Below are 140,676 nucleotides of genomic sequence, written 5' to 3'. Positions count from 1 at the left end.
TGCCAAACAAAAAACATTTATTTTCAAAGTTTAACAAACAATAGAGCTCTATGCACAAGGACTACTTTTAACAATTTCTACTTTTTTTAATTTTTACAAAAACAAATTTAATGTAAGAACTGTGCAGATGGAAACTTTGGTAACGGAATTACTGTAAAATCTCCCTCAGGTTTTTATGTGACCACGTTTTCCAAAACGGTTAAATATACGCTCAGAATTAAAGATACACTATGCAGAACACCGTTTCCTGGTTGCAAAAATTTGAATAGTTCTCCTAATTTCAGGTTGTGACAAAACAAGCAAGTATAGTGTAGAGAATCATTGTGCCATCTAAATCACTGTGAAATACTATATTTTCCATAACAGAAATTTTCATCTGTTTCAAGCTGGTGTACAAACCCAAAAGTAAAACGCACAAGTAGAAGCATAGAAATAGCTCTCATAGAACAAATATACCGCTTCTTAGACTTGCTTTCAATGTGAATGGCCGATCTATAACTCTATGTGAATTTGGTTGGGTCGCCCAAAAAGTTACATATTGCAGCAATAAGATTCAAAGATGTCTGCAGAAAGAATGGGGTGTCACCTATGGCATGTTGAGTTTAACAAAAATCTCTTTTGGATATTGAACTACAGTAAGTGAAGTGGAATTACAGTAACGGAAATACATCATGGGTCCCTGATCTATACTACACAGAAATGAGTAATTATGGATATGAATATCATTGTCTTCATGTTTTACAAGTTTGGGCATCGCAGCACAGATGAGTGTAGTTCTGTACAGCGCAGTAGAATACAGTATAGTTCAGTACAGGACAATATACTGTACTAAACACTTCTTTTATTTATTGTCCTCTACTATATTGTACTGTAGTATTGTATTGGACTGTACTATACTATGCTCTACTCACTGTGCTGTACTGTACTCAGTACCAGAGGTTGGAACCAAAATTATTTTACAATCGTATTGTTTTCATTCCGTTCCACTGTTCCGACCAGCAAAATAAAGTTCTGAACCGGTTCGAACCCAAAAAAAGTAACGGTTTATATGGTGCCGTTCTGTTTCTTTTTAAACTTCTGAAATCAGTGCGGATAGAGCAGCTTGTGGTGGAGCGGGCAAAATATTTACAGGAGGACAGGGACAGGAGGCCAGGAGGACAGGAGGCAGGAGGACAGGAGGACAGGAGGACAGGAGGACAGGAGGCTTGGCTTGAAGCGCTGGGAATCTTATGACATGCATTACCTGAATTAGGCCCACAGAATTATACCTATGGAGGAGCGGCTTCTATAAAGGAACTTTGAATGTCTTTGAACGTCATAGTTGACTTAACGTTGGACCTGCTAGCTAGCTAACATGTTTGTGTGTGCAGAGCAGCACCGGAATTCAAATGAAAACACATCATCCTCCCAAGTGGTGCAGTGGACTAGCTGTACCACTAGAGATTCTGGGTTCAAGTCCAGGCTCTGTCGCAGCCGGCCGTGCCCGGGAGGCCCATGGGGCAGCGCACAATTGGTCCAGCGTTAGAGAGTGTTTGGCCGGCAGGGATGTCCTTGTCTCATCGTGCACTAGCGACTCCTGTGGCGGGCCGGGCGCAGTGCATGCTTGTTATTTCCACACTTTACCACATTTGTTTTCTTTGTATGCCTCTATTTTGTGAAAGTCACTTTTTCTTTCCAAGTACCATATACTGTATATTAAATGGATTCAATGTCAGTTCCTTTCGCCACAAGGGGCATTGTGCCGATTTCTAGAGTGCTTTTGTTATCCGCACTGCCTCAGGCAAGATTTGCGGCAAAAAAGTACATTTGCACATCTTTGTCTCCAGTGCTGCCTCACAGGCACTATTCATGGCAAAAAAAAGCACAAGTGCTCACCAGAAGCTCTTGCTAGGAAATGAGCAGTTCTCAGCTGTTCGCAGTCTCTTACTGACGGTAAGAACAGGCTATTGCCATATTTATTTTTAGTTACATCACTCAGTTATTACATTTCAATTACATTTAACATACCAAATACCATTATTTGAGTTAAGGTAAAGTAAAAATACAAACCGCACTGTGCATCAATACCTGTATATAGTAAAATACAGTTTACTGCCCAGCCCTACAAGGATGTGCCCTAACAGTGTGACTGGTGTGAGTATTTAAATGTGTGTATGATCTAACACCTATTCTCTCTCTCTCATTTATATATATATAGGTGCCCTGACGGTAGGCCTGGTGCGGCAGTGCCAGACCATCCACGGTCGGGACCGCACCTGTATCCCCCCGCGGCTTCCCCCCGAGTGGGTCACCACGCTCTTCTTCATCATCCTGGGTATCATCTCCCTCACGGTGACCTGTGGCCTGCTGGTGGCATCCCACTGGCGCCGCGAGGCCACCAAATATGCCCGCTGGATTGCCTTCACCGGGAGTAAGTGACCGAAACGACCCTACCTTAATGACGGTCGAGTGTACATTGACCAATCAAAGCCAAGCTCAACCAACTGTGTCTCTTCTCTTTACTGATAGACGTTACTCAGAGACATACTACACTTGACCACTAAATAAAAAAATGCACCCTCTCTATCACCCTGTTAAGTAGCTTGACCAAACAAGCTGTAGGCCTAAGGTACAGAGGTCTCTCTCTCACTCCTCTCTTACTCCTCCCTCCAATCTCGCTCCCATCTTTCAGGTCATAATTTCCTTGGAATAACACTCCCCTCAACACCAGTGCATCCGTCTATGAGCAGATATACCCTCCTACACAGAGGAGGGGTAGGGGTAGAGAGAGAGAGTAAGTTGAGGGAGAGAAGTGGAAAGGGGAGGCGAGGGAGAGGGGGGCTGTGAAAATATTGGTTTAGCTTTGCATTCAGTGGTGAAGCTGATTTCAGGTAAACCAATGGAACCAATGTGTGTGATGTTTGCGTCTTTTGTGTGGGCGGTGTGTGTGTGTGTGTGTGCGTACTTGTATGCTGTATGTGTATGCTGTATGTGTCTTCTCTATCCTCCATGCCTCCAGATCATCCCTTCCCTGCAGCTCTTCGACTGAGAAGTGCATTCTATGGTACCTGTGTGGGCGTCATAGAGTACCACTCAATCGCTTCTTTTTGTCTTTCAACACTCATCCCCCTCTTTTTAGACAGGAATTCAGAGGAGACACTTCTTAACTCAATACCAACCCAACATTCAGCAGCCCTGCTGAGCTGGGCTGTTTCGTAAGGCTGTGTAGGTGTTCATATTCTGATTGGTTGTTTAGCAAAAAGAAGAGACGCCCCCCCTCTCTCACTCACTCACACACGTAGAGAGTTTTACTAGCACACAGACACATTTGATTGAATTGGTGCATCACAGTCATTATATGTTAGTCGTATTTAGAGAACAAGAAGGATTATATTTCTATGGTGTATTTACCTAAGAATCACCCAATAATCCATTTCCCTCCAGCCCGTCTAAAAAGATGCGTTGTCAATGTGTTCATTGCAAATCTGTGTCACGTGCTAAATGTGATTTTATTGAGTAATTTTTTGACAATCACACATCGCTCTGAGCCAAGTGATGAGGTTGCCCTGGCAACAGGGAGGATATAGTCACAATCATCCAGGGTTCCGTTGGCTGTATCAGGTTCTCAGTGATAATCTCTCTTTCTCTTTCTCTCCCTCTTGTGCTTTCACATTCTATCGCTTTCTCTCCACTCTCTCACTGCAGTGAAGACTACCATTGATGGCTCTTTCAGACAAAGAGATGCATTTTAACGGAACAGGGAAAGGGGAAACCTAGTGAATGCATTCAACCGAAATGTGTCTTCCGTATTTAATCCAACCCCTCTGAATCAGAGAGGTGAGGGGGCCTGCCTTAATCGACGTCCATGTCATCGGCACCCGGGGAACAGGTGGTGTTGCGGGGGTTAACTGCCTCGCTCAAGGGCAGAACGGCAGATTTTTCCACCTTGCCGGCTCGAGGATTCGAACCATCAACCTTTCGGTTACTGTCCCAACGCTCTTAACCGCTAGGCTCCCTGCCGCCCGAAAGAAAGAGATTGAGAGAGAAGGAACAGGAGAATGTTTGTAGGTAGGGGGTAGAGATTGAGAGAGAAGGAACAGGAGAATGTTTGTAGGTAGGGGGTAGAGATTGAGATGCGTGAAGAGGAGACTACAGAATGACACTGAGCTACGCTGGACCAGGAAGAGGGAGAGAGGGAGATGAAGAGAAAATGAGAGTGGGATTGAGAGACTGGAGAGGTAGAAAAGCATCACTTGTAACCTGAGAGCCAGCTATGGGAGAAGGAAAGGGTGGAGGAGGAGAGAGGGGCTCTAAAGGGGGTAGAAAGTAAGAGGGCCTTGAGTATTTCCCTGACAGTGCTGAGCACTGCACCTCACAGGGTTGCTGCTGCTGCTGCTGTGTAATGGGCAGGCTGGGCTTTCTCCTTTCAGGAAAGAGGGAGAGGGGAGGGAGAGGTAGAGTGAGGAGAAGTGGTAGACTAAAAGGGGATTAAAAGAGAGGGAGATATTGAGTATGTGAGAGAGTTGGGGGCTGGGAGTTGGGATAAGGGGCATCTGTGATTGGTGCTCTGTTACAGAATGAAAGGTGCAGGGAGAGGGGGGTAGCTAATAGGGGGCTAACAGGTGATGATTGCTGGCTGGGGAAAGGAAGCTACCAGTAGGCGTAGCTGGCCCAGGGCCACTGCCACCTGAAAGGACCCTTTTGTACAGCCAGCACAGGCCTCCTTCTGTCCCCTGTACACTACAGTCTGTACACTAGGCCCTAGCCAGACCTCCTTCTGTCCCCTGTGCACTACAGTCTGTACACTAGGCCCTAGCCAGGCCTCCTTCTGTCCCCTGTACACTACAGTCTGTACACTAGGCCCTAGCCAGGCCTCCTTCTGTCCCCTGTACACTACAGTCTTTACACTAGGCCCTAGCCAGGCCCCCTTCTGTCCCCTGTACACCACAGTCTTTACACTAGGCCCTAGCCAGGCCCCCTTCTGTCCCCTGTACACTACAGTCTTTACACTAGGCCCTAGCCAGGCCCCCTTCTGTCCCCTGTACACTACAGTCTTTACACTAGGCCCTAGCCAGGCCCCCTTCTGTCCCCTGTACACTACAGTCTTTACACTAGGCCCTAGCCAGGCCCCCTTCTGTCCCCTGTACACTACAGTCTTTACACTAGGCCCTAGCCAGGCCCCCTTCTGTCCCCTGTACACTACACTCTTAACACTAGGCCCTAGCCAGACACTACTATGTCCTCGCAAACCCCACTGTCTGACTTCGCTGTACACTACACCCCAGGTACAGTGAGGTACAGTATTCTGACAGACTAAGGATCAGTAACATATCAGCTAAGGTAGTTTGAAAAACACTGAGGTTCTGGCTTGCGGTGGGTAAACACATGGCCGCAGCAAGTGAGGACAGACGTAAATATTAGCCGTGTCTGCCCAGTCCGGGGGGGTTAGCCAGACAACACTCTCCTCGCTAGCTGGCAGCACAGACAGGGCACATTCAGCCAGCCAGCCAGCCTGCCTGCTAGTGTAGAGAGAGCCATAGAGAGCCAGCTGCACCATCTGAGCCATTTTAGCTAGGCTAAATCAGTCCCTTTCTGAGGGGGAAAATAGCCTGTGTGGGTTTGGGCTGGAGGACATGATGTGTAGCTGTAGTGTTGTGGAAGCATATGAGGAGTTATTGCCCCAGGCCTCTTTTGATTTCCATCTACGTGCGTTTGGAAAATCAGCCCTATGATTGAAGCTTTAGTTAGTGCACTCAGTGTGAATGGAAGACAGTTTCATTTGTAAGCCTTTGATTGTGTGTTTGGCAAAGCAACATGATTTGATTTAGTCCGTTTCCAGTTCGTCTGTTCAGTGGTAATTCACAGGAATCAGAGAATTATCTTGTTTGACTTTCGATTGACAGTTGCACTTATAGACAAGACCCAGCTAATGCTTCCCTACTCGTTCTCCTTTGGTTATTTGACATAAAGGGCCTTCAGAAAGTATTCACACGCTTTGACATTTCACCGATTTTGTTGTATTACTGCCTGACTTTAAAATGGATTAAATGGAGATTTTTCCCCCACTGACATTAGAGTGTTTTGGTAGATCGTCCTGGGAACTAACATTTGGTATCTGGGGAGGCTGCAATATCTTCAAATAAATATTCTGAAAGCCCCAAAATAAAACCAAACATGAGGAGTTTCTTGATGCTAATTAACAATGACTTTTTAATGAACTGGTCCTACCAAGAGGCTAATCACTTGGATTAAGACCGATAACTACCCTAATGATTTTACTCCTGACCTTGTCCCTGTGCCCAGTCACTGCTTACACATACACACTGAACACACACACCGTATTGTGCCCCATCAGGACTGGTGTGTCACTCCACTTTGTGGGGTGCCAGAGCAGTGACTTATTACACTGTTATATCACTTCTCTCAGCAGGAAGTCTAACACACTAATTGGTGTCTTGAAATGGACGCCAAGTGCTTGTCTCTTCAGAAATATATATTTATGGCCTCCCGAGTGGCGCAGCGGTCTAATGCACTGCATCGCAGTGTTTTGCGGTGTCACTACAGCCTTTGGTTCGATTCCCAGGCTGTGTCACAACCGGCTGTGACCGGGTGTCCCATAGGGACACCAATTGGCCCAGCATTGTCCGGGTTTGGGGAGGGTTTGGCCAGGGGGGCTTTACTTGGCTCTAGCGACTTCTTGTGGCGGCCTGGGCGCCTGCAGGCTGACTTCGTCAGTCAAACGGTGTTTCCTCCAAAACATTGGTGCGGCACATTGGTTAAGCGAGCAGGTGTTAAGGAGCGCAGTTTGGCGGGTCATGTTTAGAAGGACGGGTGACTCTCCCGAGCCCGTTGGGGAGTTGCAGCGATGAGACAAGATCGTAATCACGAAATTGGGGAGAAAAAGGTGGCAAAGGTTTGGACACACCTACTCATTCAAGAATTTTTCAGAATTTTTACTATTTTCTACATTATAGAATAATAGAGAAGACATCAAAACTATGAAATAACGCATATGGAATCATGTAGTAACCTAAAAAGTGTTAAACAAATTTAAATATATATTTTTTTAGATTCTTCAAAGTAGCCACCCTTTGCCTTGATGACAGCCTTGCACAATCTTGGCATTCTCTCAACCAGCTTCATGAAGTAGTCACCTGGAATGCATTTCAATTAACAGGTGTGCCTTGTAAAAAGTTGACTTGTGGAATTTCTTTCTTTCTTAATGCGTTTGAGCCAATCCATTGTGTTGTGACAAGGTAGGCATGGTACACAGAGAGCCCTATTTGTTAAAAGACCAAGTCCATATTATGGCAAGAACAGCTCAAATAACCAAAGAGAAACATGAAGGTCAGTCAATCCGGGAAATTTAAAGAACTTTGAAAGTTTCTTCAAGTGCAGTCGCAAAAATCCATCAAGCACTATGATGAAACTGATGAGGACGGCCACAGGAAAGGAGTTACCTCTGTTGCAGAGGATACATTCGTTAGATTTAACTGCACCTCAGATTGCAGCCCAAATAAATGCTTCACAGAGTTCAAGTAACAGACACATCTCAACATCCATGTTCAGAGGAGACTGGGTGAATCAGGTCTTCATGGTCGGATTGCTGTAAAGAAACCACTACTAAAGGACACCAATAAGAAGAAGAAACTTTCTTGGGCCAAGAAACACGAGTAATGGACATTAGACCGGTGGAAATCTGTCCTTTTGGTCTGATGAGTTCACATTTGAGATTTTTGGTTCCAATCGCTGTGTCTTTGTGTGGCTCCCACCATGAAGCATGGAGGAGGTGTGATGGTGTGGGGGTGCTTTGCTGGTGACACTGTCAGTGATTTATTTATAATTCGAGATACACTTAAGCAGCATGGCTACCACAGCATTCTACAACGATATGCCATCCCATCTGGTTTGCGCTTAGTGGGACTATCATTTGTTTTTAACAGTACAATGATCCAACACACCTCCAGGGTGTGTAAGGGCTATTTGACCAAGAAGGAAAGTGATGGAGTGCTGCATCAGAAGACCTGGCCTCCACAATCACCCGACCTCAACCCAATTGAGATTGTTCGGGATGAGTTTGACCGCAAAGTGAAGGAAAAGCAGCCAACATATGTGGGAACTCCTTCAAGACTGTTGGAAAAGCATTCCAGGTGAAGCTGGTTGAGAGAATGCAAAAAGTTGCAAAGCTGTCATCAAGGCAAAGGGTGGCAACTTCGAAGAATCTGAAATCTTTGTCACGGATCCCCCCGGTACTGCTGCTCATTCCGTGCACCAGTTCCGGAAGTCTATGTCACTGTCCTCTAGGCGTCACTAAACTGTCTCATTATGGACACCTGGTTCCCATTCCCCCTGATTAGTAATTGTATATGTGTGCCCTCTGTTCACCATTGTCTTGGTCGGTTACTGTTCCCATGTCCGTCGGTCTTGTGAGTACCTGTGCTTTGTTGTTTCGACTTTCGTGCTGCGTGTATTGTGCACTTGTTATTACGGGTCTCGTCCTGTGTATTTATTAGAGGTTTAACCTTACTCTTTTGTTTGGGTTACATCCCTGTGTTTTTGTATACGTGTTTTGATTTGGGCTTCTTCCCCGTGCCTTTTCATGGCATTGTATTTTGGGGTGGAGTATTAAAACCACCTATTACGTATTCCTGCGCCTGTCTCCAATCATTTATACAACGTGGCAATCTTAAATATTTTTATTTCATTAACACTTTTTGGTTACTACATGATTCCATATGTGTTATTTCACAGATTTGATGTCTTCACTATTATTCTACAATGTAGAAAATAGTTTTTAAAAAACAAGAAAAACCCTTGAATGAGTAGGTGTCCAAACTTTTGACTGGTACTGTATATATTTATTTATTTTACTTGTTTTTTATTTTAATCTAATGATATTTGTTGCTTTTTTCGACACAGAGTAGAATGCCTGGGGAACATGTCTGCAGTCTCTCTCCTATAGCTCCTGGTATGTCTCAAACGGCCCCGTCATGATGTGACAGCGTTTGTGATGGGGTGGCCCTTCTATTGCTGCTGATAGATAGGGAGAGAACAAGGATACTCTACCATAGAGGAGAGCAAAAGTTATTTCACTGCAGAACACCGTATGTCCACTGAATTAGCGTTAGCCTAAGTGATTAAGTTACAGTATATCGAATTAGCTTTAAGTACATTTAAAGAGTATGTGTAAATCCTTGGCTTTGCCGTTTCAGATTAGTAACACTGCTTCAGATGGACAGATTCACTCAAAGCCCACAGAATCTATGTTGTGCGTACATGTGTGGGTGTTCAGTTGGTGTTTGTGTCTCTTGATCTGGTCCTGAGTCCCTCTCTACCCGCTGCCCTGACTGTCTGAAGAGAGAGAGATGCTCCCTGGTCTCGGCTCCCTCTAGTTGAGTGGATTATAAAATTGCCTCAGTTTGTTACGCCAACTCACTTTTCTCTCTCCTACTCTCTCTCTTCTACTCTCTCTTCTACTCTCTCTCTCCTACTCTCTCTCTCACACACACACAGTCTTGTGTAACTAACCTTGTGGGGACACACAATTCAGTCCCATTCAAAGGCCTATTTTCCCTAACACTAATTCTAACCTTAACCCTAAACCCCCTAGAAATTAGAATTTTACCTTGTGGCGACTCTCCGCAGTTGTTCATTGTTTCTTGGGATGACTATTCTTGTGGGGACTTCTGGTCCCCAGTAGTATAGTTAAACACGTCCACACACACACACACACACACACACACACACACACACACACACACACACACACACACACACACACACACACACACACACACTTTCTCTCTCTCCTCTCTCCATTCCTCCCTCTCCATCCATTCCTCAATCTCTCTCTCCCTCTGATCATTGATCTGCTTGGAAGCCCACTGAAAGGCCCCATTATCCTATGCCGAAGAGCGTCCCGTCTGCCTGTTGTTTTTGGAGCTCTTGTAAAAGCCTGCATGGTCTGGTTGTGTGTTCGTGGCCTTGGTACATTCACGGTGGTGAGACTGGAGTGTGTCTCCTTCACAGCTAAGGTCTATTTATGTAAAAGGGTTGAGGCGTGATGGTGTCTGGGGCCTTGGACGAGTGTTTTGGTTCTGTAGTGTGTGTGACCTTGTGCGGTAGGTAGTATGTAGGCCTACTGAGGACGAGTGATGATTCAGTCATTAAATTCATCAATTAACAAATCAAGTCAATCTTTATTATACCAGAGGGAGATTTGGTTGACAAGTATCCAGTCCAGTTTCATCCTAATTGAAAGCGGAGCTGTCTCCAGTGTAGCAAACACCACAGGAAATAGTAAACAATTCCAACATTATCTCTCTCTCTCCCCCTCAGTGATCCTGTTCTGTATGGCGGCGCTCATCTTCCCCATCGGCTTCTACATCAACGAGGTGGGTGGCCAGCCATACAAGCTGCCCAACAACACAGTGGTGGGCTCCTCCTACGTCCTCTTTGTCCTCTCCATCTTCTTCACCATAGTGGGACTGCTGTTCGCAGGCAAGGTGTGCCTGCCCGGCTGACTGCGGCTACCACTCTGCCACCTGGACTTTAAGCTGTGGGGCCGAGGAAAAACATACAAAGGAGATCAATCAAATGGAGGAAAAGACAAATGGACGACTAAAAAGAAAAACCCTGGCCAGGAAGCAGGGATGGGATGTCTCTGACGGACGGTGTGACGATATGCAGCTGGGATGGTTAACGCGGAATAACAAACTAACTGAGATGAATAGACATGGATGAATATGGACGCTGTCGAACTGACTCAGGCTTTTTTTCCCTCTCTGCCTTTGCTTATTTAAAACATGTTATTTTTACATTGTTGTTGTTGCACTTTGGAGAGCGATGTGGGAGACACACATCCACTCCATGGGGGAGGGGGCGACCGCCGTCCTTTCCCCAAACCCCCTGCCGTTGCCACGGCGACAGTAACTATGACATCACACCTTTCGGAGGATCTCCACTTCACCCTTCCTGCCCAGCGAGAAAACAAACCGTTGTCATCTCAACTGTTCCTGTTGCTATTTTTGGCTTCTTACACTATTTCAGTTGTTTTAGTTTCTTCCATTTAGTGTTTTTTGGGGTTGTTGCTTTCTCCTCTCCCCCTTTTTCACTGAGGTGAAGTTTGGGCCAACGAACCTCTGGAGGAGCTGTAAAGGTATATTAAGAGGCTGCTGGTGGGGTCATTGTCTCTCTGCCTCCCCATGTGTGGTCTGGTACAAGAGTCACTTCAGCCATGGTTAGGCAGTAACTAGGGAGGGGGTTATTTGGAGTAGAGGGGGAAGGTTGGTTGAGATGACATTCTAGCTTGCTGGATATGAGCAAGTCCCCTTTGGAAGGGGGAGGGTGGACTGCTACATTGGCCTTTCCATCTTCACCCTAACCTTAACCCCAGCACCATGACCCATATAATCCATGGGATTTAGACAGGTGCGCTGTTCCAGAGAGGGGAGGGTAGGACCCCAGGCCCTGACCACCAAGGTTCCCTAATTAACCAGGCACCACACAGTAAGTCAAGCACCTACCAGCTGCTCTACAGGAAAGGAAAAAGGGAAGGAAGACTGAGAGCAGCTGGATTATTATGAAACATGGATGGGATCAGGCAGGAGGGATGTTTTGTTTTTGCTTTGTAAAATAGTAATAAAAGGCATCAGGGACTGCAGGTCAGGTCGTTGTGTGGGGCTGTGCCTCACTACTGTGCTGTGCCCGATGCCTGTGAAACACACACGCACACACACACACACACACACACACTAACAGATGCACAAAAGACTCGCACGCAAACACACACACGTGTTTCGGGCTCAATCTCCAAGTCATGGTGAAGTATTTGTTGTCCATTTCCATTCCTGCTCAGCTTTTCTTTATGTTGGTCTGTATAATATGGATAATGAAGAAGCCCTTTCTGGTTCCTACTTTGATTTGTTGTTGTGCCATGATCACAATTTCTGTTTTAGGAAGCACTGTGCATTCAAGGGTATAGCTAATAGCAGAAGAGGCACCACAAATGTATAAAAAAATAACTTCTTACCTCATATTTTTTTCTTATTCAAACTACTACTATTATGTTTTCCAAACCATGGCGATGAGTTCCCTAGAAATGGTATTGTCTTGATCAGGCGGCTAGGCATAAAGCTTGTGATCAACGCTAATTATTTATCTTTCACTGAATAAAAAGAGAAAAAAGACATCTGTGTTTGAGTCTGACACAATCACTCTACATACTGTATAATGTTTACTCTGTTTCAACATGTTAGTGTTCAGCTCCAGGCCTCGAGGGCCACCATGTCAGCTGGTTTATGTGTTGCCTGGTTTGTCATTTATCAACTAGTGTCTTTGACTGGTAAGGAGTAGCCAATCACACCGGTCTCTGATAAAAGGCAATGACAAAAACCAGGGCGATGTTCAGTAGGAGAAAACCTCCCTGTTTCAAATAATCCAGAGGACCTATTTATTATTGATTTATTTTACCACAAAAATCGTTTAATTTGTGTGGGGGGGGGGGGTTCAGTTATATATTTTTCAGTTTCTTCTGGAATAATCTGTAGAAGAATGTGCCGTCTCCAAATGGCCTTCCCATGTGAGCGGTTTAACACATTGCACTTTTGTCAACACAAACCTACGTAGAAGACAGAGGCAACTAAGGTGCATCTCAGTTGAAGGGCTATATGTTTTCAGTCAGCCTGCAAAGTGCTTATTGTTCATCTGGAAATGAGCACCAGTGAATTTAGTGAAGAACAAAACGTACAGTACCATCCCAACCCTGTGACTATTGATTCAAATTGTTTCTTTTTCAAGAATGTAACAGTGTTTGCCATATTCACCTTTGAATTGACTTCATCTCCAGTTAAGTTTTACACTCAAACCTTATGAGTGACTTTTCATTCGTGTTCATACTGCATTCATGTTTCTGTTAAATGTGGATTTTGTTCAGAAGTCTGTGTGCTCAGTGTCCAGCCAAGAATGGACAAAGATTTACATAATGCAACTGATTCAAATGTTCCTTCCATCATTTACAAACACTAATGATTTATAGTACAAAAAGGAATGATGTATCCACAGCAAAATGATCATCTGATTATATGGAGGTGCACATTAACTGTTTGGGTAAGTTATTAACGAGACACTAGTCACTAACATCATCTGATTATATGGAAGTGCACATTAACTGTTTGGGTAAGTTATTAACGAGACACTAGTCACTAACATCATCTGATTATATGGAGGTGCACATGAACTGTTTGGGTAAGTTATTAGCGAGACACTAGTCACTAACATCATCTGATTATATGGAGGTGCACATGAACTGTTTGGGTAAGTTATTAGCGAGACACTAGTCACTAACATCATCTGATTATATGGAAGTGCACATTAACTGTTTGGGTAAGTTATTAGCGAGGCACTAGTCACTAACATCATCTGACTGTATAGAATAAAAGGCACCAACTATGCAAATAAAGACATGAGCTCTACAGGTGTAAGAGTCAAGGCTCCTCTTCCATCTAATTACAGCATCTTGTCTGTCAACCATATTGAAACTAATCAATGCCTGTGATGTGATCCATACTATCAATTAATAAAATAAAGGGCCACATTTACCAATCACTTCCACCAGTCCAAAGTTTGCACCTGTTATGTTCTGAGAGAAAGAAATTAGTATTTTAAAATGAAGTTAAACCATGAAAGTGTCTTTAGTAACACCTGCTTCACTCCCCTTGGATAACAACAGATGGAGCAAACTTCACACCAGAGCAAAACATTTAGGTTGCATCCCAAGTGGCAACCTATTCCCTATCAAATGGCAACCTATTCCCTATCAAATGGCACCCTATTCCCTATCAAATGGCACCCTATTCCCTATCAAATGGCACCCTATTCCCTATCAAATGGCACCCTATTCCCTATCAAATGGCACCCTATTCCCTATCAAATGGCATCCTATCCCCTATCAAGTGGCAACCTATTCCCTATCAAATGGCACCTTCTTCCCTGATCTATTGGTATATAGTGAATAGCGTGCCATTTGGGCCATTTTATAATGAGGAATGTCCCAAATCTGGTTGTTTGGCTAAAGAGAGCTGGTTCTTGTTTGGGTATTAGGTGAAGTCTGCAATTTTGCCATTCAGATTAATTTACCAGCTAGATTGACCCCCTAGAGTCTATGTCCGTGCCCCTGTGGAAACGTAATTAGCATAATAAACAAATCCCCATCAAAATCTGTCTGTTTAAAATGGAGCATTTGCGGTGGAAGTTGGCCGAGCTACAGCAGTGTTTGTCAGACAATGACACATCCCGGTCTTCTCACGAAAATGTCTGTAGTGTCCAAACCGTTTGGCCTCCAAACTAACTACAAACCTTGTCCGAGAGAGATTTACTCGGTTATCAAAATGTCACGCCAGGGTAAGCCTACACGAAACCCAGCCCTTATTTTAAGTGTTTATAAAATCTCCTATGGGGAAAAATGAATGGTGGATAAACAATTACAACCATTTCCTTGTTTGACTGCTAGGTTTTATGGGTATTATGACTCATACTGTGGTGCTCTATATGAGCACTCTATGGAAAGATGAGACTCTCACGATGGTGTTCTCCGTTTTGTGTTCTCTACGATCCCCAAAATTGTCACGGGACTCCTCAGAAGTCATTACAGCCGATCTGCTAACTTCTGTCTGTAGCGTCCAAACAGTTTTGGCTACACACTAACATGACCCCTCTATGGAAAGGTGAGACTCTCACGAACACAGAAAGGTGAGAATCTCATAAACATGTCGGCTGATTTACTCTATGATCCTCACAAGACGCATCTGATGGGTAGCCCGGTACCAGGTAAAAGTTTAGTGCGCCCCAAAAAAGGTTAAATATGGGCTTAGACTCTTAAGGATTAAGTTCAGTCAACCAGAGACAGGAAGCTTTTCTTGGCCATGTGACCTGACCAGTAACAACTCTGGGTCTAGTCTACACTCTTAGCAAAAAGGGTTCTTTGTCTGTCAACATAAGATAACCCTTTTTTGGTTCCAGGTAGAATCTTTTTGGGTTCCATGTAGAACCCTCTGTGGAAAGGGTTCTACATGAAACCCAAAAGGGTTCTACCTGTAACATAATGGGTTCTACCTGGAACCAAAAATGGTTATTCAAAGGGTTCTTCTATGGGAACAGCCGAAGAACCCTTTTAGGTTCTAGATAGCACCTTTTTTTCTAAGAGTGTATAGCCTAGTATATAACTTAGGTTCAAATGTTTTCCAGGTGACATCACGTGATCCCCCAAAATTCCAGACCCTGATTCTGTTATGAAGTGTTCTGATATGGTTGCCTTCAGACTAGACCATGAATTTGTTGCAGAACTGCTTTACATGCATAGAGAACAGCAGCTACATCTCTTCCTCCTCAATGGTGACTCATCTACATACACTACGTGTCTAATCTGTTTATCTGCTCTGTCTGAGTACACACTCTTTCCACCCATTCTCTCACCATCTGAGGTTCTTCCCCTCTCTTTGTGTTCTACTCTGCTCTGTTAATACAATGTTGTTGTTTTTCTCAGTAGCTTGAGCTAAATGACAGCTGAAAGCCTTCACAGAGCCATAGTGTATATGTGTGCACATGCATGCATCTGCGCATGTGTGGGTACCTTATGTATGTCTATGTGTGGGTGTGTGTGTATGTTTGAGTGACAGGTTATGAGGTTTGAGGATGAGTCTCCCAGCCTAGAATTACATGGGCTTCCCTCAGGGCCCTGGCTGATGAGCCCTGGCTGATGAGCCCTGACAGATCTGAGAGCAGTGTGGGTGTGCTGGCTGGATTCAAACGGTCAGAGACTCTCTCTGGTCCCTCAGCTCGTCTGTGACTAACCAATCCATCCATTTGCCACCATAAAAATAGAATACCATTTTCTCTTCTAGGAATGATATTTCTATGTTTGCCACATTCTCGTGCTTGGAATGAGTCATTGGTAAAACAGTTTGAAGAGGAGATCTATAGTCACGCTGAAACCATTTTAACATAGTTTTATATGATTAAAACCCATGGGAGAAATGTATAGAGTGTTTGAGACCATACTCAAATGCAAATTAGTTATCAATTAAGAATATTTGTTTGTAGTTAACGTTAATTAAGATGAATCAGTTGCGAACTTGACTAAAAGCATCACGGTCGTGTGGTGATGAATTAAAACAAAGAGCTAATCTTAAATTGACCACTCAATCGCAATTAAGAGCTCAATTAATTAAGCTTCATTAATTGAGAGCTCAGAACGTAATCAAATTGAAACCCTGCAATCAGATTGGCCTGAAGCAACACATAATAATGATGGGTCCTTTTTCATATTGATGAATATAAAGCCTATTTTTCTCCACATAATGTTACATTTTAAGTAGGAGCACAACCTGTGATCATATTAGGATACCTAATCACCAAGAACATGTTTTGGATCTATTTTCAAAATCTGGCCATGACCCCACTCTCTGAGTGTCTCAGGGAGAGTGGTAGATACTAAATACACATTTCCATTTCACACATGCGTATAAATACACGCTTGTATTGGTGTGAAATAGGACAAATATAAGCACCCATCAAATTATCATTATAAATCTGTATAATTTATAGAGAGCTAAGACAACTGTGGAAGAATAGCTGACTTGATGAATGATGATTCATTCTACTGATGAAATGTTCATAGGGCCATATCAAGTACACAGTCCCTATATATTTTCTGTTGTCTTTACTTATACCAACACACACACACACACACACACACACACACACACACACACACACACACACACACACACACACACACACCCTATAGGCCTATATCAGTCAAAATGGTACATTGCTTTGATGATGGAAGCAACCTACATTTTGTCTGTATAGATTAGCAGACCACATTGAGGTTATCAAGGAGAGACTGTACAAACAACTGACTCCTCAATGGGAGTAAAATGAAGAGTCTTTAGCGATGAAGCACACTAAAGTCGATGTCGATTTTGAACATTATTTGGTATTTCTCTGCCGGAAATGCTGGGGGATTATTGTAATAATCACCAATGTATGTTTTTGTGGTGTATGTCTGGGAAATATCACAGGTTATAATTGTTCAAATATTTGGGGATTTTAACTTTTCAGAATGTGTTTTTATTTGTATTCTTCTGTTGATTTGGGGTTTATGAACAAGGAACCCCTTTTTATCACCTGTACTTATGTTATTGAGCAAATGTACCAAAATAAAATCCACTGCTTAAGGATTTCATGAACTGACTGTTTCAATTCCTGCATACTCTACATTTGTCTTCATAAAGGTAACATTTTTACATTATTCCTAACACATTTATAGCCTAATCACATCATTAATATGACATTATATATTTCGATAGAGTTTAATGAATGTAGGTACATTGATACATGCATAGACTGGCGGGTAGGAGCGTTGGGCCAGCAACCGAAAAGGTTGCTGGATCAAATCCCCGAGCTGACAAGGTAAAAATCTGTCATTCTGCCCCTGAGCAAGGCAGTTAACCCACTGTTCCCTGGGTGCCCGAAGATGTCGATTAAGGCAGCCCTCCGCACCTCTCTGATTCAGAGGGGTTGGGTTAAATGTGGAAGACATGTTTCAGTTGAACACATTCAGTTGTATAACTGCCTAGGTATTCCCTTTGTTTTCCCAATATCCTGTGGTCCTGTGTAGCTCAGTTGGTAGAGCATGGTGCTTGCAACACCAAGTGCTGTGGGTTTAATTCCTGCTGTGGCCTGCCATATGTAAAATGTATGTACGCATGACTAAGTTGCTTTGGATAAAAGTGTCTGCTAAATGGCATATATTAGTGACCTAAATGTTCGTTAATTGCTCCATACTACTCTTTAGGTGTTGTAGCCTAGACACTGACAGGTGCTGATGTCATCTCTGTAGATGTTATAGTCTACACACTGACAGGTGTTGATGTAATCTCTGTAGATGTTATAGCCTTGACACTGACAGGTGCTGATATAATCTCTGTAAATGTTATAGCCTCGACACTGACAGGTGTTGATATAATCTCTGTAGGTGTTGTAGTCTACACACTGACAGGTGTTGATATAATCTCTGTAGGTTTTGTAGTCTACACACTGACAGGTGTTGATATAATCTCTGTAGGTTTTGTAGTCTACACACTGACAGGTGTTGATATAATCTCTGTAGGTGTTATAGCCTTGACACTGACAGGTGCTGATATAATCTCTGTAGGTTTTGTAGTCTACACACTGACAGGTGTTGATATAATCTCTGTAGGTTTTGTAGTCTACACACTGACAGGTGCTGATATAATCTCTATAGGTTTTGTAGTCTACACACTGACAGGTGCTGATATAATCTCTGTAGGTTTTGTAGTCTACACACTGACAGGTGCTGATATAATCTCTGTAGGTTTTGTAGTCTACACACTGACAGGTGCTGATATAATCTCTGTAGGTTTTGTAGTCTACACACTGACAGGTGTTGATATAATCTCTGTAGGGGTTGTAGTCTACACACTGACAGGTGCTGATATAATCTCTGTAGGTGTTATAGTCTTGACACTGACAGGTGCTGATATAATCTCTGTAGATGTTATAGCCTAGACACTGACAGGTGTTGATATCATCTCTGTAGATGTTATAGCCTAGACACTGACAGGTGCTGATGTCATCTCTGTAGATGTTATAGCCTAGACACTGACAGGTGCTGATATAATCTCTGTAGGTTTTGTAGTCTACACACTGACAGGTGTTGATATAATCTCTGTAGATGTTATAGTCTACACACTGACAGGTGTTGATATAATCTCTGTAGGTGTTATAGCCTTGACACTGACAGGTGCTGATATAATCTCTGTAGGTTTTGTAGTCTACACACTGACAGGTGTTGATATAATCTCTGTAGGTGTTATAGCCTTGACACTGACAGGTGCTGATATAATCTCTGTAGGTTTTGTAGTCTACACACTGACAGGTGCTGATATAATCTCTGTAGGTGTTGTAGTCTACACACTGACAGGTGTTGATATAATCTCTGTAGGTTTTGTAGTCTACACACTGACAGGTGTTGATATAATCTCTGTAGGTTTTGTAGTCTACACACTGACAGGTGCTGATATAATCTCTGTAGGTTTTGTAGTCTACACACTGACAGGTGCTGATATAATCTCTGTAGGTTTTGTAGTCTACACACTGACAGGTGCTGATATAATCTCTGTAGGTTTTGTAGTCTACACACAGACAGGTGCTGATATAATCTCTGTAGGTTTTGTAGTCTACACACTGACAGGTGTTGATATAATCTCTGTAGGTGTTGTAGTCTACACACTGACAGGTGCTGATATAATCTCTGTAGGTGTTATAGCCTTGACACTGACAGGTGCTGATATAATCTCTGTAGATGTTATAGCCTAGACACTGACAGGTGTTGATATCATCTCTGTAGATGTTATAGCCTAGACACTGACAGGTGCTGATGTCATCTCTGTAGATGTTATAGCCTAGACACTGACAGGTGTTGATATCATCTCTGTAGATGTTATAGCCTAGACACTGACAGGTGCTGATGTCATCTCTGTAGATGTTATAGCCTAGACACTGACAGGTGTTGATATCATCTCTGTAGATGTTATAGCCTAGACACTGACAGGTGCTGATGTCATCTCTGTAGATGTTATAGCCTAGACACTGACAGGTGTTGATGTCATCTCTGTAGATGTTATAGCCTAGACACTGACAGGTGCTGATATCATCTCTGTAGATGTTATAGCCTAGACACTGACAGGTGCTGATGTATAGGGGCCTGGGTGGTAAGTGTAGGAACATAATCTCACAGAAATTATTATACGTATGGAAATTTAGATTTTCGAAGGATTTTCGAATAGTAGGCAACAATGTTTTTTCTTGCTAAATGCATGCTTTTTATGCATTATGGCTTTCACGTTTGTTGACTGTGATATATTACTGTGTCAGTGCTGCCAAGTGCACTTAGATGGAAACGTGGTGCCCATCTGCTCATTTGATGGCCTTCCAACTCGATTTAGTTCACCTGAGCAGATAATACCAGCTAGGCTGCAGCAGTCTCTCCTTCTCCAAGCAGCAGTGAGGAGAGAGGTCATTGTAGTGAATTTGGCAGGAAGCTGTAGCCTACACTCTAAAAATTAGGGGTTCAACAAGGGTTCTTCTAAGATCCTCAAAGTTCTTTGAAGAACCTTAGTGTTCATGGCACTGAAAATTGCCCCCAAAAGGTTATTCCTAAAACCCCATAGGGGTGGGGTTCATCGAGGAACCTCCTTAGTTGGTGGGGGTTCTTGCAGGAACCTAACTGCCCAACTGAAACATGATTTGTGTAACGGCAGATTTTCTCCTCTTCGTCTGAAGAGGAGTAAGGATCGGACCAAGATGCAGCGTGGTAAGTGTTCATGACGATTTTAATAAGAAAAGCACTGAACACTATGAAAAACAATAAACGAATACGTGAAATAACCAAATCGAAACAGTTCCGTGTGGCGACAAACACTCACACGGAAACAAACACCCACCAACCAACATTGAAACCCAGGCTACCTAAATATGGTTTTCAATCAGGGACAACGATAAACAGCTGCCTCTGATTGAGAACCATATCAGGCCAAACACAGAAATAGAATAAACATAGAAACATAAACATAGACTGCCCACCCCAACTCACGCCCTGACCATACTAAATAAAGACAAAACAAAGGAAATAAAGGTCAGAACGTGACAATTTGAATTTGAAAGGAGAGCAGGTGCAGGCACTTAACTATGAAATGTAAAGATCTCCTCAATTTAAGGTTGGTCCCTTATATGATCTAAATGGATATTGTTTTGTAATGACACCATCTCTCTTTTCATATTTGTGAAAATCTTTCTAAAACAGAAAATGGACACAATTCAATGGATATCAATCAACAAAAAGGCAAGAATTTGTAGGCTATAATATGTTGAAGGCTGGCTGTATTGGGTGCAGATGACTGAACTGCTCACTTTTGTGTCTGTAGGTATACAGACGAAGAGGCATACAAAGGTATGTCAATTGGTATGTTATGCAAATCACATGTCCTCATCTCTTACCTCTTCAATGAAAATCCAATAGGCCTCTACAATACGGACAAGGTATGTGTATGAAAACCATCATCAAAACAGTTGTTTAAATTCACATTTAACACAAAAACCAAGGTATGAATACTGTTGTGTGCATGTTTTGTTAAATATCTGTATAATTACTATTTTTGGATTCACAGACTTCACCCTCCCCACACCTCTGATGAATATAACAGAGAACCTGTTCGATTACCATGCACTGCAAAATCATTCTGCCTATGGATACAGAGAACATCAACACATTAACATCAACAGGCCAGAGGATAAACCCATTGGACTTGGGGCTCTGCTGGGAGTTTACCTCATATTGAGATTTCTTTATGCTGCTTTGCCACTAAAATCATAATAAACACAGACAACTAAAATATTATGTTGTTGTTATGCGTATTATTAATAATAAGAACCCTTTTAAAGACTTTACACTTTTAGTGGAAGCCAAACAGAATAGATCATGCCTGCCAAGAACAGCAACCTGGTCTCTGAGTCATTTGTATTATTCTGTATGTGGAGACACCCATTCTTTTTTATTTATTTTACCAGGCAAGTCAGTTAAGAATAAACTCTTATTTTCAATGGCCTGGGAACAGTGGGTTAACTGCCTGTTCAGGGGCAGAAAGATAGATTTGTACCTTATCAGCTCGGGGGTTTGAACTCGCAACCTTCCGGTTACTAGTCCAACGCTCTAACCACTAGGCTAACCTGCCACCCCGTATCTATGATATGTATGGTATGTATTAATTTGTGGGTGTCCATCACTCATTTCGTATGATATGTTATGAATTACAATTCGTATTATATGTTACAAATTTTCCAAAATGTACAATATGCTAAACGTGCTAAACGTATGATATGTTACAATTTCTAGCTAGGTGCTAACGTTAGCTAGCTGGCTAATGTTAGCTAGGGCTGGGGTTAGGGTGAAGTTTAGGAGTTAGGTTAAAGGGTTAATTAAGGTTAGGTTTAGCTAAAAAGGTTAAGGTTAGAGGAAGGGTTAGCTAACATGCTAAGTAGTTACAAAGAAGCAAAAAGTAGTAAGAAGTTGAAAAGTTGATAAATACCTAAAATGCTAAAGTTCTCCTGATGAGATTCGAACTTGGAATCTTTGGGTTGTTAGAGGTTCGAGTTATACACCCACCCTGACTAACCATCCTACTTTTGTTTTTGCCTTAAGTAACCATTTCTCTTATCAACACTACTAAACTTAACATATCATTCTAATGCTGGTGTCCCGGATTGATATTTACTATTTTACGTCTAGTCTATGAGACCAGGCTGAGAACAGTGTTATTAGGCCTGCCTAGGCCTACCCTACAGGTAAAATATTAACGTTTGTGATTCAGATGTTAAATCTATATAACATTTTCTTTTCAATACAGTTACAGGTATTTTATGTTCCATGCCTTTACCTGCCTCTACATCTTTATGCACTCTCTTTCAAAAATGCGCACTCACGCGCACAGATCGGAAATTGTCGGTCACCTTGGAGATGAGAAACATTGAAGAGGGTAGGTTACGACTGTCTCAGCCTCGACTTTCCACACGAAAACTCTCAGCGAAGCACCCTCAATATATCTGTACAACTTTATATACGATTTAAGAAGCTTTGAGACAAAACCGATGATTGCATAAACTGTCGCGAGGCACCTGTCGGACACATCCATGTTTTGCGTCTTCAGAATGTCTTGAGAAAGACGCTCTGATTGTCCACCGGTCGACCCTGCAAGCAAAGGTAGAACGCGCCGGTGAAATTGTATCAATTTACAAATGACAAGATTCTGAAACTCTGCTGCATCCTATCTAATTCAGCTATGATCTAATTTAATCGCATTTTCGCATTGTTTTCAAAAACTCTATAGTATTTTTCTTGAAATAAGGAGTAGTCTAAGAATATGATGCCTTAAACCAATGTGGTTAAAAAAGGGCCATCCTGGGAATATGATAATGATTTGCCTAGAAACCCGAAGTTGGGCATAAATGAGAATTTACACCAAAGTTTCCGCTCACATCTACAAGCCAGAATGTTTAATAACGTTACATTTTAACGTACAGTACTTTACCGGTTGTCTTTTGCAGTTGGTCGTTTTTGGCGGTAGGAATGTGAGACAATATACTCCCCAAAATACAGTGCACTCTGGAAGTATTCAGACCCCCTTAACTTTTTCCACATTTTGTTACTTTACAGCCTTATTCTAAAATGTATATTTTTTTCCCTTCATCAATCTACACACAATACCCAATAATGACAAATCAAAAACGATGTATTTTTGGCAAACTCCAAGCAGGCTGTTTACTGAGGAGCGGCTTCCATCGAGCCACTCTACCATAAACACCTGATTGGTGAAGTGCTGCAGAGATGGTTGTCCTTCTGGAAGGTTATCCCATCTCCACAGAGCAACTCTGGAGCTCTTTCAGAGTGACCATCAGGTCCTTGGTCACCTCCCTGACCAAGGCCCTTCTCTCCCGATTGCTCAGTTTGGCCAGGCAACCAGCTCTAGAAAGAGTGTTGGTGGTTCCAAACTTTTTTCCATTTAAGATTGATGAAGGCCACTGTGTTCTTGGGGACCTTCAATGTTGCAGAAATGTTTTGGTACTCTTCCCGGATCTGTGCCTCGACACAATCCTGTATCCGAGCTCTATGACAATTCCTTCGACCTCATGGCTTGGTTTTTGCTCTGTCATGCACTGTCAACTGTTTAATCAACTTCTTGATAGGCCACATCTGTCAGGTGGATGGATTATCTTGGCAAAGAAGAATTGCTCACTAACAGGGATGTAAACAAATTTATGCACAACATTTTAGAGAAATAAGCTTTTTGTGCATTTGGACTATTTCTGGGATCTTTTATTTCAGCTCATGAAACACGGGACCAATACTTTACATGTTGCGTTTATATTTTTGTTCAGTATACATACATTTTTCAAAGAGCTGCTAGTGCCTTGAGATTTCTATCACCCGAAGCATGCGCAGAACCATGTAAACACATCCACAAAGTACTGCTCAGGGATTAGTGCTTTATGATTAGTGTTATTTGAGGTCAGTTCTGTTTCGGTTCGATTACTAAAAAATAATCACTGTTTTGATTTCAGTTTAGATTATTTTTTTTTACGTTAAATGCATTTTGCATTATGTGGGTTGAATGCTGTAACAAAACAGAATAAAATAATTAATAAAAGTTCCATGATGGTAGTGACTGCCTTTTACTGCTTATTACTTATTAACCATCATTTATTCAACTTTAATAAAAGATTTCAGTTTTTGTGTATATTACATTTGTTTTACTTAATTACTTCAGTATTTCATTCCAAGTCATCATCATCTCTATAGAGCTGCTGCCTATGCTGTCTGGCAAAATCTCTATTTTAGTAGTTCTTCGATGTAAATAAGGCATTGTAGTTAATTACCACATTTTATGGGTTAAACTATTTGGAATATTGGCCTGTTGGAAACTACTACTACATCGCACAGTTCAGACTGGATTTGATTTATCTCTGGAAAAACTCACTGAGCTCACAGAAAAAAAGAACAAAATTGAATTCAAATAATTTATGTCGGTCAATTAGTTGTTTAAAAAATGTTTAATCGCTCAGCACTATTGGCAGGTATGCATTCGTCTAGTGCATGTATTTGTATGTTGTGCGCATGCTTCAGGTGATAGATATCTGAAGGCCCTACCCTCCCTCCCTTCTTATCCTCTCCTGGGAAGTCTGTGCACAGCAGAGGAGGCTGGTTGGGTGAGCTATAGGAGGATGGGCTCATTGTAATTACAGGAATGGAGTTAATGGAACAGTATCGAACACATGGAAACCGTATTTCTTCTTCCGGTCCATTTGTTCCATTCCAGTCATTACAATGAGCCCATCCTTTTATAGCTCCTCCCACCTCCTCTGGTGGACAGGTGTCTGACAGATGGCTGCATGGCTAAGATCCTTCATGAACAGAATCAATGGGTAATGATTACACTGAAGCCCCAGTCAGTCTGTGACAGTGCTGTGCTGCTGTTTTGTTATTCCCCGGTGGCCACAGAGCTCACAGGGTTACTGCCTCTGTCTGAACTGTGTCTCACTACAAACTCTTCTAACTACACTGTCTGTCATTAGATCAGAGGTGATGTCCAATTATCCATGTTAATAATCCACCGGCCTATGAGGATGTTGCACACTCCAAAGGTGTTGCAGCAGGTTGCACACTGTTACCAAGGGTTGCATGATGCACAATATTGCCATTCTGAATGAAGGTTGGAGATACAGTGTGTTTTATAGTGTGTTTTTATTGGGTGTTATAGTGTGTTTTTATTGGGTGTTCATTGGTGAACAGGTGTGATGGAAGCGGCCAGTACTTCCCTCAGAGATGACTGCCCTCCCTGGGAAGATGTGTCTCTGTCTGCCCCTCACAGAGACGATGGTCTACTGGTCACCCATGTCAACCAAACACAGGACTTACTGGTGAGCTGGTCAAGTTCTCTCTTGAAAAATACATTTTATCTCCATGAGACTAACCTGGATAAATAGTGTTTAGACTTCCCTTGAAAGCATTGAATTGAATTGATTTGTAGTTTGTTTGTGTCTAATCTATAATCATTCAGATGCTGAATCCACAATGTAATGGGGTAAATCTTGATTGTTTCTTTATAGTTCTTTCTCCATGTTATTACTGCCTGTGTCGTCGCTGTCTGTTTTTTAGTCCGTATTGCCCCTGTCTGTCTGTAATGCTGTCTGTGTTTAGTCCGTATTGCCCCTGTCTGTCTGTAATGCTGTCTGTGTTTTAGTCCTTATTGCCCCTGTCTGTCTGTAATGCTGTCTGTGTTTTAGTCCGTATTGCCCCTGTCTGTCTGTAATGCTGTCTGTGTTTTAGTCCGTATTGCCCCTGTCTGTCTGTAATGCTGTCTGTGTTTTAGTCCGTATTGCCCCTGTCTGTCTGTAATGCTGTCTGTGTTTTAGTCCGTATTGCCCCTGTCTGTCTGTAATGCTGTCTGTGTTTTAGTCCGTATTGCCCCTGTCTGTCTGTAATGCTGTCTGTGTTTTAGTCCGTATTGCCCCTGTCTGTCTGTAATGCTGTCTGTGTTTTAGTCCGTATTGCCCCTGTCTGTCTGTAATGCTGTCTGTGTTTTAGTCCGTATTGCCCCTGTCTGTCTGTAATGCTGTCTGTGCAATAGGCCTACCTTATGTCTTAGTCTGTATCCCTCTAAATGTTTCTATATACAGTATATAGTACTAAGGCTTACTTTATGTCTGTAGTACTGAGCCTCAAAGTATATCTGTACTCTACCTTACTTTCTGGGCTCCTATCTGTAGTTGTGAGCCTCAGAGTATATCTGTCCTCTACCTTACTGTCTGTGCTCCTCTCTGTAACTCAGAGGTCACAGGGTCAGGCTCCGGAGTGGAAGAGCTCCTCTGATTGGCTCCTTACCCACAGTCTCTACAGCTCCGGCCTCTCCCTATCAACACTCCTCTCACATGGGACCACCAAGATCAGGCAAGTGTGTGTGACAGGGGCCAGCTTTACATATCTGGGCCCATATTCACAAAGAGTATCAGAGTAGAACTGCTGATCTAGGATCAGTTTTGACTTAAATCATAATGAAAAAGAGCATGGACCTGATACTAGATCTTTTACACTGAGACGCTTTGTTAATACGTGCCCAGGTCCCTAGCACGCCTAGCTCGTTCCATGTTACAAATGCCCTATGCATCCAACTTATCCCATCTGGGCAGTTATTGCCTGAGCAAGGCTGCCTGAACGGCCACGTATGAACTATGACCTAATAGCAGTTGCCCTTGTCCCCTGCTCTGACCTCTCTGTGTTGGTGACAGTGCTGAGGAGGACGGAGGCCTCAGCAGACAGCTGGAGATCACTGCTGCAGCACTCATTCACTTTGAGTTCCAGCTGTACCAGTGAGTACTCCTCTCTTAACACACACACACATCCGTGCAAACTCACACACACACACACTGGCATGTGGTGCCACACACGCACAGGCACACATACACACACTGGCATGTGGTGCCACGCACACACACACACTGGCATGCACCCACGCGGACACACACAAAACAAGTGCTGTCACCCACACACACACAGCTGCAACCGTGACTGCCACTGTTTGTGATAATGAACTTGTTGTTTGGACTCTACAGGGCCATTGAGCTGTACCATGGCAGAATAAGATGGCTGAACCAAGGAAGTATGAAGGCATGGCATAGTAGATCTTCTTCTTCATCATCATCATATACACTATATAACTATTGCTATACAACCTAAAGTGTCCAGAGTGACAGTTTAACTGTGTCATTCCCCTGTGTGTGTGGCAGGTGTTTGGGCTGGTGAAGGGGTCCAGAGTAGGGGTCATAGTTGACACCTCAGATGTTAACTGCACCAAGGACAGACTGCCAGATCTACAGAGGAACCTCCTGGTAAGATAGATAGACATTTAAACCACTGGTTTCACCTCATCATTTACTGGTGAGATAGATATACATTTAGACCCCTGGTTTCGCCCAGCGATGTTTATAAACCCTGGATGACTGACAGGGACCGGTGTAATAAAGCTACCATGCAGCATCTTGGTACTCCTCCTCCCTTGAAAAAAAGATTTTGGAAGCTATAAAAATTTAATTATTCATGTCTAGATTAGTTTTTGACATGTTTATTCTATTACAGACACTTTGATGCATACTTTTAAATTATATAATGTGAGCTAAACATACAAAGGAACAATTATATTTAAAAAATGACCTTAAAGTATTTCTTTAGAGAATACTAATATTATTGTCCTCACTACAACTTAAACATTCTTAAATACATGTCATTTTGTCCTTGAAACATTTAATTGAAATACTGTAGAATTCCATTCATTCCTATGGAGGACTGCTCCTACAAAGTAGTGCTAAAATGGCCGACCAGTGGCTTCAAAGCCTCTCAATGGCCAATATATTGCATCAGCAATCCAGAGTTTGCATACATCATTGGTTTCACCTCATCATTTACTGGTAAGATAAATAGATATTTAAACCCCTGGTTTCACCTCTCATTTACTGGCGAGCTAGATAGACATTTAAACCTCTAGTTTCTTCTCATCATTTCCTTCATTTACAATGGGCTTTGTCTCTCAGCAAGCATTGAATGTGTGTGTGTTTATGTGTGTATGTTTGTGTGTGTGTCAGTCTCTGATAGAAGAGCAGCTCAGCTGTAAGCGTCAGCTGTACCTGACGTCCTGTGGTACTGAGACCAGCAGCCTTTGGGACGGCCCCAGAGACGTCGACACCTTCAGGTGAGAAGTCCTAAGAGAGGTCATCGAGGTCATAACATTGTGCTTTAAAGGTGTATCCCATAACCTTTTTGTCCCCTGTGGCCATCAGACTAAATGCTGAAATAATCCATGCTCAAACACACACATACACACATCATTTAGGCATAGCCGTGGGAAGTAGGGTGCTGAGGGTGCTGCAGAACCCCCTGCAAAATTGAAATATTTTTTGTTGTTGAAAAAATCTATATTATAAAAAATATAATTGAGAAAAATCAGAAAAGCACTGCCCTGGGCCTTTAATAGTCCTGTATTAGCAGACCGATATATCAGTCTGCAGCGTGGGCAAAACGTTTTTCCAGCCCCTCCCCCAAATGACTTCCCGTGGCTATGCATTTAGGTACCCTGTCAACCTGCCAAGTAGTTTTCTTTAACCAGAAAGGAAACTACAGATTGCACCTTTGACCCAGTTGTTCACCATTGAGAGGATATTATAACTGACATGTATCCCTCAAGTGTTTTGGTGGGATAAAATACTATTATTTTTCAGATGTTGCTATAGTATCCTTAAAAAGCTGCCCAGTCACTTTAGCTCAAGTTCCATGATGATACCAGAGGACTCTGGATGTTGATGTAACAGCATGGCGCTGGAGGGGAGAGGCCTGCTGGACTGTCTCACGGCCTTTGTGTGTGTGTCCCTGCAGTCTCACGGACCTAACCCAGCACAGCGCCCACTGTTTATTTCAGCTCGCTCCTGCGTTTATTTTCATTAGGGTATAATGTCTATTTTAATATGCTTCTTATGCCTCTTGTGTTATTTTATATGAGTCATTTGGGAATGCGTGTGTACATGCGAGAACAGTTTGTGCCTGTATTAGTAAAGGAAGACACACACACACACACACACACACACACACACACACACACACACACACACAGGGAAGAGTGAGGGACAGTGAGAGCTACTGTGCACTGTTCTGTGGTAACTGACTGGCTATATTCAACACCAATGCCAAAGAATACAAACAGAATGTGTTTTCATACTGAACATTTTAGTATCTATTAGTGTAAATAAATGTTAAGCGTTCCATCTTTTAATACCCTCATAGATCATCACTCATTCCTAACGGTTAAGTGTATCTGTGCTTAAAAAAAACAGTCCATTCCTACACTGGTTTGTGAAAACATAAACTGTGAATAGTTTGGGGGACGCCCATATTTTCAGGTAGAGTCATACACTAATGTTTCCTCGATGAAATAGCACAACATACAGTTAATCTAGTACTGTAGGAGGTAATATAGCTACAGTGTTGGGTTAGAATACAAATAGATCAAATACACACAAGTTCTGTGTGAAACGTCCGTACACACACTTAATGCTATTTTGTTTTTGTTGTTCTTATTGTTGTAAGTATATACAGTTGAAGTCGGAAGTTTACATACACCTTAGCAAAATACATTAAAATTCAGTTTTTCACAATTCCTGACATTTAGTCCTAGTAGAAATTCCCTGTCTTAGGTCAGTTAGGATCACCACTTTATATTAAGAATGTGAAATGTCAGAATAATAGTAGAGTGATTTATTTCAGCTTGTATTTCTTTCATCACATTCCCAGTGGGTCAGAAGTTTACATACACTCAATTAGTATTTGGTAGCATTGCCTTTAAATGGTTTAACTTGGGTCAAACGTTTCAGGTAGCCTTCCACAAGCTTCCCACAATAAGTTGGGTGAATTTTGGCCCATTCCTCTTGACAGAGCTGGTGTAACTGAGTCAGGTTGCAGGCCTCCTTGCTCGCAAAAGCTTTTTCAGTTCTGCCCACAAATGTTCTATAGGCTTGAGGTCAGGGCTTTGCGATGGCCACTTTAATACCTTGACTTTGTTGTCCTTAAGCCATTCAACTTTGGAAGTATGCTTGGGGTCATTGTCTGTTTGGAAGACCCATTTGTGACCAAGCTTTAACTTCCTGACTGATCTCTTGAGATGTTGCTTCAATATATCCACATAATTTTCTTTCCTCGTGATGCCATCCCTCCTGCAGCAAAGCACCCCCACAACATGATGCTGCCATCCCCGTGCTTCACGGTTGGGATGGTGTTCTTCAGCTTGCAAGCCTCCCCCTTTTTCCTCCAAACATAAAATGATGGTCATTATGGCCAAACAGTTCTATTTTTGTTTTATCAGACCAGAGGACATTTCTCCAAAAAGTACAATCTTTGTCCCCATGTGCAGTTGCAAACCATAATCTGGCTTTTTTTATGGTGGTTTTGGAGCAGTGGCTTCCTCCTTGCTGAGCGGCCTTTCAGGTTATGTCGATATAGGACTCGTTTTACTGTGGATATAGATACGTTTGTACCTGTTTCCTCCAGCAACTTCACAAGGTCCTTTGCTGTTGTTCTGGGACTGATTAGCACTTTTCGCACCAAAGTACGTTTATCTCTATGAGACAGAATGCGTCTCCTTCCTGAGCGGTATGACGGCTGCGTGGTCTCATGGTGTTTATACTTGCGTACTATTGTTTGGACAGATGAAAGTGGTACCTTCAGGCGTTTGGAAATTGCTCCCAAGGATGAACCAGACTTGTGGAGGTCTACAATTTTGTTTCAAAAGTTTTGGCTGATGTCTTGATTTTCCGATGATGTCAAGCAAAGAGGCAGTGAGTTTGAAGGTAGGCCTTGAAATACGTCCACAGGTACACCTCCAATTGACTCACAGGTACCCCTCCAATTGACTCACAGGTACACCTCCAATTGGCTCACAGGTACACCTCCAATTGACTCACAGGTACACCTTCAATTGACTTCGCCTATCAGAAGCTTCTAAAGCCATGAGATCATTTTCTGGAATTTTCCAAGCTGTTTAATGGCACAGTCAACTTAGTGTATGTAAACTTCTGACCCACTGGAATTGTGATACAGTAAATTATAAGTGAAATAATCTGTCTGTAAACAATTGTTGGAAAAATGACTTGTGTCATGCACAAAGTAGATGTCCTAACCGACTTGCCAATACTATAGTTTGTTAACAAGACATTTTTGGAGTGTTTGAAAAACAAGTTTTAATGACCCCAACCTAAGTGTATGTAAACTTCTGACTTCAAGTATATGTCTTTCCATCCTTTTATCCATTTATCAATATGTTTTAGATAGAGCCATACCATGTGTCTGCTCATGCATTTCAGTTTGTATTGACTGCTGTGTGGGTTTAATTGAACATGAACTTGAACTAGACCTAAACTGCTAGTTTCTGTAGGCTGACTCATTGTCAGTGGATCTGTTTAGGCTGCCTTCTACAGTAGACTGTGTCTCTGTGGCCTGTTCTCTCTCCAGACTGCAGGAGGCTTGTGGCTGGGTGGATGAGCTGGGAGCCAGGGGGGGATGTAACCTCCTCCAGGCCCTGAAGACAGGCCTTGGCCTGGGCTGCACTCAGCTTGACTCCCTGGTCATCGTCCTGGGCTCCAGGTGAATCAACTTCAACAGGACAGTGATGTAGTGGGACTGATGATGACACAGCAATAACTACATTGGGTTGTACACTATCTACACATTGAGTTGTATTATGTATTATGAATGGACTAATCAGAGAGCAGGGCTAGGATGACCAATCAGAGAGCAGGGTTATTGTTACACATAACAAGTAACAAGTCCCCTGTGTTTGATGATAGTACCTCCTCCTCTAACTTCTCTCCTTTCCTCTCTCTAGCCCTGACCAGACCGCAGATGCCCTCTTTGATTACGTAGGACAAAGCATTTTGGGAAGGACGTTGTTGATCCATGTGGTGTCCTACTGTAGCATTAGCCCTCTGACCATTGTGAGTCAAACTGCTGGACCTTCAGGTCACCAACAATCATGTGTTTTTATTAATAGTAATAGAGGGACAGATTTACTAAACTTTTTAACCTGTAAAAAGTTTGTTCAATGATTCACTGTGTCTCTGCCTCAAACAGGCAACTGTAAAGAGACTAGCTGAAGTTACACAGGGACGCCACCACATCTTCTCAGCTTCCCTGGTAATCTGTCTGTCCTGACTGTGCTATTTGGGTTTGTGTTTTAGCGTGTTCTGGTCAAAAAATAACTTTCCCTGCTGTTTGTGTGTGTGGTGTGTGTCTGTGTGTGTATCAGGGTGTAGTAGACAGCAGTACAGATTTGGAGCTGCTGTGGACAGAGATCAAGGCAGCCAGAGAGCTGCTGGGACACACTGAGGCCCTGCGTCAGGGACGGCTGGGGGACATGACTGTCACTGTGGTGGGACAGCAGGTGAATGGACTCTGTGTGTGTGTGTGTCAGTGCTGGTGTCTGTGTGTACAGCATTTTTCTTGAACATCTAACATAAACCTTTTAGTGAATCTTTCCTGTTACTGTACTCCCCCAGATTTCCACAGAGTTGGACAGCTTTTCACTCTCTCCTTCGCTCCCCAGACCACCCAATCACAATGTCCCCCTGAACATCAAGCCCCCAGGTGTCCCGCCCAGCTCCTCGGCTGATTGGCTGAGGAACCATGGACTGAAAGGTAAGTGCTCTAGGTAGAAGTTACACATAGGCACAGATCTAGAATCAGCTTACCCACTTTCATCCTAACCTTAACCATTAAAAAGGAACAATGCAAAACGGACCATAGATCCGTGTTAAAGTCAACTTCATCCTACTCTAACAGTAACTGTGGCAACCAAGTTGAGACAAAGCCCAAAGCCATTGGCCATGACAATAATAGATTCAGATTGAAACTGAATGATGCCTCTGTCCTAAACTTTGATGTTGGATGTATTATCTAATCCTCTCTCTGCCTGTAGCTAAGAGACTGGGGCTGTACCAGGTTCTGTCTCCCAATGCCTATTCTCTACTGGAGGGGTTTGTTCCTATCCTGAACAAGACTGTCAGCTCAACAGTCCATGAGGTACTACTGTCTGTCTCTTCTTTCTTATTTCTCCTTCTAGACTGTTTTCTTTTCTCCTTCTCTTGTAATGGCCCAACAGTCGATGGTTCATGAGGTATCACTGACTGCCTCTTTTTATCTTCTGCACACTCAGTGCTTTCTCTCATTTTCTTCTGGCTCTTCTTTTTGTGGCCAGGTCACAGTACAGGATGTACCACTCTGTCAATCCCTCTATCCCTTTCTTTCTTTCTCTTTCCTTCTCTCTCTTACCTCCCTGTCTTTTGATGTTCCAGTCAATCGTAATGTGGTCCTTGACCAAACCTCTTTAGGTGGTGCAAAGGGGTGGAACCCAATGCTTATTAGACTGGGCATAATGAACTTATATCAGTTAATCAATGCTACTAAACCAATTACTCTTCCTAGTTTAGTGATCTTTCATTCTGTCTGGGCAGGGGAGGACTTAGAGTAATTGCGTCGGTCACTCTTGGTTATTACTAAGCTTTGTATTTACGACCGTTCTGTCCTTTTTCCTTTCTTTTATCTCAAGTAGGAGGATGGGAGGTGGCTGATATGTCTTAGCCTGGTCAAACAGACTGATCACTACGCTCACGTTTCATTTCAAGTGAAACAGCATGTCAGATCAGACTGTTCCCACCAGGCTAGATATGTCTCTAGTCTCTTGTACCTTTCTAGCTGTGAAATAAAAAACCTTTGGTCACAAAAAATTAGGTTTATGAATGTTTTTGTCCTGGACTTCCTCCTTCCATGTTGGATCATACCCAGAAGGCCATGGTGCAGTTTGAGTGGCATGATGGAACGGTGAAGAACGTTCATGTGGACTTGCCCTTAATCTACCACTACCAGGTGGGTTCACCAGTCAGGATGTGATGTCAGAAGCACATGATGTCTGTCTTTTGATTTGATTATTAGTCTTAGTCTAAACCTTTCTTCTCTTCCTGACCAATAAAAACAGTTGTCTTCTTACTAGTCTAGGTGTGTTCATAGTGATGATTTTCTCTCACCTTTCGTCTGTATCTATCTCACCCATAACCCCTGTCCATCCTGTCTTTCTCTCTTCCATCCCTATCTCTCATCCCTCTCTTTGTCACCTACAGAAACAGCTGATGTCTGCAGTGGCTGTGTTGGAGAGGAGGGTGCAGTGGCTGAGCAGTGGGAGCAGGCAGATCTGGGGGACAGTGTGTGAACAGAGGTACTGTAGGACGCTGGGATTCTCTCCTCTCACACACAGCTATCAGTCTGCTATCACTCACAAAATAATGATGTTGTCACGTTCTGACCTTTATTTCCTTTGTTTTGTCATTATTTAGTATGGTCAGGGCGTGAGTTGGGGTGGGCAGTCTATGTTTGTTTTTCTATGATTTGGATATTTCTATGTTTCGGCCTAGTATGGTTCTCAATCAGAGGCAGGTGTCATTAGTTGTCTCTGATTGAGAATCATACTTAGGTAGCCTGGGTTTCACTGTGTGTTTGTGGGTGATTGTTCCTGTCTCTGTGTTTTGCACCAGATAGGGCTGTTTTGGGTTTTCACGTTTCTTGTTTTTGTAGTCAGTTGTTCATGTGTACATTTACGTATTAAAAGAACCATGGACACTTACCACGCTGCATATTGGTCCTGTGATCCTTTTCGCCTCTCCTCTTCGGAAGAAGAGGAGGAAATCCCTGACAGATGTCCATTATCTCTCTAGCCTGTGTCAGGGGCAGTTATTTTCTGTCACAGTATAGAGATGTAGGATCTTCATTTATTGCTGAGTATGTTCCTGTACAGCAGGAAAAGCAAACTTGTAGTGTATTTGAGGTTTAAAACTGATTCTAAAGTCCACTTTAAAATGACAGACTGGATTTGTATCAATCCCTAGACAGAATGTCAGTTAATTATAATCTACATAATAATTCACATTTCCTGTTGCTTCAAGATTATTTTCCTGCTGTAGCAAACTGGCTCAAATTAAGCAGTTTCAAAGGTCCACCAATATCTCTGTCTCTGTCTCTGTCTCTCTCTTTCTCTCTCTCTTCTCTCTTGTCTCTGTCTCTCTCTCTCTGTCTCTGTCTCTCAATTCAATTCAAAGGGCTTTATTGACATGGGAAATATGTTAACATTGCCAAAGCAAGTGAGGTAGATAATATACAAAACTCCAATAAACAATAAAAATAACAGTAAACATTCCACTCACAGAAGTTCCAAAAGAATAAGACATTACAAATGTCATATTACATATATATACAGTGTTGTAATGATATACAAATGGTTGAAGTATAAAAGGGAAAATAAATGAACATAAATATGGGTTGCATTTACAATGGCGTTCGTTCTTCACTGGTTGACCTTTTTTTGTGGAAACAGGTCACAAATATTGCTGCTGTGATGGCACACTGGTATTTCACCTAGTAGTTATGGGAGTTTATCAAAATCGGGTTTGTTTTAAAATTCTTTGTGGATCTGTGTAATCTGAGGGAAATATGTGTCTCTAATATGGTCATACATTGGGCAGGAGGTTCTCTCTCTCTCTCTGTGTGTCTCTCTCTCTGTCTCTCTGTAGGGTGGTGATTGTGGTAGACATGTCTATGATGATCTCTCTCTCTGTCTCTCTCTGCCTCTCTGTCTCTGTCTCTCTGTAGGGTGGTGATTGTGGTAGACATGTCTATGATGATCTCTCTCTCTGTCTCTCTCTGTCTTTCTGTCTCTGTCTCTCTGTAGGGTGGTGATTGTGGTAGACATGTCTATGATGATCTCTCTCTCTGTCTCTCTGTAGGGTGGTGATTGTGGTAGACATGTCTATGATGATCCCTGGCTTCTCTCTCCACATCCAGCACTCCCTCAGGGTGCTACTGGAGGAGCAGCTGGCCAACAAACACAGCTTCAACATCATCGCGTAGGTCACACACACACACACACACACACACACACACACACACACACACACACACACACACACACACACACACACACACACACACACACACACACACACACACACACACACACACCACAGGAGGTTGGTGCCACCTTAATTGGGTAGGACAGGTTTGTAGTAATGGCTGGAGCGGAATAAGTGGAATGGTATGAAATATGTCAAACACATGGTTTCCATGGTTTCCATGTGTTTATGCCATTCCATCTGCTCCGTTCCAGACATTATTATGAGCCATCCTACTCTCAGCAGCCTCCACTGACACACAAACACACACACACACACACACACAGACAGACGCATGCAGAAACACACACACATGTAGAATCACCAATTGATAGCACATTGAGCTCACATGAATCCAATCACAATGCTGCATGTTCTAATCTTTGATCAGACAACTCTTTGACATGACAAGCCTGTACACTCCAACACTCTCTCAACCTCCACTCCCCCAATCTCCACTTTATTCATGTGTGATTTGCTTACGTTCTGCATGAGAATAGATCTAATTGATTTGGTTGTCAAAGCCTCTCCGTGCATTAGCACGTCTACCTGCCTCGCAGTCTGTGACCTCACCTCACCACATCCGTATTGAACAGACATTTGCATGATGGGATGTTTAATAGAGTTAATAGAGTGGAATGACTCACTCTAATAAGAATCCAAATTATATCCCTCCTCATTCTCATCGAGATAGAAAAAGCCTGGGGTCTTAGGTAATTGTCGGAGTTCAATCTATTTATAATGCAGATTGGATGTGGTATTGAAATATAGAGTTGTTACTAGAATTGATGTGCATATACTGTATGTGGATGATGTTTCTGTAGTATGTGCAGTACATTGCAGAGTACATTGTTGCATGTTGTGATCCCTAATCTACTATCTCGTTGTTGTCCCTTCACTGTCAGTTGACAAGGTTACAATGGAGTTGTATGGTTGGTTGTTTGTGGCATCACCATCACCAGATTCACTTTTTATAGTCACGTGTACAAGTACAGTGAAATGCCTTTATTTCAAGCTCTTTTCCAACACCGCAGTAATCATTATCAGTAGTACTATCAAATAAAGTAGAACAAAAACACACAAGAAAATAGAAATAAGAAGAACGTGAATAAGTAAGTAAGCTGCAGTATATACAGTGTCAGTTTAGGGTCAGTTCCAATAACATATTTACAATGTGCAGGGATACTGGAGTGGTACAGGTAGATATGTAGGTAGATACGTATAGGGGTAAGGTGACGAGGCATCAGGATACATGATCAACAGAGTAGCAGCCTCGTATATCAGGATTGTATTTGAGTGTGTGTGTGGAGTCAGTATGAATGTGTGTGTGTTTGTGTGTGTGGAGTCAGTATGAATGTGTGTGTGTGGAGTCAGTATGAATGTGTGTGTGTGTGTGTAGAGTCAGTATGAATATGTGTGTGTGTAGAGTCAGTGTGTGTGTGTGTGTGTGTGTGTATGTGTGTGTGTGTGTGTGTGTGTGTGTGTGTGTGTGTGTGTGTGTGTGTGTGTGTGTGTAGAGTCAGTATAAATGTGTGTGTGTGTGTAAGGTCAGTATGAATGTGTTTGTGTGTGTGTGTGTGTAGAGTCAGTATGAGTGTGTGTGCGTAGAGTCAGTATTAGTGTGTGTGTGTGTGTGTGTAGAGTCAGTATGAATGTGTGTGTGTATGTGTGTGTAGAGTCAGTATCAATGTGTGTGTATAGAGTCAGTATGAATGTGTGTGTAGAGTAAGTATGATTGTGTGTGTGTATGCAACAGTATAAATTTAGAATGTCCTCTCGCCCATACCCGGGCGCGAACCAGGGACCCTCTGCACACATCAACAACAGTCACCCACGAAGCATCGTTACCCATCGCTCCACAAAAGCCACGGCCCTTGCAGGGCAAGGGGAACCACTACTTCAAGGTCTCAGAGGTCTGGTGCGCGCTATTTAGCCACCGCTAACTTTAGCCACCGCTAACTAGCTAGCTATTTCACATCCGTTACATGTAGAGTCAGTATGATTGTGTGTGTGTAGAGTCAGTATGAATGTGTGTGTGTCGAGTCAGTATGAATGTGTGTGTGTAGAGTCAGTATGAATGTGTGTGTGTAGAGTCAGTATGAATGTGTGTGTGAGTCCCTGTACTGTATATTTTCACTCTTTCTTTCCTTTCATACATTTGAGATGAATGTATAATATGTTAATATGCTTGTAGGTTGATATGTTTCCGGTCTTCACCCCTCTACTACGTGTTATAGTTTTTAATATCAGTCCTCCACATTGCTTTGATTCAAGTTGGCATGTGGCGCCCATATCTCTAGAACTTCTTCACCTTTAACATTCTTCATTCCTCGGTTTCAAGTTGTCATCACTCTCTCTCCTCTGTTTCTTCCCCACTATCAGTCTGAAGAAGACATATCCTGTCCTCTCTCAGATCAGTTGTACAAGTTTGACAGAGTTCCTTCTTCTACCATACAAGACGTTGTTTCAAGGTTGTCATTGTGTTCCTCTCTGTAGTACTATACAGTGTGTAGTATAATAACTCCACTGTGTTCTACTTGTCTTTCTGTCCTCTGTCAGGTTCGGCTCAGCTGTCAGAGCTTGGAGGGAGAGGTTGGCCCTCACCTCACCAGAGAACCTGCAGGAAGCCTGGCAGTAAGGTCCTCAAAGTGTGTGTGTGTGTGCATGTGTAAGCCTGGCAGTAAGGTCCTCAAAGTGTGTGTGTGTGTGTGCATGTGTAAGCCTGGCTGTGAGGCGGTCTGATGTTTCTGTATGGTGTCTCTGCTTTTGAGGGCTCTTTGCTGTTCTCTCTCTCTCTCTTTGCCTGGTCTCTCTCTCTCTCTTTGCCTGGTCTCTAGCTCTACTTCAGGAGAGAGGCAGTTCTCTGCCTGTATGGAGACCGGAGAGATTTCACATAGTGCTTTTGTCACATGCTATGCAGTGACGTCTTTCAAAAGTATTTCAAAGTGCGTGTGTGTGCGCACGTGTGCGTGCATGTATTTGTGCATCCGTATCAAATCAAATCAAACTGTATTTGTCACATGCGCCGAATACAACAAGTGTAGACTTTACCGGGAAATGTTTACTTACAAGCCCTTAACCAACAGTGCAGTTCAAGAAGAGTTAAGATTTACCAAGTCGACTAAAATAAAAGGTAACACAATAAGAATATAAATAACGAGGCTATATACAGGGAGCACCGGTACCGAGTCAGTGTACTGGGGTACAGGCTAGTTGAGGCAATCTGTACATGTAGGTGGGGGTGAAGTGACTATGCATAGACAATAAACAGCGAGTAGCAGCAGTGTACAAAAGGGGGGGGGGGCAATGTAAATTGTCCGGTGGCGATTTTATTAATTGTTTAGCAGTCTTATGGCTTGGGGGTAGAAGCTGTTGAGGAGCCTTTTTGTCCTAGACTTGGCACTCTGGTACTGCTTGCAGTGCGGTAGCAGAGTAAACAGTCTATAACTTGGGTGACTCAATTTTATGGGCTTTCCTCTGACACGCCTATTATATAGGTCCCGGATGGCAGGAAGCTTGGCCCCAGTGATGCCCCAGTTGCCATACCAGGCAGTGATGCAACCGGTCAGAATGCTCTCGATGATGCTGCTGTAGAACCTTTTGACGATCTGGGGACCAATGCCAAATCTTTTCAGTCTCCTGAGGGGGAATAGGTTTGGTTGTACCCTCGTCACGACTGTCTTGGTGTGTTTAGAACATGATAGTTTGTTGGTGATGTGGACATCAAGGAACTTGAAAGTCTCGACCCGCTCCACGACAGCCTCGTCTATGTTAATGGGGGCCTGTTCGGCCCGCCTTTTCCTGTAGTCCACGATCAGCTCCTTTGTCTTGCTCACATTGAGGGAGAGGTTGTTGTTGTCCTGGCACCACACTGCCAATTTGACCTCCTCCCTATAGGCTGTCTCATCGTTGTCGGTGATCAGTGTCCAGGAGGATGATGTTGATATGAGCCATGACCAGCCTTTCAAAGCACTTCATGGCTACCGATGTGAGTGCTACGGGGCCGTAATCATTTAGGCAGGTTGCCTTCCCTTCCTTGGGCACAGGGACTATGGTGGTCTGCTTGAAACATGTAGGTTTTACAGACTCTGTCAGGGAGAGGTTGAAAATGTCAGTAAAGACACTTGACAGTTGGTGCGTGCATGCTTTGAGTACACGTCCTGGTAATCAGTCTGGCCAGCGGCTTTGTGAATGTTGACATGTTTAAAGGTTTTGTTCACACCGGCTACTGAGAGCGTTATCACACAGTCATCCAGAACAGCTGGTGCTCTCATGCATGCTTCAGTGTTACTTGCCTCGAAGCGAGCATAAAAGGCATTTAGCTCGTCTGGTAGGCTCGTGTCACTGGGCAGCTCGCGTCTGGGTTTCCCTTTGTAGTCCGTAATAGTTTTCAAGCCCTGCCATGTCTGACGAGCGTCAGGGCCGGTGTAGTAGCATTCCATCTTAATCCTGTATTGACGCTTTGCTTGTTTGATGGTGTGTGTGTGCGTTTGCGTGTGCATATGCCTTTGTGCATCTGCGTGTATTTGTGAGTGTGCGTACAAGCATGCTTGCATGTGTGTTTGCGTGGCTGCACACGGATGTGTATAGCTCTGACCATGTGTCTCTTTCTCTCCTCCAGGTGGGTCCAGGGATTACAGTGTTCAGGGAGCAGGAACACCATGGGTGCTCTGAGGCTGTCTCTGGAGGGGGACCTCAATAGTGGGGCACCCTCCCTATCTCCCGCTCCTCTTCTCCCTCTGTCCCCACCTCTCACCCAGGGCCTCTACCTCTTCACCAGCGGATTGCCTGACCAGGAAATTGTATGACACTGTCCTGGCAACAGTTATATCAATTGGTGATGATGACTCATGATGGTGAACATTAGAACTGGTATAGGAAGAGCTGATCTGAAATCAGTTCTTTAGCCGCAGAGAGTAACCATACTGTTACACTGGTCGCACTTCATCCCAACAGGGCACTATAATAGAGACATGCTTCCCTCTATTGCCCTCTGCTGCTGGAAGCGAGTTAATGCACTAGCTAGGTGTCACTGATATAATGTGCCTACATATTCATATGCCCGTGCTTGTTGTCTGGCAGCTGTGCGTTTCGATGAACATGTGAATAAATGTTTTATTTAAAAAAAACTATTCTCTCGAAAAGTCAAATGAATGACAATCAATCCAGAACAAGTCTCTTGTTGCTCTGTTCCCAGGCAACGGTGTCTTCATATGTGTCAGAGTGTTGCAGTGGCCGGCCTCTACGTCTCCACATCTGTCTGTTGACTGGAGAGGAGACAGAGGGACAGACAGAGGCACAGACGGGGGGTTGCCCTCCACCTCGCCATGCCACCAGGGAGGAGACTGCGGGGGCACTGAGGGAACTGGCACAAGCTGGCAACGGACGCTTCCACTGGATCAGTGAGACAGGTACGCGAGAATTCACACACACAATCTTCATGAAGACTTCAAAAAGTGCCATGGAAAAATAGATTACTCCACTATCAAGTGGCACCTTGAAGAAATGAGCACCAGTGATGACAGTAGAAGTAGAAACACTTACCCACCACAGAGGTGATTACTTCCTGGAGGGGCTACCAGCCAGCTGTGTGAACCCACTTATCCCCCAGCTAATGGCCTATTCAACAGATACTTCTTCTATACAGTGTGTGTGTGTGTGTGTGTGTGTGTGTGTGTGTGTGTGTGTGTGTGTGTGTGTGTGTGTGTGTGTGTGTGTGTGTGTGTGTGTGTGTGTGTGCATGTTGCTTGTCTGTGTGTATGTATGCATGTTGCCTGTCTGTGTGTATGTATGCATGTTGTGTGTGTGTGTGTGTGTGTGTGTGTGTGTGTATGTGATGCTGGGTGGAAACCCTGAGCCCTGGTCTGTCCTGTCCTCTCACTGCAGGCATCCTGGAGAGCGATGACATAACTGCTCTGATTGGAGAGATGGAGAGGGCTGCTAATTATTGGCAGAAGGTGAGATTGGAACAGCATGGGGAAGGGAGAGTGCTAAACAGCAGCAACAACAACGGCTTACACACAGATCTGTCCTAAACTACTCAAAACATTTAGATTCAGATACTAGTCATATGTATTTACAACATACTGTAAGGTATTCTGTTTACATTATTTTAATGGGGAAAAAAAATATTCAACCACTTTAACATTGTAAGACTGTCATTGCAAATCTATCCATTGCTAGTTAAAGGATGACCTGTATTTCTGTGTGTGGCTCCAGAGCGCCATGCTGGTGGACTCCTTGACCCAGAAGTCTGACTGTAGGTGCCCAGGGGAGGATCTCTCTCCTGGGGACAAAGCTCCGGCCCAGTCCCCCCTGGCCTGGAGATGCAGAGACAGACCACTGCCCCCACCGCGACCCACAGCACTCACCCTCGCCAGGCTGGTTAGAGCACACACATATGCACGGATGTACGAACAAACACACACAATAATATTTTCTCTTCTTTGTCCTCTCTCATTTCAACATCAAACAGCTCTTTCAACATTTCTTTCTCCTCTCAACTAACAAACAGAATATCAGATGAAAGATTATTTTAGAAATGCCTCATCTTGGGCCGAGTAGGATGCTAATAAATATGGAGTGGATGTTATAATGTTTTGTGTCGATGCTACATAAGACCGCATGAAAGCATTTATGAAGATTATATAAACATATGTAGGGCATTATGATGATTATATAAACATATGTAGGGCATTATGACGCTTTATGTCATGCAAATCAAGGTTTTATGATGCTTTATACTGCATATCACCACTCGAAGTGAAGTTTTACATACGTTTTTATTTTCTGCTGACAGCAAATGAAGGAAGGCCGAACAAACGAGCATTCCTCCTCTCAGAAGGCTCTCGCATGGCGTCCCAGCAGTACCACATCTACTATCCCACCGGGTGAGTCAGCATTCTAGCCTGGTTAAACCAGACTGAATCAGTTTTAATGCCAGGCTGGAAGTTTACCAGCGGTATCTAGGTTAACTTCCCCCGTGGGTGACTGTCAGTTCAGTGGAGTGAAGGTTCTATCTCAGGTGAGTGTCAGGCAGGGGCTAGAGCAGGGCCCAGTTCATCAGGCACCAAACGGAAACAAACAGTCGAAAACATGGAATGCCAGACAGAGCAACTGTCACCTTTCTGTACCACAGCGAGTGCAGTAAGTACCAGTTCACTGCTGCTCCTGTCCCAACCCCAGTCAAAGTGAGTGCCAGACTAAAAATTAATAAACTATTAAAGAAATGGAGGATGGCTCCATTTCATCAAAGTCCTTTACATGAGGAATTAAATCCATGTTGGTTCGGTAAGGAGTAACCCGTATTTCCAACTGGTTTGTTGACCTTCACTTTATCTTTCTACAGATGCTTTGTATCTTCTAGATGCTTTTAAAGATGTGAAGAGTAGACTAGTGCATTTTCCCAAATGGCACCCCTTTCCCTACAGTACCAGTCAAAAGTTTGGACACACCTACTCATTCAAGGGTTTTTCTTTATTTTTTACTATTTTCTACATTGTAGAATAATAGTGAAGTCATCAAAACTATGAAATAACACATATGGAATCATGTAGTAACCAAAAAAGTGTTAATCAAATCAAAATATATTTTATATTTGAGATTCTTCAAAGTAGCCACCCTTTGCCTTGATGCCAGCTTTGCACACTCTTGGCATTCTCTCAACCAGCTTCATGAGGTAGTCACCTGGAATGTATTTAAATTAACAAGTGTGCTTTGTTAAAGTTAATTTGTGGAATTTCTTTCCTTCTTAATTCTTTGAGCCAATCAGTTGTGTTGTGACAAGGTATGGGTGGTATACAGAAGATCGCTCTATTTGATAAAAGACCAAGTCCATATTATGGTAAGAACAACTCAAATAAGCAAAGAGAAACAACAGTCCATCATCACTTTAAGACATGAAGGTCAGTCAATCCGGAAAACTTAAATAACTTTGAAAGTTTCTTCAAGTTCAGTCACAAAATCCATCAAGCACTATGATTAAACTGGCTCTCATGAGGACCGCCACAGGAAAGGAACACCCAAAGTTACCTCTGCTGCAGTAAGCTCATTAGAGTTAACTGCACCTCAGATTGCAGCCCAAATAAAAGTAACAGACACATCTCAAAATCAACTGTTCAGAGAAGACTGCATGAATCAGGCCTTCATGTTCGAATTGCTGCAAAGAAACCACTAGTAAAGGACACCAATAAGAAGAAGAGACTTGCTTGGGCCAAGAAACATGAGCAATGGACATTAGACCGGTGAAAATCTGTCCTTTGGTCTGTTGAGTCCAAATTTGTGATTTTTGGTTCCAACCTCTGTGTCTTTGTGAGAAGCGGAGTAGGTGAACGGATGTTCTCCGCGTGTGTGGTTCCCACCGTAAAGCATGGAGGAGGAGGTGTTATGGTGTGGAGATGCTTTGCTGGTCAAATCAAATCAAATTTATTTATATAGCCCTTCGTACATCAGCTGATATCTCAAAGTGCTGTACAGAAACCCAGCCTAAAACCCCAAACAGCAAGCAATGCAGGTGGAGAAGCACCAGATGGGATGGCGTATCGCTGCAGAATGTTGTGGTAGCCATGCTGGTTAAGTGTGCCTTGAATTCTAAATAGTGGTGACACTGTCAGTGATTTATTTAGAATTCAAGGCACACTTAACCAGCATGGCTACCACAACATTCTGCAGCGATACGCCATCCCATCTGGTTTGCACTTAGTGGGACTATCATTTGTTTTTCAACAGGACAATGACCTAACACACCTCCAGGCTGTGTAAGGGCTACTTGACCAAGAAGGAGAGGGATGGAGTGCTGCATCAGATGACCTGGCCTCCACAATCACCAGGCCTCAACCCAATTAAGATGGTTTGGGATGAGTTGGACCGCAAAGTTAAGGAAATGCAGCCAACAAGTGCTCAACATATGTGGGAACTCCTTCAAGACTGTTGGAAAATCATTCCTCATGAAGCTGGTTGAGAGAATGCCAAGAGTGTGCAAAGCTGTCATCAAGGCAAAGGGTGGCTACTTTGAAAAATCTAAAATGCATATATAAAACACTTTTTTGGTTACTACATGATTCCATATGTGTTATTTCAAGGCGTTGATGTCTTTACTACTTTTCTACAATGTAGAAAATAGTTTTAAAAATATTTTTTAAATGAATAGGGGTCCAAACATTTGACTGGTACTGTATACAGTGGTGTAAAGTACTTCAGTAAAAATACTTTAAAGTTCTACTTAAGTCGTTTTTTGGTATCTGTACTTTACTATTTATATTTTTTATATACTGACTGTATATTGTGCACTACTTTTGACCAGAGCCCTATGGGCTGTATATAGAAAATAGGGTGGCATTTGGGACAAGTCCCTTAGGTCTTGTTTTTCTCAGTAATGAGGTTTCTCCCCTGGTACATCACCACCCCGTCAGCCAGGGTTAGGGATTCTCACCTGATATATCACCACCCTGTCAGCCAGGGTTAGGGATTTCCACCTGATATATCACCACCCCATCAGTGAGGGTTAGGGATTCTCAACTGATATATCACCACCCCGTCAGCCAGGGTTAGGGATTCTCACCTGATACATTACCACCCCGTCAGCCAGGGTTAGGGATTCTCACCTGATATATCACCACCCCGTCAGCCAGGGTTAGGGTTTCTCCCCTCAGGTACATCATCACCCCATCAGCCAGGGTTAGGGTTTCTCCCCTCAGGTACATCATCACCCAGTCAGCCAGGGTTAGGGTTTCTCAGGTACATCATCACCCCATCAGCCAGGGTTAGGGTTTCTCCCCTCAGGTACATCATCACCCAGTCAGCCAGGGTTAGGGTTTCTCCCCTCAGGTACATCATCACCCAGTCAGCCAGGGTTAGGGTTTCTCAGGTACATCATCACCCCATCAGCCAGGGTTAGGGTTTCTCCCCTCAGGTACATCATCACCCAGTCAGCCAGGGTTAGAGTTTCTCCCCTCAGGTACATCATCACCCCATCAGCCAGGGTTAGGGTTTCTCCCCTCAGGTACATCATCACCCCATCAGCCAGGGTTAGGGTTTCTCAGGTACATCATCACCCCATCAGCCAGGGTTAGGGTTTCTCCCCTCAGGTACATCATCACCCAGTCAGCCAGGGTTAGGGTTTCTCCCCTCAGGTACATCATCACCCAGTCAGCCAGGGTTAGGGTTTCTCCCCTCAGGTACATCATCACCCGTTTACCTCAGACTAGATTTCTTGTTGTTATTGTTGTTGTTATTTTTAAAATGTTTGTTTTCCCAGGGATACACACATGAGATGAACTGTTGTGTTTTGATAATACAAAACTGCAGATGTTTTTATAGTTTGTATACAAAGGATGAGTGTTTTTTTCAAGTTTAAATGATTGTATGATGTAAAATTGATATAGCCTTTTATAAGTTAGCTTGTTTGTTTCTTGTGTCTCATTCAGTACAGCCCATGACTGGTTGGGGTCCAGTAGAGACTAAAGCCAGGCAGAGGAAGCCTTCTCAGGTCACCCAGTCTGTGTTCTACCTGGAAGATGGTAACTTGGGTAAGTGTGTGTGTGTGTGTGTGTGTGTGTGTGTGTGTGTGTGTGTGTGTGTGTGTGTGTGTGTGTGTGTGTGTGTGTGTGTGTGTGTGTGCGAGTGCGTGCGTGTGTGTGCGTGTTGACTTTTTGGGTTGTGATTGTATTTTCCCTCTTGTCTAGGTGTGGTGTTCAAGTCTTACCCCAAACCTAAAAGTGTCCGAAAGTCCATCCCCTTAGTGACTCTGCCAAAGCAGGAAGAGATCTGCTCGACCAAACGGGTGCAGTATCAGATATGCATGCCAATCATCAAGTCAACCAATCAGATTGATCTATTCATCTTGAAAATAAAGGAGAGCCGCACATAGTGTGCACATAGTGTGCACGGCCCTCCTTTATTTTCAAGTTTTCCACTTCGCTAGCCAGCACCTCGCCCTATTAGGTGTGCGTTTCTTTTTCTTCTAGATTGATCTATTCATCTAACATCAGCCGTCTTATTTAAATGCTCTAATTATAAGTCGCTCTGATAAGGCAATGTGCTAAAAATGTGTGTGGGGGGAGGGGCCAAGATTTTTTAAAATCTCATATGTCTCTTGGCCCTGGCCTGTAGTGGCTGAAGAGGTTCAGTATTAAGAGGCAGAAGCTTGACATCTATAAGCTGGTGTCTGGACCTGACTGTACTCATCATAAGAAGCTGGTCCCTTCGGTCCTCAAGAGAGTGTCTGCCAAATACTGCTCCATCTTCCCCAGTGTCCACATCAATGTGAGTCAGAGGAGAATGGCTTCAATAACATCTTTTGGCATGAATACAAATTAAAATGCTAGCAACTAAGTTCAAGTACGAGTACAAATGTCCAATGCAGCCAAATGGCGGAAAAATGATTCCATTTGATTCTAAATAATAATGATATCAGCTTATCCAAGCAGCTATCTATCCACTCCCATGCTGGTCTGAGCCTCATGTCTCTCTCTGTCTGTGGTTGTTGTTTCAGGGGATGGTGAAGCACCTGCAGCTGACTCCAGGAGAGTTAAAACAGTACCTTACACAGACTGAGAGACTCCTGCTGCGCTACATGCAGAGGCTGCAATGGCTGCTCTCCGGTATGCCTCTCTCTATGTCTCTGTCACTGTCTCTGTATCTTGTCTGTCTCTCTCTGTTCTAGTCATTCTAATTATATGGTACCAAAATACTGGAATATCTATGAATACCCGATTGAAGGTTGAAGAAACCCTAGTGTCTGGCTCCTTCCGCTCACTTCTTCCCCAGGTAGCAGGCGTGTGTTTGGGGCGGTACTGGAGAGGGAGGTGTGTGTGCTGCTGGATGTGTCCGGCTCCATGGCGCCCTGCCTGGGGGAGCTGAAGACCAAGCTGGCCTCTCTCATCTGGGAACAGCTGCATCACAACACAGTCAGGTAAACTAAACCTAAAAAGCTTTCCTTACCCCTGGATACTTCCACTGTTGACTCTCCCAGAAAAAGAATGAAAAAGGAACTCTGTGTTGGCCTAGACAAACAGGCTCACGTTTCTCTTTCTATCCACCTGTCTGTTTCATAGAGGACAATTACAGGCAATGGTGACAGTAGAAATATAAATACAATCTTATTCTAGTTCTGTGGTTGTTACTACTGTAGGTTCATTATGTTCATATAACCATCTCACCCCTGCTACACAGACACCCATTGGTTATTGTCATATCTAACCCCAGACACCCTCTCTGACGGTGTCCCAGGTTCTCTCTGCTGGCGTTCTCCGAGGGGGTGAAGGCGTGGCGTCCGGCACTGCAGGAGCCTACAGAGGAGGCATGCCGCGACGCGGTGCAGTGGGCATATCAGCTCAACACCCATGGGGGAACCAACACTCTGGAGGCCCTGCAGGTGACGGGTTTAAGTAGTAACTGGCTATGTCATGTTATAACCTCCGTATGTATGTTGCCCAGACTGGCTGAGGGTTAGAGGATAGTGTGGGCCTGTACCTGCTGTTCTTGGTACATGGCATATGTCATGTTAACCAATTATATTTATATATGTCATGTTATAACCTCTGTTTGTCTGCTCCTTGTCATGTTATAACCTCTGTATGTATGCTCCTCAGACTGGCTGTGGGTTTGGGGACAGTGTGGGCCTGTACCTGCTGAGTGATGGGAAGCCAGATTCCAGCTGCAGCCTTGTGCTGAAAGAGACTGAGAGGCTGACCACAGGGAACCACATTACTATCCACACTGTCTCATTCAACTGCACAGACAGGTCTGACTATATGATTGTACATTGATTGATTTGTACATTTAATCTATTACACGATGACGCTCACTACGACCCACTATTACACTTCTGACAGCTCAGCCAATGACTTTCTGAAGAAACTGGCTCACCAAACTGGGGGTCGGTACCACCGTTGTCATGACAATGTGGATGCGCTCAGTGGGCTGTTGGAATCGGGCCTTAGTGATGGAGATGTGAGCAGACACACACACGCACACAAACACACGTACGCATGTATACACACCTGAGCGGCATAGCCTCTGTGCTATTAGTCAAACACTGAACCAGCTTTCCCTGTCTCATACCAGTCAGGGGTATGGAGGACACAGTAGAGACAGATATTGAAGTTTGAGGGACCTATTGTGAACTGATTCCAACAGGAACCTACCCTGCCGGCCCTCGAGGGAGATGACTTGAGGAGACTGGCTCAGGAAATTGACAAACTGAGACATTTCCGGAAGCAGGCACAGGTCTTCAGGTTTGTCTTACAGTGAGCAAATGGGTTAGATGTGGTATAAAAACTGTTGTCCATGACTGACCTTGACCTGTTTTTGACAGGGAAATCCTTTTGGAAAAGAAGAATCCAGAGGAAACAACAAGAATCAACCAAACAGACTAGATTACTGTAAACCCAAGAATTTGACTTCAATGATTTTATATACACATTTGTAATTTAGATTTTCAATGACTCAATATATGAAGAAAGTGGTTGTAAAGAGATTAAAACTGGTGTGCATGAATTTTGTCAGATTAACCATATACTGTACACAGTTCTATTTGATCTAATTTGGGTGTGCAGTATGCTTTGTATGCTTAATTTAAAACTAGAATGCTTAGTTGCTACATCCATTTTTCACTTATAAATGATTTCTATATATATACCCATTGATTCTTGAAGAATATAATGTACTGTATAAATGCCTCATGAGCTTACTTCAACTGTCATACTCATCAGAAAGCTTGTTTTACTCCAATGTTTGTATAAAAAAAAAGTTAATGTGAACAGACACTGTACAGCCTAAAGAGGCAGGGCTGACTGCTTGGTATTGTTTCTCTAGTTTGAAATAAAAACAGCTAATAACCTTATTGTGTTATATTGTTTCTATGTACCAATCAACATATCGACATGAATAAAACAAATGATTCCATGATGTCTGTTATAAATAATATGAGCATGTCTAATATGAACATGTCTAGTATGAGCATGTCTAATATGAACATGTCTAGTATGAGCATGTCTAATATGAACATGTCTAATATGAACATGTCTAATATGAACATGTCTAATATGAACATGTCTAATATGACCATGTCTAATATGAACACGTCTAATATGAACATGTCTAATATGAACATGTCTAATATGAACATGTCTAATATGAACACGTCTAATATGAACATGTCTAATATGAACATGTCTAATATGACCATGTCTAATATGAACACGTCTAATATGAACATGTCTAATATGAACATGTCTAATATGACCATGTCTAGTATGACCATGTCTAGTATGAACATGTCTAATATGAACATGTCTAATATGAACATGTCTAATATGAACATGTCTAGTATGAACATGTCTAATATGAACATGTCTAGTATGAGCATGTCTAATATGAACATGTCTAATATGAACATGTCTAATATGAACACGTCTAATATGAACATGTCTAATATGACCATGTCTAATATGAACATGTCTAATATGAGCAGGTCTAATATGAGCAGGTCTAATATGAGCAGGTCTAATATGAACATGCCTAATATGAGCAGGTCTAATATGAACATGTCTAATATGAGCAGGTCTAATATGAGCAGGTCTAATATGAACATGCCTCATATGAACATGTCTAATATGAACATGTCTAATATGAACATGTCTAATATGAACACGTCTAATATGAACATGTCTAATATGACCATGTCTAATATGAACATGTCTAATATGAACAGGTCTAATATGAACAGGTCTAATATGAGCAGGTCTAATATGAGCAGGTCTAATATGAGCAGGTCTAATATGAACATGTCTAATATGAACATGCCTAATAAATATGAACATGCCTAATATGAACATGTCTAATATGAACATGCCTAATATGAACATGCCTAATAAATATGAACATGCCTAATATGAACATGTCTAATATGAACATGCCTCATATGAACATGCCTCATATGAACATGTCTAATATGAACATGCCTAATATAAACATGTCTAATATGAACATGCCTCATATGAACATGTCTAATATGAACATGCCTAATATGAACATGTCTAATATGAACATGCCTCATATGAACATGCCTCATGAACATGCCTCATATGAACATGTCTCATATGAACATGTCTAATATGAACATGTCTAATATGAACATGTCTAATATGAACATGCCTAATATGAACATGCCTAATATGAATATTTTATGGGCGGCCGGGTAGCCTAGTGGTTAGAGCTTTGGACTAGTAACTGGAAGGTTGCAAGTTCAAACCCCTGAGCGACAAATATGTCGTTCTGCCCTTGAACAGGCAGTTAACCTACTGTTCCTAGGCCGTCATTGAAAATAAGAATTTGTTCTTAACTGACTTGCCTAGTTAAATAAAGGTAAAAAAATATATAAATATAGATGTCTAATATGAACACGTCATACATCTTTATTAGGTGTAGTTAAGGTAATAAACACATAGAAGCACAAAAAGCTGCAATAATATCAGACACCTACTTACAGCACTGAAAACCCAATCATCCCATTCATCAGGATCTTTGTGTCAAAAGGACATTTTTGACAAGTCAACACGGCTTCATACTGTTCACTTCCCAAGCACTGGGTCGACACACATGACACATTACAATGAAAGAATGAGGGTTGGGAAAGCTTTCCCAGTAAATATGACATTTTAAGGGGTAATGTGCAGTTGCTACATCCATTTTGGACTTGTAAATTAACTATATGTACCCATTGATTCTTGAAGAATATAACTTAGAAATGTCCAATGTGCTCAGTTCAACTGTCATACCCCATCAGAACCCAAATTATAAGCTTATTTTACCCCAGTGTTTGTAAACAAAGTAAATGTAAACAAACACTTTACAGCCTCAAAACATAATCAAACTATAATGTTGATATCATGAATTGCCAGTCCTGAATTTGAGAGTGGTTATATTTCTCCAGTCCTGACCCTCAGCTTTTTACCAAAACATGAGTGGGGAAAGTATTTGTTATTGTTTCAACCGCTGATTGCCTGATTCCCACTTTAAGGTGTTACGGTTTCATCAAGAAGCAAGCAGCTGAGCCAGCACTTGCAGGAGGATGCCGGGGAGTTGGGTGGGCGTCAGAGGGGTTTGAGGAGAAGGGTTGACGCTTGAGAAGTGCAGGGTTGAGACAGGACTAGGAGAGGGACGAGGTTTGTGGAGGAGGAATGACAAATAGGTATTATGTACATTTGCTGATTTTGTACCTGTGAAACATGATCTTAGTCAGAGCGTGCGTGTTTCATCCAGACCCTACGGTAACGAGTCTCAGGTGAAGCCACAAGTGATTGTCAGGCAAAGGTTGTCAGAGTAGACTGCAGGGACCTGCGAGAGGGGTGTCAAAATATAAAAAGGGGGATCTTTTAATGATATGTATTCAATGGACATAAGCAGATACATGACAGTACGTTGAAAGGTACAGTGGGCCTATTTACCAAAGTCGTTTTAGTGACATCATTTACAATGGAAACTAATGTGGCAACCAGATCCGCACATCACTGGGTAGGCCTATATTTTGGTTTATTCAGAAGGTTGATGGGATATTGTATGTTTCTTTTAAGACTGTTGTAAAAATATGTAATATAATTGCACTAGAAAATAAAACATTTCGAATCTGCGTATTTTGGCTGTGTATCAATGTTTAAAACCCATACTTTCGACTCAACTTTGTCGTAGGAAATCACCAGTGTTGTATATAGAAGGAAATAGTATCACGGAACTAGTATTCTTATGCGACATTTGAGATAAAACAACTAGAGTTTGACATCCGAACAGACAATGGCACATGGTGTCTGTCTGTATCTGCAGCGCTCTCCGAGATGAGTCATTGTACAGACTGACTCACAGTCAAACTTGTTTTAGTCCTGTACTTTACTCTATTGATTACTCCGTCAAATGAATTAGTATTTCTTTGTTATTTTTTTTATAGTCTGGTCATGTAAATGAATTGGCAAAGAAAATGTTATTAGTTATATCCTATGAAGGTGGCTCCTGTGTATCTTATGGAGAATAGCTGTAATGATGAGGTAGCTACTATTTGAACCCCCTGTCACTTACAGGGTTCCGAATTCCATCTATCCCAAGAGGAGTCTGAATGGAGTTGTGTGGCGGTATGAAGGACAACGGAGGCTCTCTGTGCCAGGTAGAGCAGCTGCCCTACCCCTGTGTCCCCCTGCCTGACCCAGGAAGTGCTGGGTGCCGTATACAGGCTAATAGACACCTCCACAACCACCACCTCAACCATCAGCTCCAGTCCTGGGTGAGCCGACCAGCCCCAGACCTAACCTCAACCCCAACTCCAGCCTCCCGACACAGGGCCAATGGGGTGGTGGGTGCCTGGTGCAGCAGCCCAGAGTGTCCAGCCTCCCGCCTGGATGAAGTGACTGATCAGGCCTTGAGAGGGGCAGGGATGGGGACAGGCAGGGTGCTGGTGACCGGGGGAGCAGGGTATTTCGGGTTGAGGCTGGGGAGAGCTCTGGTCAGCCAGGGAGTGTCTGTGGTGCTGCTGGATCTTCACAAGCCACAGTGGGATACTCCAGACGGTACTGTCTTCCATCAGGTAGGTAGAGTAGACGCACTAGTCACTTCGGGGCAAATCCTAACTTTCAAATGTTTACTTAGTATCTCACTGTCATCAATGCTTGACAAAGTTAAAGTTAAGATTCATCCCCGGGGTATGTAACTCCAGTCCTGCATTTCCCAGGGTTTTGTTGCTTTCCTTTTGTTCAGTGGTGGAAAAAGTACTAATTTTTCATACTTGAGTAAAAGTAAAGATACCTTAATAGAAAATAGCTCAAGTAAAAGTGAAAGTCACTCAGTAAAATACTACTGAGTAAAAGTCTAAAAGTATTTGGTTTTAAATGTACTTAAGTATCAAAAGTAAATGGAACTGCTAAAATGTACTTAAGTCTCAAAAGTAAAAGTACAAACTATTTCAAATTCCGTATATTAAGCAAACCAGATGGCACAATTAAATATATATATATATATATATATATATATATATATATATATATTATTTTTTATTTTTTTGACCGATAGCCAGGGTCATACTCCTACACTCAGAAATAATTTTCAAATGAAGCATTTGTGTTTAGTTAGTCCGCCAGATCAGCGGCAGTAGGGATGACCAGGGATGTTCTCTTGATAAGTGTGTGAATTGGGACCATTTTTCTATCAAAATGTAATGAGTACTTTTGGGTGTCAGGGAAAAAGTATGGAGTAAAAAGTACATTATTTTCTTTAGGAACGTAGTGAAGTAAAAGTACAAATTTGCCAAAATATTAATAGTAAAGTACAGATCCCCAATAAACAACTGAAGTAGTACTTAAGTTATTTTACTTAAGAACTTTACACCACTGCTTTTGTTTTTGATCATTGTACCTAAATGATTACTAGTTTGAAATTCCCCCACTTGGTTTGTTAAGATTGTAATTGAAAAAGTAAAGAGAGAGAACACTGTATGTTATCAGGGGGATACATTGAAATTCAAGTGTCTTTAGTGTAGTATTTCTCCTCATATACCCCAGGGTAGACGGGGCTAATAAGGTTGGGTATACATGGCTCAGGTATAAAGACACAGGTAAGTGATCTAGTTGAGGTTGCCAGGTGTTGACTAGGACAGAAGGAGGCCGGGGCTCTGATTCAGGTTTCAGGTGCAGCCTTCATGGCACTTTAACTTAATTGTACTTACTAATCATTGGCTAATATATGGACATACCATGTACTATATGTTCAAGCTGTCATCTTACCCAGCAAGATAGTTCACCGTGAAAAGACGCCGGAGAGTTCCATAGCAGGAACTGGATGAATTATGTCAAATGTTTCCTCACATTACTGACACTTTAATATCAGAGCCGCTCTTTCTAATATGAATACAACAAAGGCTTGACTATTTCTAACATGAGACAGTTAAATCCGATGGTTTATCGTACTGTTATATTACATACTGTATAACAGTGAAGTACAGTCATAGGGTAGAGGAAAAAACACATCATATCATTGTCTTTCATAACACTGATTTTGTCCCCTTGCAGAGTGACATCCGGGACTATGATTCTCTGTATAAGATCTGTGAGGGGGTCGACTGTATATTCCACACCGCTTCCTATGGGATGTCAGGCCCAGAACAGGTGAGTTCCTGAACAGATGGAGGGTAGAATTTAACCCTTCTACTTTCTTTATTCATTTAGCTGACTGGGAATGTAAACAATTCAAAGACCATCACTCATAGTCGCTGGTCTCCTGTAACACTGTTCCAAGAATAAAGTACAGAGTAAATCTTTTGTCTTAAATGCAACGACTTGAGTGGCGTGTGACAGAGTCTGTCTATGGGTTCCAGAGTAGGATAAATTGGGCAAAGTGCTCTTATTCTCCATGGACTTTACGGTGTCCCAAAACGTTTTGGAATTAGTGCTACAGGATACAAATGTCTGTTTGAAACTAACTGACTGTGTATATTGGTTCCTGACTTCCCTGAAAAGTTGCATATCCCGGGGGCTATTCGATGCTTATGCAGAACGCCACAGGATGTTTTTGTGCTGGTCAAGGGCAGTCAAGTCTGGGGTGAACCAAGGGCTATATCTGTTCTTAGTTCTACATTTTTTGAATGGGGCATGCTTATTTAAGATGGTGAGGGAAGCACTTTTGAAGAGCGACCAGGCATCCCTCTACTGACGGGATGAGGTCAATATCCTTCCAGGATTCCCGGGCCAGGTCGATTAGAAAGGCCTGCTTGCTGAAGTGTTTTAGGGAGCATTTGACAGTGATGATGGGTGGTCGTTTGACTGCAGACCCATTACGGACGCAGGCAATGAGGCAGTGATTGCTCCGATCCTGGTTGAAGACAGCAAAGGTGTATTTAGAGGGCAAGTTGGTCAGGATGATATCTAAGAGGGTGCCCGTGGTTCCGGATTTAGGGTTACACATTAGTTACACATTACACATTAGTTCCCACACAAACCGTGTTAAAAGTTATTCTGTTCTGTGTCTCACAGCTGAGGAAAGAGCAGGTGGAGTCGGTCAATGTCGGAGGGACGAACAACGTCATTAATGGTAACAAGCTCCACTCCCTCCTCCCCGCCTTCCTCCACCCCTTCCTTCCCTACCTCTTCCCCTCCTTTCTTCCCTACCTCCTCTCCTACTTCCTCCTCTCCTTCTTCCTCCCCTCACTCCTCCCCTCCTTCCTCCCCTCCCTCCTCCTCTCCCTCTTCCCCTCCCTCCCTCCTCACCTCACTCTTCAACTATTGTCACACTCATCAGCTTCCCCTCTCCCACAGACAGGTAGACCATTTCTTAGATTAACAACACATTCATTACATTACATACAGTATTATCTTTGCACAGCATACTGTATGTAAATACCTTTTCATAGGCACAAGAGGTCCTAGGAGGTGGACATTTTTGGCCCTCCTTCGCAAAAATGTGTAAACGTTTGACCCCTATGATGAAATAGTGAAAGAGACCTGTTGAAGGGCTTCTAATGGGGTGCAGTGTAACAGTACAGCCATATATGAGGAGCCATAAAATGCCTGCTAAATGTAGTTGGAGGTGGTGTAGAACAGTCTCCTTGTCCAAGACCTACTGACTTGTGTTAACTCCCAGAGCTAGTGACTAGGCTTGAGCTCAGTGGGCTAATAGGCTTTTGAGTCATGACCCAGGTTTAGAAAATGAAATAAACTCCTAAATAAAAATGTGTTGTCAGTTAAATGACTTGGCCCAATGATAACCCTGTCTGTGTGTGTGTCTGCTCGTTTCAGTGTGTGTGGAGAAGGGCATCACCAGGCTGGTCTACACCAGTACGATCAACGTGACGTTTGCTGGAAAACCCATAGAGGAGGGCGACGAGGACTCATTGCCCTGTGTGCCCCTGGACATGGTGAGTAAGAACAGGATGTCCCAATGAGGAGCAGCTTTACTGTAGCCTGGGTAAACCAGACTGAATGATAGTGAGTGCAGCTTACTGTCTGCTTTACCCAGGCTGGCTTTACTGTGTCTATATAGAATACGTGTTTGCTCTGGGTTGATGGAAACACAACTTTTTTGATCTTTTTTCATAGTTTACTTTTCATGTGGTACATACATTTGGTTAAAGGAATGGGCACCTTTGCTATGTGATGTTTTACCTTGAGATTGAAGCTGACATGGTGTACATGACATCCAGAACCAGGCTGATAAAGGAAGCTCATGAATGTAATCTTCTCCCAGAGCTACTCCTTCCAGCTTACATGGCTGTGCATGACTGTATAAGTCCTGCATGAGTAGAGTTACACAGTTTAGGATAGCTTGGAGGCTCAAAGCCTGTCAACCTGACACTGGTGGGGTGTGTGTAAGAGAGAGTGAGTGTGTGTGGTGTGTATAGTATGGGTGTCACACATCTGACATGCATCTATCTTGCAACCCCTTCTGAAGGACATACAGGTAACTGCCCAAATAAAGGAAACAACAACATAAATGTATTAATTAATAGAGTGTTGAGCCACTCCGAGCCACCAGAACGGCTTCAATGCTCCTTGGAATAGATTCTACAAGTGTCTGGAACTAAATTGGAGGGATGGAACACCATTCTTCCACGAGAAATTCCAAATTTTGGTGTTTTGTTGATGGTGGTGGAAAACACTTGCCTGATGACTCAAACTGAATTCTTCCCCTGCTCTCATTCACTACATACTTCAGTCTGAGACTGCCATCAAAACAGCTCTGCATTTTTATACATGAGCCTAAGCATGATGTGACGTTAATAGCTTAATTAACTCAGGAAAGCTCCTGCTTTAAATATACTTTGTATCCCTCATTTACTCAAGTGTTTCCTTCATTCTGGCAGTTACCTGTACTTTCCTCAGCAGTAGCAGTAACAATGAATAGGTCCTCTGATGGCTTTGTCTTAGGAAATAATGAAACACATGGATTGATATGAATAGATATGATGTGTTCTGCTGTCCCAGCACATAGACCACTACTCCAGGACCAAATCTATCTCTGACCAGATGGTCCTAACAGCCAATGGACGCTCACTCAAAGGTAAGAGACCCTAGAAATAGAATGAAGATATACAGTATTAGATCTATTATTTTAATTCTGTGTCCATGGCAGAGACACTGTGACTTTGTCTGGCATGGTCTTGAGGTGATAGGATGGGGGCTACTTACAGCATCAAGACAGTGATGATATCCTCAAATGGAAATGGTCTGTTCAGGTCCTTGACATTGCCTTATGATTCTCAGTGTGTATGAATGTATGCTGTATGTTTCCACAGCCAAACTCTGTGTGTGTGTGTGTGTGTGTGTGTGTGTGTGTGTGTGTGTGTGTGTGTGTGTGTGTGTGTGTGTGTGTGTGTGTGTGTGTGTGTGTGTGTGTGTGTGTGTGTGTGTGTGTGTGTGTGTGTGTGTGTGTGTGTGTGTGTGTGGGCGTGTGCACGTGTGCTTGTGTGTATTTGTGAGTGAGTGAGGTTGGCTTGGAAACCAAGCTTTCCATGTGTGTGCAACCTAATCCAACTGGACCTGCTGACACCAGTTCAATTTAGAGCTGGAAAGCACAATGCCACTTGAGACTGGAGAGCAGTGTTCACCCGACACCGTTTTGCCTCAAGCAACACACACACAGGGATGTACTTACACACACAGAGACACACAGTTAGTAGCAGTAGTACCAGACATGCAGTACAGACTCTCGTCACAGACAGATGTCAGGTACATGCTTACTGTAAAACTGACAGTCAGAATCACAGGAGACATTGATACACACACAATGCTTCCATTAACATAAACCCATGTACAGTTCATCTCTCTCAAAGGTGTGTAGGAATTTTCTTACTGCGTTAGTGTGATGCCAGTGAGTACTTGATTAAATAGGTGTGATGCCTTCAGCCCCTCCTTGGGGGAAACCTAACCCCCTATCAATGACCACTTATTTATATATTAAATGAAGCTAGGAGCATGGCGCTATGTCATTATATATTAAACTAAGCTAGGAGCATGGCGCTATGTCATTATATATTAAACTAAGCTAGGAGCATGGCGCTATGTCATTACTGGACCATTCATGCATTTATTAAGACGGGATGTAGAGGAAATATATTAACACTGGAAGATGGGTTCAGGTTGAAGCAAAGGTTAGCATATTATATATGTTGATGAACTATTACTACTACTTACATACAGTATTACAGTAACCTACATACATTTGCATAGTACACTATCTTGCAGTTAAGTGGAATTTACATTTCTAGACTCACTTATAAGTAATTACACGGTGGAGTAACTCATTTGTAACAAACTTTCAGTGTTGCCAGATTCAGTTCATTATTCAATGCCATTATCTTCTTTAAAGGTGGGGGTCTCTTGCGGACCTGTGTTCTAAGACCCTCAGGCATCTACGGGCCAGAAGAGAGACGACACCTACACAGGGTTATGGTGAGTGTCCGCACACCTACCTACCACATAGAATCACAATGAAAAGAACTGAGACATCTCTACATTCCACCTGATTTGTCACTTTCCATCCAAGACGGCGGCACCATAGGGATAAATGTCTGTGTACTGTTTAATTGTGTGGGTGGCACAATAAAATGACAGCCCAGTCTCATTGCCCTTCTATCAGGTATAGAGGTTCTCTTAGGGTTTAGATCGGCTGGCAGAATGTGTACCTGGTGAGGATATATTATTAATGGACCCTCTTAAAGTATCCTGTTTCACGCCTCTCTCTCTCTCCCCTGGGGAGAATGAAGGGAAGGAATACTCTATGCTGGGCTGGGTTGAACAGGGCTCGGATGCTGCAGTTCCCGGTTCACTATAGGGAAAGCTGCTTAGAGGCCTTTTAATCTTTCTTCCCCTAATACAGTTGACCTCTCCCCGCACTCAATGTCAGACCATTGTACACACACGGACCCATGCATGCCTTGACACACGTACACAACCCCAAACACACTCACATGAGAACAGACATACTCTCAGCACAGCAATACAGTCTAACCTAGACTGTATCTGTATCTCTCTTGCTCTCTCTCGCTCTTGCTCTCTCTCTCGCTCTTGCTCTCTCTCGCTCTTGCTCTCTCTCGCTCTTGCTCTCTCTCTCGCTCTTGCTCTCTCTCGCTCTTGCTCTCTCTCGCTCTTGCTCTCTCTCTCGCTCTTGCTCTCTCTTGCTCTTGCTCTCTCTCTCTCTCGCTCTTGCTCTCTCTCTTGCTCTTGCTCTCTCTCTCTCACTCTTGCTCTCTCTCGCTCTTGCTCTCTCTCTCGCTCTTGCTCTCTCTTGCTCTTGCTCTCTCTCTCTCGCTCTTGCTCTCTCTCTTGCTCTTGCTCTCTCTCTCTCGCTCTTGCTCTCTCTCTTGCTCTTGCTCTCTCTCTCTCTTGCTCTCTCTCTCGCTCTTGCTCTCTCTCGCTCTTGCTCTCTCTCTCGCTCTTGCTCTCTCTCTTGCTCTTGCTCTCTCTCTCGCTCTTGCTCTCTCTCTCTCTCTCTCGCTCTTGCTCTCTCTCTTGCTCTTGCTCTCTCTCTCGCTCTTGCTCTCTCTCTCTCTCTTGCTCTCTCTCTCGCTCTTGCTCTCTCTCGCTCTTGCTCTCTCTCTCGCTCTTGCTCTCTCTCTTGCTCTTGCTCTCTCTCTCGCTCTTGCTCTCTCTTGCTCTTGCTCTTGCTCTCTCGCTCTTGATCTCTCGCTCTCTCTCTCTCTCCCTCTCTCTCTCTCTCTCTCTCTTTCTTCACTTCTTCTTCTCTCTCTCCCCAGGTGAATGTGGAGCGCCGGTTGTTCAGTTTTAGCTTTGGAAACCGCCAGGCCAAGATGAACTGGGTCCATGTGGACAACCTGGTGTTGGCCCACATCCTGGCTGCTGAGAGCCTCACACCCAAGAGGAACTGTGTGGCTGTGAGTTTACTACTACTCACCATCTCCATGGATACCAATGATCGTTTCAGCACTTGTTTGTTCTACCTTCAAGTGGCATTTGTACACATTGTACATATTTAGGCCTGTGTGTGTTTGGGGTGGGGGTGTATACATAGTAATATCAACCTTTCTCCCTCAGAGTGGACAGGCCTACTTCATCAATGACGGGGAATCTGTCAACCTGTTTGAATGGTTAACACCACTGGTGAGTAACTATATATTCTTTGGGTGATTAACACATATAGTTTATCTTGTCTTGGTCTTTGATATCCCCTCTGTCTTTCCCCTCCTCTCTAGTTTGAGAAGCTGGGGTACAGCCGACCGTTGATACACTTGCCTGTCTCACTGGTCTATTCAGCAGGTAGGAGACACAAACGGGCACGCATTCACACACACACATATACGCACGCCCACACACAAATACCCACGCTGCTGTAACAGGACGCTGATCATGCCCAACACCAGCCACAATCTGTCAGGATACACACAGTTTCATACTTGCCAAACTGTTGTAATAGTACGCTGCTCATAGCTCAGACCTGCCATGCTGCTGTCTTCCCTCCTCATCTGAGGTGTGTATTTCACAGCCATTCTGATGGAATGTTTACACCTGGCTCTGAGGCCAATAGTGGAGATCCCTCTGCTCTTCACCAGAAATGAGGTAAGCGTACAGCTATGTATCTACAGTACCTATCTACTACTTACATACCTATCTATATGTACCTGCCTGCCTGGCTGCCTACCTGCCTACCTACCTACCTTCATAGCGCTTTCTACACCTAACCCCTCTACTCACTTCCCATTTTTACTCTGCCTTTTTACCCATTCTTCTTCTTTCCTCCTTTCTCCCTTCTCAGTTTTACATTGCAGCCAAGCACTGATGTGAGGACCAACCTGCCTCACCACACTTGCAAGAAAACGTTGTTGAGAAATATACCATGTTTTCCAGTGTTACATATTCAGTGTATTAATTAAGTGTAACAGTCTCTTTCCTGTCACATACTTGATACAAAGAGCAAACTCACAGAAGGGAGAACATTTTGAATTTACTTAGACCTTTCACTCTGTGTGAGTTCTAAAGTTCTGAAGTTATTGCATTCTGGGTCATGATGACATGTCTCAGTCAGTGTAGAACCCCACTGGGCCACGGTGGCAGGGTCGTTCCACAAAATGAGTACCTTTGATATTTTAAGTAGAAATTGTGCACAAATTTGAAAGCCATGAAGTGCCCTTCAATATAGACCACGTGGAATATTCAATAAATCAGATTAATTTTTTTGAATAAAGACTTACTGAAAGTGTTACAATTCTGCATTTGGACATGTCCCTCTTTGCATCCTCTGTGACTTCTAGGAATATTTTAACACAATTAGTCCCAACATTTATCCAAGTTTTCACCATCATTGTAAAGCCGTAGTTATTTTGTTGGTTTGACAAAGTCATTTCTGAAGATGATTATTTATTCATGTGAATATTGATCCATTTTAAGGTTAAAAATAAATCCTGGCCCCAATTTTAAGGCCAACCCTGTTACGTGAACTGAACTCTCATTTTAATATGATGAAACAATTCATTGAAACAAAAACTTTTTTTAAAGAAACGTTGAACATCTAATAGTCAAATCATAGTGTAAAATCAGGTAAGCTGGTTCTACCCTTTTTATGACGACACAGGATATGACCCAGATGCAGACACGGGGGGAGGATAGTACAGATAATTTATTAGGAGCACGGGGTAGGCAAATGGCAGGTCGAGGGCAGGCTGAGGTTCGTGATCAAGTCAGAGTCCGGCGGGTACATCACGGTAGGCAGACTCGGGGTCAGGGCAGGCAGAATGGTCAGAACCGGGAAGATCTAGAAAATATAACTAGAGAAACAGGAAGGCTGGTAAGACCTGACAAGACAAGATGAACTGGCAACAGACAAACAGAGAACACAGGTATAAATACACAGGGGATAATGGGAAGATGGGCAACATCTACACAACAGGTGTAGGCCTGATCACTGACAACGATGAGATGGCCTATAGGGAGGAGATCAGAGACCTGACCGTGTGGTGCAAGGACAACAACCTCTCCCTCAATGTGATCAAGACAAAGAAGATAATTGTGGATACAGGAAAAGGAGTACAGAGTACGCCCCCATTCTCATCGACGGGGCTGCAGTGGAGCAAGTTGAGAGCTTAAATATCCTTGGTGTCCACATCACCAACAAACTAACATGGTCCAAACACATCAAGACAGTCGTGATGAGGGCACGTCAAAACCTATTCCCCCTCAGGAGACTGAAGAAATTTGGCATGGGTCCTCAGATCCTCGAAAGGTTTTACAGCTGCACCATTGAGAGCATCCTGTTGGGTTGCATCACTGTCTGGTATGGTAGTGCATACGGCCCAGTACATTACCAGGCCCAAGCTTCCTGCCATCCAGGACCTCTATACCAGTAGGTGTCAGAGAAAGGCCCTAAAAACAGTTCAAGACTCCAGCCACCCTAGTCATAGACTGTTCTCTCTGCTACCGCACGGCAAGCGGTACCGGAGCGCCAAGTCAAGGTCCAAGAGGCTTCTAAAGAGCTTCTACCCCCAAGCCATAAGACTCCTGAACAGCTAATCAAATGGCTACCCAGACTCTTTGCATCACCCCCCCTCTTATACGCTGCTGCTACTCTTTGTTATTATCTATGCATAGTCACTTTAAAAGCTCTACCTACATGTACATATTACCTCAATTACCTCAACACCGGTGCCCCTGCACATTGACTCTGTACCAGTACCCCCTGTATATAGCCCCGCTATTGTTATTTACTGCTGCTATTTAATTGTTTTTTTTTTGGTATTTTCTTAAAACTGCATTGTTGGTTAATTAAGGGCTACACCTGTTGTAAGTAAGAATTTCACTGTAAGGTCTACACCTGTTGTATTCGGGGCATGTGACAAATTAAATTTGATCTGGAGGTGGGTGGAGACAAGCACAAAGACAGGTGAAACAGATCCAGGTGTGAGACTTTTTGGCCATTTTCTGGTGTTTTGTGGTGGAATACTGAGCAGGTTGAGCATTAGTAATACGTCAACCTTGTTACCAATAGATAGACAGGCTAGAAATGTTTTAACAAATAAAAAATGGTGTAACTTGCATTCAATTCCCCTCCCTGTTCAAGCTTCCATGATGAGACCATTGAGATGCAGTTGAAAAAAGTTGATCTGTTACTGCAAACAGCAATAACTGCCCAGAATGTATAGGCCCCCTCCTTCTTACCTTGTTCTGTGTAGCTCAGTTGGTAGAGCATGGTGGTTGCAATGTCAGGGTTGTGTGTTTGATACCCACGGGAGACCAGTATGAAAATGTATCCACTCACTACTGTAAGTTGCTCTGGATAAGAGTGTCTGCTAAGTGACTAAAATGTAGATGTTCCCTCTCTTTCATGGATATGATTGGACTGGAAATGGCTTATGTCAAACTGACCTGGGGTCAAATACATGTGTATTTGAATATCTGGTATTTAAAATACTTTTTCTGAGTATTTTAGTATTTAAGGTCACAGTTATGAAAACAGGACACTAAAGAGGCCTTTCTACTGACTCTGAAAAACACCAAAAGAAAGATGCCCAGAGTCCCTGCTCATCTGCGGGAATGTGGCATAGGCATGCTGCAAGGAGGCATGAGGACTGCAGATGTGGCCTGGGCAATAAATTGCAATGTCCGTACAGCGCTACAGGGAGATGGACAGCTGATCATCCTTGCAGTGGAAGACCATGTGTAACAACACCTGCACACGATCGGTACATCCAAACATCACACCTGCGGGACAGGTACAGGATGGCAACAACAACTGCCCGAGTTACACCAGGAACGCACAATCCCTCCATCAGTGCTCACTGTCCGCAATAGGCTGAGAGAGGCTAGACTGAGGGCTTGTAGGCCTGTTGCAAGGCAGGTCCTCACCAGACATCACCTGCAACAACTTTGCCTATGGGCACAAACCCACAATCGCTGGACCAGACAGGACTGGCAAAAAGTGTTCTTCACTGACGAGTCGCGGTTTTGTCTCACCAGGGGTGATGGTCGGATTCACATTTATCGTCGAAGGAATGAGCGTTACACCGAGGCCTGTACTCTGGAGCGGATCTATTTGGAGGTGGAGGGTCAGTCATGGTCTGGGGCGATATGTCACAACACAGACTGAGCTTGTCGTCATTGCAGGAAATCTCACCGCTGTGCGTTACAGGGAAGACATCCTCCTCCCTCATATGGTACCCCTCCTGCAGGATTATCCTGACATGACCCTCCAGCATGACAATGCCACCAGCCATACTGCTCATTCTGTGCGTGATTTCCTGCAAGACCGGAATGTCAGTGTTCTGCCATGGCCAGCAATGAGCCCGGATCTCAATCCCATTGAGCACGTCTGGGACCTGTTGGATCGGAGGGTGACGGCTAGGGCTGTTCCCCCCCAGAAATGTCTGGGAACTTGCAGGTGCCTTGCTGGAAGAGTGGGGTAACATCTCACAGCAAGAACTGACAAATCTGGTGCAGTCCATGAGGAGGGGATGACTGTTACTTTAGATTTTGACACCCCCTTTGTTCAGGGACACATTATTCCATTTCCATTTCCATGTCTCAGTTGTTGAATCTTGTTATGTTCATACAAATATTTACACATGTTAAGTTTGCTGAAAATAAACACAGTTGACAGTGAGAGGATGTTTCTTTTTTTGCTGAGTTTATTTTAAAAGATTTTCAAATACTATTTTTCAAATACCTGAGTTAAAAGCATGGGAGTGTATTTGAGTCAGTGTATTTAAATGTTTTGTATACTTTCCAAGTGTACACTGAGTGTACAAAACATTAGGAACACCTGCTCTTCCATGACATTGGCTGACCAGGGGAATGCTATGAAATCTTATTGATCTCACAATCAGTGCTGATGAAGGGGAGGAGACAGGTTAAAGAAGGATGTTTATACCTTAAGATAGGTGAGACATGTATTGTGTATGTATGCCGTTCAGAGGGTGACTGGGCAAGACAAAAGAAAATTTGGGGTATGGTAGTAGGTGCTAGCCGCACCGATTTAAGTGTGTCAAGAACTGCAACACTGTTTGGGTTTTTCACGCTCAACAGTTTCATGTGTGTACCAAGAATGGTCCATCACCCAAAGGACAGCGAGCCAACTTGACACAACTGTGGGAAGCATTGGAGTCAACATAGGCCAGCATTGCTGTGGAACGCTTTCAACACCTTGTAGCGTCCATGCCCCGATGATATGAGGCTGTTCTGAGGGCATAAGGGCAATAATTGTTTTATACACTTGTGAACTTTCAAATGCATTAAAATATTGAATGACTTGTATTTTCAAATGAAATATATCTGAATACTTACTTCAAATGTATGTGAAAGTAATTAAGATAGTTGAAATAGTATTTGAACCCAGGTCTGATGTCACACATCTCCGACCTTTCAAGGTCCGTAAAAGGAGGTAGAATTTTTTTGGGGGGGAATGTAAAGCAGCCATACTGATGGCAGAAGTATTGCATACATTCTGCCCTGGCACTGAGGAGGGCCGAGGAGCTGTTTGTAGTAGGAGCTGCTATCTGTCGTACCCAAGAAGGTATTACTTCATGAATGTGTGATGAGACAGAAACCAAAGCCGTGCCCACGGGGCTGCTGGTCCAGGAGCTACTTCAGTCAGACATTCTGGCGGCTGCCACCGGGAGATCGATAATTGTCCTGTGAATAAAATATTAGCCCGTTGTGTGTATTTCTCCTGGAAGGGTGGGATGGAGTAGGGAGAAGTTGCCCCATAATCATTGATCCAGGGTCAGACATTATTTTACTCCTCATAGGATTGTCTATGACTTACAGTAAGGTAATCCTAGATCTGTGGTTAGAGCCAACATCTACCCCAATTGACTGGGTCAGGAAGTTCAACACTGGGGACACAGGAACTGACCTCATTGCAGGCTCAACTCCAACTAGTTCCCTTGCTTTAGGGTTATCTCCTAACCTGAACCATTACTGGACAACATCACTACTCTGCTCAACGGTGGTCCGTCAGAGACAGACAGGTGTACAGAGAGACATACATGCTAAGTCTCTAAAGGGTAAATCCATTTGAATTCAATCGCTGTTGTTTTAAACACAACTTTCCAGACATGTTTGCCCATGGACGAAGTGGTCAGAAAGTGACTTTTTAGACATGAATACCAAAACATTCAAAAGATCCACTACATGACCAAAAGTAACATTCCAAAGGTGTTCAATGGGGTTGAGGTCAGAGCTCTGTGCAGGCCAGTCGGGTTCTTCCTCACCGATCTTGACAAACAATTTCTGTATGGACCTCGCTTTGTGCATGGGGGCATTGTCATGCTGAAACAGGAAAGGGCCTTCCCCAAACCGTTGCCACAAAGTTGGAAGCTATAGTTTTAAGATTTCCCTTCACTGGAACTAAGTGGCCTAAGCACAAACCATGAAAAACAGCCCCAGACCGTTATTCCTCCTCCACCAAACGTTACAGTTGACACTATGCATTGGGGCAGGTAGCGTTCTCCTGGCATTCATCAAACACAGATTTGTCCTTTGGACTGTCAGATGGTGAAGTGTGATTCATCACTCCAGAGAACACGTTTCAACTGCTCCAGAGTCCATTGGCAGCGAGCTTTACACCACTCCAGCCGTCTCTTGGCATTGTGCATGGTGATCTTAGGCTTGTGTGCGGCTGCTTGGGCCATGGAAACCCATTTCATGAAGCTCCAGACGAATAGTTATTGTGCTGACATTGCTTCCAGAGACAGTTTGGAACTCGGTAGTGAGTGTTGCAACCGAGGACAGAAGATTTATATGCGCTACACACTTCAGCACTCGGCAGTACCGTTTGGTGAGCTTTTGTGGCCTACCACTTTGTGGCTGAGCCGTTGTTGCTCCTAGACGTTTCCACTTCACAATAACAGCACTTACAGTTCTTGCAGGGAATAAACTTGACGAACTGATTTATTGGAAAGGTGGCATCCTATGATGATGCAACGTTGAAAGTCAATGAGCTCTTCAGTAAGGCCATTCTACTGCCAATATTTGTCTATGGAGATTGCATGGCTGTATGTTGAATTGTATACACCTGTCAGCAACAGGTGTGGCTGAAATAACCAAATCCACTAATTTGAAGGGGTGTCCACATACCTTTGTATATATAGTGTAAAAGTGTTCAAGGTTAAGCATACCCCACCATACCATGAGACATCCATGTCTTCATCACTGGAAAAGATAAACGGTTGAGATTGATATTATTTAAAAGCTTAAAAGCTTTCAGGTTCAAAAAGTCTCTTTCTGAGAACTTGTATGGAAGGCAAATATGTATGGAAGGTTTTGTTCACATCAAAAGGGGTGCTGTCAAAAAGTGAATTCAAATGGATTTACCCCAGCGAGACAATAGGAAACTTGTTGAATCTCTGTGTTACACTGAGCCACCGGGTTTGTCTGAGAGCTTCTGTCACTACAGGTATTTTCCATGCTGACATCGTATCCTCTGTGCAGTAAGGGGATATAGGCACCAGCGAGACATCCTTCACACAGGGGGCAGGATGTTGGTAAACTGAGGTTATTCAAAGACATTAGCATGGAGTCAAACTCCCTTGAAGCTCCAGAGCTCCTAACTTGTCTCCCAGGCTGTACTGAGAGCTATGCCCATCTCAGAGCACCCTGATTGGGCAAGAGTGAAGGAGTGCTGTTGAGTTTGTTAAGCTGCCTTCGTGGCAAAGAGGTGGGGGCGAGAGACAGGGGCACAGTACAGACCACTAACACTCTTCTCCTTAACAGCTTGTTTAACTCTTTTTCCTTTAACTGGGTGTTGGGTGCCAGTCTGTTTCTGCTTTAACCAACGGGTCAAGTCTTAACAACAAAGACAATTAACTTGGTTGAATGCAGAGACAGTCAGGTACCTGGCAACCATTTCCCTGAATCTTTTCTGCATCCTCCTAGGTGAGGAACATTGCAGTGAGCCACACCTTCAAGATCGAGAAGGCCCGTCGAGACCTGGGCTACTGCCCCAGACGCTACAGCCTGGGGGACTCAGTGGACCAGTACATACGGTCCCGACCATCCCGCTCCAGGCCCTCCCCCCTAGGCCCCTCTCGGACTGTTCCCCTGCTCCTGGTCCTCCTGCTGCTGTTGGGGTTCAGCCTGGCTGTCCTCCTACTTTGCTCCTGGCTCTGGGATCACTAGGTAGCTACTGTGGCTAAAACTTAAGTAACAGCCCACTAAGACCCAACCCAAATCAAACACAGCTAATACACTCACTAATACGTTTTATTTGTTAGCTGCCTTTCTGGACACCTATGGTCTTGGCCTTACATCAAGCTAAAAGCAATGATAAAAAGCATGCATAGTGTACATCTAGATACACATAGAAGACCACATGAATATACCACATACTGTTGACCTAATGCTAGCAACTCCGCCCTTCTATAATGTTTATCATGGTATATCATGTTATCATACAGTTGACTAAGGCTGTAGATGGATGATTATCAAATGTATAGTATGTAGAATATTTGAAATAATATGGTGCTTTGTTCAAACCCTATTGCCTTCCATAGGGCGGAGTATATCATATATCTGGGTTTGTTTTCTTGAGAAAGAGGTTCTAATATATTGAACCAGAGAATCATAATGTGAATACAGTACAGTACAGTACAGACTTAAAAAGTACTACATGGTATGACTTTCTGTAAATTTAGAAATGTAACATTTTATTGGACTGAAGTGAAAACTGAAGTTTTAGTAAAAAGGATTCTTCTTTGCATTGATGTTTATATACTGTATATATATATATATACAGTCCCAGTCAAACGTTTAGACACACCTACTCATTCAAGGGTTTTTCTTTATTTTTACTATTTTTTACATTGTACAATAATAGCGAAGACATCAAAACTATGAAATATCACATATGGAGATCAACCAAATTGAGAAGACTGCTGTGTCTTTGTGAAACGCAGAGTAGGTGAATGGATGATCTCCGCATGTGTGGTTCCCACCATGAAGCATGGAGGAGGAGGTGTGAGGGTGTGGGGGTGCTTTGCTGGTGACAATGTCTGTGATTAATTTAGAATTTAATGCACACTTAACCAGCATGGCTACCACAGCACTCTGCAGCGATACGCCATCCCATCTGGCTTGTGCGTAGTGGGACTATCATTTGTTTTTCAACAGGACAATGACCTAACACACTTCCAGGCTGTGTAAGGGCTATTTAACCAAGAAGGAAAGTGATGGAGTGTGGCATCAGATGACCTGGCCTCTACAATCCCCCGACCTCAACCAATTTGAGATGGTTTGGTTTGGGATGAGTCGGACCGCAGAGTGTAGGAAAAGCAGCCAACAAGTGCTCAGATGTTGGAAAAGCATTCCAGGTGAAGCTGATTGAGAGAACGCCAGGACTGTGCAAAGCTGTCATCAAGGCAAATGGTGGCTACTTTGAAGAATCTCAAATATAAAATGTATTTTGATTTGTTTAGCACTTTTATGGTAACTACATGATTCCATGTGTTATTTCATAGTTCTGATGTCTTCACTATTATTATACAATGTAGAACATATTAAAAATAATGAAAAATAAAGAACAACACTTGAATGAGTAGGTGTGTCCAAACTTTTGACTGGTGCTGTATATATATATATAAATATGTTGATTGTCATTCATAATAATGCATGCCACCCCCCTCATCTTCTCTGGTGAGGGATTTGTTGTGATTCACATTTAGTCTGTAGGATTAAATCAACCAGTCATAGTCATTTTATAAGCTTTTGGGAAAAAGAGAAAGCCTTTCTATGTTGAATGCCAATTACTATTTTGTATTAAGAATAGTTTTTATGTTTATGGTGTGTATCTGAGAAATATTTAATTGCTCCCAGTGCTCTTCCATTTTTCTTCAATTCAAATATTGCAATATGAAACAGTTATTAAATAATATGTTTTGCTGAATGACATGAACGGAATAAAGCCTTACTAAACACAACTGTTTGTCGTTTTGTGACAATGGGACAGAAAGTCATAGAATCTAATTTTTAACCTAACCCTAACCTTAACCCGTACCGTGACCACACTGCTAACCCTAATGCATAAACCTAACCTTAAATTAAGACCAAAAATATATATTTGTTTAATGAATTTTTTACAAGTGGTGGAAAAATTACTCAATTGTCATACTTGAGTAAAAGTAAAGATACCTAGTAAAATACAACTTGAGTAAAAGTCTTAAAGGGTTTTGTTTTAAATATACTTAAGTATCAAAAGTAAAAGTACAATCCATTTCTAATTCCTTACATTAATTAAAGCAGATGGCACCATTTTCTTAAAAAAAAGAAATCTTTATTTTTTTATTTTCTTTTTCTTCTTTAATTAACCAGGTAAGCTAGTTGAGAACAAGTTCTCATTTACAACTGCGACCTGGCCAAGATAAATCAAAGCACTGCAACAGAAACATCAATGCCGAGTTACACATGGAATAAACAAGCGTACAGTCAATAACATAATAGAAGAAAAGAAAGTCTATATACAGTGTGTGCAAATGGATTGGGTGGGCTATTTACAGATGGACTGTGTACAGCTGCAGCGATCGGTTAGCTGCTCAGATAGCTGAAGTTTAAAGTTAGTGAGGGAAATGTAAGTCTCCAGCTTCAGCGATTTTTGCAATTCGTTGCAGTCACTGGCAGCAGAGAACTGGAAGGAAAGGCGGCCAAAGGAGGTGTTGGCTTTGGGGATGACCAGCGAGATATACCTGCTGGAGCACGTGCTACGGGTGGGTGTTGTTATCGTGATCAGTGAGCTGAGATAAGGCAGAGCTTTACCTACCATAGACTTATAGATGACCTGGAGCCAGTGGGTCTGGCGACGAATATGTAGCGAGGGCCAGCTGACTAGAGCATACAGGTCGCAGTGGTTGGTGGTATAAGGCGCTTTGGTAACAAAACGGATGGCACTGTGATAGACTACATCCAATTTGCTAATTAGAGTATTGGAAGCTATTTTGTAGATGACATCGCCGAAGTCGAGGATCGGTAGGATGGTCAGTTTTACTAGGGTAAGTTTGGTGGCGTGAGTGAAGGAGGCTTAGTTGCGAAATAGAAAGCCAATTCTAGATTTGGTTTTGGATTGGAGATGTTTGATATGAGACTGGAAGGAGAGTTTACAGTCTAGCCAGACACCTAGGTATTTGTAGTTGTCCACGTATTCTAGGTCAGAACCGTCCAGAGTAGTGATGCTAGTCGGGCTGGCGGGTGGGTGTGGGCAGCAAACGGTTGAAAGCATGAATTTGGTTTTACTGCCGTTTAAGAGAAGTTGGAGGCCACGGAAGGAGTGTTGTATGGCATTGAAGCTCGTTTGGAGGTTAGTTAACACAGTGTCCAAAGAAAGGCCAGATGTATACAGAATGGTGTCTTCTGCGTAGAGATGGATCAGGGAATCACCCGCAACAAGAGCGACATCGTTGATATATACAGAGAAAAGAGATGGCCCGGGAATTGAACCCTGTGGTACCCCCATAGAGACTGCCAGAGGTCCAACAGGACAACAGGCCCTCCGATTTGACACACTGAACTCTGTCTGAGAAGTAGTTGATGAACCAGGCGAGACAGTCATTTGAGAAACCAAGGCTATTGAGTCTGCCGATAAGAATACGGTGATTGACAGAGTCGAAAGCTATGGCCAGGTCGGTGGAGACAGCTGCACAGTACTGTCTTTTATCGATGGCGGTTATGATATCGTTTAGTACCTTGAGCTTGACTGAGGTGCACCCATGACCAGCTCGGAAACCGGATTGCACAGTGGAAAAGGTACGTTGGGATTCGAAATGGTCAGTGATCTGTTTATTAACTTGGCTTTCGAAGACTTTAGAAAGGCAGAGCGGGATGGATATAAGTCTATAACAGTTTAGGTCTAGAGTGTCACCCCCTTTGAAGAGGGGGATGACCGCTGCAGCTTTCCAATCTTTGGGGATCTCGGGACGATACGACAGAGAGTTTGAACAGACTGGTATAAGGGGTTGCAACAATGGCAGTGGATAATTTTAGAAAGAGAGGGTCCAGATGGTCTAGCCCAGCTGATTTGCACGGGTCCAGGTTTTGCAGCTCTTTCAGAACATTTGCTATCTTGATTGGGGTGAAGGAGAAGCTGGGGAGGATTGGGCAAGTAGCTGCAAGGGGTGCGGAGCTGTTGGCCGGGGTTGGGGTAGCCAGGAGGAAAGCATGGCCAGCCGTAGAGAAATGCTTATTGAAATTTTAGATTATCATGGATTTATCAGTGGTGACCGTGTTACGTAGCTGTAGTGCAGTGGGCAGCTGGGAGGAGGTGCTCTTATTCTCCATGGACTTTACAGTGTCCCAAAATGTTTTGTAGTTAGAGCTACAGGATGCAAATTTCTGTTTGAAAAAGCTGGCCTTTGCTTTCCTGACTGACTGTGTGTATTGGTTCCTGACTTCCCTGAACAGTTGCATATCGCGGGACTATTCGATGCTATTGCAGTCCGCCACAGGATGTTTTTTTGCTGATCAAGGGCAGTAAGGTCTGGAGTGAACCAAGGGCTATATCTGTTCTTCATTCTACATTTTTTTGAATGGGGCATGCTTATTTAAGATGGTGAGGAAATTATTTTAAAGAACTACCAGACTGACGGGATGAGGTCAATATCCTTCCAGGATAACCGGGCCAGGTCTATTAAAAAGGCATGCTCGCAGAAGTGTTTGAGGGGTGGTCGTTTGACAACGGACCCATAGCGGATGCAGGCAATGAGGCAGTGATCGCTCAGATCCTGATTGAAAACAGCAGAGGTTTATTTGGAGGGGAAGTTGGTCAGGATAATATCTATGAGGGTGCCCATGTTTACGGATTTAGGGTTGTTCCTGGTGGTTACCTTGATAATTTGTGTGAGATTGAGGGCATCTATCTTAGATTGTAGGGCTACTGGGGTGTTAAGCATATCCCAGTTTAGGTCACCTAACAGAACAAACTCTGAAGACAGATGGGGGGCAATCAATTCACATATAGTGTCCAGGGCACAGCTGGGAGCTGAGGGGGGTCTATAACAGGCGGCAACAGTGAGAGACTTATTTCTGGAGAGATTAATGTTTTAAATTAGAAGCTCGAACTGTTTGGGCAAAGACCTGGAGAGTATGACAGAACTTTGCAAGCTATCTCTGCAGTAGATTACAACTCCTCCCCCTTTGGCAGTTCTATCTTGACGGAAAACGTTGTAGTTGGGTATGGAAATCTCAGAAATTTTGGTGGCCTTCCTCAGCCAGGATTCAGACACGGCAAGGACATCAGGGTTGGCGGAGTGTGCTAAAGCAGTGAGTAAAAAAACTTAGGGAGGAGGCTTCTGATGTTAACATGCATGAAACCAAGGCTTTTTCGATTACAGAAGTCAACAAATGACAGTGCCTGGGGACACGCAGGGCCTGGGTTAGCCTCCACATCACCCGAGGAACAGAGGAGGAGTAGGATGAGGGTACGGCTAAAGGCTAGCAAAACTGGTAGTCTAGGGCTTTGGGGACAGAGAATAAAAGGAGCAGATTTCTGGGTGTGGTAGAATAGATTCAGGGAATAATGTGCAGAGAGGCGTATGGTGAGGTGCGGGTACAGTGGAGGTTAGCCCAGGCACTGAGTGATGATAAGAAAGGTTGCATCTCTGGACACGCTGGTTATACTGTGTGTGGTCACTGCATGTGTGGGAGTTGGGACAAAGGAGGTATCTGAGGCATGTACAGTGGGACTAGGGGCTCCGCACTAAAGTAAAACAATTATTGACAGACAACAAGGGGCACACTCCAACCTCTGACATAATTACAAACAAAGCATTTGTGTTTAGCGAGTCAGATCAGAGGCAGTAGAGATGAAGAGGGAAGTTCTCTTGATGTGTGTGATTTGGTCCATTTATGTAAAAATGTAACGAGTGCTTTTGGGTGTCAGGGAAAATGTATGGAGTAAAAAGTACATTCTTTTCTTTAGGAATGTAGTGAAGTAAAAGTAAAAGTTCGCAAAAATATAAATAGTAAAGTAAGGTACAGATACCCCAAAAAACGACTTAAGTAGTATTTAAAGTATTTAAAGTACATATACTTTAGTACTTTACACCACTGCCTATATCAGGTGACATCGCTCAGTTCTGCCTCCAGAAAAAGACTCATGACAATAAAAGACAAGAAGCGTTAACCCTTTTCAAATGCCAGACTGTATGTACTATGATACATGCACAACATGAGGGAGCAATTGCATAATCCACAAATCATACAGCAACACCATAAAAGGTTGCAGTTGAAATTACGTCAAGGTCAAGTAGTCTGTAATGTCCGTTTTGCATAGATTTTTCAAAATGAAAAAGACCGTTGCTGGCAGCGGTGGGATTCGAACCCACGCCATCGAAATGACTGGAGCCTAAATCCAGCGCCTTAGACCACTCGGCCACGCTACCTCAACGAACACAAATACAATTTTATAGTATATAAAAGTAGAATGTTGCGAATGACGCGTACAGCGTACTTTTGTACATTTCCTAGAATATTAAATTATATTCAAATGTATTCAAATGTATATTCGACAAATTAATTGACGTATCTCATCAATTGTATTGACCATAGATGGCTACCACAGCATTCTGCAGCGATAAGTCATTATATCTGGTTTGCGCTTAGTGACACTATCATTTGATTTACAACAACACAATGCCCCAACACACCTCAAGGCTGTGTAAGGGCTATTTGACCAATAAGGAGATTGATGGAGTGCGGCATCAGACGACCTGGCTTGCACAATTCTCCGACCTCAACCCAATTGGGAAAGTTTGGGATGAGTCAGACCACAGAGTGAAGGATAAGCAGCCAACAAGTGCTCAGCATATGTGGGAACTCCTTCAAGACTTTTGGAAATTACTTTTGTACATTTCCTAGAATATAAAATTATATTCAAATGTATTAAAATGTATATTCGACAAATTAATTGACGTATCTCATCAATTGTAATGACCATAGATGGCTACCACAGCATTCTGCAGCGATAAGTCATTATATCTGGTTTGCGCTTAGTGACACTATCATTTGATTTACAACAACACAATGCCCCAACACACCTCAAGGCTGTGTAAGGGCTATTTGACCAATAAGGAGATTGATGGAGTGCGGCATCAGACGACCTGGCTTGCACAATCCTCCGACCTCAACCCAATTGGGAAAGTTTGGGATGAGTCAGACCACAGAGTGAAGGATAAGCAGCCAACAAGTGCTCAGCATATGTGGGAACTCCTTCAAGACTTTTGGAAATTTTCTAACAAGTTGAAAGGATTTAGTTGATTTCCTCCTTAGTTCAAAACATTTTTTAATATTGTTGAATTTCGGTTTAAAGTCTGGATTCCGTGATTCCGTGTGGGCGCGCCGTATTATTATATAGGGCCCTAGTCCATGAAGTTGTCATAAGTGTGAATATAGGATATGCCCTCTTCTCCCCCCAGAAGAGTGAAATATATGGGCTGGAAATGTAAGCAAGGTTTGCGCTTTGTCAGTGTGCCACAACGTGGACATTTCTCTGTCTCCCGATGAATGAGCGGCACATTGACTTTATATAGTGTACCAAGAGAGTTCCCTTCGCTTACGGCCATACCAGCCTGAATACGCCCGATCTCGTCCGATCTCGGAAGCTAAGCAGGGTCGGGCCTGGTTAGTACTTGGATGGGAGACCGCCTGGGAATACCAGGTGCTGTAAGCTTTTTGCTCCAGTAGAGGGTACTCTTGTGTCATGCGTGGAGCAACTGCCCTTTATTTAACGCCCTAATAATGTTGTGTCTTTTTATTGGACTACATGCAGTTTGTTAGTGCTGCCCTGCACCTGATCAAATCCAATCATGGACAGTGCGTTTCCCTCGAAATGTTGGCACTACAATCAGCATTTGTTTTTAGGCTCGGAGACTGTCAATGTCTGTCGTCCATTAGGGGCCTGTAAAATCCCTTCAATGTTTTGCCTGAACCCCCCCCCAAAAAAACAATTTCCCCCTCTTCTCCGTTTACATTTCCCGGTTGACCGTTTATACCTGCTTCTCCAGGTTTTCGCTCTCAAAAGTACACGTTTTTAATCGAAATATAACACGATTGGATGTTCTATGTCCACGACAACGTTTAAAACCCTAGCAGGAGACCACTTTTGAGGTCTGGGAAAAATTGAAGACATATCGATTTTGGGGTGTAGTTACCCTTTACACGCAAGTGTGCGCCAGGGAGAGACATTTGTTTGGTTAAGCGGTGTTGCTGTAGCGCTCATGTGATTGCGGAGTTTGCAAAACAAATGGCCTCTGGATTGATGCAAATAATGATGATATAATTCTGCCAAGCTGGCATAGGCTACTTTGCAGTTAACATTTCATTGAGAAAGTTTTTGTGGGAAGCCTTTCCTTCTCTACCAGAAGAAGGTAATCATTAGCCTCATCGCTAACGGCTACACAAAGTGTAGCGCTCCGCACGCATGCGCACAGAAACTGGGCAGTCCTGTGCCGTTTCTGAAAGTTGGGTGGAAATACGAATCACTGATGCATTTTGTTGATGTCTAATGATTCACGTGGGCAAATGAATGCATTTTCTAACAAGTTGAAAGGATTTAGTTGATTTCCTCCTTAGTTCAAAACATTTTTTAATATTGTTGAATTTCGGTTTAAAGTCTGGATTCCGTGATTCCGTGTGGGCGCGCCGTATTATTATATAGGGCCCTAGTCCATGAAGTTGTCATAAGTGTGAATATAGGATATGCCCTCTTCCCCCCCCAGAAGAGTGAAATATATGGGCTGGAAATATAAGCAAGGTTTGCGCTTTGTCAGTGTGCCACAACGTGGACATTTCTCTGTCTCCCGATGAATGAGCGGCACATTGACTTTATATAGTGTACCAAGAGAGTTCCCTTCGCTTACGGCCATACCAGCCTGAATACGCATTTCCTGATTGGAGAAGTGACGACAGGTGCGAGTGTCTGAGCTGTGAGTGAGTGTTTGCTGGAGAGTGTTTGCTCGAGAGCTATTTTTGTTAAATTAATTGGTTTTTGCAATATAATTTATAATTTTCTTTAGTTGAATAGTTTAAAGTTTGGTTAGTCTTCCCCCTTGCAGGTTTTCTGCTTGGGGGAGAGGTTTTTTGGATTTATTTTTTACTATGACGGACAACATGGAAAAGACAAACGGAATGGACAAAGACAACGAAAAGGCGCAACGGAAGAAAAATGAAGATAACGAAGGAATGAAATATGGAAAAGAATACACGGTGGCAATTAAGTTGGAAGGAGAAGACAAAGTGACGACAATGGAACTACTAAGAGCAATTAAGGAGGTGTGTGGAGAGGTGGTGGGATGCCGAATGAAAGGAGAAAAGAAGTATGAAATTACGATGAGAAATGAAAGAGGAAAAGAACGGTTAATGGATGGATTGCGAATAAAGGACACAAAGATTCTGGCGAGAGATATTAATGTGAAGGAATTGGTGGTGTCTTTTATGAATCTCCCAGTATACGTAGAAGATGGTGTGATACTGAGCAAGCTGAGTAGCTGGGGAGTGACGGCCATCTCGGAGATAAGGAGGAGAGTTTGGCCAGGAACGGAGGTGGTTGACGGGACACGTTTCTGCAAGGTCAAGTTCACAGAAAAAGTGACATCATTACCTTATTCTACTAGAATTGAGACGTTGGAGGGAGCAGAATATTTCAGGGTCATTCATGACAAACAGGTCAGAGTGTGTCGTATGTGTATTCAACCCGGGCACATAGTTAAAGACTGCCCGGAATTTCAGTGTTTTAAGTGTGGCAATCAAGGACACTATGCGAGAGAATGTGATGGAGAGAAGGAAAGGAATTTATGTGGTGGATGCAGAAAGAGATTGGCGGAGTGCAAATGTGGAGAGGTTGGGGCTGAAGAGGGGAGTCAAACAATATTCGATGAAGCAGTGGTATTGTCGCAAGAAGGAGAAGAAGATGGAGCAGAGGACGTGGTGGAAGGTGGAGAGACGGAGGAAGGAAGAAGGAAGAAGGACCAGAAGATAAATGAAATTGGGAGCAGTATGGACTCAGAAATAAGAAGAGGGAGTTTTCAGGAGGAGGGGGGGAGTGGACTGGGGGGAAGCACGGGGGGATCACAGGTGTTGGGGGAAAGCACAGCACTAACAAGTAGCTTGGGGGGTGAAGAAATGGAGGGGGTGATGGAGTTGATGACAATACCAGAGACGGCGATGAGCACGGGGAGCACAACGAATATACCAGAAGTGGAGACGAATACGGGGAGCACAACGGAGGTGGATGCCAAGAGTGGGAGTTGGCTAGATAGCATGGACTTGGAGGAGATATCGGACACGGATGATGGGCAAAAGATGGAAAGAACGAGGGAAGGATACAGGAAAAGGAAAGCGGGGGGAAGAGGGGGAGAGAAAGGGTGGAAGAAGAAAGAAACTGGATAACAGGTAGAGGATAATGAAATTATATTTTATTATTTTATTATTTATTAGAATGGTCAATATAATGTCAATAAATGCAAATGGTTTGAGAACAATGAGAAAATTTAATAGAATAGTCCAAATGAAGAATTCAGATATTTTATGTATTCAAGAAACACACTGGGATGATGTTTGTGTTTTAGAAGTAAAAAAAATATGGAGGGATTTTATTTATGTAAACAATGGCAGAGGGAATTCAAGTGGGGTTGCAATTTTATTAAGGAAGGATGTAGTAGAAAATGTGAAGAAGATATATAATGATAATAATGGGAGGATTTTAATTTTGGATTTTGAATATATGAATAGGGTTTTTAGGATTATAAATATTTATGCACCGAATAATGAGATAGAGCGAAGGAATTTATTTTTAGAATTAGGGAAATGGTGCAAGGGTAATTGTATTTTAGTTGGGGATTTTAATGTTAAAATGAATAGATTAGATATGTCAAGGGGAGCTATTTTTAGAAGTGACGTATCGAGGGGGGTTTTAAGGAAGATTATGTGTGAAAACAGTCTGATTGATATATGGAGAGACGAGAACCCGAATAAGAGAGGTTTTTCTAGAAGGCAGGTGGTTTTAGGGGAGTTGAAACAGACACGGATAGATCTGGTTTTAGTAAATGAAGGGTTAAGGAATTTTATGAAGGATATTAATTATATTTTTACAACTTTTAGTGATCATGCTGGGTTAACATTTTCGGTGGGGTTAGATAAGGAAGGGAAAGGGGGAGGAATATGGTGCATGAATGCAGGGTATCTAGGTGATGAAGAATATGGAATACAGCTTAAATCTTTGATAGAACATGAAATGAAGGATAAGCAAAAAGGGAATGATAAGTGTCAGTGGTGGGAAAATGTAAAGAAAAAAATAAAAGGTTTTAGTATTAGATATGCAAGGAAGAAGAGGAGTAGGATGACAAGAGAAGAACATTTTTTAAGAGAACAATTGAATGAAGAAATGAGGAAATGTGATATTGATCCTATTTATAATATTGAAAGGTTTTTAGATTTAAAGGCACAATTGAGCAAATGTGAAATAGATAAGTGTAAGGGGGCATCTATTAGAAGTAGGGCAAAGTATGTGCTAGAAGGGGAGAAATGTACGTCTTTTTTTCTTGGTTTAGAGAAAACTAAACAGACGAAATCATATATTAGTGAGATAGAAAATGTAAAGGGTGAAGTGGTAAATGATTATGTTGAGATATTAGAAACTGTACAGAATTTTTATAAGGATTTATTTAAGAAAGGGGAGGTGGATGAGGGGTGTGTAAAGGAGATTTTAGGTAGTGTGGATGTGCAAATTGGTGTTGAGGATAAGCAAAGATGTGATAGGAAGATAACAGTGGATGAAGTGAAAGATGCAATTAAGGGTTTAAAAATAAATAAAAGTCCTGGAGTAGATGGACTAATTGCAGAGTTTTATAAAATGTATGAAAGTTTTTTAGCACCGATTTTAATGGAAGTGTATCAATATATGGAAGATAATAATACTGTTTCAGACTCCATGGTGACAGGGCTGATAACGATTTTATATAAAAATAAGGGGAGCAAATTAAAATTGGAGAATTATAGGCCAATTAGTTTATTAAACTCAGATTATAAGATTTTAGCTAAGATATTGGCAAATAGGATGAAGATGGTTTTAAATGATATTATAGCACCTACACAAAATTATAGTGTGCCTGGAAGAGACATAGCTGATACTATTATTACACTTAAAAATGTGATAAATAAAATGAATAGCGATAAGAGAGGGGGAATTGTTTTAAGTATAGATTTTAATAAAGCTTTTGACAGAGTGGAACATGATTTTATGTTTAGGGTACTGGAAAAATATGGGTTTGGAAACAGAATAATAGGATGGATAAAATTATTATATAGAAAGGCAAAAAGTAGAGTAAAATGTAATGGGGTTTTAACAGATTATTTTATTCTTGAGAGATCGGTGAGACAGGGGTGCCCTTTATCAGCATTATTGTATGTTTTATCGGTAGAACCCTTAGCGGCATACCTAAAAAAAGATAATTTTATAAATTGTGTAGAGACTCCGCAAGGAGGTTTTAGTTTAATTCATCAATATGCAGACGATACCACAATAACAGTTAGAGATGAGGGAAGTGTTAAAAGGGTGATGGAGTGTTTTAAAGTATATGAGCAAGCCTCAGGAGCAAAAGTGAATATGGAGAAGTCAGTAATAATGTATGTTGGGAAGATTAATGAGGGGATTTTTCCTTTTAAAAGGGTAAATGATTATTTTAAGGTGTTAGGTGTGTTTCTAGGGGTGAAGGAACAGGAAGCTAGGGATCTGACATGGAGTGGTGTAATAAATAAAGTTAGAAAGGTGGTAAATATGTGGAGGGGAAGGTCTTTGAAATTAAAAGGGAAAGTAATTGTTGTAAATTCCTTGCTGATGTCAATTTTTATTCATGTCATGAATGTTTTAGACGTACCAGAATGGGTTTTATCGGAAATAAATAAGATTTTAGTTGATTTTTTATGGGATGGGAAAGGTGCGAAAATTTCTTTTAAAACTTTGATTGCAGGTTATGAGGAGGGGGGTTTGAAGTTGGTGGATTTAAATGTGAGGAAAAAAGCAATTAGAGTCAAAATGGTACGTAAATATTTATATGGTGAATTAGATTATGGATGGAAAAGATTTTTTAAGGAGTATTTGCAGGAGGCTGGGAGGATGGGGGACAATGGTTTATTGATGTGTATGAAAAAGGAAATGTTGGGTAATATACCTTTGTTTTATAGAGAAGTGTTTGAGGCTTGGGGGGAGTTTTTACCAAATATTTATTATGAGTGTACCATTTTAGACAATATTTTAAATCAGCCAATTTTTTTAAATCCCAAGATACAGTATAATAATAAGATGTTGTTTTGTAAATATTTTATGAGGGCTGGGATGAGACAGATTGGGGACATTTTATATGAGGTCATTCCGGGGTTCCTTCCATGTGAGGCAATATTTGATAATGTGGATGAAGAAAATGATGAAATAAGTAGAACTACTGTGGAGAACATGTATAAGAGAATATTAGGATGTCTTCCTGGGGAGTGGGGTGTGTTAATAAATAAAGAGGTGGCTACAAGAGCTAAGGGTTTACCGGTTTTATATTATGAAAGTAATGGGAAGAAGTATGATTTGTCAGGTTTGAAAGTTAAAAAGGTTTATGAAAAATGTATTTTAAGAGAGATAAAAACTCCTGCTTCGGAAAAAGTGTGGTCTAGGGTGTTTGCAAATATAGATGTGAAATCAATATGGAAGAATGTAAATGTAAAATATAATTCTATAGAATGTGAAGACAATGATTTTAAATTGAAACATAATAGGATATTTACGAACGTGGTTTTACATCAAATAAATAGAGATGTTAAAAGAGAATGTGATATTTGTGGTACGGGGGTGGAAAATTTTATGCATTTTTTTGTTGAATGTAGTAGATTAGAAGAGTTTCATAAGTTTTTAAAGGGGATTTTAGTACAACATTGGGGAGAAGAGATTGTTGCTGGGGTTGAGTGGAAGAGGTTGTTTCTTTTTGGTTTAACTGGGAAAAGCAAAGTTTTAAATTTTAATTTGATGAATTTTGTTCTTAGCCATGCCAGATACGCTGTAAGACTAAGAAGGAATTTGGGACATTATGAAGGAAAAATTGTGAGTGTGGAGGTTTTATTTAGAAGTATTTTAGAGAAAGATATAGAAGTAATATATAAATATGGTGGATGTAATTTTGAAAAATTGTTTGTGTGGGGGAGCACTTTTATTGAAATTGAGTCCAATGGAAAACTTCGTTTTAATTATTAATTGGTTTTGGAGGATGATTGGGGTTTTAATAGGTTTTCTTTTCTTTTCTTTTTTGATTTTGTAAAAGGGTGAATTGTTCATCCTTAATTATTATTGACTGAATGTTGTAAATATTATGTGTTTTTTCATAATAAAAGAAAAAAAAAAAAAAAATACGCCCGATCTCGTCCGATCTCGGAAGCTAAGCAGGGTCGGGCCTGGTTAGTACTTGGATGGGAGACCGCCTGGGAATACCAGGTGCTGTAAGCTTTTTGCTCCAGTAGAGGGTACTCTTGTGTCATGCGTGGAGCAACTGCCCTTTATTTAACGCCCTAATAATGTTGTGTCTTTTTATTGGACTACATGCAGTTTGTTAGTGCTGCCCTGCACCTGATCAAATCCAATCATGGACAGACAGTGCGTTTCCCTCGAAATGTTGGCACTACAATCAGCATTTGTTTTTAGGCTCGGAGACTGTCAATGTCTGTCGTCCATTAGGGGCCTGTAAAATCCCTTCAATGTTTTGCCTGAAACCCCCCCCCAAAAAACAATTTCCCCCTCTTCTCCGTTTACATTTCCCGGTTGACCGTTTATACCTGCTTCTCCAGGTTTTCGCTCTCAAAAGTACACGTTTTTAATCGAAATATAACACGATTGGATGTTCTATGTCCACGACAACGTTTAAAACCCTAGCAGGAGACCACTTTTGAGGTCCGGGAAAAATTGAAGACATATCGATTTTGGGGTGTAGTTACCCTTTACACGCAAGTGTGCGCCAGGGAGAGACATTTGTTTGGTTAAGCGGTGTTGCTGTAGCGCTCATGTGATTGCGGAGTTTGCAAAACAAATGGCCACTGGATTGATGCAAATAATGATGATATAATTCTGCCAAGCTGGCATAGGCTACTTTGCAGTTAACATTTCATTGAGAACGTTTTTGTGGGAAGCCTTTCCTTCTCTACCAGAAGAAGGTAATCATTAGCCTCATCGCTAACGGCTACACAAAGTGTAGCGCTCCGCACGCATGCGCACAGAAACTGGGCAGTCCTGTGCCGTTTCTGAAAGTTGGGTGGAAATACGAATCACTGATGCATTTTGTTGATGTCTAATGATTCACGTGGGCAAATGAATGCATTTTCTAACAAGTTGAAAGGATTTAGTTGATTTCCTCCTTAGTTCAAAACATTTTTTAATATTGTTGAATTTCGGTTTAAAGTCTGGATTCCGTGATTCCGTGTGGGCGCGCCGTATTATTATATAGGGCCCTAGTCCATGAAGTTGTCATAAGTGTGAATATAGGATATGCCCTCTTCCCCCCCCAGAAGAGTGAAATATATGGGCTGGAAATGTAAGCAAGGTTTGCGCTTTGTCAGTGTGCCACAACGTGGACATTTCTCTGTCTCCCGATGAATGAGCGGCACATTGACTTTATATAGTGTACCAAGAGAGTTCCCTTCGCTTACGGCCATACCAGCCTGAATACGCCCGATCTCGTCCGATCTCGGAAGCTAAGCAGGGTCGGGCCTGGTTAGTACTTGGATGGGAGACCGCCTGGGAATACCAGGTGCTGTAAGCTTTTTGCTCCAGTAGAGGGTACTCTTGTGTCATGCGTGGAGCAACTGCCCTTTATTTAACGCCCTAATAATGTTGTGTCTTTTTATTGGACTACATGCAGTTTGTTAGTGCTGCCCTGCACCTGATCAAATCCAATCATGGACAGACAGTGCGTTTCCCTCGAAATGTTGGCACTACAATCAGCATTTGTTTTTAGGCTCGGAGACTGTCAATGTCTGTCGTCCATTAGGGGCCTGTAAAATCCCTTCAATGTTTTGCCTGAACCCCCCCCCAAAAAAACAATTTCCCCCTCTTCTCCGTTTACATTTCCCGGTTGACCGTTTATACCTGCTTCTCCAGGTTTTCGCTCTCAAAAGTACACGTTTTTAATCGAAATATAACACGATTGGATGTTCTATGTCCACGACAACGTTTAAAACCCTAGCAGGAGACCACTTTTGAGGTCCGGGAAAAATTGAAGACATATCGATTTTGGGGTGTAGTTACCCTTTACACGCAAGTGTGCGCCAGGGAGAGACATTTGTTTGGTTAAGCGGTGTTGCTGTAGCGCTCATGTGATTGCGGAGTTTGCAAAACAAATGGCCACTGGATTGATGCAAATAATGATGATATAATTCTGCCAAGCTGGCATAGGCTACTTTGCAGTTAACATTTCATTGAGAACGTTTTTGTGGGAAGCCTTTCCTTCTCTACCAGAAGAAGGTAATCATTAGCCTCATCGCTAACGGCTACACAAAGTGTAGCGCTCCGCACGCATGCGCACAGAAACTGGGCAGTCCTGTGCCGTTTCTGAAAGTTGGGTGGAAATACGAATCACTGATGCATTTTGTTGATGTCTAATGATTCACGTGGGCAAATGAATGCATTTTCTAACAAGTTGAAAGGATTTAGTTGATTTCCTCCTTAGTTCAAAACATTTTTTAATATTGTTGAATTTCGGTTTAAAGTCTGGATTCCGTGATTCCGTGTGGGCGCGCCGTATTATTATATAGGGCCCTAGTCCATGAAGTTGTCATAAGTGTGAATATAGGATATGCCCTCTTCCCCCCCCAGAAGAGTGAAATATATGGGCTGGAAATGTAAGCAAGGTTTGCGCTTTGTCAGTGTGCCACAACGTGGACATTTCTCTGTCTCCCGATGAATGAGCGGCACATTGACTTTATATAGTGTACCAAGAGAGTTCCCTTCGCTTACGGCCATACCAGCCTGAATACGCCCGATCTCGTCCGATCTCGGAAGCTAAGCAGGGTCGGGCCTGGTTAGTACTTGGATGGGAGACCGCCTGGGAATACCAGGTGCTGTAAGCTTTTTGCTCCAGTAGAGGGTACTCTTGTGTCATGCGTGGAGCAACTGCCCTTTATTTAACGCCCTAATAATGTTGTGTCTTTTTATTGGACTACATGCAGTTTGTTAGTGCTGCCCTGCACCTGATCAAATCCAATCATGGACAGACAGTGCGTTTCCCTCGAAATGTTGGCACTACAATCAGCATTTGTTTTTAGGCTCGGAGACTGTCAATGTCTGTCGTCCATTAGGGGCCTGTAAAATCCCTTCAATGTTTTGCCTGAAACCCCCCCCCAAAAAACAATTTCCCCCTCTTCTCCGTTTACATTTCCCGGTTGACCGTTTATACCTGCTTCTCCAGGTTTTCGCTCTCAAAAGTACACGTTTTTAATCGAAATATAACACGATTGGATGTTCTATGTCCACGACAACGTTTAAAACCCTAGCAGGAGACCACTTTTGAGGTCCGGGAAAAATTGAAGACATATCGATTTTGGGGTGTAGTTACCCTTTACACGCAAGTGTGCGCCAGGGAGAGACATTTGTTTGGTTAAGCGGTGTTGCTGTAGCGCTCATGTGATTGCGGAGTTTGCAAAACAAATGGCCACTGGATTGATGCAAATAATGATGATATAATTCTGCCAAGCTGGCATAGGCTACTTTGCAGTTAACATTTCATTGAGAACGTTTTTGTGGGAAGCCTTTCCTTCTCTACCAGAAGAAGGTAATCATTAGCCTCATCGCTAACGGCTACACAAAGTGTAGCGCTCCGCACGCATGCGCACAGAAACTGGGCAGTCCTGTGCCGTTTCTGAAAGTTGGGTGGAAATACGAATCACTGATGCATTTTGTTGATGTCTAATGATTCACGTGGGCAAATGAATGCATTTTCTAACAAGTTGAAAGGATTTAGTTGATTTCCTCCTTAGTTCAAAACATTTTTTAATATTGTTGAATTTCGGTTTAAAGTCTGGATTCCGTGATTCCGTGTGGGCGCGCCGTATTATTATATAGGGCCCTAGTCCATGAAGTTGTCATAAGTGTGAATATAGGATATGCCCTCTTCCCCCCCCAGAAGAGTGAAATATATGGGCTGGAAATGTAAGCAAGGTTTGCGCTTTGTCAGTGTGCCACAACGTGGACATTTCTCTGTCTCCCGATGAATGAGCGGCACATTGACTTTATATAGTGTACCAAGAGAGTTCCCTTCGCTTACGGCCATACCAGCCTGAATACGCCCGATCTCGTCCGATCTCGGAAGCTAAGCAGGGTCGGGCCTGGTTAGTACTTGGATGGGAGACCGCCTGGGAATACCAGGTGCTGTAAGCTTTTTGCTCCAGTAGAGGGTACTCTTGTGTCATGCGTGGAGCAACTGCCCTTTATTTAACGCCCTAATAATGTTGTGTCTTTTTATTGGACTACATGCAGTTTGTTAGTGCTGCCCTGCACCTGATCAAATCCAATCATGGACAGACAGTGCGTTTCCCTCGAAATGTTGGCACTACAATCAGCATTTGTTTTTAGGCTCGGAGACTGTCAATGTCTGTCGTCCATTAGGGGCCTGTAAAATCCCTTCAATGTTTTGCCTGAAACCCCCCCCCAAAAAACAATTTCCCCCTCTTCTCCGTTTACATTTCCCGGTTGACCGTTTATACCTGCTTCTCCAGGTTTTCGCTCTCAAAAGTACACGTTTTTAATCGAAATATAACACGATTGGATGTTCTATGTCCACGACAACGTTTAAAACCCTAGCAGGAGACCACTTTTGAGGTCCGGGAAAAATTGAAGACATATCGATTTTGGGGTGTAGTTACCCTTTACACGCAAGTGTGCGCCAGGGAGAGACATTTGTTTGGTTAAGCGGTGTTGCTGTAGCGCTCATGTGATTGCGGAGTTTGCAAAACAAATGGCCACTGGATTGATGCAAATAATGATGATATAATTCTGCCAAGCTGGCATAGGCTACTTTGCAGTTAACATTTCATTGAGAACGTTTTTGTGGGAAGCCTTTCCTTCTCTACCAGAAGAAGGTAATCATTAGCCTCATCGCTAACGGCTACACAAAGTGTAGCGCTCCGCACGCATGCGCACAGAAACTGGGCAGTCCTGTGCCGTTTCTGAAAGTTGGGTGGAAATACGAATCACTGATGCATTTTGTTGATGTCTAATGATTCACGTGGGCAAATGAATGCATTTTCTAACAAGTTGAAAGGATTTAGTTGATTTCCTCCTTAGTTCAAAACATTTTTTAATATTGTTGAATTTCGGTTTAAAGTCTGGATTCCGTGATTCCGTGTGGGCGCGCCGTATTATTATATAGGGCCCTAGTCCATGAAGTTGTCATAAGTGTGAATATAGGATATGCCCTCTTCCCCCCCCAGAAGAGTGAAATATATGGGCTGGAAATGTAAGCAAGGTTTGCGCTTTGTCAGTGTGCCACAACGTGGACATTTCTCTGTCTCCCGATGAATGAGCGGCACATTGACTTTATATAGTGTACCAAGAGAGTTCCCTTCGCTTACGGCCATACCAGCCTGAATACGCCCGATCTCGTCCGATCTCGGAAGCTAAGCAGGGTCGGGCCTGGTTAGTACTTGGATGGGAGACCGCCTGGGAATACCAGGTGCTGTAAGCTTTTTGCTCCAGTAGAGGGTACTCTTGTGTCATGCGTGGAGCAACTGCCCTTTATTTAACGCCCTAATAATGTTGTGTCTTTTTATTGGACTACATGCAGTTTGTTAGTGCTGCCCTGCACCTGATCAAATCCAATCATGGACAGACAGTGCGTTTCCCTCGAAATGTTGGCACTACAATCAGCATTTGTTTTTAGGCTCGGAGACTGTCAATGTCTGTCGTCCATTAGGGGCCTGTAAAATCCCTTCAATGTTTTGCCTGAAACCCCCCCCCAAAAAACAATTTCCCCCTCTTCTCCGTTTACATTTCCCGGTTGACCGTTTATACCTGCTTCTCCAGGTTTTCGCTCTCAAAAGTACACGTTTTTAATCGAAATATAACACGATTGGATGTTCTATGTCCACGACAACGTTTAAAACCCTAGCAGGAGACCACTTTTGAGGTCCGGGAAAAATTGAAGACATATCGATTTTGGGGTGTAGTTACCCTTTACACGCAAGTGTGCGCCAGGGAGAGACATTTGTTTGGTTAAGCGGTGTTGCTGTAGCGCTCATGTGATTGCGGAGTTTGCAAAACAAATGGCCACTGGATTGATGCAAATAATGATGATATAATTCTGCCAAGCTGGCATAGGCTACTTTGCAGTTAACATTTCATTGAGAACGTTTTTGTGGGAAGCCTTTCCTTCTCTACCAGAAGAAGGTAATCATTAGCCTCATCGCTAACGGCTACACAAAGTGTAGCGCTCCGCACGCATGCGCACAGAAACTGGGCAGTCCTGTGCCGTTTCTGAAAGTTGGGTGGAAATACGAATCACTGATGCATTTTGTTGATGTCTAATGATTCACGTGGGCAAATGAATGCATTTTCTAACAAGTTGAAAGGATTTAGTTGATTTCCTCCTTAGTTCAAAACATTTTTTAATATTGTTGAATTTCGGTTTAAAGTCTGGATTCCGTGATTCCGTGTGGGCGCGCCGTATTATTATATAGGGCCCTAGTCCATGAAGTTGTCATAAGTGTGAATATAGGATATGCCCTCTTCCCCCCCCAGAAGAGTGAAATATATGGGCTGGAAATGTAAGCAAGGTTTGCGCTTTGTCAGTGTGCCACAACGTGGACATTTCTCTGTCTCCCGATGAATGAGCGGCACATTGACTTTATATAGTGTACCAAGAGAGTTCCCTTCGCTTACGGCCATACCAGCCTGAATACGCCCGATCTCGTCCGATCTCGGAAGCTAAGCAGGGTCGGGCCTGGTTAGTACTTGGATGGGAGACCGCCTGGGAATACCAGGTGCTGTAAGCTTTTTGCTCCAGTAGAGGGTACTCTTGTGTCATGCGTGGAGCAACTGCCCTTTATTTAACGCCCTAATAATGTTGTGTCTTTTTATTGGACTACATGCAGTTTGTTAGTGCTGCCCTGCACCTGATCAAATCCAATCATGGACAGACAGTGCGTTTCCCTCGAAATGTTGGCACTACAATCAGCATTTGTTTTTAGGCTCGGAGACTGTCAATGTCTGTCGTCCATTAGGGGCCTGTAAAATCCCTTCAATGTTTTGCCTGAAACCCCCCCCAAAAAACAATTTCCCCCTCTTCTCCGTTTACATTTCCCGGTTGACCGTTTATACCTGCTTCTCCAGGTTTTCGCTCTCAAAAGTACACGTTTTTAATCGAAATATAACACGATTGGATGTTCTATGTCCACGACAACGTTTAAAACCCTAGCAGGAGACCACTTTTGAGGTCCGGGAAAAATTGAAGACATATCGATTTTGGGGTGTAGTTACCCTTTACACGCAAGTGTGCGCCAGGGAGAGACATTTGTTTGGTTAAGCGGTGTTGCTGTAGCGCTCATGTGATTGCGGAGTTTGCAAAACAAATGGCCACTGGATTGATGCAAATAATGATGATATAATTCTGCCAAGCTGGCATAGGCTACTTTGCAGTTAACATTTCATTGAGAACGTTTTTGTGGGAAGCCTTTCCTTCTCTACCAGAAGAAGGTAATCATTAGCCTCATCGCTAACGGCTACACAAAGTGTAGCGCTCCGCACGCATGCGCACAGAAACTGGGCAGTCCTGTGCCGTTTCTGAAAGTTGGGTGGAAATACGAATCACTGATGCATTTTGTTGATGTCTAATGATTCACGTGGGCAAATGAATGCATTTTCTAACAAGTTGAAAGGATTTAGTTGATTTCCTCCTTAGTTCAAAACATTTTTTAATATTGTTGAATTTCGGTTTAAAGTCTGGATTCCGTGATTCCGTGTGGGCGCGCCGTATTATTATATAGGGCCCTAGTCCATGAAGTTGTCATAAGTGTGAATATAGGATATGCCCTCTTCCCCCCCCAGAAGAGTGAAATATATGGGCTGGAAATGTAAGCAAGGTTTGCGCTTTGTCAGTGTGCCACAACGTGGACATTTCTCTGTCTCCCGATGAATGAGCGGCACATTGACTTTATATAGTGTACCAAGAGAGTTCCCTTCGCTTACGGCCATACCAGCCTGAATACGCCCGATCTCGTCCGATCTCGGAAGCTAAGCAGGGTCGGGCCTGGTTAGTACTTGGATGGGAGACCGCCTGGGAATACCAGGTGCTGTAAGCTTTTTGCTCCAGTAGAGGGTACTCTTGTGTCATGCGTGGAGCAACTGCCCTTTATTTAACGCCCTAATAATGTTGTGTCTTTTTATTGGACTACATGCAGTTTGTTAGTGCTGCCCTGCACCTGATCAAATCCAATCATGGACAGACAGTGCGTTTCCCTCGAAATGTTGGCACTACAATCAGCATTTGTTTTTAGGCTCGGAGACTGTCAATGTCTGTCGTCCATTAGGGGCCTGTAAAATCCCTTCAATGTTTTGCCTGAAACCCCCCCCAAAAAACAATTTCCCCCTCTTCTCCGTTTACATTTCCCGGTTGACCGTTTATACCTGCTTCTCCAGGTTTTCGCTCTCAAAAGTACACGTTTTTAATCGAAATATAACACGATTGGATGTTCTATGTCCACGACAACGTTTAAAACCCTAGCAGGAGACCACTTTTGAGGTCCGGGAAAAATTGAAGACATATCGATTTTGGGGTGTAGTTACCCTTTACACGCAAGTGTGCGCCAGGGAGAGACATTTGTTTGGTTAAGCGGTGTTGCTGTAGCGCTCATGTGATTGCGGAGTTTGCAAAACAAATGGCCACTGGATTGATGCAAATAATGATGATATAATTCTGCCAAGCTGGCATAGGCTACTTTGCAGTTAACATTTCATTGAGAACGTTTTTGTGGGAAGCCTTTCCTTCTCTACCAGAAGAAGGTAATCATTAGCCTCATCGCTAACGGCTACACAAAGTGTAGCGCTCCGCACGCATGCGCACAGAAACTGGGCAGTCCTGTGCCGTTTCTGAAAGTTGGGTGGAAATACGAATCACTGATGCATTTTGTTGATGTCTAATGATTCACGTGGGCAAATGAATGCATTTTCTAACAAGTTGAAAGGATTTAGTTGATTTCCTCCTTAGTTCAAAACATTTTTTAATATTGTTGAATTTCGGTTTAAAGTCTGGATTCCGTGATTCCGTGTGGGCGCGCCGTATTATTATATAGGGCCCTAGTCCATGAAGTTGTCATAAGTGTGAATATAGGATATGCCCTCTTCCCCCCCCAGAAGAGTGAAATATATGGGCTGGAAATGTAAGCAAGGTTTGCGCTTTGTCAGTGTGCCACAACGTGGACATTTCTCTGTCTCCCGATGAATGAGCGGCACATTGACTTTATATAGTGTACCAAGAGAGTTCCCTTCGCTTACGGCCATACCAGCCTGAATACGCCCGATCTCGTCCGATCTCGGAAGCTAAGCAGGGTCGGGCCTGGTTAGTACTTGGATGGGAGACCGCCTGGGAATACCAGGTGCTGTAAGCTTTTTGCTCCAGTAGAGGGTACTCTTGTGTCATGCGTGGAGCAACTGCCCTTTATTTAACGCCCTAATAATGTTGTGTCTTTTTATTGGACTACATGCAGTTTGTTAGTGCTGCCCTGCACCTGATCAAATCCAATCATGGACAGACAGTGCGTTTCCCTCGAAATGTTGGCACTACAATCAGCATTTGTTTTTAGGCTCGGAGACTGTCAATGTCTGTCGTCCATTAGGGGCCTGTAAAATCCCTTCAATGTTTTGCCTGAAACCCCCCCCCAAAAAACAATTTCCCCCTCTTCTCCGTTTACATTTCCCGGTTGACCGTTTATACCTGCTTCTCCAGGTTTTCGCTCTCAAAAGTACACGTTTTTAATCGAAATATAACACGATTGGATGTTCTATGTCCACGACAACGTTTAAAACCCTAGCAGGAGACCACTTTTGAGGTCCGGGAAAAATTGAAGACATATCGATTTTGGGGTGTAGTTACCCTTTACACGCAAGTGTGCGCCAGGGAGAGACATTTGTTTGGTTAAGCGGTGTTGCTGTAGCGCTCATGTGATTGCGGAGTTTGCAAAACAAATGGCCACTGGATTGATGCAAATAATGATGATATAATTCTGCCAAGCTGGCATAGGCTACTTTGCAGTTAACATTTCATTGAGAACGTTTTTGTGGGAAGCCTTTCCTTCTCTACCAGAAGAAGGTAATCATTAGCCTCATCGCTAACGGCTACACAAAGTGTAGCGCTCCGCACGCATGCGCACAGAAACTGGGCAGTCCTGTGCCGTTTCTGAAAGTTGGGTGGAAATACGAATCACTGATGCATTTTGTTGATGTCTAATGATTCACGTGGGCAAATGAATGCATTTTCTAACAAGTTGAAAGGATTTAGTTGATTTCCTCCTTAGTTCAAAACATTTTTTAATATTGTTGAATTTCGGTTTAAAGTCTGGATTCCGTGATTCCGTGTGGGCGCGCCGTATTATTATATAGGGCCCTAGTCCATGAAGTTGTCATAAGTGTGAATATAGGATATGCCCTCTTCCCCCCCCAGAAGAGTGAAATATATGGGCTGGAAATGTAAGCAAGGTTTGCGCTTTGTCAGTGTGCCACAACGTGGACATTTCTCTGTCTCCCGATGAATGAGCGGCACATTGACTTTATATAGTGTACCAAGAGAGTTCCCTTCGCTTACGGCCATACCAGCCTGAATACGCCCGATCTCGTCCGATCTCGGAAGCTAAGCAGGGTCGGGCCTGGTTAGTACTTGGATGGGAGACCGCCTGGGAATACCAGGTGCTGTAAGCTTTTTGCTCCAGTAGAGGGTACTCTTGTGTCATGCGTGGAGCAACTGCCCTTTATTTAACGCCCTAATAATGTTGTGTCTTTTTATTGGACTACATGCAGTTTGTTAGTGCTGCCCTGCACCTGATCAAATCCAATCATGGACAGACAGTGCGTTTCCCTCGAAATGTTGGCACTACAATCAGCATTTGTTTTTAGGCTCGGAGACTGTCAATGTCTGTCGTCCATTAGGGGCCTGTAAAATCCCTTCAATGTTTTGCCTGAAACCCCCCCCCAAAAAAACAATTTCCCCCTCTTCTCCGTTTACATTTCCCGGTTGACCGTTTATACCTGCTTCTCCAGGTTTTCGCTCTCAAAAGTACACGTTTTTAATCGAAATATAACACGATTGGATGTTCTATGTCCACGACAACGTTTAAAACCCTAGCAGGAGACCACTTTTGAGGTCCGGGAAAAATTGAAGACATATCGATTTTGGGGTGTAGTTACCCTTTACACGCAAGTGTGCGCCAGGGAGAGACATTTGTTTGGTTAAGCGGTGTTGCTGTAGCGCTCATGTGATTGCGGAGTTTGCAAAACAAATGGCCACTGGATTGATGCAAATAATGATGATATAATTCTGCCAAGCTGGCATAGGCTACTTTGCAGTTAACATTTCATTGAGAACGTTTTTGTGGGAAGCCTTTCCTTCTCTACCAGAAGAAGGTAATCATTAGCCTCATCGCTAACGGCTACACAAAGTGTAGCGCTCCGCACGCATGCGCACAGAAACTGGGCAGTCCTGTGCCGTTTCTGAAAGTTGGGTGGAAATACGAATCACTGATGCATTTTGTTGATGTCTAATGATTCACGTGGGCAAATGAATGCATTTTCTAACAAGTTGAAAGGATTTAGTTGATTTCCTCCTTAGTTCAAAACATTTTTTAATATTGTTGAATTTCGGTTTAAAGTCTGGATTCCGTGATTCCGTGTGGGCGCGCCGTATTATTATATAGGGCCCTAGTCCATGAAGTTGTCATAAGTGTGAATATAGGATATGCCCTCTTCCCCCCCCCAGAAGAGTGAAATATATGGGCTGGAAATGTAAGCAAGGTTTGCGCTTTGTCAGTGTGCCACAACGTGGACATTTCTCTGTCTCCCGATGAATGAGCGGCACATTGACTTTATATAGTGTACCAAGAGAGTTCCCTTCGCTTACGGCCATACCAGCCTGAATACGCCCGATCTCGTCCGATCTCGGAAGCTAAGCAGGGTCGGGCCTGGTTAGTACTTGGATGGGAGACCGCCTGGGAATACCAGGTGCTGTAAGCTTTTTGCTCCAGTAGAGGGTACTCTTGTGTCATGCGTGGAGCAACTGCCCTTTATTTAACGCCCTAATAATGTTGTGTCTTTTTATTGGACTACATGCAGTTTGTTAGTGCTGCCCTGCACCTGATCAAATCCAATCATGGACAGTGCGTTTCCCTCGAAATGTTGGCACTACAATCAGCATTTGTTTTTAGGCTCGGAGACTGTCAATGTCTGTCGTCCATTAGGGGCCTGTAAAATCCCTTCAATGTTTTGCCTGAACCCCCCCCCAAAAAAACAATTTCCCCCTCTTCTCCGTTTACATTTCCCGGTTGACCGTTTATACCTGCTTCTCCAGGTTTTCGCTCTCAAAAGTACACGTTTTTAATCGAAATATAACACGATTGGATGTTCTATGTCCACGACAACGTTTAAAACCCTAGCAGGAGACCACTTTTGAGGTCTGGGAAAAATTGAAGACATATCGATTTTGGGGTGTAGTTACCCTTTACACGCAAGTGTGCGCCAGGGAGAGACATTTGTTTGGTTAAGCGGTGTTGCTGTAGCGCTCATGTGATTGCGGAGTTTGCAAAACAAATGGCCACTGGATTGATGCAAATAATGATGATATAATTCTGCCAAGCTGGCATAGGCTACTTTGCAGTTAACATTTCATTGAGAAAGTTTTTGTGGGAAGCCTTTCCTTCTCTACCAGAAGAAGGTAATCATTAGCCTCATCGCTAACGGCTACACAAAGTGTAGCGCTCCGCACGCATGCGCACAGAAACTGGGCAGTCCTGTGCCGTTTCTGAAAGTTGGGTGGTAATACGAATCACTGATGCATTTTGTTGATGTCTAATGATTCACGTGGGCAAATGAATGCATTTTCTAACAAGTTGAAAGGATTTAGTTGATTTCCTCCTTAGTTCAAAACATTTTTTAATATTGTTGAATTTCGGTTTAAAGTCTGGATTCCGTGATTCCGTGTGGGCGCGCCGTATTATTATATAGGGCCCTAGTCCATGAAGTTGTCATAAGTGTGAATATAGGATATGCCCCCCCCCCCCCCAGAAGAGTGAAATATATGGGCTGGAAATGTAAGCAAGGTTTGCGCTTTGTCAGTGTGCCACAACGTGGACATTTCTCTGTCTCCCGATGAATGAGCGGCACATTGACTTTATATAGTGTACCAAGAGAGTTCCCTTCGCTTACGGCCATACCAGCCTGAATACGCCCGATCTCGTCCGATCTCGGAAGCTAAGCAGGGTCGGGCCTGGTTAGTACTTGGATGGGAGACCGCCTGGGAATACCAGGTGCTGTAAGCTTTTTGCTCCAGTAGAGGGTACTCTTGTGTCATGCGTGGAGCAACTGCCCTTTATTTAACGCCCTAATAATGTTGTGTCTTTTTATTGGACTACATGCAGTTTGTTAGTGCTGCCCTGCACCTGATCAAATCCAATCATGGACAGTGCGTTTCCCTCGAAATGTTGGCACTACAATCAGCATTTGTTTTTAGGCTCGGAGACTGTCAATGTCTGTCGTCCATTAGGGGCCTGTAAAATCCCTTCAATGTTTTGCCTGAACCCCCCCCCCAAAAAACAATTTCCCCCTCTTCTCCGTTTACATTTCCCGGTTGACCGTTTATACCTGCTTCTCCAGGTTTTCGCTCTCAAAAGTACACGTTTTTAATCGAAATATAACACGATTGGATGTTCTATGTCCACGACAACGTTTAAAACCCTAGCAGGAGACCACTTTTGAGGTCTGGGAAAAATTGAAGACATATCGATTTTGGGGTGTAGTTACCCTTTACACGCAAGTGTGCGCCAGGGAGAGACATTTGTTTGGTTAAGCGGTGTTGCTGTAGCGCTCATGTGATTGCGGAGTTTGCAAAACAAATGGCCTCTGGATTGATGCAAATAATGATGATATAATTCTGCCAAGCTGGCATAGGCTACTTTGCAGTTAACATTTCATTGAGAAAGTTTTTGTGGGAAGCCTTTCCTTCTCTACCAGAAGAAGGTAATCATTAGCCTCATCGCTAACGGCTACACAAAGTGTAGCGCTCCGCACGCATGCGCACAGAAACTGGGCAGTCCTGTGCCGTTTCTGAAAGTTGGGTGGAAATACGAATCACTGATGCATTTTGTTGATGTCTAATGATTCACGTGGGCAAATGAATGCATTTTCTAACAAGTTGAAAGGATTTAGTTGATTTCCTCCTTAGTTCAAAACATTTTTTAATATTGTTGAATTTCGGTTTAAAGTCTGGATTCCGTGATTCCGTGTGGGCGCGCCGTATTATTATATAGGGCCCTAGTCCATGAAGTTGTCTTAAGTGTGAATATAGGATATGCCCCCCCCCCCCCCCCAGAAGAGTGAAATATATGGGCTGGAAATGTAAGCAAGGTTTGCGCTTTGTCAGTGTGCCACAACGTGGACATTTCTCTGTCTCCCGATGAATGAGCGGCACATTGACTTTATATAGTGTACCAAGAGAGTTCCCTTCGCTTACGGCCATACCAGCCTGAATACGCCCGATCTCGTCCGATCTCGGAAGCTAAGCAGGGTCGGGCCTGGTTAGTACTTGGATGGGAGACCGCCTGGGAATACCAGGTGCTGTAAGCTTTTTGCTCCAGTAGAGGGTACTCTTGTGTCATGCGTGGAGCAACTGCCCTTTATTTAACGCCCTAATAATGTTGTGTCTTTTTATTGGACTACATGCAGTTTGTTAGTGCTGCCCTGCACCTGATCAAATCCAATCATGGACAGTGCGTTTCCCTCGAAATGTTGGCACTACAATCAGCATTTGTTTTTAGGCTCGGAGACTGTCAATGTCTGTCGTCCATTAGGGGCCTGTAAAATCCCTTCAATGTTTTGCCTGAACCCCCCCCAAAAAAAACAATTTCCCCCTCTTCTCCGTTTACATTTCCCGGTTGACCGTTTATACCTGCTTCTCCAGGTTTTCGCTCTCAAAAGTACACGTTTTTAATCGAAATATAACACGATTGGATGTTCTATGTCCACGACAACGTTTAAAACCCTAGCAGGAGACCACTTTTGAGGTCTGGGAAAAATTGAAGACATATCGATTTTGGGGTGTAGTTACCCTTTACACGCAAGTGTGCGCCAGGGAGAGACATTTGTTTGGTTAAGCGGTGTTGCTGTAGCGCTCATGTGATTGCGGAGTTTGCAAAACAAATGGCCACTGGATTGATGCAAATAATGATGATATAATTCTGCCAAGCTGGCATAGGCTACTTTGCAGTTAACATTTCATTGAGAAAGTTTTTGTGGGAAGCCTTTCCTTCTCTACCAGAAGAAGGTAATCATTAGCCTCATCGCTAACGGCTACACAAAGTGTAGCGCTCCGCACGCATGCGCACAGAAACTGAACCCCGAAATATAACACGATTGGATGTTCTATGTCCACGGCAACCTTTAAAACCCTAGCAGGAGACCACTTTTGAGGTCTGGGAAAAATACACTCGCAATAACAGCTGCTAACCATGTGTATGTGACCAATAGAATTTGATTTGATCTCTATAGATAATTAGAATAGGTAAGCCTACTGTATTGTTATAGGGTTGTCACACAGTGCAGAATTCATTAGAAATTGAATCACAAAAACATGTTCTTTACATTTTCCACAGTGTTGTAAATCTTTTGCACAGGACAACCTCTGGGTGTTGTTGAGTTCCACCTGGCATATGTTCTCTGCTGAGGTCACAGAGCTGAGGAATGCAGTATGGAGTCTATACAATGAACGGAGACATACAGCTATGCATTTGGGACAGAGAGGCATGAGGGCGTGCATAACATTCTGACTCCCACACCTCAGTCCAGCTAGCCAAAATATTGGAATGGAGTTCTGGATCCAAGCTGGAATGTAATAAGAAGACATTTTACATGTATATAGGAGCGCCATTGATACATTTGAGTCTCCACTTTGTGTTACATTGAAGTTGTTACAGGCCTGAAGAGAACATACGTTGCTTTTCCATTGCAATCTTTTATCAGAAATCAATTTCATACGGACTCCCAACCAAACGTAGGTCTCAACTGCAGATTGATTTGAAAGTTCTCTCAGTGTCCACAGAGTCTTTGCAAGACAGTCTCTTATGGCCGAGATTAGCATGTAATCCCCTTTTATGGAGGGTTAGTGGATTTGGGGGTTGTTGGGAGTAGGGCAGGAAACTAGCCGTTATGTAAAAGCTATTAGCGGTCTGGAAGACAAAGCCCTATTATTGGCCTGAGAGGCGATCCTCAATAACATTTGGGGAGGGGGGGGGGGGATTTGTCCCTTGATCAGAATGACTAATTTGTCCTATAACACATGTAAAGCAGGATATGTAATATACTGTATGACACAAAAGTCAGCGTACCGGCTGTATTTCTGCCTGCTTGAACGGCGAATAGCTCAGATTACATGAAAACATTCAAATGACTCCGGGAATCGATAGAACATCGCTCAGAGATACACAAATACGATATAACAAAAAATGGGTTTCCTTTAAGAGGCCATTTTAAGAGTACTGTAGGTCTACATGTGACGGTTGTCTACTTTGTACCCTTTATGATGGATTCTCACCATTTTCTCATTATAGTTTGTCAGTTTAAATGACTATTGAGGGAGATTAACGTGCCCTATTTAATACTAGACATTAAAACATGGAAGGAGGGCTGGCTGAGACAGCCCTCCAAGTAACTATGCAGTGACACGATGGTATAAATCTATGAGCCGATTTTAACTAACCAACATATAACCCACGTTTGCATGGGCATGTTCTCTATGAGGCTCTTGTATGGGAAAGAATCAGATCACCTCTGGCACAATAATTTTTTTATTGGTTCACTGTAAGCATGTGTTAGTCATCATGGAGAACACTTGTAATGCTGATCTATGACATCTTACTATATAGGCTGCATCTATATATTAATTACAGTTGTATATTACTATGAAATTGCCATTTGTAATAGTTCTCATTATATCAAAGTATAGAATTAATAAATAGTTCAGCCAAATAATATCATTTCAAGTTCTAATTTGATGTAAAACACAAAATGGAAGTCAAGTTTGAGTCTCGGTCCAGGATAAGTAACGTCATAATGGACCCTGGTCGTAGAGGGAGGAAGGGCAACTTGAAGTTCACCATTGTTGATGTACAGCTGCATTTTGAACCCAGAGACTGTTATGGGGTTTATTCAAAACAGAACAGTCATGGAGGTGATGTGAATCTACACAACAGAGAACAAGTTCTAACTGATCCCCTGGTCCATCTTCCACTGTTCTGAATAAACTCCTGAAACAAAGAAGTAGGCTATAACAGGTAATTCCTCAGCTGACCATTTGGCTACTGATCATCTAATCCAGATGATATATTCATCTAATACACACAACTCTAGTCCTGCTGCTTTTATGTATCTCCTTGTAAGGAATATAAATACTATTTTGACATCTGCCCTGAGACACCAAGTAGACAAGTATTTTGAATGGAGCAAAAAGGAAGTCAATATTGACAGGCTTTGTGTTTCTACTTTTCAGTCCATCACAAGTAAGAAACAGTAAACCCATCTGGCAAACCAGACACCGAGAAGCATTGGACTTGAGATGGAAAAGATATGGATTGATCTGACCTCTTGTTCTTGGTTATCTGAAGTGTCTCAGTGTCTGTATGACAGAATCTACTGCGCCTACCCTCATTTGTTGTGGTCTATAGGCAGGATATTGCTGAGCAGTCTACCATACTTAGGGCTTTGAGATTAAGCACCTTTGGTTGAGGGATCCACAAATTAAAAGACAACTCACTGCAACCGTAATCATATATCTTATTTTTTTCTGTTGTGTTAACACTTCCGCTTAAGTTTCACATATTCAATTAAGAAGCACCTTATCATACTTTGAACCTCAGTGTCAGTCAAACTCAACGCCACTGAACTTCTGAATCAGCATTCGCTACAACAACAATCACATTCTAGATCTGGAATACAGTGACAAATGACAAATATTAGCATAGAGAAATAAATACCATCTCATCGTCGAAATAATTGTCAAATAAATACATGTTTTTTTTTTAAGTCAGTGCAAAGCCGCGATGTGTCCTGTTGGCAGAGGTAGCTATAGGGACACACATTACACAAACAACCATTAAACAGTGAGAACAGACTGGGCCTTTTCCAGTGTTCACTTATGATTCTCTAGTATTACAGGCCAATCTATCTATAAATCAATGTTGACTACTATAGGCCCAACCTCCATAAATACACTACATGACCAAAAGTACATGAATACCTGCTCGTCGAACATCTCATTCCAAAATCATGGGCATTATATGGAGTTGGTCCCGCCTTTGCTGCTATAACAGCCTCCACTCTTCTGTAAAGGCTTTCCACTAGACGTTAGAACATTGCTGTGGGAACTTGTTTCTATTCAGCCACTAGAGCATTAGTGAGGTCAGGCACTGATGTTGGGCCTGGCTGGTAGTCGGCGTTCTAATTCATCCCAAAGGCATTCGATGGGGTTTAGTTCAGGGCTCGGTGCAGGCCAGTCAAGTTCTTCCACACTAATCTCGACAAACCCTTTCTGTATGGACCTCACTTTGTGCACTGGGGCATTGTCATGTAGAAACAGGAAAGGGCCTTCCCCAAACTGTTGCCACAAAGTTGGAGGCACAGAATCATCTAAAATATAATTGTATGCTGTAGCGTTAAGATTTCCCTTCACTGAAACTGAAGGGTCTAGCCAAACCTTAAAAAACAGCCCCAGACCATTATTCCTCTTCCACCAAACTTTACAGTTGCCACTATGCATTGGGGCAGGTAGCGTTCTCCTGGCATCCGCCAAACCCAGATTCGTCCGTCGGACTGCCAAATGGTGAAGCGTGATTCATCACGCCAGAGAACGTGTTTCCACTGCTCCAGAGTCCAATGGCGGCGAGCTTCACACCACTCCAGCCAACGATTGGCAATCTTATGCTCCAGTCATGGAAACCCAGGCTCGGTCATGGAAATTTCATGAAGCGCCTGACAAACAGTTATTGTGCTGACGTTGCTTCCAGAGGCAGTTGGGGACTCGGTAGTGAGCATTCGGCGTTGCCGTCCTGTGAGCTTGTGTGGCCTAGCACTTCGCGGCTGAAACGTTGTTGCTCCTAGATGTTTTCACTTCACAATAACAGCACTTACAGTTGACCGGGGCAGCTGTAGCAGGGCAGAAATTTGATGAACTGACCTTTTGGAAAGGTGGCATCCTATGACGGTGCCACTTTGAAAGTCACACAGATCTTCAGTAAGGCCATTCTACTGCCAATGTGTGTCTATGGAGATTGCATGGCTGTGTGCTCGATTTTATACACCTGTCAGCAACAGGTGTAGCTGAAATAACCAAATCCACTAATTTGAATGGGTGTCCACATACTTTTGTGTGGAGATATAGATATATATAGTGCATCTATAAAGTACTCCATCTAGTCCAGTACTCTTAAATTGGCATAATAAAAAAAGGTACACGGATGTAGTTAAATCTATAATTTGGCAATATGTACAGTGTGCACAAAAGGTATGGCTCCCCCTGACAGACTTAACACTAAGTGGATTGAACACAGACTGCTAGATAGTCTAAGCAAGTTCAAGATCTGTACAATGGTGGTTCTGTACGTGGTATCAGCATACAAACAAACACTTTCAAACACAGCGTAGGCATACTCATTAAGCTGCAAGACCAAATCTATGGTACATGCACATACCATTCTAAATTGCTATGATTACTTTAATTTAGTAGAAAACAAAAGAATAGAAAACCCCTGGTTGCAAATATTACTGCACCCATTGACTTCAAGTGAAGAGGTGGTGCCATCTAATCGAGCTAAATGAGGCATAAGAGTAGTCGGATGCTAAGAGGTGATAGCATCAGGACTCAAACAATCCATTTATCAACCTTTGACCTGGAAATGTTTGCGTCAAAACAAACTTGTAGATAAGGATGGAAAGTAGTCAAAAGGATGGACGGTAGATAAGAAAAGTGCTTATGAAACCATCGGAGCGTGTCGAGGTGATAGCGTTGACAGGATTGAAGGAGACAACAGGGCACATGTTGTATAAGAGGTACAGGTGTTAGTGCACGTGCGCACACACACACAGAACACACCCTTTGGAATCTGCTATTTGAGGCCCTCTCCTATAGCAACATCCTCTTGAACAGTCCAATCAAATGTGCAGAAAGAACAAATACTGCCATCACTGTCTCCAGAGTCAATGACCCGGACTCGGCCACTTGTTCTCACTTAGGTCCTCTTTGGTCTTCTGGATGCAGGTGAAGATCTCCTGGAAAAGGGCCTTGTACTCCGGCTGAGGCCCGTTGTCTTCGGGGACAGCTGGGAGCCCGATGGAGGTGGCCGAGCTTGAGAGGCGCCGTCGGGGGTAACCGACAGTGCCGTGGGAACTGTGGGGTGTCTGCACGGCCTTGTGACTGAGCCCGTCTGCCCCCAGCTGGCAGCGCCGCAGAAGCTCCTCGTATTTGACCTGCAGGAGGCAAACGTTCAGTCACTCATCGGCAACTTTCCACACTGTATAACAAACTCAAATTACTGCATAAAAATGTAATTTGCTTCACCTCCTAGACCTTTTGTTTGTCATTCTTATTCATAGGTCACATCGTAAACAAATGAAAATAGTTTCACCCTCGGTCTTTGTGTTGATTATGCAATAATGAGAAATGAAAACCTTTACCTGCAGTGCACTATACTGGGCATCCACCTCATTGAGCAGGGAGATTCCTCTCTGCTTCACCGCCTCTGCTCTTCTGATACATGTACGCTCATGCCCCCGCCGGATGTCGTCTGCTAGTGTCCCCTTCAGAACACTTTCGCTGTTGCACCTCTGCAGGCTGCGCCTCCCCTGCTCCCCCACTTCCTCCTCCTTTTGTACCAGACTGGGCTTCTCCTCTGGGGCGAAGAAGACAGTGTCGGGCAGCAGTAGCCGGTCAGGTCTCCTGACGCTGGTGGAGTAGAGTATTGTCTTTATTATGCCGAATATACAAACATGTACCAAGTATGAATAGAAAGCGTCATGATCGTACCTGTTGGCGTAGTCGGCCTGCCACAGCTGCCGTAGCTCCTCCACCTCTGCCTCCAGCTCCCTCTGCCTAGCCCGGTAGCCCTCCAGCAGGGCCAGCCGCTGCTCCAGAGCCCCGTTCTCCCTGGCAGTCAGCTCAGTCTCCTGTTCCGCTGCCTCCCGCTTCCCCCGCTCAGAGGCCAGAACAGCCTGCAGGGTCTGGATGGAGCGCTGGAGCACAGAGTTCTCCTCATCGGGGTCTGGGTCCTGACAGGACTCCTTCCTTGCTGGCCAGGAATGCTCCACAAGCAGGCTCTCATAGGCCATGTACCTGAGACAGGGAAAAGGACTAAGGTTCAACAAGATGGTGAAAGTGGTTATAGAGGCCTGTTTTTTATCATGTACAGTACCAGTCAAAAGTTTGGACACCTACTCATTCAAGGGTTTTTCTTTATGACTATTTTTTACATTGTAGAATAGTGAAGACATCAAATCTATGAAATAACACATCTGGAATCATGTATTAACCAACAAGAGTGTTCATCAAATATATATTATATTTGAGATTCTTCAAAGTAGCAACAGTTTGCCTTGACAGCTTTGCACACTCATTCTCTCAACCAGCTTCATGAGGTAGTCACCTGGAATGCATTTAAATGATCAGGTGTACCTAGTTAAAAGTAAATATGTGGAATTTCTTTCTTAATTAATGCGTTTGAGCCAATCAGTTGTGTTGTGACAAGGTTGGGGTGGTATAGAGAAGATAGCCCTATTTGGTAGAAGACCAAGTCCATATTATGGAAAGAACAGCTCAAATAAGCAAAGAGAAACAACAGTCCATCATTACTTTAAGACATCAGTCAATGTGGAAGGTCAGTCAAAGTAGAAAATTAAGAACTTTGAAAGTTTCTTCAAATGCAGTCGCAAAAACCATCAAGGGCTATGATGAAACAAATCTCATGAGGACCACCACAGGAAAGACCCAGAGCTACTTCTGCTGCAGAAGATAAGTTCATTAGAGTTACCAGCCTCAGAAATTGCAGCCCAAATAAATGCTTCAGAGTTCAAGTAACAGACATCAACATCAACTGTTCAGAGGAGACTGCGTGAATCAGGCCTTCATGGTCCAATTGCTGCTAGGAAACCACTACTAAAGGACACCACTAAGAAGAGACTTGCTTGGGCCAAGAAACCCGAGCAATGGACATTGGTGGAAATGTGTCCTTAGGTCTGATGAGTACATATTTGAGATGTTTGGTTCCAACCGCCTTGTCTTTATGAGATGCAGAATAGGTTAACGGATGATCTCTGCATGTGTGGTTCCCACCGTGAAGCATGGAGGAGGAAGTGTGATGCTGCTTTGCTTGTGACACTGTCAGTGATTTATTTAGAATTCAAGGCACACTTAACTTAGGAACAGGAAGGGGAGTTAGAAGCTATATGCTCTGTGTTATGGTCCCAAGGACCCATTGATGTGGGGTTGATTAACCAGCATGACTACCACAGCATTCTGCAGTGATATGCCATCCCTTCTGGTTTGAGCCTAGTGGGAATATCATTTGTTTTTCAACAGGACAATGACCCAACACACCTCCAGGCTGTGTAAGGGCTATTTGACCAAGAAGGAGAGGGATGGAGTGCTGCATCAGATAACCTGGCCTCCACAATCACCCGACCTCAACCCAATTGAGATGGTTTGGGATGAGTTGGAACGCAGAGTGAAGGAAAAGCAGCCAACAAGTGCTCAGCATATGTGGAAACTTCAAGACTGTTGGAAAAGCATTCCAGGTGAAGCTGGTTGAGAATATGCCAAGAGTGTGCAAAGCTGTCATTAAGGCAAAGGGTGGCTACTTTGAAGAATCTCAAATATATTTTGATTTGTTTAACACCTTTTTGGTTACTGCATGATTCCCTGTGTGTTATTTCATAGTTTGGATGTTTTCACTACTATTCTACAATGCAGAACATAGTACAAATAAAGAAAAACCCTTGAATAGTAGGTGTCCAAACTTTTGACTGGTACTGTATGTGCTTTATCAGTGGTTTTGTATTGCATGCTAAAACAGGCTACTAAACTATGTGTGTATGTTAGTGTGTGTATACAGGCTAGACTTAACCTCCTCTGAAAGATTTATCTGCAGGGGATTATGTCTGAAAAGCCTTGGCCCAGATTAGGTGGTCTGGGTCTGGGTGACGCCCAGTCAGCACACGGCTGAAAATGGCGGTAATACATAGTCATTAGACTATGGACCCATCTCAATAGTCAAGCGTCTCTCTGCCTGTTTCCTTTACTTAATATGTACTGAAAGGGAATACACAGTATGCAGATCACTAGAAGGGGAAGAGATGAGAAGAGGCTCTATGACTGCTGGTTTGACACCATTGATGATTGATAGTGCAGTTTCTATAAAAACTTTCAGAAAGACCTGTAACTTGGCCAGACACACAGTTCCTGGAATGATGTACTTTAACTTGGCCAGTGACAAACATTCAGGCTAGCTGAAGTAGAACATTCCTCTCAAGGCACATGCTTGTTACTGTACTTTAAAATAACATTTAAGGTAACTTCCTCTGTTTATTGTTTGTTATTGTGTTCCCTCTCTTAGCATGCACATAATCTCCAAATTGTTTAGTTACTATAATCAGAGTGCAGGAAATTAGTGTTCACGGTGACCATTCCCACTGCAGAATAAGGCCAGCTCATTTGGCTTCCATCTCCATCTACTCGCTTCTCAACCTAGTCTTGGTTTGCATGGTTGAGATGAGAATTAAATTGATCAACATTGATTTGAGCTGAATAAAGCTGAACACATCTGGTTCTGTGGCGGAATGGATGTTTTAGACCAACAATTAACATTAGCGGTTTGTTGGCACCAGGTTCATTTGCACAGCTGCAGGACACATACATGCACACACTCACTTGTCTTTCTGCAGGTCATACAGCTCCTTGAGGCAGGACACACTCTGTGCTCCGAGGTTGTGTCTCTGTTCGGCCAGTTCTCTCCTGCTCCGGTCAGACTGGGCTGTCCTCAGCTCCTCCACCTGGGTCTGCAAGTCCTCCATGTGGGTCTCAAGACTGTTGATCGTTTCTGTCAGGCTGAGAGAGAGGACAAGCATAGAAGTGGTTCGAATTACTGAGCTTTGTGGAGAAAATTAATTTAGCCAAAACCTTGCCTCTTAGTAAATTTGGCATCTAAGTATTTATACTGGGGGTAAAAATGTTTACAGTTACTATTTTCAGAAAGGAATCAAAGTCCTGAGTCTCACCAGTTGATCCTCTGCTGGGCGACGCGGTTGTCCAGAATCAGCCTGTGGTTGCCCTGCTCCAGGTCTCTGGCCGCCACATCTAGCTGCTCGTATACCTTAGCATGCTGGTCATTCATTTGCCTCAGCAAATCCACCTGCTTAGTCAGGTACTGGGAGGAGGTCAAAGGTAATTGCCATTGAAATAGGATGGATAGAACAGTTTTTGGGTCCACTAATAGGTCCAGTGTTTAGTATAGTTTTACTGTATGTATTCTTTACAGTGCTTATCATGAGGCCAATGCCTTCAGTGCTTAGAATTGTAATCCCATGTATCTGACCATGTCTGTACCTGGTCTTGGGCTATTCCACGGTAACAGAATGATGGTCTGTGCTGTTTGTGCCGTCATTCTGTTACCAAACGTTGCCTCTGCACTGTTCTTCAAGTAAAAGTGTCTTTGTAATTTTCTGTGGAAATTGTTAAAAGTTGTCCTTGTACATTTTTTTATTTTTTTTATTTTAACTTTGCGATCATTGGTTTTTATTTTTCGTACATTTGAAAGTGGAAAATTGGGAGTCTCTGTTACTGTGGAATTGCCATTTTTGGTTAATGTTAAAATCCCCTGTGGTTGGTTGTGTGCTGAACGAACACGTTTGCACCTGAACACCCTTTGAATGCATCACCTGTTTGTGTGAACTCGTTGAGACTGCTCACCGAACACATACTGCTTGTTCCACCATGGTCGCCCAAAGCTAGCACCTGCGCAGTGCACATATTTGCTAATCTTTGTACAGATCTGTTGTTCATACTTATTTGTTTGGAAATTACTGTACAAATTAGACCTGTGCCGCGTGCCCGGTGCCTATAGCGCAAGTCGACCCTTGTGAACAAGCAAGGAGTTCATACTTAAGTGGTCACTAGTCAGGATGATGGAGGAAGGCAGAAAGGTCTGATACAAACATGACATTTTCGTACCACCACCCTAACTGAGAACATGTGTGTGTGAGTACTCAGCAGGATACATCCCGTGAATATAGTGAGGGTACTATTAGGCAACCCCAAAATGTAGGTTGTTAAACACACCATCATATATCATGAGGTGCGAGGCAGGAAAGAGCATTTACACACCAAGTTCTCTTAGGCTATGCTGTCTAAACACAGCCTTAGATACTCAGTGTTGAGAGGCAGGATAACATCAGTAGTAACTATGTGAATGTTCACTACCTTGACTAAGCCTTTGGCTACTGAAGGAAGCATAAAGCCGTTGGCCACTGCTCTCCTTACATAGAGGAGGTGAAAGGTGTCCTAAAGGTGCCTTAAAGATAGTTAGACAAATACCTGTCCATGCAATGCACTATGCCAAGGACCAATTAAGTCATGAGCTAATCCAGACAGGCTTTCACTTGATCCCATTTAACGAGAGGAAACGAACGATCGGAAGAGCCTGACAAGAAAAGAGATTTGGGGGAGAGATTTGTCAATGTGGACTTTTGGGCTCCCATTGGTGGACTTGTTGGTCTGTGCGTAGGGTTGTTTCCTAATGACGTCATACAGTTGAGCTAAGCTTCTTATTTCTTTTGAACACCGAAGTCCTGTTTTTGTTTACATACAGGACAGGTGCCGTTCCTTCGGAAAGTATTCAGACCCCTTGACTTTTTCCACTTTGTTATGTTACAGCCTTATTCTAAAATGGATTAAATACAAAACAAACCAAAAATCCTCAGTAATCTACACAGAATACCCCATAATGACAAAGTGAAAACAGGTTTAGAAATTTTTGCAAATTGATTCAAAAAACAGAAATCCCTTATTTCCATCAGTATTCAGACCCTTATTTCCATCAGTATTCAGACCCTTATTTCCATCAGTATTCAGACCCTTATTTCCATCAGTATTCAGACCCTTATTTCCATCAGTATTCAGACCCTTATTTCCATCAGTATTCAGACCCTTATTTCCATCAGTATTCAGACCCTTATTTCCATCAGTATTCAGACCCTTATTTCCATCAGTATTCAGACCCTTATTTCCATCAGTATTCAGACCCTTATTTCCATCAGTATTCAGACCCTTATTTCCATCAGTATTCAGACCCTTTGCTACGAGACTCGAAATTGAGCTCAGGTGCATCCTGTTTCCATTGATGATGCTTGAGATGTGTCTACAACTTGATTGGAGTCCACCTGTGGTAAATTAAATTGATTGGACATGATTGGGAAAGGCACACATCTGTATATATAAAAAGGTCCCACAGTTGACAGGGCATGTTCCAGGCACAGATCTGGGGAAGGGTACCAAAAACAATTCTGCAGCATTGAAGGTCCCCAAGAAAAGTGGCCTCCATCCTTAAATGGAAGAAGTTTGGAACCACCAAGACTCATCCTAGAGCTGGCCGCCCTGCCAAACGGAGCAATCGGGGGAGAAGGGCCTTGGTCAGGGAGGCGACCAAGAACCCGATGGTCACTGACAGTAAAAAGGCACATGACAGCTTGCTTGGAGTTTGCCAAAAGGCACCTAAAGGACTCAGACCATGAGAAACAATATTCTCTGGTCTGATAAAACCAAGATTCAACTCTTTGACCTGAATGCCAAGCGTCACGTCTGGAGGAAACCTGGCACCATCCCTATGGTGGTGGCAGCATCATGCTGTTTTTTAGCAGCAGAGACTGGGAGAATAGTCAGGATCAAGAGAAAGTACAGAGAGATCTTTGATGAAACCCTGCGCCAGAGTGCTCAGGACCTCAAACTGGGGCGAAGGTTCACCTTCCAACAGAACAATGACCCTATGCACACAGCCAAGGACAAGTCTTAAGTCTCCGAATGTCCTTGAGTGGCCCAGCCAGAACCCGGACTTGAATATCTCTGGAGTGACCTGAAAATAGCTGTGCAGCTTGCGCTCTCAATCCAACCTGACAGAGCTAGAGTGTAAGAATGGGATAAAACCCCAAATACAGGTGTGCCAAGCTTGTAGCATCATACCAAAGAAGACTCAAGGCTGTAATTGCTGCCAAAGGTGATTCAACAAAGTACTGTAATGAAACAGGCAGGGAGCAGGTCTCGAAACCTCGACCTTCTAGCCCGAAGTCCCGCATGCTAGCGACTGTGCCGCAAAAGCATGCTTGTGCGGCAGAGTCGATATCTGTGCTTAAACCCAGTGTCGGTACACTACTCCCTCCTTTCAAAGAGCGTGTCCTCGCGCTAGCTTGCGACTCTACATCTTACAGGAACGCGCTCACCGGCCAAGCACACGCACTGTCATGGATGCAAGGTCCGATCCCTTCTGACACCAATGTAATGAAACAGGCAGAGAGCAGGCCTCGAACCCTCGACCTTCTAGCCCGAAGTCCAGTGCGCTATCGACTGTGCCACAAAAGCATGGTCATGCGGAAGAGTCGGTATCAGTGATTATAAACCCAGGGTCGTTACACTACTGAGAGTCTGAATACTTATGTAAATGTTTTTATTTATTATGGGGTATTGTGTAAAGATTGATGAGGGGGAAAAAACAATAACACATTTTAGAATAAGGCTGCAACCTAACAAAATGTGTAAAAAGTTGTGGGGTCTGAATACTTTCCGAAGGACAGGTTAGCTAAGACCAAGTCAGTTTGGTGAATGAATGTAGGGCTACTCCAGTGGTACAGTATCTGCAAAATGGTAATTTATTAACAAGCAATATTCCAGCCATAGTGACCTTCATTCAGAGCAAGGTTTAAAAAGTGATTCATTCATATTACACATCTTATGTTGCCGACTGATTCTACATCAGTGGGAAAAAATGTAACCTACAATGTAGTGTGTGTGTTTGTATTTGCTCTCAGTGGCCTAGTATGATCATATTTAGACTAGCTACCTCAATCTCCTGCAGCTGCTCCTGGTTGGTGGAGAACATCTGCTGCAGCCCCTGCTCCAACTCATGGTTCCGGTCCAGCAGGGTCTTACCCAGCTGAGCCGCCAAATGGAGATCTGTAAATAGATACACGCAAACAAAACACATTCATTGTACATGTAACAGGGTTGGTTATGTTTCCAACTTGCCTCTAAAGAAAGGTGCATTTAATGTTCAAGCATTCTTATTGGTTGGTTCAATTCCGATTTACAATAAGGCGTGTTGTTATTGACCCCGCTTTCAGAAAGGGGGAGATCGCGAGAGATCCCCAGTATGAAAATGTGACGCAAGGGGTAGGTCACGTTCTGAATACTGTTTTCTATATTTTACAATGTGTTGCTGATTTATACATGTGTGGGTATATGGTACCTGTTCGGGATTGAGTGGCTTTCTGGGATGTGCTTTGGTATATGATTGCTGTATATAAATAAGTGTGTTAGCTAGCATGCACCGATGTAATGGTCACATACGCCCACTGCTAACAGATGTTTTCATGCTACAGATTTTACCATCGACAGCCATCAACATCATTAAGCCCTGCACAACTAACGTGCTGTTTCCTATTTAACAACAGATAATAAATAATGCTCAACTGGGACCACTGGCTGGGGTGATTTATTAGGACAAAACACAACGCAAGGAGAGTACGGTTATCACTGTTACATATACACACACCAAACATGGATCAGTTCACACTTTCACAAATGTGTACACGCAGTATGTTAGGCTCCTTCAATCCAATGTTGGGCTAACATTACTCATTTTAGTCCAAGGTCCTTACATGTTCTGTTTAAAGGTGAATTGGCTCTGGAAGCCAAAACAGCCAAAAGCTCCATCTAAATCGATTCTCAATTGCAGTATGGTTCTAGAAACATAAATCACTACTTTCATATCACATTATTTCCAAATGCAAAATACACACTTACTGCACACAGATTTAAGCGGTTTTAACACAGTTGCAGCCGACAGTATTTTTCAGTGACAACACGTTTGTGGCGTCTGACTTGCATTTACACACGTGTTCGGAGACGCGGATAGCTAATTTGCACAGGTAGTCCACCTGTTTTCTGTAAACAAGCACTGTAACATGGAAATATGGCTGTGTGGGAACCCTAACAAAATAAAAGGTGTATCAATTTAACCTTTTGTTTTGTATAACGAGAACGTCTAGCAACCCAAAAGGTTGCGAGTTCGAATCTCATTGCGGATAAGTTTAGTATTTTAGCAACTTTTTCAACTACTTACTACTTTAAGCTACTTTGCATGTTAGCTAACCCTTAACCCCTTTAGCCAACCCTTAATTTAAACTAACCCCCTAACCTAGCTAACGTTAGCATCCTAGCCACCTAGCTAGAATTCGTAACATATATTGTAAAGTCATAACATTGTACACTTTGTAAATTCATAACATTACAAATTATAATTCAGAACATATCATACAAAATGGGTGATGGACATCCACAAATTAAAACATAATATACGAAACGGAGTGTATTGGATTTACATACAGAATAATACAAAATGCTCTGAGACCAGGTTGCAGCCAGCCACGTAATGTAATGAGTGTCATGATCAACAACATACAGGTAGGTGCACAATAATCATGCAGTACACATATACATGCAAATAGTGCCCAAACAAACCGCAAAAACTGTAGCCTACACACACACAAAACATGGGAAGTGACAGCCTCAGGATATCCTGGCAACAAAGAAGGCTCTCAGTAATTCTCAATATAGACCCCACTATTACTGACTGTGTGAGTGTCACAAGAGTGTTACCATTTACAATAAGATAATGTGTTCGATACAAATCACTCATTTTGTTGAGACTTAAAAAAAAAAGTTTATGTTTTTAAAATGGAATGGATGTGGGTCTATGAAAATGGTATCATTTGAGACTTGCGGTTGCAATGTTGGCAATTGCATGTCTGCCACTGAAAATGTAATAGGCCTACGTGCAATAACCGTGAGGCTATTCACTGATTTTGTCTAGGACAGTTTAAAATAACCTTGTAATTATTTTCCAATCTGTAACCTCAGATGACTATAGAATAGTGGAGTCGTATTGCAATAGGAGGCTGGAGATTGTTCCGTCTCAGCTGCGGCTGTTTAGGACGCAACCAAGCTATCCCTCCCTTCAACGCCCGCAACACAAGTCTCTTACCGTGCTCAAGGTCTTGTTTGCCATACCATGGCTCCTCATCCTTGAGCTCAAACTCTTCCTCCACTATCATATCGGTCAGCATTTCCACTGACAATTGTATTCCAATAGAGTGCACGCTCCACCCGGCAGAATCCTAAAACACCGGTGTGATAAACAGCCTGGAGTGACCAGACAATATCCTCTGGTGTCGTAGTCCGGTGTCGTAGTCCGGTGTCTTTCTGCAGCAACGTGGCAATCTGCGCAGCCGGAGAACGAACTCAGCCCCTAAGTAAAAAGCAACACTACTTTTTTAATGACAGTTCATTGACCAATAATTAGAAAGTAGGTGGGACCAGAGCACCTTTTTGTCCAATGTTTGTTTGTTATGGTTCGGTCACATGGATTATTGCCCCGCCTATTTCCGCATTTACAGAAACGGATTTGATAGCTGCAAGCGAGGAGAGGAGCATAATGTTATTATTTTATATTAACACATAGTTGTGATTGTGTATTCATCAGTGAGGTTATCTTAATTAGTATTTGCAAAGTCTGTTTGCTGACCAAGCTGAAATAGTAGAAATTCTGCGCTCGACTGCAGCACTTTTGCCATGGAATATGAATAGCTGTGAACTCCGTTTCTATAAACTCACCTTTCACTCAAGTGACATTCGACTCACTTTTCAAGTCTGTGGTAATTAGATCAAAGTGAGTAGCCTGGGGAAATGAAACCACCACCAGGCATGACCGTGGAGAAACCAGCCGCAGGTGTTCGCACCTTCGGCGGCCTGAACATCCTAGGTCACCTGGCGAGTCTGGGGGCTCACCCCGCCGCCGTGGCTTACTCCATGACCACCCTGGGAGCAGGCATGATGAACAGCATATTCAGCTTCTACTATGTCAAGCTGTTCCTCAACAAGTACAAGATATCAGAAGGAGCTTTCCATCAGTCACAAGTGAGTACTGTACTACAGTAACAGATACTGTAAACGTTATGAGAGGCAGGTAGCCCAGTGGTTAGAGTGTTGGGCCAGTAACCGAACCACATTATTATTTGTTAAACAGCAACTGTAGCCTTCGGGCCATAAGACTATTGTGCACTTGTGTAATAATAGGCCAACATTGTGCACTGCCCAGTAATAGTATGTCAATTCAAAATGGGAATAACTGGCTTGATATGTCAATGCTCAATGGTAGTGAGGAATGTATGTACAATGGTATTATTGGTCATGCAGCTTTCTCACACTTCATTAAGTGGAACGAACAACACATGACAGCATGTACAGTCCTTTGACATGTGTAATTTGGGCAATTGTGCAATATTTGCAACTTTGAGATACACATTTCTATGCTAACAAGACAATAATTATGTCATCCCTTCATCCTGACAGGTGGTGTACATGGTGTGGAACGCAGTGAACGACCCTCTGTTCGGCTACCTGCAGGATAACTCCCGCATACCGTGCTGCTCTCAACGTCGTCTCTCCATCCTGTATGGTGCTCCCTTCTACGCAATCGCCTTTCTGCTCGCCTGGTTTCCATGGCGAGAGTACGCCCCTGGCGACTGGATGAGCGGCGTCCACCTGATGGTGGCATTGTGTGCGTTCGACGGGATGCTGACGTTTGTGTTGCTGGCGCAGTGCGCCCTCTTTGCAGAGATATCAGGCCACCACAAGAGCAGGCTGAGACTCATCAAATACAACCAGGTAGGAAAGGGAGGTGTTTTGTGTAGTGTTTTTTTACATGTTTCATTTTAGCCTGTATATGGTATTTATTTTGTTGTCTGAAGTCAGTAAAGTGTTCTCACGTTTGTCTCCTCTTCCCCCTCCTCTCCCCAGGTGGCATCACTTATAGGTTCCTCCAGTGTTCTATTCTGCGGCCTCCTCTCCCAGAACATGGATGACTTCCCATCCTTCCAGGGCTTCACTGTCCTGGTGGCCGTTCTGGCTTGTGGCTGCATGATCTACACAGGCCTACACAGCGAGAGCCGCTTTGACACCAAAGGGTCAGCACCGAGGTCAAACTACCAAGGTTCTGGCCAATCAACTCTTTCCTTCTCCTTGGTGATCTCTATGACCTTGCAGATCCTGACCAATAGGGACTTCCAGCTCTTTGTGCTCATGAACTTCTTTCAGGTCAGAGAAAAAGACTTGGATACAGCCACTGAATGGGGGCACAGAATGTGGTTTGTTCTGTTAATGGGGACATGTGAGTGTGTACCACAGCTGACCATTACATTTATATTTCCTATCCTTTGCACTTTTTCCAGGTCTTCATGGTGGCATTCTGTAATAACTTCACTATGATCTTCGCCGAGCATCTGATACCCCCCAACGTGCTTCCGTCACTGGCCAAGAGCTTCATGTATGGAGCTGGCTTCATCTGTCCTCAGGTAACATACCACAGCTCAAAACACTTTATACTGAGTGGAGGGAGTCACTAACCTCACTCAGCATCACCAATGTATTGCATTGAGTGCGTTGCCAAGTGCTGACCACACACTAGACCACCTATTTTATAGCATTGCCTCATTGATTTATTCCAAGTGTTACTTACTGTATGTTATTGTCATCTCTCTGTGGTGCGTCTCTCTCAGTTGGTTGTGCTGAGCAGTCAGAGCCTGCTCCACAGCCTAGGCTACTACAAGATCATCCTGCTCACCTTCTACGTGGAGGCTGGCATGGCTGCCGTCATGCTGGTGCTGGGGCCACATCACTACTACATCCTGGCATTCTTCCTGACCGCTAACATGTAAGAAGTTATTTTATGGTATTGTCATTGTAATGTTATTATATCATCTATTTATATGTTATTGTAGCCACTGGCATTAATGACAGTACATTTCCACATATATCAATGTCAGTTATGTAATTCAGTAACATGATTTGCTCCATGAGTTGGATATACAACAGTGCTATTTTACAACCGTTTGCTTTATCATACAAACACTATTTAATTGTAAAATAAATTATATATATTCTCTTTGTCGCCATTAAGGGTCCTTGTCCAGGCAGCCTTCAGTCTGTTTAATCTGCCTCTGGCTGACATTATCGACTCAGACCTTCAGAGACACAAGCGCAGGTAAACCCAGGTCTGCTGTGTGACAGCACAGTTATAATAGTGCCTCATCAGCACACAGTGACCTCCACCTGCCCAGCCATCCATTACAGATAGACAGAAATAGAACACTACTCTCTCAGGTGTGTTCTGTAGGCTAACACTGAGCTTCATTGGCAGTGCTACAGTACCTAACAGCCTCCCTTGGAAGGGCACCTACCTAACATTACCAAAGTAACAGAGGCTGTATGTTCTTACAAAAGGTTACAATCAATGTGCATCTCTGTAAGTCACGTACAGTACACAGACAGGAATGTAAACACAGTGACGGAGATAAACACTAGCAAGGGTAGAGCTAAAAGCGCTTTGAGCCCTTGATGGAAAATATAAATCCAATCATTCCAATCCATGATTATTATTGTCATTGTTATATCCTTATGACGTCAAAGTAAGTGGATCAAGTTTTAAAGCCTTGTTGTGTCCTTTCCCTCTGTCCTCTACAGCTCCCCCCTCTCCTCCATGGTGTTTGGGACCAATGCTCTGTTCACTAAACCAGCCCAGTCTCTGGCTCCTATGCTGGTGGTCTCCATCCTAAACCAGTTTGGCTATGAGAACCTGAAGGACGCTGGGAGGGATGCAAACCCCAGGTAAGGGCTGCTGGGAGGGATGCAAACCCCAGGTAAGGGCTGCTGGGAGGGATGCAAACCCCAGGTAAGGGCTGCTGGGAGGGATGCAAACCCCAGGTAAGGGCTGCTGGGAGGGATGCAAACCCCAGGTAAGGGCTGCTGGGAGAGATGCAAACCCCAGGTAAGGGCTGCTGGGAGAGATGCAAACCCCAGGTAAGGGCTGCTGGGAGGGATGCAAACCCCAGGTAAGGGCTGCTGGGAGAGATGCAAACCCCAGGTAAGGGCTGCTGGGAGAGATGCAAACCCCAGGTAAGGGCTGCTGGGAGGGATGCAAACCCCAGGTAAGGGCTGCTGGGAGGGATGCAAACCCCAGGTAAGGGCTGCTGGGAGGGATGCAAACCCCAGGTAAGGACTGCTGGGAGGGATGCAAACCCCAGGTAAGGGCTGCTGGGAGGGATGCAAACCCCAGGTAAGGGCTGCTGGGAGGGATGCAAACCCCAGGTAAGGGCTGCTGGGAGTGATGCAAACCCCAGGTAAGGGCTGCGTCTCAATAGTCTTAAATGTCCACTCCTTATCTCCTTTTTGCTAATTGTATTATTGTGGTGAGTACTGAACAGGTGAAAGTGAATTCCCTGTAGACATCCATTTTGCTTGTATCTGATCTGTCTTCAGATAAGTGAGGCGAGGAAGGCACTTTAGACTATCAAGGACGGCCATTTAAGATCCTGTTCTGTGTTTTGCATTATTAGCTATAATCCATGTTTGCTCTGCCAGCATGCAAATGAACTTTAGCCTGACCAAACCAGTCTTAGTGTTACGGCCCGGTGTATTTTGGAGCTGTATTAGGAATGATCTAGGATTGGTTCACTGCCAGCGAGTCACCGGCTGAATTAAAGTAGCATTTGATTCATTTCAGGTGCCGATATCACACATTGTTATCCGTAGATGTAATGTTTGACAACTTGCTGGGGTTAAAGCTTGAACTCTAATGTTACGCTTACTGAGATGACTGCTTACGCCCCCTAGTGGTGAACTAGCTACATTGACATGTTACATTAATTGTGTTAGTGAACCCATGGAAAGCAAGTGCATTTATTCTACGACATGGTAGTTAATGATACGTTACTTTAATGTATCTATATCTTAGCATTATTAGATGTAATTTTCATGAATTGTCTTGATACACAGACACACTGGTTGAATTCATGACAACACATTTCCAGTAGCTCCTCTATATCTTGTAACAGATCCTGTACTGTCTGAATAATGTCCTACTCCTCCCCTGCAGTGACTTGGAGGCCCTCCACACCACCATGTTCTACCTGGTGTGTGTGGTGCCCATGTGTATCGCCGCCCTGCAGGTCTTCGCCTGGAAGCCCTTCTCAATACGCAACAGTCACACCGTGGACACCATGTATATCGACGGCTGAGTCACTCAATTTATGCTGTTTATGAGTCACTGTCTATGCTGTCTTTTAAGACTTGATAGGTTGCTGCAGCACTCCTAAAGGGAACATGGGGGTGTAATGGCCGGAGGGTACTGCAGAAGATAACACTCCATCTGTATGTGTTTGTTATGTTTGTCGGTGAACTTGTCTGGTGGTGATGAAGGGAATGGTACTGACCTTAACTCTGGTAGCAGGAGCACAGTACCTGAGTCTGCTATTACTCTATTACTCTATGCAATAATATTATGTTAGTTACTGTGGAAACTGTATGACTTAACCAAGTTTGAGGGATATTGTAGCATCAGATTACTTTCACATAGTTTATTAGTTTTCAGACTTTGTTCTCCAAACAAATTGAATGTAAAACAGATATTTTCTTTGACATTGTGTATACTACATACTGTTATCATGGGACCTGAACCATTGTGATGTTGTGCCTTTGTCTAAATAGTTAATACCAAACAAATATGCTATTACTTTTCATTCAAATGATTTGCATTCATTTGTCGGGGAATGTTTCCTACGTGTCCTTTTACACTGTTTCCATTAAAAACAATAAGCCTTCATTCAAATAACTTGCACGTGTTATTTACGTTGACTTTTGAAACTGAAACATGGACAAAAAAATGTGATATTCAAATTGGTGAACTTCAGATTCAGTAGAGGGACTTCTGTTTTTCTTTCTGATTAATTTGAAGTTTATCAATAAATCGAGATTGTTTTTGTCTGGTTACTCTCTTTGGTTAAGCTAAGGGTCAGTTTTAGATTTTGGTTAGTCGTTTTGCAGGTCAGCAGTGTCCTTCGTTTATAGTCTCCCGCCTGAAGATCAGTCTGTGTAGGGAAGTAGCTGTCATTAGTGGTTCTCCTTTTTGTTGAGTCACTGGTTTTGGTAAATGTCCTCTGGATGGTTGGAGTGGGGGCTTTCAACCTGCAAGACGATTCAGTTGAGTTTATCAGCTGTAGAGTCAACATGGTGTAGATTAGATGTGTTGATAGAGAAGAGTTTGCTTAAGAACAAGGTGTGATTATTTAGTCAATTGAAAACCGGTTGATATAACTGAGTCATAACATAAACATAACAGAAAATCGGAAGCACTTTCCCTAGCCTCTCTCATACTTATTAGGAAAGCCAATAAGCCATATTAGGAAAATGCAATGTGACCATCTCGTACCTTGTTTTGAGCAGGGCCACTGTGGTTGGGGTTTTTCTTGTTACTTCGTAAGTTCCTCTTACCGTACAGCTCTTGCACAACAGCACCAAACTGTACTCGAACTTTATTCTTCTGTAAGAGAGAATGAACAGCAAACAAATTGGTTACATCACAGTGGTAAATAACTAAAAAGTGTTGTATTTCCTTCTCTTTCTGCAATGTAAACATACATTAAAGTCTCAACATTGTGAGACTGAGGATTTTACTAGGAATTTACTGAAGAGGAATAACCCCTCTTACAAAACAATGATAGCAAGGGCTTAGAAATAGAGCTGTTCCTTGTTTAAGACATTGGGCTTTCCACAACATGGTGAAACTAAATATTGAGAACACATTGCACATTGTGGTGGTATCAAGTATTCTTTAAGACATCATGAACAACTTCAATGAGGCAGTACAAAAGAGAAGACTGCACCTGGATGTCACTCTTCTGTGTGCCTCTGCAAACGGCAATGTCTTTCCCAGTCTAGTGTAGAATGAGCAGGTTAGAACCCAATGTAGACTAGATGATTATGATGGTTGCATGATTGGTCAATATATTTTGTGCTCTGTTACATCTCAAACAACAACCAATTCATAATGATCATTATATGCATGTATCTAGAGTAATACAATAGCTTACCTTCTTACGAATGATCAGAATCAGTATTGCCAGACTGTACAAGGCTAACAGGACAAACAGCAAAACATGCCAGGCCATCTGCATGCCCCTCTCTGAAAGCACACAGGAAAACTGGCCACTTGGTTTTCATATGGTTGTAAAGGCAAAACTGGAGTAGAACTGAAAAGTCCCCCTTGCTACCCCAAACACTCTTACCCATAGAGGTACATTAAATGATGAGTAATAATTTCAAATGACACATGTTCTATTTAATTCTATGCTCTTACCTCTCACCACCAGCGTGGTGCCCTGCCCTATCTCCTGTGCCCCGCTGCATACCACGTCTCTAAACAAGGCAGCACAGTGGTACACCCCGCTGTCATTGGCCTGGAGTGAGTTGATATTTAGGCTGTTTCTCTCCAGGCTGTATTTGTGTTGCTGGGTCATCAGATCGACCGAGTGGTGAGCGTCCTGCTTGAAGACGAACCAGAGGAAATCAATGTTCCTATTGGTATCATATACGATGTTACAGGGGAGAGAGGCTGACTGACCCCCTATCCGCCAAATGATATCGTCTGGCTGGTGTAACGATAACCCTGGGTGGCAGTTTTCCTTGTTCTCCATGATGACTGGAGTAAAAAGAGATACAGGTATAATCATAAAGTTGTACTTTCAATCGTTATAAGTGAAGCTAATATGGAATCAAAACCGTTTTAATCTGATATTTAATCACATTTAATTTAGCTGATATGATACATTTAATTTAGCTGATATGTCCTTACCGGCTGTCGAGATTAATTAGCGTGATAGAGGAGAACACTGACAAATCCGTTCTGATGAAAACATAATGTTGACACAATATGTGTGTGTGCGCGCTGTGATCTCATGACTAAGTGTGCAATAGACAGAACAGGAAGATGGATGTTTTCACTTCTCTCTGTTTTCCATCCTGTTTACCAAGTATCTCATCATTATGTGTTTGGTGTTGTAATCCCAAACAAATTCTCTCACAGTTGTCAGTCAAAACTGTCTTCTCGTAGTAATGTTGCAGCATCAGCGAGATGTGAGAATCAATCTGTTCGCTGTTCTTCAAATTCAAGGCCCTGGCATGACAGTCACATCGCGTTTATTCAACTAGAAATTCTTACCAATGGATGCTGGTGGGCGTGTTTATCACAGGTGTCACTCAAACCGCCGTATCCAATCCGAATCCCAATCTGGCTTTGTAATTTACGTTTTTCTTACGCCCCCTTCCACGTCGACTTGCCCTATCGCCATATTTCAACTCGTTGCATCAAAAAAGGGATAGTGAAGCCGGTTAAATAAGTTAGATAAAAAGCTAGTTTAAACCAGGAAAAAGTTAACAGGAGACTTTAAGTCATTTTCACCGGTGTCAAAAGAAGGCATCAGCTCTAGCAATGAACATCTTCAGGTTAACGGGAGACCTCTCTCACTTGGCAGCTATCATCATTCTCCTGCTCAAAATATGGAAAACCAGGTCATGTGCTGGTGAGTATATTAGCCACTAAAATGTATATTTCTTCAAATGACTTATTGACTATGTGCTGTCTACTCATGTATTTAGTTAGCCGTCTGCCCATATTCCAAACCATCTAGTTAGCTGTAGTTTAGATCCCTGTAGACAGCTAGCTAACATGGATAGTATATATATTTAGCTGGTAGCTACAGAACAAACAAGCAACGAATGGCATTTTAAGTGCATATATATATATATATATAATGCATCATGAAACATGTTGTGGTGCACTGGAGTGTTCGCTAGCTAGTGAGCTTGAATTGGTTGAACGTTAGCTACTTCAAAACAGTAGCATGTCAACTTGCTAACTGTCTATTCTAGCGCGGCAACTTGGATTGCTCTGATTTTAAAGTTAACTACTAGCTAAATGGATTATTGTTTAATCAAAGCCTTCATTGAATATCTGGTTTGCCACCTATGCAAAACATGTTAGCTACGGTATCTAATTAGCTAGCTATGTGTAACAGCCAAAATAGTCGACGATTGAAAGAAAATCGATCGCTCATAAAGTGATGCAGGTTTGGACACTGTGCCTTGCTTTCAGATGAGGTATTTATGAATAACTTCTGTTTAAACATCCCGTCTAGTGTCACCTTGTTTTTTGCAACAGTCTGGCATGCGAGTTCACTCAATGTAGCCCGGCGTTTGATTGTTAGATCTGGACTCTGACGTGGCATTCTTGAAAGTCTCACGAAATTAAATTAGGTGGCAAGGAATCAATGCATTCTCACTCAAAAGTAGTCGACACGTATACATTTATGTGTCAAATTAGCTGAACACATCCTATATTCTAAACACTCGCACACGTTTCTCTCATCAACCTTGTTTGCATCGGATTAATTTGCCTTTGAAGCGTTAGGATCTGCTGTTTTTTTCTAATACCAGTCACTGTAATATATAGAATAAATAAGATGTCTTGTGCACATTACGAATAGGCCTACATGGAGATGCATTAGTTGCAGAGTGATCACCCTGGTCTTGAGATGCTACTGCATTTCTTGATGTAGTTTCAGCAAACAGATAGTTAATTTACCCTATAGTCAGACATGGGTTTGTCTCACTCACATTTCCAACTGCTGTTGATAAGATACTATCACACTTGCAGCTCTGACTGGGCAGGGGCTTGCAAAGGAAGACTATTTCAGAAGTTGTGAAGGACTTGCCATTCTTCCAGAACTTGTTCTTGAAGTGATGTAAAACTAGAAGAATTTCTTATTTCATTCCCAGGTATTATCAGTCCTACTGTTGTTAAACTGGTTGTCCCATCCAGGTATCTCTGGGAAGAGCCAGATCCTGTTTGCTTTGGTCTTCACTACTCGTTACCTGGACCTCCTCACCTCCTTCATTTCCCTCTACAACACCACCATGAAGGTAAGAGGATGGCTGAGCCTTCCTTTCCTTCTCTCCATACCACTGATAGTATTGTTTAAGTGTTATGAGTTGGGCCAGGTAGAATCCCTTAGTCATCTGCATAAGCAATTGACAATGTCCTCACCAAATCTCTCTGGGGGTTCAGGTAAGTTCTATCTGTAGATTTATTCTGGCCCTAGTCCTTATGAGAGACTGTCTAGACTGCGCTACTATTTTCTTCTCAGCACCATTTTATTTGACCTTTATCTAACTAGGCAAATCAGTTAAGAACAAATTCTGATTTTCAATGACGGCCTAGGAACAGTGGGTCAACTGCCTGTTCAGGGGCAGAACAACAGATTTGTACCTTGTCAGCTCGGGGAGTTGAACTTGCAACCTTTCAGTTACTAGTCCAACGCTCTAACCACTAGGCTACCCTACCACCCTTAACATGGGATACATTCATTTTCTCCCTATACTCTTCTCTGCAGGTGATCTACATTGGTTGTGCCTACGCCACTGTCTACCTGATCTACATGAAGTTCAAGGCCACCTATGATGGGAACCATGACAGCTTCCGAATGGAATTCCTGGTGGTTCCTGTAGGGGGCCTCGCGTGCCTGGTCAACCATGACTTCTCTTTCCTAGAGGTTAGAGACATTTACATTACATATGAAGGAGAAGCCCCTAGTTGATGTCTATTTAACCTATTCCACATTGTCAGTTGTGAGAGAGCTGGCGGATGAGATTAATGGCTAAAATACAGTGTTGTGTGTTTGTCTTTCTATCAGATCCTGTGGACATTCTCCATCTACCTGGAGTCGGTGGCCATCCTGCCCCAGCTCTTCATGATCAGTAAGACGGGCGAGGCGGAGACCATCACCACCCACTACCTGTTTTTCCTGGGTCTCTACCGGGCCCTGTACCTCTTCAACTGGATCTGGCGCTTTTACTTCGAGGGTTTCTTCGACATGATCGCCATTGTGGCCGGCATGGTGCAGACTATCCTCTACTGCGACTTCTTCTACCTTTATGTCACCAAAGGTGAGTCTCTACCTAAATGTCCACCTCTGATTTATGTTCTGCCATCTGTGTATTCGCTGTTTGACCATCTGGTATTTTATGTATGCGTAAGTAAGCTTTGTTGGAGTTTTATTTTATTTATTTTTTATTTAACCTTTATTTAACCAGGAAGGGCTCATTGAGATTAAAATCTCTTTTTCAAGAGCGCCCTGGCCAAGATGGGTAGCACCAAGTCATTACAAAAAAAATTGACAGACTACTTGTAGTTTTTCATGTAATCTAGTAAAAACCATTGAATTCACAAGAGTATAAAACAGCAAATTAAAAACATTGACAGGTCTGGGAATCAGCCTCAAAATCCTTCATCAGTGATTTAAAAACACCAATCGGGACAAGTTCTTCCAGTTTAAAAATATTTTGTAAGGTGTTCCAAGACGATGGCGCAGAGTACATAAAAGCCCTTTTACCAAATTCAGTTTGGACGTTTGGAACTGTTAGCAGGATAAAGTCCAGCGAACGAAGAGAGTACCCACCACATTCCTGAACAATAAAAATGCACAAATAAAAAGATAGTAAACCCAAAATGGCTTTGTAAATAAAAGTCTACCAGTGACTGAGCCTACGAGTGACTAGAGAAATCCAGCCAACCCTGGTACACAAAGTGCAGTGGTGCGTAAGGGTTTTGCAGTTTAAATAATCTCAAAGTGCCATGGTAAAGAGTGTCAATTGATCTCAAACACTGAGCGGAAGCATTCATATATAAAATATCCCCATAGTCTAGTAAAGGCATAAATGTAGCTGACACTAGCCTCCTTCTGGCTTCAAAAGAAAAACAGGCCTTATTCCTAAAATAAAATCCCAATATCAGCTTCAATTGTTTTGTAAGTTGTTGAATATGCAATTTTAAAAGAGGCTGTCATCAATTAAAAATCCAAGATATTTATGAGGTTACAACCTCAATCTCCTTGCCCTGACAGGTAGTAATAGGTGAAAGGTTCAGAGGTATATTTCTTGCATTAGAGAACACCCATTAGTTTAATTTGGTCAGTATTGAGGATAAGCTTCAATTGACACAAGGTATGTTGAACAGTATAAACACTCGACAGTCTCTGCCTTAGTATAGCATGATCAACTGTATCAAAAGCCTTAGAGGTCAATAAAAAGTGAGACGGAGTGCTATTTTTTGTCTATGGCTTCAGTGATATCATTTAAAATGGCTGCTGTAATTGTGCTATGCTTCTTCCTGAAGCCTGATTGGTACATTGATAAAATAGAGTTAGTAAATAATTGATGTTTGAGTTTGTAGGACTACATCATATCCTAAATGAGTTATAATCTATCTAGATACACTTTGAATGTTGTAGTACACAGGAGTCCGCACACTGCAAGGGAAATATATATTTTTAAGTCATTGGACCCTCTGACATGTATCTCAATAATCCTCAGTGCTGAAAGGAAAGAAGCTGAGCCTGCCAGCATGAGAGGTTCAGACGGAGACCCCGTGTCTTCCAGCAGACTCAGGGTGCGTGGAGATGACATCACGGAACCCCGCCGAGCAAGATGTCTGAGAGACAGAGCGACTCAAGGGGGAAAACACTAGTCTTCTTCATGAATAACTTTGAACTGGTAAACAACAAATGGCTCAAACTGAATGAGAGGTCATCCCAGGTCTTCACGCAGTCATCAGATATCTATTTTTAGCATATTGCCTTACCTTTTCTCATTGCTGTTCAAAAAATAGACATGTGAGGTGTGCTCTTTGATGGCTCAATATGCATTGTATTGATTAGGGTTGACTCAATACAAAGTACCATGCCAAACTTCAAAATGAAATATAAAAATGTAGTCTTTATGATTAAGATGGAAACGATGTGTCAAGGAGTATTAATGTAATGATTTTATGTCTTGCTATTTTTTCATACATTGTTTTTGCATGACTGTACCCCATTGGCCAATTTATTATTCACAACTACATTTACTTGTGTTTTGTAGGTGCTCTTTCATTTGGATATCCCAGTTTGCACTCCTCTCTTGAAAAAGTTATCCTGCAAAGCCCACTTCTGGGTTCTTGTGTTTATATAACCCTTTGCCCAATATATATATATTTTTCCAGTTGCCCTTTTTGACATTTTTGGTAAAATTCCCTTCAATCCAGTTGACCCATTGAAATATACATGATATTCTAGAACGGTGTTCAGGAGGAATGCGTGTGAGATATGGTGTTTGGTATAAATGCATTTGAGTTAAATGTTGAGATTTGACCCATTTTCCCAGCTAAGTAAACCCCCATAGTCTTTTCATTTGTCATTCCTATAGCTTCTTTTGTTTTAAGTTGCATGATCACTGTGATACAACTTCGCCTCCAATAAACTTTTTATGAAAAAGCACAATTTTACCTTGTTAATGTGAAAAAACACCTATGTACAGACAGCTAGAAAAGGATTAGGCAAAAAAATGGTAAGTACTTAGAATTACTTGTATTATTTTATTAGAAAAAGGTACATTAAATTGGTACATTAAATTGGTACATTAATTGAATACATATAAAACACTTTTTGATACATCAGTCACTATCTCTATTAGTGCATACTTTACATTTCTGATTCACACAAACTGGCATGACCTTAGTAACAAACTAGCTCCCACTTTTCAAATGGACAACAGATTTGAAACTTAAAATACTGACCTGTTATTAATCCTATGTGGATCAAAACTAGAACACATTTAATAAAAATCTTTGGCAAATGTACAATATGGATTATAGCATACTGCACACATTGTTTCCAGAATACACAGATTGTATTTGACAATGTAGCAGTAACAGGTATATTATTTGCAGTGCTACCTGGTCATCTGTCATGTTCTAAATGGGCTTTGTTTAACAAATCATTTCTACCATTACAGGTTCTTAATCCTCTCTCCATTGCAAATGGACAATAAAAACCAAGGTGCATTCATTGCATGTAACATCAGACTAGCAACCGATAGCAGCTTGAATTTAAACTGTTTATGTATAAAATATACATCTTTGTACTCTTAACCCTTAAGATCAAGAAAATAGAGATATTAGTACAAACGCTATAATGCAATAAAATAAATCAACAATGTGCCTACATTCAGTCAGGTGAAATTATACAACCTCCAGAATCATATAAAGAAATATTAATACTTGTATCAATGGTGATGATTCCATTGGGCTGTTTGGATAATCGATTTTTCTAGTTAAAGGCCCAGTCAAAGATTTTTCTGTTTTATAAATATTTCCAGACGATGTTGGAATAATACTGTGCAATTGTGAAAATGATGCCCTTTCAGTGCAAGAGCTGTATGAAAAGACCACCTGAAATTTCAGCCTGCTTTGGTGGGCTGAAAATGTGGCCTGCCTGTTGACATCACCTGGCGGTAAATTAGTTTATAGACTAAATAAGAGAGTTCCAAATGTCTCTGACAATAACAGATATATTTCAGTTTTTCCCTCCCCACTTAGACCTAAACAATTATTGCTTGAGAACATGCTCTTTGCTAAGAAGCCATTTTTGTTTGTTTTCATTTAAAACAAATCACAGTAAGGTACTTAATTATTAGCCAGAAATGATTTTATATTGAGATAAAAACAGCTGCATTGGGCCTTTATGAAGTAAACCTCAGGTTGACTTTCATTATCTAGTTCTTGAGTCTAGAGGAACCCCTATCTGCCAGTGAAAGGACTGCAGTGCAGTGATCAGTATACGATTGTGTCTGTAGAAGGCCATCTCCATCACTGACGCTGCAGCTCCTTAAACCTCCGGCTTCCCATAGGCTTCTTCATCTCTGACAGATTTTAAAGTAGGGGAGAGAACAAACAACTTGAGTATTAAATTAAAGGGACACTTTAAACTTATGAGAAACAACATTGTATGATACAGTTAAAGTACACCGTAGCCAAATACCTTTAAACTCAGTATTTCATCATTCCTGACATTTAATGTAAAAATTCCTCATCTTAAGTCAGTTAGGATCACCACTTTATTTTAAGAATGTGAAATGTCAGAATAATAGTAGAGAGAATTATTTATTAAGCTTTTATTTCTTTCATCACATTCCCATTTGGTCAGAAGTTTACATACACTCAATTCGTATTTGGTAGCATTGCCTTTAAATTGTAAAACTTGGGTCAAACGTTTTGGGTAGCCTTCCACAAGCTTCCCACAATAAGTTGGGTGAATTCTGGCCTATTCCTCCTGACAGAGCTGGTGTAACTGAGTCACGTTTGCAGGCCTCCTTGTTCGCACATGCTTTTTCAGTTCCGCCCACAAATTGTCCATGGGATTGAGGTCAGGGCTTTGTGATGGCCACTCCAAGACCCATTTGCGACCAAGCTTTAACTTCCTGACGGATGTCTTGAGATGTTGATTCAATATATCCACATAATTTCCCTTCCTCATGAATCCATCTATTTTGTGAAGTGCACCAGTCACTCCTGCAGCAAAGCACCCCCACAACATGATGCTGCCACCCCCATGCTTCACGGTTGGGATGGTGTTCTTCAGCTTGCAAGCCCCCTCTTTTTACTCCAAACATAACGATGGCCATTATGGCCAAACAGTTCTACTTTTGTTTCATCAGACCAGAGGACATTTCTCCAAAAAGTACAATCTTTGTCCCCATGTGCAGTTGCAAACAGTAGTCTGGCTTTTTTATGGTGGTTTTGGAGCAGTGGCTTCTTCCTTGCTGAGCGACCTTTCAGGTTATGTCGATATATGACTCGTTTTACTGTGGATATAGATACTTTTGTACCGGTTTCCTCCAGCATCTTCACATGGTACTTTGCTGTTGTTCTGGGATTGATTTGCACTTTTCACACCAAAGTACATTCATCTCTAGGAGACAGAACGCGTCTCCTTCCTGAGCGGTATGACCGCTGCGTGGTCCCATGGTGTTTATACTTACATACTATTGTTTGTACAGATGAACGTGGTACCTTCAGGCGTTTGGAAATTGCTCCCAAGGATGAACCAGACTTGTGGAAGTCTACAATTTATTTTCTGAGGTCTTGGCTGATTTATTTTGATTTTCCCATGATGTCAAGCAATGAGGCACTGAGTTTGAAGGTAGGCCTTGAAATACATGGGGCGGCAGGGTAGCCTAGTGGTTAGTGTTGGACTAGTAACCCCCGAGCTAACAAGGTACAAATCTGTCGTTCTGCCCCTGAAGAGGCACTTAACCCACTGTTCCTAGGCTGTCATTGAAAATAAGAATTTGTTCTTAACCGACTTGCCTAGTAAAATTAAACATCCACAAGTACACCTCAAATTATGTCAACAAGCCTATCAGAAGCTTCTAAAGCCATGACATAATTTCCTGGAATTGTCCAAGCTGTTTAAAGGCACAGTCAATTTAGTGTATGTAAACTTCTGATCCACTGGAATTGTGATACAGTGAAATAATCTGTCTGTAAACAATTGTTGGAAAAATTACTTGTGTCATGCAAAGTAGATGTCCTAACCGACTTGCCAAAACTATACAAGAAATTTGTGGAGTGTTTGAAAAACGAGTTTTAATGACTCCAACCTAAGTGTACGTAAACTTCCGACTTCAACTGTATGTCTAGAAAGGAGTTTTTGTTCATCAACCAAATAATGTGTTAAGTTGAACACACCCATCTTGTTCCATGACTGTTATATTTGTCGCAGGCTCCAACCTAGTGACTCGGTACCTACTGACACTGGGTGAAAAAGAGAAAGAAAGAGGGAGAAAATGAGAATCTCAAATGAAGGGCCTCTGTGTGTGTGTGTGTTTTTACTCCAGGCTGTGTGTTTTGATACCGCTGGCTGTAGTAGAAGTTGAGCACATTGTAAGAGGTAATGTAACAGGCACCGAGGACCAAGGAGACCAGGATGGAGAGGATGGCCAGAGCAGAGAGCACACACAGCAGACTGACCCCTCCTAGGGATAGCAGAAACACTGGAGGGAGAGGGAGGAGGTAGGAATAATGAGGAAAAACAAGATAGTGAAAAAGGGTTTCAGTATTAGCCACCATCATTGTCCCTGATAGACAGGCATTCAGATTAGTTGTTATACTACACAGCTGGGAAGAGTGTATTGGCACTGTAGTAGTGGACAGTAGGTATTATATAGATAGTGTAGGGACTTACCCTCCAATAAAACGAAACCCACAGTGGCACCAATGAATGTAACAGTGGCAAAGGTCAGGAAAATCCCAATGGGTACAGTGGCCATGGCGCCAAATACCAACACAGCCAGGGCTAAGAATGGGTGGCCATTGAGGTACTGCCCCATTGATGTGTTCATCAGCGCTGCCACCTATTGAGGAGAGAGAGAAGGGTCATGAACATGCTTCACATTACCTACTGTCCTATTAAGAAGTCATACATGTCTGTTACTGTTAGACCAAGAGCTTTTAACAGTGTTGCTGAAGAGGAGACATGGTGCACTGTTACCTTGGGGTCACAGTACAGGCTGTCCATCATGCTACTCAAACTGTCTCGAAGCTGCAGTAGCCCTTTGGGGATAGTTGTCACATTGTTGCACTGCATTGTTAGGTTTCTATCATGCACAGAAGAAGTGAGGGATACATTTACAAATAAATAAATGTCGCTATGTCACATAGTTTAGCCACCTCTCATGGATACACACATATGAAAGCCGAGTATCTAGCTAGCTCACTTATAAGTCTATTTCAGCAAAGCGCCTTGATGACACATCAGCTAGTAGTAGCTGGGTTTCTTGGTTTGTTTACTTTCACTAACGTTAGCCTAGTTGAATAGCTAAAGCTATTTCCAACGACTTGCTAGCTAAAAAAGCGAGCAACACATTGAGTTACTCCTCCACTCCACACGATTTAAATTTTAACACAGCTAATCGTGTAGTTTGCTACTAATCCAAACGTTTTGCAAAACTGTTCGTTACCTTCTTCTTCTATAATATTATGGCGGTCCGCAAACAAACGTTATCGTTGAATGCCGCCACTTACTGTACTGGAGTGTCTAGTCAATCACAGTTTACGGACTAAAGAACCAAACATTAAGAACTAAACCCTCCTATCTAATCCTTTACTACTCTGTTCGTTATCTACCTGTCAGGAAGTGTGCCGACTGGTTTGAAGCTGTGTGTGAACTATCGCAAGGTTAACAAAAAGGTGTAAAATGCAAAGAACAAAAATTACTAGGACTGAAAAACATGTGTGACTGATACATAGAAATAGAACTAATAGAGCAAACAACCCATTCAATAAATTTGCATCGAAATGATCTACCCTTCTCCCCAAGTGTACATAGTGAGGAATAGGCAGTGGTCAGTCTAAAAAAATAAATTAAAAAAACATTCTTATACAAAGGACAACAGACAGAACCAAGGCTTGGACTGGCAACCCTGCAGTCTCGAGGCAAATACTACATCCCTTTCTTCACAGATAAAATTACATAACTGTTGATGAGAACTGCACCTGTTTCTGGGAAATCATATGATACTGTAATACGAAAGTAAAATATCTAAATTATGTAAGAGCCCAGGCAGCCAATAGATAACAACATGGAAGATCTCTATGCTGAGTGTGTTCACTGTGTGTGATATATCCCCTTCAGTGAGAGTGAGGGTAGTCTGGACACAAAAATAATTGGGATTCATTTTGAAAATAAATAAATAAAATATAAATATAGGACAAAACACACAACACAACAAGAGAGACCCAACACTACATAAAGAGAGACCTAAGACAACAACATAACAAGGCAGCAAAACATGACAACACAGCATGGTAGCAACACAACATGACAACAACATGGTAGCAACACAACATGAGCAGCACAAAAACAAGGTACAAATATTATTGGGCAAAGTCAACAGCACAAAGGTCAAGAAGGTAGAGTCAACAAGACATCATACAAAGCATCCGCAACTGTCTGTAAGAGTGTCAAAGATTGAGGCTTTGAATGAAGATATTGAGATAAAACTGTCAAGTTTGAGTGTTTGTTGCAGCTCTTTCCAGTCGCTAGCTGCAGCGAACTGAAAAGAGGAGCGATCCAGGGATGTGTGTGCTTGGGGATGTTTAACAGAATGTGACTGGCAGAATGGGGGTTGTATGTGGAGAATAAGGGCTGCAGTACATATCTCAGATAGGGAGGAGTGAGGCCTAAGAGGGTTTTATAAATAAGCATCAACCAGTGGGTCTTTGCGATGGGTATACAGAGATGACCAGTTTACAGAGGAGTATAGAGTGCAGTGATGTGTCCTATAAGGAGCATTGGTGGCAAATCTGATGGCCGAATGGTAAAGGACATCTAGCCGCTCGAGAGCACCCTTACCTGCCGATCTATAAATTATGCCTCCATAATTTAGCATGGGTAGGATGGTCATTTGAATAGTTTGGCAGCTAGGGTGAAAGAGTAGTGATTATGATAGAGGAAACCAAGTCTAGATTTAAATTTAGCCTGCAGCTTTGATATGTGCTGAGAGAAGGACAGTGCACCGTCTAGCCATACTCCCAAGAACTTGTATGAGGTGACTACCTCTAAACCCTCAGAGGTAGTAATAACACCTGTGGGAAGAGGGGCATTCTTCTTACCAAACCACATTACCTTTGTTTTGGAGGTGTTCAGAACAAGGTTAAGGGTAGAGAAAGCTTGTTGGACACTAAGACATCTTTGTCGTAGAGCATTTAACACAACATCTGGGGAGGGGCCAGCTGAGTATAAGACTGTCTCATCTGCATATAAATGGATGAGAGAGTTTCCTACTGCCTGAGGTATGTTGGTTGATGTAATTTGAGAATAGCGTGGGGCCTATATTTGAGCCTTGGGGTACTCCCTTGGTGACAGGCAGTGGCTGAGACAACATATTTTCAGACTTTATACACTGTACTCATGAGACCGTTGTCGCAACCCCGGATTGTCGCAACCCCTATTACCAGCCTGTTCAACCTCCCTTTCATATCGTCTGAGATCCCCAAGGATTGGAAAGCTGCCGCAGTCATCCCCCTCTTCAAAGGGGGAGACACCCTGGACCCAAACTGTTACAGACCTATATCCATCCTGCCCTGCCTATCTAAGGTCTTCGAAAGCCAAGTCAACAAACAGGTCACTGACCATCTCGAATCCCACCGTACCTTCTCCGCTGTGCAATCTGGTTTCCGAGCCGGTCACGGGTGCACCTCAGCCACACTCAAGGTACTAAACGATATCATAACCGCCATCGATAAAAGACAGTACTGTGCAACCGTCTTCATCGACCTTGCCAAGGCTTTCGACTCTGTCAATCACCATATTCTTATCGGCAGACTCAGTAGCCTCGGTTTTTCGGATGACTGCCTTGCCTGGTTCACCAATTACTTTGCAGACAGAGTTCAGTGTGTCAAATCGGAGGGCATGCTGTCCGGTCCTCTGGCAGTCTCTATGGGGGTGCCACAGGGTTCAATTCTCGGGCCGACTCTTTTCTCTGTATATATCAATGATGTTGCTCTTGCTGCGGGCGATTCCCTGATCCACCTCTACGCAGACAACACCATTCTATATACTTTCGGCCCTTCATTGGACACTGTGCTATCTAACCTCCAAACAAGCTTCAATGCCATACAACACTCCTTCCGTGGCCTCCAACTGCTCTTAAACGCTAGTAAAACCAAATGCATGCTTTTCAACCGATCGCTGCCTGCACCCGCATGCCCGACTAGCATCACCACCCTGGATGGTTCCGACCTAGAATATGTGGACATCTATAAGTACCTAGGTGTCTGGCTAGACTGCAATCTCTCCTTCCAGACTCATATCAAACATCTCCAATCGAAAATCAAATCAAGAGTCGGCTTTCTATTCCGCAACAAAGCCTCCTTCACTCACGCCGCCAAGCTTACCCTAGTAAAACTGACTATCCTACCGATCCTCGACTTCGGCGATGTCATCTACAAAATTGCTTCCAACACTCTACTCAGCAAACTGGAAGCAGTCTATCACAGTGCCATCCGTTTTGTCACTAAAGCACCTTATACCACCCACCACTGCGACTTGTATGCTCTAGTCGGCTGGCCCTCGCTACATATTCCAGACCCACTGGCTCCAGGTCATCTACAAGTCCATGCTAGGTAAAGCTCCGCCTTATCTCAGCTCACTGGTCACGATGGCAACACCCATCCGTAGCACGTGCTCCAGCAGGTGTATCTCACTGATCATCCCTAAAGCAAACACCTCATTTGGCCGCCTTTCGTTCCAGTACTCTGCTGCCTGTGACTGGAACGAATTGCAAAAATCGCTGAAGTTGGAGACTTTTATCTCCCTCACCAACTTCAAACATCAGCTATCTGAGCAGCTAACCGATCGCTGCAGCTGTACATAGTCTATTGGTAATAGCCCACCCATTTTCACCTACCTCATCCCCATACTGTTTTTATTTATTTACTTTTCTGCTCTTTTGCACACCAATATCTCTACCTGTACATGACCATCTGATCATTTATCACTCCAGTGTTAATCTGCAAAATTTTTATTATTCGCCTACCTCCTCATGCCTTTTGCACACATTGTATATAGACTCCCCCTTTGTTTTCTACTGTGTTATTGACTTGTAAATTGTTTACTCCATGTGTAACTCTGTGTTGTCTGCTCACACTGCTATGCTTTATCTTGGCCAGGTCGCAGTTGCAAATGAGAACTTGTTCTCAACTAGCCTACCTGGTTAAATAAAGGTGAAATAAATAAAAATAAATAAAAAATTAGCAAAGCAGGACAAAGACCTCTTAGAGGCAGCAATACTCCTTAGCCGGCCCACAAGAATAGAATGGTCTACCGTGTCAAAGTCAATAAAAATAGCAGCACAAATATTGCTTAGAATCAAGGGCAAATGGTGACATCATTGAGGACCTTTAAGGTTGCAGTGACACATCCATAACCTGAGCGGAAACCAGATTGCATACCAGAGAGAATACTATAGACATCAAGAAAGCCAGTTGAACTGAAACTGAAAGTCAGTTGATTATTGACAAGTTTTTCCAACATTTTTGATAAACACGGCAAAATAGAAATAGGCCTATAACAGTTAGGATCAGCTTGATCTCCACCTTTAAATAAAGGACGAACTGTGGCTGCCTTCCAAGCAATGGGAACCTCTCCAGAAAGGAGAGACAGGTTAAAAAGGTTTAGATAGGCTTTGCGATGATAAGGACAGCAACCTTAAAGAAGAAAGGGTCTAAACCATCTGACCCAGATGTGTTTTTGGGGTCAAGTTTAAGGAGCTCCTTTAGCACCTCGGACTCAGTGACTGCCTGAAGGGAGAAACTTTGTAGCTGGCCAGGGGAAAAAGAGGGAGAAGCATCGGGGATAGTCGCATAAGAAGGGGTGGGAGATGAGGAAATGTTGGACGGGCAAGGAGGCATGGCTGAGTCAAATCGGAATCCTGACTTAATGAAGTGGTGATTAAAGAGCTCAGCCATGTGCTTCTTGTCAGTAACAACCACATCATCAACATTAAGGGACATGGGCAGCTTTGAGGAGGAGGGTTTATTCTCCAGGTCTTTAAACGTTTTCCAGAACTTCTTGGGGTTAGACCCACAGAGAGAGAACTGCTCTGTAAAGTAACTAACTTTGGCCTTCCGGATAGCCTGAATGCACTTATTTCTCATTTGCCTGAATGAGAGCCAGTCAGCCTGAGTATGCGTGTGCCAAGCCTTTCGCCAAATGCAATTCTTGAGGTGGAGTAATTCTGCAAGATCACGGTCGAACCAGGGGCTGAACCTGTTTTTAATTCAAATTTTCTTTATGGGGCATGTTTGTTAACAATACCACTGAAAATATCGAAAAAGAAGGTCCAAGCATCTTCGACAGAGGGGATCAAGCTGATTCTATACCATTTTACAGAGGCCAGTTCACGAAGGAAGGCTTGCTCATTAAAGTTTTTATGACAAATCAGGACAGGCCATTTCACTGAGCAGCCATTACAAACACAGGCTGTAAAACAGTGTTTCATCTTGATACAGCAAATCGAGGACCCCGTATTCCATAAGGCTAGGCTATGTGGGGTAGCCTCAAGACAAGTCTTGTTTGGGGGCTGCTCTGCACACTCACCGATGGAGGGAGTTTGCAGGCAGTGCCCTACAATGTACACAGTACTTGTATTATTAAGGAAGTAAATCCAAGACACTCAATTTAGAATGTATGTTACGTTTCGTATGGTATGTATTAATTTGCGGATGTCCATCACCCATTTTGTATGATATGTTAGGAATAACAATTTGTATTATATACATCGAATTTGCACAACATACAATGTTATGAATTTGCTAAATTTACAATATGTTACAAAATCTGCAAAACTTATGTTATGAATTCTAGCTAGGTGGCTATGATAATAACGTTAGCTAGCTGGATAGGATGCTAATGTTAGCTAGCTGGTTAACGTTAGCTATTCAGCTAGATTGCTAAATAGTGATTTTCATAAATGAACTTTGTCTCTACATTAACTAACATATTCCTCTTAACTGTACATTTTTTGCATGATTTGTTATGACGTTTTAATTACTTACATTTGCTTCCATCCTAGTATTTTTGTCAGCCATCTTTCCTGAAGAATGTCTCCAGCCCAGGGTCGCATACCGTCAAATTAGTCATGGGAACCACTCGATATGATTGGTCATAGCCAAGTGGTCATCGCAGGTGATTTGCATAAAGACATTTTCTTTTTCACATTCTCCCACGCCACGTTTATGCCACCCAATGGTCCCCCGCCCTCTCCACTTCCCAAGGCTTTTCTTCCATTGATAATAAATGGGAAGCGGTGTTTCACCGCATGGCACCACATGCTAGTGTACACGGCGGGGCAAAAGAGATTTCATTGTCTGCTTATACACCCCCTTTATTTATCCTACAGTTCTGACTTGGTGTACAGGGAGAATACTGTCAGAACAGCCCATGTTCTGAATTCTGTCCTATACATTTCAAAAGTCTTAACTTGCTCATTAATGTCTTAATTGAAATTACGTATTGCCTCTTATCCACTCGTCTATCCCTTATGCCATAGTTTGTACATCTCAATTTTCAGTAGAAACCACATTAGTTTAAGCAAGTCAGCCATATCCGCTATGTTTCTTAAAACGGCAGTAAATGAGGTTGAATATCTGTTTCGTTGCCAGACAAGACTCCGGAAGTCACGGATCGGTAGGATAGTCAGTTTTAAGAGGGTATGTTTGGCAGCATGAGTGAAGGATGCTTTGTTGCGAAATAGGAAGCCGATTCTAGATTTAATTTTGGATTGGAGATGCTTAATGTGAGTCTGGAAGGAGAGTTTACAGGCTAACCAGACACCTAGGTATTTGTAGTTGTCCACATATTCTAGGTCAGAACCGTCCAGAGTAGTGATGCTAGATGGGCGTGTGGGTGCGGGCAGCAATTGGTTGAAGAGCATGCATTTAGTTCTATTTTCATTTAAGAGCAGTTGGAGGCCACGGAAGGAGTGTTGTATGGCATTGAAGCTCATCTGGAGATTTGTTAACAGTGTCCAAAGAAGGGCCAGAAGTGTACAGAATGGTGTCATCTGCGTAGAGGTGGATCAGAGAATCACCAGCAGCAAGAGCGACATCATTGACGTATACAGAGAAAAGAGTCGGCCAGTAGGGAAAGGGGGGATCAGTGGGGAAAGGGGGGAAACCTAGTGTTGTACAACTGAATGCATTCAACTGAAATGTGTCTTCCGCATTTAGTATGGTGTTTATCAGTGGAAGCTGCTGAGGGGAGGACGGCTCATAATAATGGCTGGAACTGAGCGATTGAATGGCATCAAACACATGGAAACCATCTTATCGCATTCCTCTTAATCCGCTCCAGCCATTAGACTGACCTCCCCAATTAAGGTGCCACCAAACTCCTGTGGTATTTATACATTATGTAGTTGTAATTTTGCATTGTATTTTTACAATATGAAACCCACAAAAAAAATGTATTTCTGCAGGAAATAGCATATAAAAACAGATTTCCTTTTATATATATATATATATATATATAAAAAATATATATAATTAAATCATCCTGTGACAAAACTGGTCAAATGACTGTCCAACATTTGTGTGCTCTGATAGCATCATTTATGATTTTATAAATCTGCTTTTTCCATGTTTCAGTCTAATGACCTTCATCAGGAATTATTTTCAGAAAAATATTCTGTTACTAGCTTGATTTTAAATTCATAGCAACAGCAAGCACATGTTAGACTTGATGTCTGTCTAAGATTAGATATGTCTAACTGAGGAGTGTGAGGTCTAAAGAAGTCATGTGATTTATTAGCTCCACCTGATCTGGTCTTTTTCCTGTTTTTCCAGTTTAGCATTTTTTATCAAGCACCTTCATTCATTGCTTTATAGAAGTCATGTGATTTACCAGAAGCGCATAGTATAAATTAAGATGGACATGCATGATGCAGACACACAAAAAAAATATATATACATATTATCAGAGGGGTGTGAAAAGTAGTGTCAATATAGCCTTGACACTTATTTGGGACATCATTGAATACTTGAGAGATCTTATTCTTTGGATAACAGGTATAGACCATTTTTTGTCAATTTGTTTATTTTATATTATAATAATTGTATAATTGGTGTTATGTTTACAAATTAGGCATACATTATATAGTTACTTATTTTGATACAGTGTTTGACCACTTATTTTAAAGGGATATTTAACTCAAAAAGTATCTTTTAGTGTTTTCTTAATTTGTCCAATGTTGATATGGTCCCAGAAAATTGTGCATTAGTAGTAATATGGGGTGGCAGGGTAGCCTAGTGTTTAGAGCGTTGGACTAGTAACCGGAAGGTTTCAAGTTCAAACTCCCGAGCTGACAAGGTACAAATCTGTCCTTCTGCCCCTGAACAGGCAGTTAACCCACTGTTCCTAGGCTGTCATTGAAAATAAGAATTTGTTCTTAACTGACTTGCCTAGTAAAATTTAAATAAATAAATACAAAATATTTGAAGATAATGGTAGAGCACTTTCAGTTAAAATCAAAAAATGTAATTAAGATGCATTTAGCACACAACACTCACATAGTCTGAGCAGACCTGGGTAAAAAATATTAGCTACATAAAATAATACAAACTCCAGCACACAGGTCATCTTGATTACAACAAATGAATGGATCTTTTAACTATTGTTTCAGTCTTGGTTGACCTTCATCAGGGTAGCTAAATAAAGTGCCCCTGAAATATTTGAAGTATTGGACAGTATGTATTTGACCCCAGGTCTGAGTCTGTGATACAATCAGGGTTAGTTAGAGTCACACCTGTTTACAGAAATTGTGGCAGACAAGACAGAAGTGTAAGTTAAAGTAGGAGACTGATCGGTGTGTGGGTGGGTAGTCTGTTTTATGTACAGTAACTCCATTGGACTTTGTCTTTAAAGGGATGTGGCTGTTTAAATCAACTACACCACCTATCCCTACTGCAGGTAAGTTGTAGTGTGTTTGTATGTACAGTATGCTATCTCTGTTCCTGTATCGGTTGAACTCAGTTCACATCCTATGTGTCTGGTGCATCATAGCAGCTCGGCACATGATTTTATGCCAACCTCTTTATTTGCTCACTACAGGACCATTTACTTATAAAAATACAAAATATAAACCATCAAATTCACAGAAAAACGTTTTCATAATACATCAGGACGCACACACAAAATTGTAATGTGAAGGTTGGTGGTTCTATGTGGAATCATAATGACTCAAAAACCTTTGGAGCTCTTCAATGTTTTTTTGCAGTTCACAAAAGGGTTCTTTGCTTTTTTAGTGATAATTAAAATGTAGGGGAGGTAGCTTATTCAAATATTATATGACTATGGCCAGTGACAGTGTCTTGTGAAAGAGTCGCATAACCTTGTGTCAATTGAGAACGGTTGTGGATGAAAAAAGGTTTGGCTCATTAATCTATATGGTCCAAATCAGGATGATCCATACTTCTTCGAAAATATTTATACCAATTTATTGAATTTACAGGCAACAAACAATCAAATCACTATTGTGGGAGACCATAACACAATGTTAAGTACCTGAATGGACCGTAATGGAAATCACTCTATAAACTATCATCACCGTACCCTTAAGGAAATCACAAATAGTATGGACATATTAGAAATAGTGGATATTTGGAGACTAGTGAGATAAACATGAAGGAGACTTAATCAAGCTAGTCGTCTTGACTACTTTCTTGTCTCTTTCTCTCTTGC

At 42.7% G+C, this 140,676-nt stretch overlaps 8 protein-coding genes and 13 non-coding genes across 26 annotated transcripts in view; 17 read left to right on the top strand and 4 right to left on the bottom strand.

The window, feature by feature from the left end:
* The window catches only part of mosmoa (modulator of smoothened a), a 28,174-nt gene extending 16,007 nt beyond the window's left edge, over positions 1 to 12,167 (top strand). Inside the window, exons 2-3 of the mRNA XM_020468788.2 lie at positions 2,198 to 2,410; positions 10,318 to 12,167. Coding sequence (XP_020324377.1) covers positions 2,198 to 2,410; positions 10,318 to 10,502 — 398 coding nt within the window. The 3' untranslated portion in view covers positions 10,503 to 12,167. The remainder of the gene's footprint in view (positions 1 to 2,197; positions 2,411 to 10,317) is intronic.
* Positions 12,168 to 22,574: 10,407 nt separating this feature from the next.
* On the top strand, positions 22,575 to 49,987 carry vwa3a (von Willebrand factor A domain containing 3A). 3 transcript variants are annotated; one of them, XM_031814302.1, is made up of 33 exons: positions 22,575 to 22,819; positions 25,406 to 25,533; positions 25,674 to 25,697; positions 26,445 to 26,563; positions 26,902 to 26,982; positions 27,226 to 27,280; positions 27,400 to 27,501; positions 28,252 to 28,358; positions 31,664 to 31,795; positions 32,037 to 32,145; positions 32,282 to 32,344; positions 32,457 to 32,591; positions 32,707 to 32,845; positions 33,126 to 33,229; positions 33,992 to 34,072; positions 34,324 to 34,418; positions 35,980 to 36,099; positions 38,704 to 38,778; positions 40,766 to 40,946; positions 41,342 to 41,555; positions 42,031 to 42,101; positions 42,364 to 42,528; positions 42,944 to 43,034; positions 46,569 to 46,670; positions 46,827 to 46,924; positions 47,254 to 47,406; positions 47,636 to 47,744; positions 47,911 to 48,055; positions 48,373 to 48,517; positions 48,735 to 48,886; positions 48,978 to 49,095; positions 49,282 to 49,379; positions 49,460 to 49,987. In XM_031814302.1, the coding sequence occupies exons 2-33, from the start codon at positions 25,411 to 25,413 to the stop codon at positions 49,518 to 49,520; spliced, it is 3,567 nt and encodes a 1,188-aa protein (XP_031670162.1). In that variant the 5' UTR covers positions 22,575 to 22,819; positions 25,406 to 25,410; the 3' UTR covers positions 49,521 to 49,987. The 3 variants fall into 3 exon arrangements, with proteins under 3 accessions (XP_031670162.1, XP_031670161.1, XP_031670163.1); XM_031814301.1 differs by lacking the exon at positions 22,575 to 22,819 and adding an exon at positions 24,974 to 25,038; XM_031814303.1 differs by lacking the exons at positions 22,575 to 22,819; positions 25,674 to 25,697 and adding an exon at positions 24,974 to 25,038.
* Positions 49,988 to 53,269: 3,282 nt separating this feature from the next.
* On the top strand, positions 53,270 to 69,278 carry sdr42e2 (short chain dehydrogenase/reductase family 42E, member 2). Its single transcript, XM_020468986.2, has 11 exons — positions 53,270 to 53,716; positions 55,194 to 55,289; positions 56,154 to 56,211; positions 56,916 to 57,034; positions 58,101 to 58,176; positions 59,485 to 59,567; positions 60,872 to 61,009; positions 61,170 to 61,235; positions 61,328 to 61,391; positions 61,618 to 61,691; positions 68,997 to 69,278. The coding sequence occupies exons 1-11, from the start codon at positions 53,270 to 53,272 to the stop codon at positions 69,237 to 69,239; spliced, it is 1,464 nt and encodes a 487-aa protein (XP_020324575.1). The 3' UTR covers positions 69,240 to 69,278.
* Positions 69,279 to 75,402: 6,124 nt separating this feature from the next.
* trnal-uag (transfer RNA leucine (anticodon UAG)) lies at positions 75,403 to 75,484 on the bottom strand. Its single transcript has one exon. It is a non-coding gene; the product is annotated as a tRNA-Leu (tRNA).
* A 1,167-nt stretch (positions 75,485 to 76,651) lies between these two features.
* On the top strand, positions 76,652 to 76,770 carry LOC116360030 (5S ribosomal RNA). The gene has a single exon (XR_004206872.1). It is a non-coding gene; the product is annotated as a 5S ribosomal RNA (ribosomal RNA).
* Positions 76,771 to 84,767: 7,997 nt separating this feature from the next.
* Positions 84,768 to 84,886, top strand: LOC116360029 (5S ribosomal RNA). Its single transcript, XR_004206871.1, has one exon. It is a non-coding gene; the product is annotated as a 5S ribosomal RNA (ribosomal RNA).
* A 1,187-nt stretch (positions 84,887 to 86,073) lies between these two features.
* Positions 86,074 to 86,192, top strand: LOC116360028 (5S ribosomal RNA). Its single transcript, XR_004206870.1, has one exon. It is a non-coding gene; the product is annotated as a 5S ribosomal RNA (ribosomal RNA).
* A 1,187-nt stretch (positions 86,193 to 87,379) lies between these two features.
* LOC116360027 (5S ribosomal RNA) lies at positions 87,380 to 87,498 on the top strand. Its single transcript, XR_004206869.1, has one exon. It is a non-coding gene; the product is annotated as a 5S ribosomal RNA (ribosomal RNA).
* A 1,187-nt stretch (positions 87,499 to 88,685) lies between these two features.
* LOC116360026 (5S ribosomal RNA) lies at positions 88,686 to 88,804 on the top strand. The gene has a single exon (XR_004206868.1). It is a non-coding gene; the product is annotated as a 5S ribosomal RNA (ribosomal RNA).
* A 1,187-nt stretch (positions 88,805 to 89,991) lies between these two features.
* Positions 89,992 to 90,110, top strand: LOC116360025 (5S ribosomal RNA). Its single transcript, XR_004206867.1, has one exon. It is a non-coding gene; the product is annotated as a 5S ribosomal RNA (ribosomal RNA).
* A 1,186-nt stretch (positions 90,111 to 91,296) lies between these two features.
* Positions 91,297 to 91,415, top strand: LOC116360024 (5S ribosomal RNA). Its single transcript, XR_004206866.1, has one exon. It is a non-coding gene; the product is annotated as a 5S ribosomal RNA (ribosomal RNA).
* A 1,186-nt stretch (positions 91,416 to 92,601) lies between these two features.
* LOC116360044 (5S ribosomal RNA) lies at positions 92,602 to 92,720 on the top strand. The gene has a single exon (XR_004206887.1). It is a non-coding gene; the product is annotated as a 5S ribosomal RNA (ribosomal RNA).
* A 1,187-nt stretch (positions 92,721 to 93,907) lies between these two features.
* LOC116360043 (5S ribosomal RNA) lies at positions 93,908 to 94,026 on the top strand. The gene has a single exon (XR_004206885.1). It is a non-coding gene; the product is annotated as a 5S ribosomal RNA (ribosomal RNA).
* Positions 94,027 to 95,215: 1,189 nt separating this feature from the next.
* On the top strand, positions 95,216 to 95,334 carry LOC116360042 (5S ribosomal RNA). Its single transcript, XR_004206884.1, has one exon. It is a non-coding gene; the product is annotated as a 5S ribosomal RNA (ribosomal RNA).
* Positions 95,335 to 96,516: 1,182 nt separating this feature from the next.
* Positions 96,517 to 96,635, top strand: LOC116360032 (5S ribosomal RNA). Its single transcript, XR_004206874.1, has one exon. It is a non-coding gene; the product is annotated as a 5S ribosomal RNA (ribosomal RNA).
* A 1,184-nt stretch (positions 96,636 to 97,819) lies between these two features.
* LOC116360023 (5S ribosomal RNA) lies at positions 97,820 to 97,938 on the top strand. The gene has a single exon (XR_004206865.1). It is a non-coding gene; the product is annotated as a 5S ribosomal RNA (ribosomal RNA).
* Positions 97,939 to 100,136: 2,198 nt separating this feature from the next.
* cdr2a (cerebellar degeneration-related protein 2a) lies at positions 100,137 to 113,918 on the bottom strand. Of its 2 annotated transcripts, none has more exons than XM_031814349.1 (7): positions 113,658 to 113,918; positions 111,456 to 111,568; positions 107,626 to 107,774; positions 107,279 to 107,455; positions 104,384 to 104,689; positions 104,035 to 104,302; positions 100,137 to 103,827 (listed from the first exon to the last, which is right to left on the bottom strand). In XM_031814349.1, the coding sequence occupies exons 1-7, from the start codon at positions 113,737 to 113,739 to the stop codon at positions 103,558 to 103,560; spliced, it is 1,365 nt and encodes a 454-aa protein (XP_031670209.1). In that variant the 5' UTR covers positions 113,740 to 113,918; the 3' UTR covers positions 100,137 to 103,557. The 2 variants fall into 2 exon arrangements, with proteins under 2 accessions (XP_031670209.1, XP_031670210.1); XM_031814350.1 differs by lacking the exon at positions 113,658 to 113,918 and adding an exon at positions 112,418 to 112,557.
* A 110-nt stretch (positions 113,919 to 114,028) lies between these two features.
* Positions 114,029 to 119,359, top strand: mfsd13al (major facilitator superfamily domain containing 13a-like). Its single transcript, XM_031814348.1, has 8 exons — positions 114,029 to 114,589; positions 115,025 to 115,339; positions 115,472 to 115,768; positions 115,903 to 116,025; positions 116,230 to 116,384; positions 116,631 to 116,714; positions 117,194 to 117,337; positions 118,605 to 119,359. The coding sequence occupies exons 1-8, from the start codon at positions 114,359 to 114,361 to the stop codon at positions 118,744 to 118,746; spliced, it is 1,491 nt and encodes a 496-aa protein (XP_031670208.1). The 5' UTR covers positions 114,029 to 114,358; the 3' UTR covers positions 118,747 to 119,359.
* Positions 119,066 to 121,724, bottom strand: si:ch211-139g16.8 (immunoglobulin superfamily member 6). Its single transcript, XM_020468956.2, has 6 exons — positions 121,359 to 121,724; positions 120,864 to 121,205; positions 120,598 to 120,689; positions 120,391 to 120,441; positions 119,937 to 120,047; positions 119,066 to 119,692 (listed from the first exon to the last, which is right to left on the bottom strand). The coding sequence occupies exons 2-6, from the start codon at positions 121,198 to 121,200 to the stop codon at positions 119,642 to 119,644; spliced, it is 642 nt and encodes a 213-aa protein (XP_020324545.2). The 5' UTR covers positions 121,201 to 121,205; positions 121,359 to 121,724; the 3' UTR covers positions 119,066 to 119,641.
* LOC109876551 (ER lumen protein-retaining receptor 2) lies at positions 121,590 to 126,873 on the top strand. Its single transcript, XM_020468957.2, has 5 exons — positions 121,590 to 122,085; positions 123,384 to 123,484; positions 123,955 to 124,113; positions 124,255 to 124,507; positions 125,933 to 126,873. The coding sequence occupies exons 1-5, from the start codon at positions 121,995 to 121,997 to the stop codon at positions 125,965 to 125,967; spliced, it is 639 nt and encodes a 212-aa protein (XP_020324546.1). The 5' UTR covers positions 121,590 to 121,994; the 3' UTR covers positions 125,968 to 126,873.
* A 75-nt stretch (positions 126,874 to 126,948) lies between these two features.
* Positions 126,949 to 131,729, bottom strand: LOC109876552 (promethin). 3 transcript variants are annotated; one of them, XM_020468958.2, is made up of 6 exons: positions 131,562 to 131,729; positions 130,927 to 131,032; positions 130,621 to 130,789; positions 130,291 to 130,429; positions 130,125 to 130,190; positions 126,949 to 128,296 (listed from the first exon to the last, which is right to left on the bottom strand). In XM_020468958.2, the coding sequence occupies exons 2-6, from the start codon at positions 131,020 to 131,022 to the stop codon at positions 128,263 to 128,265; spliced, it is 504 nt and encodes a 167-aa protein (XP_020324547.1). In that variant the 5' UTR covers positions 131,023 to 131,032; positions 131,562 to 131,729; the 3' UTR covers positions 126,949 to 128,262. The 3 variants fall into 3 exon arrangements, with proteins under 3 accessions (XP_020324547.1, XP_031670211.1, XP_031670212.1); XM_031814351.1 differs by lacking the exon at positions 131,562 to 131,729 and adding an exon at positions 131,396 to 131,541; XM_031814352.1 differs by lacking the exon at positions 131,562 to 131,729 and adding an exon at positions 131,153 to 131,406.
* Positions 131,730 to 140,676: the final 8,947 nt, after the last annotated feature.

Source organism: Oncorhynchus kisutch, unplaced genomic scaffold (genome assembly GCF_002021735.2).
Source record: "Oncorhynchus kisutch isolate 150728-3 unplaced genomic scaffold, Okis_V2 Okis06b-Okis10b_hom, whole genome shotgun sequence".
NCBI lineage: Eukaryota > Metazoa > Chordata > Actinopteri > Salmoniformes > Salmonidae > Oncorhynchus > Oncorhynchus kisutch.
The sequence above is the reverse complement of the archived record's forward strand: the minus strand, read 5'-3'. Positions and strand labels throughout refer to the sequence as shown.

What these genes read in the sequence shown, in the direction of transcription:
- cdr2a (XM_031814349.1), bottom strand. Translation starts at nt 113,739, where the DNA reads ATGCTGACCGATATGATAGTGGAGGAAGAGTTTGAGCTCAAGGATGAG. An exon ending in AGCAGCTGCAGGAGATTGAG is followed by an intron (nt 107,775 to 111,455) that starts GTAGCTAGTCTA and finishes ACCTCCTCCCAG; the next exon opens with TACCTGACTAAGCAGGTGGA. An exon ending in CAGGCCGACTACGCCAACAG is followed by an intron (nt 104,303 to 104,383) that starts GTACGATCATGA and finishes CTACTCCACCAG; the next exon opens with CGTCAGGAGACCTGACCGGC.
- LOC109876552 (XM_020468958.2), bottom strand. Translation starts at nt 131,022, where the DNA reads ATGCAGTGCAACAATGTGACAACTATCCCCAAAGGGCTACTGCAGCTT. An exon ending in GGGTTTCGTTTTATTGGAGG is followed by an intron (nt 130,430 to 130,620) that starts GTAAGTCCCTAC and finishes CTCTCCCTCCAG; the next exon opens with TGTTTCTGCTATCCCTAGGA. An exon ending in ACAGTCATGGAACAAGATGG is followed by an intron (nt 128,297 to 130,124) that starts GTGTGTTCAACT and finishes AAAATCTGTCAG; the next exon opens with AGATGAAGAAGCCTATGGGA.
- sdr42e2 (XM_020468986.2), top strand. Translation starts at nt 53,270, where the DNA reads ATGAAGGACAACGGAGGCTCTCTGTGCCAGGTAGAGCAGCTGCCCTAC. An exon ending in GACGAACAACGTCATTAATG is followed by an intron (nt 56,212 to 56,915) that starts GTAACAAGCTCC and finishes TGCTCGTTTCAG; the next exon opens with TGTGTGTGGAGAAGGGCATC. An exon ending in CAATGGACGCTCACTCAAAG is followed by an intron (nt 58,177 to 59,484) that starts GTAAGAGACCCT and finishes TCTTCTTTAAAG; the next exon opens with GTGGGGGTCTCTTGCGGACC.
- mfsd13al (XM_031814348.1), top strand. Translation starts at nt 114,359, where the DNA reads ATGAAACCACCACCAGGCATGACCGTGGAGAAACCAGCCGCAGGTGTT. An exon ending in GAGCTTTCCATCAGTCACAA is followed by an intron (nt 114,590 to 115,024) that starts GTGAGTACTGTA and finishes TCATCCTGACAG; the next exon opens with GTGGTGTACATGGTGTGGAA. An exon ending in CTTCAGAGACACAAGCGCAG is followed by an intron (nt 116,715 to 117,193) that starts GTAAACCCAGGT and finishes TGTCCTCTACAG; the next exon opens with CTCCCCCCTCTCCTCCATGG.
- vwa3a (XM_031814301.1), top strand. An exon ending in TCACTGTGGTGGGACAGCAG is followed by an intron (nt 32,592 to 32,706) that starts GTGAATGGACTC and finishes GTACTCCCCCAG; the next exon opens with ATTTCCACAGAGTTGGACAG. An exon ending in CCTTAATCTACCACTACCAG is followed by an intron (nt 34,073 to 34,323) that starts GTGGGTTCACCA and finishes TGTCACCTACAG; the next exon opens with AAACAGCTGATGTCTGCAGT.
- si:ch211-139g16.8 (XM_020468956.2), bottom strand. Translation starts at nt 121,200, where the DNA reads ATGGAGAACAAGGAAAACTGCCACCCAGGGTTATCGTTACACCAGCCA. An exon ending in TTCTGATCATTCGTAAGAAG is followed by an intron (nt 120,442 to 120,597) that starts GTAAGCTATTGT and finishes ATTCTACACTAG; the next exon opens with ACTGGGAAAGACATTGCCGT. An exon ending in CACAGAAGAGTGACATCCAG is followed by an intron (nt 120,048 to 120,390) that starts GTGCAGTCTTCT and finishes TCTCTCTTACAG; the next exon opens with AAGAATAAAGTTCGAGTACA.
- LOC109876551 (XM_020468957.2), top strand. Translation starts at nt 121,995, where the DNA reads ATGAACATCTTCAGGTTAACGGGAGACCTCTCTCACTTGGCAGCTATC. An exon ending in ATGACTTCTCTTTCCTAGAG is followed by an intron (nt 124,114 to 124,254) that starts GTTAGAGACATT and finishes TCTTTCTATCAG; the next exon opens with ATCCTGTGGACATTCTCCAT. An exon ending in CTACCTTTATGTCACCAAAG is followed by an intron (nt 124,508 to 125,932) that starts GTGAGTCTCTAC and finishes AATAATCCTCAG; the next exon opens with TGCTGAAAGGAAAGAAGCTG.